This window comes from Helicoverpa zea, chromosome 5, assembly GCF_022581195.2.
Source record: "Helicoverpa zea isolate HzStark_Cry1AcR chromosome 5, ilHelZeax1.1, whole genome shotgun sequence".
Taxonomy (NCBI): domain Eukaryota; kingdom Metazoa; phylum Arthropoda; class Insecta; order Lepidoptera; family Noctuidae; genus Helicoverpa; species Helicoverpa zea.
The window spans coordinates 206,062-350,240 of NC_061456.1; the positions used below are offsets into that span (position 1 = coordinate 206,062).

At 40.0% G+C, this 144,179-nt stretch overlaps 7 protein-coding genes across 7 annotated transcripts in view; 4 read left to right on the forward strand and 3 right to left on the reverse strand.

The window, feature by feature from the left end:
- Positions 1–11,746: 11,746 nt before the first annotated feature.
- Positions 11,747–68,352, forward strand: LOC124630607. Its single transcript, XM_047164570.1, has 17 exons — positions 11,747–11,939; positions 12,002–12,165; positions 12,452–12,627; positions 13,510–13,987; positions 14,021–14,185; positions 14,354–14,452; positions 14,599–15,161; positions 15,473–15,707; positions 16,181–16,469; positions 17,169–17,515; positions 18,004–18,255; positions 18,328–18,597; positions 18,672–18,810; positions 19,149–19,278; positions 27,739–27,901; positions 28,073–28,140; positions 68,106–68,352. Exons 1-17 carry the CDS (start codon positions 11,876–11,878, stop codon positions 68,314–68,316), a joined length of 3,813 nt encoding a protein of 1,270 aa, XP_047020526.1. The 5' UTR covers positions 11,747–11,875; the 3' UTR covers positions 68,317–68,352.
- On the reverse strand, positions 42,358–46,668 carry LOC124630779. Its single transcript, XM_047164779.1, has 2 exons — positions 46,563–46,668; positions 42,358–43,531 (listed from the first exon to the last, which is right to left on the reverse strand). The coding sequence occupies exon 2, from the start codon at positions 43,409–43,411 to the stop codon at positions 42,470–42,472; it is 942 nt and encodes a 313-aa protein (XP_047020735.1). The 5' UTR covers positions 43,412–43,531; positions 46,563–46,668; the 3' UTR covers positions 42,358–42,469.
- A 33,228-nt stretch (positions 68,353–101,580) lies between the features above and the next one.
- On the forward strand, positions 101,581–102,207 carry LOC124630770 (flexible cuticle protein 12-like). The gene is made up of 2 exons (XM_047164766.1): positions 101,581–101,589; positions 101,735–102,207. Exons 1-2 carry the CDS (start codon positions 101,581–101,583, stop codon positions 102,179–102,181), a joined length of 456 nt encoding a protein of 151 aa, XP_047020722.1. The 3' UTR covers positions 102,182–102,207.
- A 992-nt stretch (positions 102,208–103,199) lies between these two features.
- On the forward strand, positions 103,200–103,766 carry LOC124630608. The gene is made up of 2 exons (XM_047164571.1): positions 103,200–103,260; positions 103,391–103,766. Exons 1-2 carry the CDS (start codon positions 103,200–103,202, stop codon positions 103,738–103,740), a joined length of 411 nt encoding a protein of 136 aa, XP_047020527.1. The 3' UTR covers positions 103,741–103,766.
- Positions 103,767–104,372: 606 nt separating this feature from the next.
- LOC124630782 (flexible cuticle protein 12-like) lies at positions 104,373–104,999 on the reverse strand. The gene is made up of 2 exons (XM_047164781.1): positions 104,991–104,999; positions 104,373–104,845 (listed from the first exon to the last, which is right to left on the reverse strand). Exons 1-2 carry the CDS (start codon positions 104,997–104,999, stop codon positions 104,399–104,401), a joined length of 456 nt encoding a protein of 151 aa, XP_047020737.1. The 3' UTR covers positions 104,373–104,398.
- Positions 105,000–110,521: 5,522 nt separating this feature from the next.
- LOC124630512 (ionotropic receptor 75a-like) lies at positions 110,522–115,428 on the reverse strand. The gene is made up of 15 exons (XM_047164451.1): positions 115,290–115,428; positions 114,849–115,018; positions 114,334–114,487; positions 114,161–114,256; positions 113,779–113,858; positions 113,575–113,702; positions 113,432–113,489; positions 113,239–113,354; positions 112,913–113,121; positions 112,595–112,639; positions 112,232–112,416; positions 112,016–112,154; positions 111,781–111,943; positions 111,147–111,335; positions 110,522–110,724 (listed from the first exon to the last, which is right to left on the reverse strand). The coding sequence occupies exons 1-15, from the start codon at positions 115,426–115,428 to the stop codon at positions 110,697–110,699; spliced, it is 1,899 nt and encodes a 632-aa protein (XP_047020407.1). The 3' UTR covers positions 110,522–110,696.
- A 28,048-nt stretch (positions 115,429–143,476) lies between these two features.
- LOC124630170 overlaps positions 143,477–144,179 on the forward strand; it is a 1,014-nt gene continuing 311 nt past the window's right edge. The window contains exons 1-2 of the mRNA XM_047163898.1: positions 143,477–144,049; positions 144,119–144,179. The exon at positions 144,119–144,179 is cut by the window's right edge and continues 311 nt beyond it. Coding sequence (XP_047019854.1) covers positions 143,477–144,049; positions 144,119–144,179 — 634 coding nt within the window. The remainder of the gene's footprint in view (positions 144,050–144,118) is intronic.

The following is a 144,179-nucleotide window of genomic DNA, read 5'->3' on the forward strand; positions in this document are numbered from 1 at the left end:
TCAAAAAGTGCTGAATTTCAGCCTACTTTGATTTGATATTGAAACAAGTGCCCTCTCTCTGCCTGCTAGAGCACAGCCCAGGGATTTTAATTAGTGTACCTAATTTATTTTCACAACTTAACTCATGCCTTGACTGGGTATCACTTGAACGATGCCGCTGAGGTGACTCTGTGACCGGGTAACTGTTAAGTTAGTAAGTACCTACATCGATAGAACATGAACATGATAATTATTTTCGTGGGATGTTTCTTGCCCTGTTAGTTGCGGACATTACGCTCCGCTCGATATTAACACGCAACTGCGGAATGAGGCAAAAACCGCCGCGTCACGCCGCCGCGTCACGCCGCACCGCCGCGCGGCACCATTGCTGACTGATCGCTGCCATTACACTAGTGCTAATGATCACCAGTTTATTGTAATGCTTTCACATAAGTGCTGATTGTTGCGGGACCTTTGAAGTGCCGCCGACAAACGCTGCCGTGCAGTCAGCCGACGGGAACCATAACTATCGTGCACGCGGTGCTTCATCGAAAACTCGTTGAAATCCTGCACTAAGGTATACTTAATACCTTGCAACTGTTCCTACTAGATAAAGCGACAGCAACGACCTCATCTGAAGAAACAAACCACGACAACTTTAGGCCTAAGTACTTACCTACCTACCCGGGTTATATACTTACATATTTACTTATCTACCATTCTAGTTTGTAGGCAAAATAAGTACTTAATAAAAATCAAGATATACCAAAGCGACAACTTATTACCTACCTATTAATTATACTAATATGAAGTGATGATTATTAAGTGGATGAGTAGTGAAAGCAATTCAATCAGGTCATCAATAGTAATTAAAGCCGTTGTCAAACACAAAGTGGTTGAAGTGTCTCCTCTCATCAATTTGTTTCTAATGATTCGGAAACAGAAAAGGGAAAGTTATATTATGTGTGTAATAATCGCGTTGATTTGATAGTTTGTAATGATTACAATGTGAAGTGCGAGGCTGCAGGGCCGGCGGCGAGCGTGCCTCGGCTGCCGACGGAACTTGGAGCGCGGCTCGAGCTCGCCGATGCGTTTTCTAATGGCTCACACAAAAACGTCACATTATGCCACAGTATATTAATATCATTTGGAAGCCACTTAATTAAGTTAATAGTCGTCTGGAGGCTTTAATGTGAGGCATTAGCATACGCCGCCTCTGATTGTGTGTAGTTGCGTGCGCGGCTCCGACGGCGACCAATAATAAACTTGTATGAGTTATGTTTGCTCAGTTTAATGGCATATCTATACGTTATGATGCTTGTTCCACTATCGTGAGGAATGACTGCATCAGCTCAATCATACTGAGTGTAGTGTAATGAAGTTTGATACAAGAATTATGAGGTCTTGTCTATTTCTTAAGCTACTTACTTTTTGCAATTCTATGGCAATTTTGTACACGTGATATATTCTTAATGTTCGGGGAAAATATTCTGTACCTATTAGGTATTTTGTTACCGTAAGTTAATATTGACACGTGCTGTGCAATCGTAAGTTAATATTGACACGTGCTGTGCAATCGATGCAAATCGTGGTAGTACATGGGCATTGGGCAATTAGATTTAAGTAATCATAGATTTTTTGAATAATTTTCTTTGGCATTTAGGTACTTAGTTAGATAAAATAGGTACCATCTCAACGATTGAGACAAAATACCTGAACTTTCAACATTGTCACCACCTACTTACCTAGGTACCTATATTATTTATTATATTATCACGGCGGTCAGCGTGAATGTGAATTTTGATATGTCTCTTTCAATTGATTGAATATTGCTTATTAATAATAATCTATCAATTACCTACATTTATTAAAATAATTTTAAGTTTCTAACAGCCAGTTTCTACATCAAAAGTAAAAACCAAAGTAATGCCATAAAGTAAAAGTAACGGTCAAATTCATTTTTTCAAGGCTAAAGTACCTAACAGCAAAACTAATAGTTAAAATCGAATTTTACCGTTATTTTTACTTTATGACATTACTTTGGCTTTTACTTTTGATGAAGAAACTCGCTGTAAGTAATTGATATAGTTCACTGACTTTGATCGATTGTTAAAGCGACGTTAAACATACCTTATCAAATATTTTGAAAGTCGACGCCGTAAGTAGGTAAGTAGGTAGGTACCTAAGTACCACACTTATGGCATAGGCCCTATGCCATAGGGTAAGACATCTTTATACTAAAGTAGGTACTACAGTCGCGGAAATATTACTATCTGTTCAGATTAGTGATTGTGGCAGCGACTACCCATCAGCCGGTCACCGTCAGTACTTGACGCGCTGACGATACATTACATAACAATGTACCACAGTGACTCGCACACTACTGCAGGCGCAAACTTCGCGTCATACCTACTGCCTGAACCTATTTCACATTCACAGGCTTTACGCACGGGGGCCTCCAAATTTTATGACGAGCTCTGATTTACGTACGCAATAAACTTTTTAATGGACAGTACTAAAATTTTAAGTATCATTATAATTAATTTGTTAAGCCATTAGCATCATAATTGTATTTAAAGTAGTACGTTTAAGTGACCATGTAATATTAAAATAATATTATTTTGACTATTACTACGCTGCGTAGTAACCGCTACGCTAGCCGTAGTCTACCGTAGCGGCCCGTAGCAGCACGTAGCATAATTGATTAGTTTCTAGCGCAATTGAATGTATGGCATCGAAGGAGCGTCGTGCTCGTATGTAGGGTCCATCGCTCACCGGTGACGCGGCTGAAGCCCGAGCGCGCAGTGGCGGAGGGCGGGGCGCGCGGCGTGTGATCTCGCCGCGCCACGCCCCCGGCCTCCCTCACGCACACAGGCGCGGGGAGCAGCTTCCCAGAACAATGGTCGCGCACGGATCATTATTAGTTCGGATAAGTGATTTAGCGGTGAAAGCGCAACATTAGCGCGTAGTGCGCGACATTCGCCGCAGCGATAATGTTCCGCACGCTGCTCCCATGTCGCCGTCATCACTCATCCACACCATACTACACATTTATTTTGATATATTTTGTAAGTGACTATATGTATAGGTAACTAACAACAAATGACAATGAAAAAAAGGTTAGTAGTAAAAGTTAAACATTAACCGTCTTACCACAAAAACTTTTAAACGTCAGTTTATGCCTTGTCTAAAAAAACGTCAAATTATGACATTGACATATGGTTCATTTTGCAGCCAAAATTTTATTAGACAAGTGTAAAACAGGGTTTAAAGTTTTTGTAGTAAGGCCATAACCGTCTTACCACAAAAACTTTTAAACGTCAGTTTATGCCTTGTCTAAAAAAATGTCAAATTCTGACGTTGACATATGGTTCATTTTGCAGCCAAAATTTTATTAGACAAGCGTAAAACAGGGTTTAAAGTTTTTGTAGTAAGGCCCTAAGTATGTCACAAAACTGCAGATAGAAATCTGCAACTTAAGTATCCTATACACTGCCTATGTTACCTTTATAAATTAGTTAATTAATTACTTACCTAAGTAGTTAAAATTAATGTTTTTGTCTGTTTGCTGACAAAAAGTAAGTGGTACTATGAGTGTGTATACCGACACATGCATACTTTGCTTAACTCTGTGTAGGGCAGGTGTGTTACTGACACTCATTGTGACATGCGATGTGTCGCAAAAACACTGTCGACGTGTGAACACCACACACAATAATACTTGACACAAGTTAAGTATGCATTTTTAGTTGTAGGTATCTACCGAAACTCTATAGGTATCTTATCAATACCTAATTATAAGTATAGGCACGTGAGTATCAGTAGTTGCAGCATTTAATGTGAATTAAAGGATAATTACTTACTGAATGAGGTGGTTGAAACTTTCATGAGTATGAGGCACTAATGATGTTAGAAAATGGTTCTACTGATTTAAGAAGGTATCTGGTACAGCCTTTTTTTATCGTCCCACTGCTGGGCACAGGCCTCCTCTCACAAGGAGAAGGATTGAGCATTAATATTAATTATAAGTAGGTATATCATTTTAAATTATTTTTCTCTTCTATCATTTTCCTTGAAATATCGGTAAAGTTCATGAGATTGTTTCATCGAAGGAACAATCAGAATAAAATATAACTTACTTGGAAACGATGCATGCCTCCTCACCTAAGCTCGTGGTAGGCGAGTATCAATGAAGTGCTTATTGTGTGGAGCAGATAAGTAGGTATAAGTAATGCGCCGCTTATCCGCGTAATCAGGCGTGAAACGAGCGACTGAGCACTAACTCGGTAAAAACGAGCTGAATGCTAGGTGTTGTGCTAGCATGAATATGAAGCGCCCGGGGGATGCTAATGAGGGATCGATGCCGCGCTGACACACACCACCTGCCACGCAGCGCGCACACACGCCAGAAGGCTCACGCTCACACACATGCGCCAATCTATAAAACTAAGGTTTTGAAGTATGCTCTGGACCTAGTTAGGCAGATGCTGCAGCATTATTAACTACCTTCTGTTTCGGGTGATTTGAGAGAGCTTGCTGGTGAGTCTTTTAGTGTTTGTTTAATTCAAAACAGCTCAAAAGACGCGTTGCATTTCACCCTGAAGCATGTTAATTCGTTCGTTAATCGCGTTACAATTGGACAGGACTTACATATAGTATGTACCTTCCACAGTGTCAGGAATAGTTATTCTGAAAACGACATTATACATGGGTATGTAGGTATTTAAATTATAGTATTTAAATTCTGTGGGTTGAATAGGACAAAAGGGCTTCAAAAGAAACATGGGTTTTACACAGGTCAGCTACTCACTTCTGCTTCCGAGTTCCACATTTTGTACTGACTGAGTTCACGAGCTTTCCTATAAGACCTCGGGCGCGGTGCACCGAGTGTGACCGAGTGGAGCTTCGGCGTCGTGCGCGCGACGTCGCCTCGCACTCGACGTAATGAAGTGGTTACTGAATGTGTTCACACTTATCGCCTCGCGCTGCTATCCATTACAAGAAACTTTCATGTGTGACGTCACGTTTTTGCCCCGATCTCATCGGAAATTCGATGGTCACAATAACATGCATCATTCTCTGTAGAAAAAAGTACTTAGCACTAAGTAGATACATTCAATTAGTGGTGTTCATAGAATTGGATTACCTTTCTTCTGCTGGCTTATAATACCTACTGTAATGTATATTATATGGACGATTTAGCCTAGAGTACCCACCTCTTCTTCTTTCTCCTGCCCTGTTCCCAAATATTACTTGGGGTCGGCGCAATATGTCATTTTCTTCCATTTTCCCCTGTCACTCGTCATACTGACACTCACTCCCTTCCTATTTATATCATCTTTCAGGCAATCCATCCATCTTTTCTTAGGTCTTCCTCTTCCTCTCCATCCATCTACATTCATACTTAGCACACACTTTGTTGCATGCGTATCATCCCTCCTCATTACGTGTCCATACCACGACAATCTTCTACTTCTCATTTTTTCTGTAACTGGCGCTACTTTCAGACTTCCTCTAATGTAATCATTCCTCACTTTATCCATTCTTGTAGAGTACCCACCTATACGCACACAACAAACTTGAGTCGGCCGATAGTTGGTTTGAGCTCATAAATCAGTATGAAGATGAATGAAAGGACACACGTAACAACGATCAGGTATTTGTCCGGTAACAGAATGATTAAACAGTTGGCCGACTGTTTAGCCTGCAGTGATTGAACTCGCTGTTATAGTGCGGATGGAGGTCTTCATGTTGTGATGGCAGAGTCCTCAGGCAGAGTCCTCAGGGTGTCAGGTGCTGCCTTACTGACGATACATATGCAGGTTCCACTTTTACAAATATTGAGTCTTTCTTGGTTTGTTGTATGACAGCTGAAGATAAGAGAAACAGAGACTTCTTCCTGTCCTGTTCACTAATTTATTTAAGTCGGTGCAATATGTTTTCCGCCTCTATTCCTTCCAACCTTCTATTCCTCTCTGTCGCTTATGCTAGACTCCCTTCTTATTAAAGCCAATCTCTTAGACAATCCATCTCTTTTCTTCGGTCTTCTATTCCTCTCCATCCATCTACATTCACACTTAGGTAACACATTTTTGAAGTTAGTTGTTTCATTACTCCTCATTACATGTGCACACCATGACAACCTCTTGCCTGTCATCTTTTTCTAACTTTCAGACTACCTCTAATGTAATAATTCCTCACTTTATCTTACACACATCCATCTGGTGAAGGATCTGAAATACTTAATATCTCTTTATTTACCACTAGCCGTTTTCCCGCGGTTTCTCCCGCGTCGTAGATAAAATATAGCCTAAGTATGTTACTCGCAGATAATATAGCTTTCTAATGGTGAAAGAATATTTAAAATTGGTCCAGTAGTTTTTGAGTTTATCCATTACAACCAAACAAACAAACAAAGTTTTCCTCTTTATAATATTAGTATAGAAGTATAGATAACTGGGTTTAGGGGGTCAAATTGGCAGTGGCTCCTCGTAAAACACAGGTACCTACCCAGCTGCATCCAGTTAGGCTGGAAGCTGACACCAACATGGTGGGAAAATGCGAGGCAGATGATCATTACTTGACCAATATCATTATGCAGGACTTTTGTAGATACCTACAATTATACATATAAAGTTATTTAAAAAAAAAATCAAATAGGCCTATAAAGCTCTTTAGAAACGTCAAACTAGTTGCACAGTTCTAAAGAGTTGGTCTCATGGAGAAGAACCGGCAAGAAACAAAATTGACACTTTTCAAAAGAAAATAAAATTATTTACAATAGTTTTCTATCTCTCTGATATATAATGTATTGATCTTTTATGGTGTAGGTAATGTCCGGAAATTGATTACCTATATTATTGAAAATCAGCAATTTGTTACAGGTGACGTATCGGCGCAAGAAGCGCACACTGGCATTCGCAACAAATGTCTGTCTCATGCGCTCATCTTTATTTAAAGACCTCACACTACGAGTAGGTACCTCTTCCTGCCTTATCTTGGCTTCACAGAAAAACTATTACTGAGTAGCAACATACAAGGATTCAAGTCAGTTTGCATTACTCAGTTGAGGAACTAATATTGTTTTTATAAGGCTGCCTACATAACATGATGAATTTAGTTTCCCGGAGCTGTGAGCAGTACCTAGTGCGGGTCGGCACAGGAGCTACAATGTTGCAGCGCGCACGGCACCTCGCGGAGAGGTGACACTGTACGTGAGCTAACGGCATGGTTTCGTACGAGTGTTCGCATCGAGCCCTCGCCGGCCTTCTGTGAACCGACTGGCACACCTCGCTACAGACAACATTTTATTTTCATTGTAGATAAGTAACTCTCTACCTATTGTATACTGAAGACTTTCTACCATAGCATTTTCCTAATTAGATCTTAAATAACTTTTTAACTAATTAATTATTTTACTGGCATAGTTTAATTATTTATTACCTAGGACATGAATAGCCACTGAATATTTCAAGATAATTAGTTAACATACCAAATTGTTTTAGTTAATTTATGTAACAAATGTGCTTATTGTGGCCGTTGATTTCAGATATGGCGCAGTCAAACCTTTGGCTTTATATTCACACCGGCTATGAAAAACACGCATTAAAATACCAGGGATATCTTTATTGAGCATAAAGAATACCAGAACGTTCTCTTGGCCTCGTTCGGTGATCATTTCACCATTGTTTATGACCGTAAAATTTGACACGCAGTTCACATAATTTATAGAATTTGTCAGCAGTAAAACCGTGGCAGTACATCGGTAGGCGTCGGCTCACAGATAGTCGCGCTTATCACGTTACCAGCGCAGATAGCGCGGCTCGGGTAGCGACGCGACGCTCGGACGTGCGGCGACGAGTTTGATTGATGGCACATCGCCGCATTATCTACAGACATTAGACCTCGCCGGGAATGCCGCCGAGTTATGGATGCAATAAAAATGACACACAAACGTACCGAGTAGGTATGTGCGGACACAGTCGCGGCTCGTCGATGTCGCCGCCCGCCGCCGGCCCGAGCCTTTGCCCATATCTACCTATTTGATATTTTGTTCGCTCTACTTGGGTACATTCTTAAGTCAAGTGCCTTTTGAAGACATTTGACCTTGATTGACACGATTTGTTTCTGTAACGTTGGCCATCATGTTTCTTTCCTCCTGCGGAAGTAGCCCGCTTTGAATAGATAGGTATAGGTAGGTACAAGGTTTGGATTTGCATCTGTGCAATATTTCAGGAGGTTGACATAAAATACGTAAATAATCGATTGGAATTAGTAACAGTAGACGGAAAATAGTTAATATAAATTATATAGTTTAAAGTGGGATTCGATCGCATTTTGTGTCTTAATTTCAACTCTAACCATACGTAGGCCTAATTTTACAAACAAGATACCTATGTAGGTAAGTAGTAGTAGGTAGTAAGTAGTAAGATACCTAGGTATCTACTGAACATGATGAGTAGATCGGCTACGGTAGGTACTGACTGGGGTACCTACTTGTGTATGCAAGATGTAGGATATTTGTAGTAGACACAACAAGCAAGTTAATAAACCTGTAGAAAGGTTTTTCAAGCGATTTGGTAAGTAATTACTTGCTGAAGTACGAGTAGCGTGCGAGCCTCACGTCAGGGAGAATAGCTACGGGGAGTGTGCTTGTCAATAATATACGTCAGTACGAGCTGAATGCCTTTCATGCGCTGTCATAACATAAACTAATACATATAAGAATTAGGTCGGTTCGTAATCCGACCCGACAATGACAAAAATGCTTACCTAATGCTAATTATGTATTTAAATAATGGCTTGCACTGCTTGTAAGTAGGGACATATTTTCTGCAGCTGCTGAATAGCAGCTGAACTATCAGAAGAAATCTGAAGCAATATGGTTGCTGAAAGTTTGTTAGGTGTGTACCACGTGTCCAGTGAATGGAGCGGGCTGGTGGCTGAGATAACAATACAAATGTATAGTCGAGTGGAATGCCTGTACAACATGTTCCGCAGAGTGGCTGCGTGCACTGGAGTGGCGGCTGTTCATTAGGCGAGTGCAGCCGCGGGCCGGGCCACTGCGGCCCACTAATTGTGTGCGAGTTGTCGGGCCCCGGCCCACCCACCGCGCCCGCACTAGATTCCACGCCCGCCGCGTTTTTTACACCCTAATTAAGCTAATTTATCGGGACAATAAGAGAAATTATTGGTAGCGGAGCGGCGGTTACTGGCCGCTTTATGAGAGGTATTAAATTGTTGAATTTAAGAGCGCTACCGAGCTACACCGCACCGCTGCGCGGTCCCGAGCCCTTACTTTGATGCCCCAATAAATATACAAAAGATCCCATCAGATAACCAGTGAATGGAGCCGCCGTCGATTCTGCCGCTCTTAATGAAAGCCACGCCGAGGAATGTCGTGGACAAAGCCTTAAAATGCTAATAACATGAGCACGACACAGCCCCCCTCCCATCCCTCACCGCGGCCGCCCGCCACATCTAGAATGTGTTCTGATAACGAAGGTGGCAATCTCGCAGGTGGACAGATTAAATGAGTATTTTATGGCAGATTAAGTAAACATTTTTTCTCGATGGGTGTTTTATAGCTCGCCGGCGTGTGGCCGTACGATCCTTGCTGGTTTTAACAATAATAGGTACCCTACCTACCTCGTTGAGATAAGTATATCACCTATTATTTTTAATTGGAATCCATTGAATTTCAATTAATAAGATAACTGTGAATTTTCTACACATGTCGGTTGATAAAAGGAATACCTAACTCCCTACTTACTGGCTGGTTTTAAATTATTGTTTTAAATGATTGTGTTTTATAACTCGTAATCTGTCAGGTAAGTTTTATGAAATAAGTATTTAGGTACGTACTTAGATACCTGGGTAATATAATACTTATACCTATTTATTGATTATTTTTAAGTTTCTGTTTATTATGTTTATAGGAGGTTTCGGGGTACCCAACGGTAGGTATTAAGTAGGTACCTAAGTGTATGTCCTAACTAAGCATTGCTCACACAGTTTGTGATACCTTTTACTCGTAGGTAAGTACCTAGTACTTAATACCGAAGAAGGTACCTATTGTGTGATGTTTTACTAAAACGGAATGACCTACCTACTTGTAGGCTTAAACCTGGACCCTAGCAGCAGCCAGTGGGTAGCAGACCGGGGAACTCCTGCTACCTGCATTGCACGAGCTGCTGCTGAGATGGATCGCCAGTAGATGGAGGCGACCAGCCCCTCTCTAAAAGGAAGAAGACGGCACAAAAGCGGAGGTTTTTAGTGGGTGCAAGCCCCACATAACCTCACTGTCTCCCCGGGCGGTGTGTGTATACGTCAGGCATTTTCCTCAGCTGAAACAAAAAAAAAAGGCTTAAACCTGGACGATATAAAGTTTTATTCCGAGTTGCACAGGAAAGTGGGTAGCAGTAGCTTAGCTGTCAGCGATACGGATCTCTTCTTATCCATAAAAGTAAACCGTCATTAATATTTATGAGGAAAAAACTAACCATTCCAGACCCTATTAACTAATTAATTTTCTACCCATGAATAAATGAGACAAGAATTGACAAGATGAATGACTGATATGGTGTCTTTTGCTTAACACTTAGGTTGCCTACAGCATTGTAGACCACAAAAACCGTTAACCACAAGAACGTATAATTATCTACCTAGATAGATACCTATCTTAGTTTAATTAGTATCTACCTAACTACCTTTATGGATGGAGGTTGGCTACTTACCAAACCAATGCCCGCTTAGAATGCTCTTCCAAACTGCCTTACTGATTAAACTTGACTAAATCTATACCTACCTAAGTTGTTGAGCAGACGTAAGTAGGTACCTACCTTCTTAGATCGAGGTAAGTCCTATGTAGGTAGGTACAGGTAACTTGTACAAGTTGAATTTTGTTTTTGTTGTTTATCATTTATAGGGTACGCGATCCTTGTGCCTATAGAGAAGCAGTCTACCTATTATTATCATCTAAATTTTCTTCAACCCCATTGGCAACCAGGAAAATAGGCGTTGGTCCCCAAACGGTTGAAGTGATATCTTTTGTATATTACTTAATAATTTAATATGTTGTCCATCAAATATAAAAGCATCTATCATTCGAGATAGGGGGCTGAGACTAGGTAGTTGAGAACGCGATTAAATCTACTTATTCTTGGACCCGTGCAACTAGCTCGTCTTTTCTGAACCCGTAAGTAGGTACCTACCTATTAGATCTATGTGTGAAATTTACCTGCCTGATTTATGCTACCTGTTCTACACTAAGTATATTTTGTACTACTTAGTACTTCATACCTATAAAAAAGCTGGGTAGATAGATATCGTACCTATGTAATTCCCAGGTAAACTAACAAAACAACTGGTGGACTAAGTACCTATTATCTAATACGAAAAAACTAGATAAGTCTCTGAAACTAGATTATTGAATTAACTTTTAAGAGAATTTCCCTGCTTTACATTCCATTCAAAGTTTATTAATAGAAAAAGCAGAGAATTTAGTGGATGTGCAATGTTTGCAGAACGATAGCCGTTTTTATGTACTATTTGCCTACTTACGCCATCTGTTGCTACTCGGTAGAAGTCAGCTTACATCTTTATTGCCCAAAATAAGGTAATCAAGAAATATATATAAATATAATAGACAGAGTGTGTTTTATGTAGTGAATAGTTTTCTATAGATATCTAGTAAGAAATTAGAATCAAATTGTAAAATACCGCAGGAAGAATGAAACGCAATGTTTTTTCTATGGCAGCTGTCAAACTGTGATGTTTTTAAAATGTCAATGTCAGTAAAAATCATAGAAGTCGCATCGTCCGGCTGTTGTTTGGTGTTAGCGCTAACGCCGCAATATAATAATAAACAGCGGTGACTGGAAGATGAGCTATCCTCATGCCGATGGCTAGCCTCAACGTAGCGGAGTGGTCGGCGGAGCAGGTGGCGGACTGGCTGACAGGTGCGTGCGGCGCGGCGGCGGAGCGCGAGCGGGCGAGTGACTCACGCTGTGTGCTTGTGCAGGGCTGGGCCCCACCGTGGCGCGCTACGTGCCGGCGCTGCGCGAGCGCGGGCTGGACGGCGCCAAGCTGCTGACGCTGCGCTGCGACGACCTCGAGTACCTCGGCATGCACGTCATCGGCCACCAGGAGCTGCTGCTGGAGGCCGTCGAGCATCTGCGGAACTTTGTGAGTCGTCTCCGCACCACATACGTGTATCGCTAGTAGACTAGTGTGCAGTGAGGTAATGACTCACTGGCCAGCAGCCGTGCCTCGGTTATCTCCACTGTGTTATCTGTTGTGAGCGTCGCTACTCAACTATCATATATGCTTATGTCTCTGTTTAATTATAGTAGCGCTGTAGCAGTAATTTGTATATGATTAATGATTCAAATGGTGTTACTTGTAGATAGTAAATGACTTATTAATGGTACAGTAACTGTGTGCGTAATGTCACTGATGTGGATATGTTTAGCAATATGAGGTGTCGCGAGAGTGCGTGCAGCAGCTAGCACTACGAGTGTCAGTGGTGGCCACCACCCTGGCACGTGCTCTACGACACCACACGGACGCGCGGCTTGAGACACAGACACTGGCTGATGTAGCTCGCACCGTGCACGCTGTTAAACCACTTGTGTGCTGGCTCGACAGGTAATGTGCTACAGATACACTTTTATTGACCATGATAACTATTCATACGTATTATAAATGCCATACTTTGTAGGGATCTATGGATGCATGTGTGCAAGGTTGTTAATTTTTAATAAAATTTTGTTAATGACAAAGTATCTTACCATGATGTCTACATTGATATATTCAAATAATAGTCCATGCGGGATTCAACAAAAAAAAAAACAATTATAACTTGAACTTATATAATGTTACCATGACTTGCAGCATTACATGCCAAATATTTGAAAAAAAAAAATGTGTGTTGTTTACATTATCCTAAAATAAAGAGCAGATATTAACTTTGAATTCACAGGTCTCGGATTGCAATCTGTCTAAATTATAAGCAGTCTTTATTTGGCAGATATCATTAATTGTCAGATAACTTTTTTTGGCAATAAATTATTTATTTATTATTTATTAACTAATTGACATTTATCAGTAACCAGTGAAGCCAGGTCTCAATCCATGAAATATTACAAATGGAGTAGAGATTATTGCTGTAGTATTTTGAAAAGAACATCAAAATTCATTTAATATGATATTTTACTGGCCTCTTTTTTTACAAGTCACTTGATGATATGATAAGATAAGAAATAGTATGGGCAGAGAATTCCAAGGAATGTTATGCTTTGTTGTCCGATAAGGGATGTCAGTTCTGCAATCAGATAAAATTATATAGTCTCCCTTATTCAGGAATGTAAATGGAAAACATGTTATAAAACAAAAGATCCTGACAAACAACAAACTGAGAACTCCTTTTTGGGAAGTTAGAAATATGTTTTTATATTAGTGTAATAGTTAACAAGTTTACTGCTGGAAACTTGTAAAGTGTTATGAAGGTGTAGTGTCGTGTGCGTGCAGATGGCCGGGCGGCGGCGCGGGCGGCGCGTGGCTGGCGGCGCGCAAGACGGCGCTGCTGCAGCACGCGCTGGAGGCCGCCGCCTGCGCGCAGCGCGAGCGCTTCGCCGACCAGCCCGCCCGCGCCGTGGCCGCCGCCGCCGCCGGCACCGCCGCCGCCGCCGACTACATCATCCAGGACGTGGCCGACCCCATGGTGCTGCAGCCCGCCTCGCTCGACACCGTCACGCTGCGCCAGGCCGACAAGCCGCTCGGCTTCGACGTGGTGCCGTCCTTCTGCGGCCACCACCAGCTCGCCGACATCCGCTTCGGCTCGCCCGCGCACGCGTCGGGCGCCGTGCACATCGGCGACGAGATCGTGCAGGTGGGCGCGCAGTGCGTCATCGGCTGGAGCGGCGCCGCCGTGCTGCGCGCGTGCGGCGCGGCGGGCGCCGAGCTGCTGCTGCGGCTGCGGCGCCGCGCCGCCCGCGCGCCGCCCGCGCTGCCCGAGCCGCGCCGCCGCCGCCTGCTGGCGCGGCCGCCGCCGCCGCCGCCCTACAGCGACGACAGCGAGCCCGACGAGCCGGCGCCGCACCCCGCGCGCCTGTACCCGCCCAAGCCGCGCGCGCTGGTGCAGCGCCGCCACACGCTCGCCGGCGACGCCGAGCTCTACAAGCGGCCCAGCCACACCATCGAGCAGGTGCTCACCATCGATACAGCGACCGATACTTGTGCACATAAATTCGACTTAACCCGAGATAAACTCGCCTAACTTAATGACGACTCACAAACTCACGTGATTTTCGGAGCCATTAAAGATATGGTTTATTTGAATTATACACACTATCAATGTATGTAATAATTTCAGTTCTGGCAAGAGCTGAAGCAGCAGCGCTGGGGTGCTGAGGGCGGCAGTGCCAGCATGACTCCGGCGCCTGACGACACCGCGCTCTACGCGAGGGACAAGGTATCAAACACACAACCAAGATAAAAATTTGATTGTCATAAGACTCACAGAAAAATACATAGTTTGTGCCTTATTGTATCTGGCCAGGTATATCGGATATATGATATGTCTGCGAAATTACGTTATTGTTACGTATTTTATTGCAGGCTGTGTCATGTAGCACAGGCCTCGAGCTGTCGCCCCGGCCGCGTACGTGCCTCGGCGTCGTGACCGACCGTCCCCCCGCTCGGCCCCTGCCGGCGCCCGGCCCCGCTGGCCCCGCGTCCCCGGGGCCCGCGCCTGACCCGCCGGGCCCCGACGAGCCGTCCGCCCCCGACCGCAGCCGCGGCAAGATGGACAAGAGCCATTCTACACCCGCGTATGACTTCGACGCCAGTGTGGACGAACCGGGCCCTCTAGCTGCGCAAGCCATCCCCGAGTCCCCCACCACCCCCACTGACAGCCCGCTAGCGATACACTCGGCGTACAAAGCCGATAGGATTCTAGATTTCAAAAAATCCAGTTGTCAAATCGGCGAGGCCATACTGCAACGCGGGCGGCGCAGCAACGCGGACGAGCGAGCCGCCGACGCCGACAGCGGCGCCGACAGCGACGCGCTGGCGCCCGACCCCGACCAGCACTCGCGCCCGCTGCACGCGCTCAACACCGCGCTGCTGCAGCGCCGCCGCTCCGCCGAGCCCGCGCCCGCCGCCCCGCCTGCACCGCACAGGTAACGTCGCCTGCTGCCGCGCTGCATACACTGCGCTCTTCAACCTCGTGATAATCATTTGCGGTTAGACCGTCTTTTACATCAAAATGAAATGAAGTGATCAAGAAGAATAAATAAAATGAAAAAGAAAGTTATAAGAATATATTTTTAATTTAATTCACAAGGTAATAATAATAACTGCACTGATTATGGAAGACATTTTTTCTCAAATGTTACTTTTTCTGTACTTAACATAAAAAAAAGAATATAGTGTCGAATATTTCTGAAGATGGACTAATGAGTTTATTGTATTGATTTGCACCTGTGCACAGATCGGGTCGGCGGGCACCGTCTCCCCCCCCGCGGCCCGCGCCGCCGCCGCGCCCGACCGCGCTGTCGCCGGGCCCGCAGCACCCGGGGGCGGCGCCGCAGTACCCGGGCACGGCGCCGCAGCACCCGGGGGCAGCGCCGCAGTACCCGGCGCTGCGCGCGGTGCTGCGGGCGGTGCCGCGCGAGGAGCCGCCCGCGTCGCCGCTCAAGCCGCGCCACCCGGTCGACCCCACGCATGTAAACTTCACCACCATATTAAAAGAAATGCTTCAAATTATTGCGCCTCTTTAAAGTTCCTAATAGTCACTGAAAACGACGTAGTGACCTAGCTTTTATCTCGAATGTTACATATTAATTATTACTATTACCTTAAAACCAGGCATTTTTTTTTAAAGCGACTACACCTATTTCTGTGATATTATATTATTGTGTGGCGTCTATTGTGTCAATAAGATTAGCTATAGCCTTCCTCGATAAATTGGCTATTTAATGCTAAAAGATTTTTTCAAGATGGACCGATAGTTTCTAAGAATAGTGCGTGTAAGAAAACAAATTCTTTAGCTTTATAGTATTTTTAAAGTTTTATTAGGGGTATTTTTTTCTGTTCGATCGTAGGTGACATAAATGAAATCGAATAATATTTGCACGGGTTGGGCGGAGTATTTACATGATGTACTTTCTTTTCTTTATTATTTATTTACCTTGTTTAGATATCGATGCCTCTGCGGCACATCACGAAGCACGACATTCGCGTGCTCCCGACGAGCGAGCGGCGCGAGCTGCCCGCGCTCAACAGCCCCAGCGCGTCGCCCCCGCCCCGCGCCCCCGCCCCCGCCCCCGCTCCCGCGCCGGCCCCCGGCGACATCGTGGTGGGGGCGCAGGCGGCGGCGGAGGCGGGCTGGGCGCGGGGCGCGGCGCTGTCGCCGGGCAGCGCGGTGCGCGGCATCTTCCCCTCCTCCAAGTCGCGCAGCCTCAAGAAGAAGAGCTCCATCCTGGCCAGTGAGTAGCGAGCCCCAGCTAACGTGTCCACGCCCTCTAATATATTGACTCAGCTAACAAATTATGATAATTGTACTTTTTTGTGTATTAATAATAATTAAATAATTTTATATTTACCTGAAAAAAAAAACATCTTTATAAATAACGAAAAAAATAACGTTTTCTAGATCAAGTACAGTTGGTACATTTAGAAGTGATAAACTGATCGGTAATATTAAAGTCTTATATTATCTGTTCACTTACACTCAATTACACAAAATCATCATCCTCCGAGTCTTTTTCCTAACTTTACTGGGGTCGGCTTCCAGCTTCAATTATTACAAAATAATAATGATAAAAATGATCCATCTGCTCGAGAAGGGCTGGAAATAATGCCCAATCGAAACAACAAAATGTAACTATTACTCGATTACTATATTACACGTTTGTATGTATTTTGCTGCGCATTGATGTCAGCATAAAATGAATACTACTATAATGTATAGCTTTGTTTGTACAACAGTAATTTGTTTATTCTGGATCCTATCCGGGAAACTGAGTAAAATGCTTGCTGCTAATGTATGTGGGATGTGAATGAGCTTAATTTGGTGCAAGTACAATTTGGCTTAGTAAATGATGGAATAGTGCGGTATGCGGACATTGTTATATGCTTTTTGTTACCAAGGAATAGTTGTTGATGTAACATACCCCGTGCGGCAGAGCGGCGGCTGGTGCCGGCGGCGGCGCTGGCGGCGCGCGGCGCGGGCGGCGCGGTGTGGCAGCGCGTGCGGGCGCGCGCCTCGCCCCGCTGGGCGCGGCGGCACCTGCTGCTGGCGCACAGCGTGCTGTACGCCTACCGCGCGCCCGACTGCAGCAAGGCGGACTGCATGATCTACCTGGCGGGCTGCACGGTGGCGGCGGCGCCGGAGGTCAAGTCCCGCGCGCACGCCTTCAAGGTGTACCACACGGGCACCGCCTTCTACTTCGCCTGCGACTCCCGCGACGCGCAGCTCGCCTGGATCCAGCTCATCCACCGCGCCACGCTGCTGCCCGAGCTCGCCGCCGACGTCAGTACACACCCGACCGTTCTAACTATAAATTTCATTATTTACGTTTCTACATAATATCTTAATTAAGTCTTACATTTTAACTAATCGTAAATAAAATTACAGTGCCTGTATAACCTTGAATCTGTACCACAGGCGTTACGATCGCTTTCAATTACGGTTATGCTACGATTCATCCTCGACAATGTTTTTCCATTACCACCCCAAGAATTGGTGCAGTATTGAATAATAGATTGACATAGAGCCTTAATAACTGAATAATTAGTTTTAGACCTGCAATATAACGTAACTTCTTAAAGACAAACATCAGCTTGCAAATTCTAGATGTTAAAGCAAAGCATTACTTATATTCTAAAATGATTATCTCTACTTTTTTTCCTATCCCATTTTAAACCTCTTTTCTTAACTTTGCTCAATTTATTATTAAAATATAATTAGGCTAGTCCCTACTCTAGTATCTTACTCTAATATTGTACGTTTGGTTTTAGATGGACGTATCGAAGCAGTTCTCGGAGACGGACTACTCGGAGACGGAGTCGGACACAGAGAGCCCGCGGGAGCGGGAGCGGGACAAGGACAAGGACAAGGACAAGTCCAAGTTCGGCTCGCTCAAGAAGCTCACGCACCGCATGCAGCGCAGCGACTCCGGCGACCTGCCGCCGCATGCCGCCACCAGCCTCGACCGCAAGTACCTGCGCTTCTTCTACCGCAGCAAGCCCAAGGACGACGCCAAGCCCAAGGTTGCTACTCTCACCGAACACTTCCCCTCACGCAACCAAACAGTTCTACAGACTTCTTCATTGATATTGCAGAATAAGCAAGTGGGAGTTCCCGTGCCCACCGAGCACTACCGCAGCTACCGCCGCGTGGCCGCCTCCCCCGCGCCGGCCCCCGGTCCCGCCCCCGCCAGCCCCCCGGGCTCCCCGCCGGCGCCGCGGCCGGGGGAGGAGGGCTCGGGGCGGGGGCGGCGCCTGCCCAAGCCCATCAACTACATCCACGCCTCCAACCCCAACCTGCTCGACTTCGACAAGAGCGACTTCGTCACTAAACCCGCGCTGCACGTGCCCAAGCCTAAACCCAAGGTTAGTGTTTTGCTGCTGTTTATATAAACATGCTAATAGTAGACGTGTGCAGGCTAATGGTGGTTGTGGTGCAGACGGAGACGCTGGTGGGGCTGGTGACGCTGGAGCAGTTCATGCTGCGCAAGCAGGCGGAGGAGCGGCGCCAGCTGTACAGCAACCGCGTGCTGCTGGGCGTCGAGCACCAGGCGCTGCTGCACCGCCTCGACAACATCGGTACGAACACACGCTACACTAAATACACAAGGAATATAGACAGTTTATGTACAACGGCGAGCTTAACCCAGAGTTGGGATTTCTTACAGCCAATCTTAAAGCGATAGAGATCAGAAAGAGGTAGGGAGAACCAAAAGATTTACTACTTTAACTGTCTAGATTTTCATGCCGTCAAGATATTATTTAGCACAGTTATATAATCTTATATTCTGTTACATTTTTGTAAGTGTATTTTGTGACTGACATTATTTAGTGTTGATTTAAAGAGTACAAGGATTCTAAGAGTGAACAAATAGAGTGACAATATGATGTACATGTTACGTCCTCGTGTGTTGCAGTGCCGGACGTGATATACGGCGAGCTGTGCGGCAGCGCGGGTGGCGGCTCGGCTGGCGGCGGCTCGGGCGGCGGCTCGGCCGGCGGCTCGGCCGGCGGCGGCAAGCCCGTGTCCGTGCGCGGCAGGGACGGGTCAGACATGCACTTATCTCTGTTCGGGGATGTGCTTTGTTTGTTGATGTTGAATGAGATGAGAAACTCGCGATTATCGTTAACTTTGTTTATTTACGAAAATCGTTACAAAAATGTTAGTTGAATGCACGCCCGTGTACGATGACGACCGAAAATGCACTAAAAGCTAAAAATTGTGGGCCGAGGCTCACGTGTTTGCGTAAAGGTGTTCGGTTACTCCGAACATATTCCCGACCAGCAAAGATGAGGGAGGCTGGGGTGTGCATCCATTACAAAAAAAGTATAAAGTATAAACAAAAATACAAAAAATATTATTATACAATGTTAAACAAAAATAGAAAAATATTATTCCGAATCGTTATTAAAAACTAATTTACGGAACACGGGTCTGGGTTTGCTAAACTCTTTCATCTCGTGTTCTTCTTGAGCTTGCGATTGGTGTTTGTTGATCCTAGAAGTCCTGGGCATTGGTTGAGCTTCGTTGATCGTCTCTTCCGGGGTTGTATTCCAGCTTCTACATAATTTTCGATATAGGAAAACAGCGCATAAGATAACCACTATCCCCAATACGATGTAGATAACCGCATAGTGATGTATGTCGTGGTTAGACATTGAAGTGATACTTTCATATTTCTGTTCTTCTTTCAACTGTTTTAACTTCAAGTCTATCTCTCTAAGCAAGTTGTTGTGCACTGTTTCTGTTTCATTTGATTGGTTGTCCAAATTGTCCTCGTATCCTTGATCAATAGTCAGATTGATTATGTGGTTAATCGGTGCCAGGACTGCTGTTTGAGTATCATATTTGACCTTAAATTGACTCTCATAGTGTTTGTGTCCATGCATTGTAAAAGAGTTTGTTGTCATTACGCAATCGCTATCAAGAGTAATGACATTAGCGCGCATAAGTATGTGCGGCGTAATCCGATCTCCGCATATGATTCGCACTTGACACTGCTCGCAACATACATATAAATATGTGTTTATTTTTGTTAATGAAATGAACTGGCTTTTGCACGCGTCACTGCTTGTTTTGCATACATTATTTCTCTCCAGTATGCAAAGATCTTCATCTGACTTCATCTTGTATATCGGTGTGTTTGAGTCACACATGTATGTTGAGCTTCCTCTGGTTATACATTTCTGTAATATTTCTGTAGTTATAGGTGAATAATTGTCTTTCTGTAAGTTAATGGCAACGTAATCTGAAACTGGAGTGATTGCGAGAGTCATGTTTTTTCTGTACAACTTCGGTACTGCAATGAGGTGATAGAGATCATAAGTTTCTCTGTTGATTAATGGTATTTTTATCTCGAATATAAAATACTTGTCTGTAACTCTGGCTCTTATCTTCATAAGTTCGTATATTTGTTTCAAATCTGTGTGAATGTTTTCAATCGGTAGAGTAACGTCGCCTGTTAATAAGCCAGAAATAACATTCAATTGATGTTGTAGTTGTTTTGGTGTTAATAAATGCAGATTTACTCTTCCCTGGTAAACATCAGAAATAGTGTCCAACATCATGTTTTGAATGTTTTTCAGATTTTGAAGCATACTGTTCGCTGCAATTGCTGTTAGAATAAACTCTTGCTGTTTTGTTATTTCGTTTACTTCCGCTTGGATAGTGTTCAAAGCTTTATCAAGGCTGTTCAGGTGTTTGTTTATGACTTTATGTTGCATGGCAACCATTTTCTCCATCCTTTTAATTAAGTTGTATTCAGATTCTACTACCGATGTTTGATTACTCCACAAATTCTTCAAATGTGCTTCGTTTCGTTTTATAAGTTCAATGTCTTGGGCGTACTGTTCTGCGAAGCGTTCATCTAATACGCCGAACAGTCCATTGGCGAGATATCCAATGCCGTTGATAAGCCCGCGACGCCGTCTGGAGTGCTCTATGAAATGTTGTGTCAGCAACAGCTGGTTATAATACTGCAACTCCGTGTACTCGTGACTTTGTTGTGGTACAATCATGTTACATTTGTTGGTATTGTTCATGCGATTGCAGGATTGTTCCAGATAGCTTGAATATTTTTTGAAGGCAGTTATTCCTTCCCAGTACGGTGACATATCGTAGTAGGCTACCAACGTCCACTGGTGTCGTATGAGTTGCATTTTGGCAATGGGATCAAAGTAGATTGCTTGATTTTCGTTCAGTTGGGTGATGTTACTTGTTCCGTAGGCATTTGAAATAAGAGTCATAAAGAATGTTAGTGCCATCACAACGGAGTACAATGTAGCGGAAATGCAGTGCCTCTTGTTTCCTTTCTTTCCTGTTTGTTTAGTTTGTTTGTTATCAGTTTTCGTTTCAGGTTCATCTTGCGCGGGTCGAATAGGTAATAAACACAATTTGACTATTGGCCGCTTGATGATCCCATGTTGAGTTTTCAGTGAAACAACACGTACATATCCGTCGCGCCCAGGGTGCAGTTCGACTACTCGAGCCATCGCCCACTTCCCGGCTGGTAAGTTTTCATCTTGAATAATGACCAAATTCCCTACTTGAATGTTATCCTGAGGTTTTAACCATTTGTTTCGTGCGTTAAGTTGTGACAAATATTCCGACTTCCACCTCTTCCATATTTGTTGAAATAGTTGATTAGTCAAATACCATCTTGTTCTTCCATCTTCAGGTGTTTCTATGATTGTTACTCCTGCCCTGCCTGTGAGAAAGTGGGCTGGTGACAGGTAATCAAGATCATCAATGTTTTCTGTTAGGGCGCACAAGGGTCTTGAATTTAAACAGGCTTCAATTTGTGTTAGTATTGTGTAGTATTCTTCAAATGTTAATTTTTGTGACCCAATCACTCTTCTCAGGTGGTGTTTTAAGCTGCGAACCGCGCGTTCCCATAAACCTCCGGCACTGGGCCACGACGGGGCATTAAAATGCCATTCAATGTTCATATCAGCAAGTATACCCATGAAGTTGTTATCAAATGTTTGTTGCACTTGTTCGTGTTCTTGTTGTAAAATACGATCAGCGCCCACAAAGTTGGTTCCACAGTCGCTATACATATAGCGTGGGGCTCCGCGTCGGGCCGTCATTCTTCTTAGGGCCGCCAAAAAAGCTGTACTTGTTAGATCTGTTACAAGTTCCAGGTGTATGGCCTTTGTGACCATACAAATAAAAAGTGCAATGTAACCTTTCATCGACCTTGCGTTCCTTGTTTTGTTGCTCTTGATTTCAACGAAACCGGTGTAGTCCACTCCGGTGTGGTAAAAGGGCGGGGCTGGCTCCGTACGTGCAGTGGGTAAATCACCCATTATCTGTTGATGTTGCTGTGGGTTGTTTTTGCGACAAATCACGCAGTTTCTCAGACGTTTTTTCACAGCGTTGTTCCCTCCAGGTATCCAATACTGCTGCCTCAGATTGGCCAGAGTAAGGCGAGGACCTCCATGAAAGGTAAGTTTGTGAGCTTCGTCCACTAAAAGCTCAGCCAGACGACTATCACGTGGTATGATCTTTGGATGCTTCATCTCCATGTTCAATGTTGAGTTTTCAAGTCTGCCTCCAATGCGTAAGACACCAGATGAGTCAATGAATGGATTTAAATTTAATATTTTACTTTTTGTACTTAGTCTTTGCTTATTGCGTAAACATTCAATTTCCGATCTAAATTCCATTTGTTGCACGTTTTTAATTATAAGTAATTTTGCTGCAGTAAGTTCATGTAATGTGAGATATGATGGCATGTCTGTTCGCTTAGGTGCAAATGCACGTAACAACCATGCAATTATTCTGTTTACTTTATTGAATGAGCTGTGTTTATGCAATAATGTTTCAATAATGTTTTCTTCTTGTTCTTTAACAGTACATGATTTATTTAACCTTACTTCTTCTTCTGTTGTGTAGGTTGGGGTCTCTTGTTCTTGATTTTCGAATGTTGTGAGCCATGAGGGCCCGTGCCACCATAAAATGTTGTCTCTTAATTGTTGTGCGTATAAACCCCGACTCGCTACATCGGCTGGGTTTTCGCCCGACTTTACATAACGCCAGCATGTGCTCGGTATTGTTTCAACTATTTGTTGCACTCGGTTGGCGACGAATGTTTTCCATCGAGTTGGTTCGCCCTGTATCCATCCAAGCACGACCATTGAGTCCGTCCAACCATATATTTGTGTTTTATGTTCCGAAAGTGCATCCTGTGTTTTCTTCATAAGTTTTGCTAATAAATGTGCTCCACTCAACTCTAATCTGGGTAATGTTACTGCTTTTTTGTGAGGTACCAGTTTTGTTTTTGCGGCCAATAGCACTGGCTCTGTTTCGTCGTTGACTCGTGCGTATAAGACACAAGCAAAGGCTACAAGAGACGCATCGCAGAAGCCATGTAGTTCTATGATATCTTCCTTGCGACTGCGTATCCATCTTGGTACCTCATATTGATTAATTGCGCCGAGCTCGCTTTTAATCTTGATCCACTCCTTCTGAATTTCAATTGGCACTTCATCGTCCCATTTCATGTTTTTCTTCCAAACCCTTTGAAACAACAGTTTAAGTTTGGTTGATAAAGGTGCCATCCAACCTAGCGGATCGAAGACCTTTGAGATCTCCGATAACAGTGTTCGTTTTGTTATTCTGGTGTTGTCTTTAGGTTTGTTTGTGTTGTACTGAAATGTTAATTTATCTTCTGTTGAGTTCCAACATAAGCCCAATGTTTTCGAAATGTTTTCTGTTTTAAATGTAAATACTTCATTGTTTGATTTGTTTCCGTCCTTCTTAATGTTATCCAGTAGCTTTTTCTCATTCGACGACCACTTCCTTAAGTTAAAACCACCTAGTTTCATTAGTGCGTTCAAATCCGAGATTAACTGTTTGCCATCTTCAATTGTGTTTGTCCCATGTACAAGGTCATCCATATAAAATGCTGATTCGACAACTTTTGAGGCTTCTGGGTATGTTTCACGTTCATCGGCTGCTAGTTTTCTTAAAGTCATTATTGCCAGAAATGGAGCGGCGCGGGTTCCATATGTGACAGTTGTTAAGCAAAATGTTTGAATAGGATGTTCTAGAGACTCTCTCCAAAATATTTTCTGATACTTTTGATCTCTTTCATCTACTGCTATAAAACGAAACATCTTCTCAATATCACTCGTAAAAGCATATTTATACTGTCTCCATTTTAAAAGAAGTGTTTGTAGATCAATTTGTAAATTAGGGCCGGTATGCATGAGATCATTCAAACTGTACCCTGTATTTGTTTTATGAGAACCATTAAATACCACCCTGTATTGTGTTGTTAAAGAATCGACACGCTCAACTCCATGATGCGGCAAATAATACTCAGGTGTCTGGTTACTAATTGTTGTCGGTATCATATGTTCCATTGTTTTATATTCATTCATGAAGTTCTTATAGTCCTGAGCCAATTTTGGTTGCCTTTTAAATTTGTTTTCCAAGGTTCGAAATTGTGCCAGTGCAGTTTGTTTAGAAGACCCAAGTTTACTTGTTATGTCTTCCTTTAACGGTAACCTGACGACATAGCGTCCATCTTCTTTTCGTGTTGTAGTTTCGTTGTAAAATGTTATGCATTGTTGATCTTGTACTGATAAAGGAGACTGCTCACTGATCTCTTCTATTTCCCAAAATTTTTGTATCTGTTCAATGTTATGCACTATGTTGCACTGGTATGTTTTGGCGGTTCCACATAGCAACCAACCAAGTTTTGTTTGTTGTACGACGGGCTGAGTTGATTCGTCCCCTTTTATCATGCCACTTAAAAGAATTAAAGAATAAACATCTGCTCCAAGCAAAATGTCAATGGGTCGACTAATGTAGAAATCGGGATCCGCAAGGGATATGTTTTCAATAATGTTCCAGTTTGGCTTTTTGAATGTTTTGTTGGGTAAGTTTCCAATCAAGCTGTTCATAATAATGACGTCAGTTCGAAACTCGTAGTCACTGTAGATCGAGCGGCAATGAATGTTTAGTAACCCTTTTCCACTATTTTCCTTTTCTCCAACGCCAATAACCGTTCCTTTGCAATGTTGTCTTTTCAGATTTAACTGTTGCGCCGCCCTTTCTGTTATTAAGGAAACTTGCGATCCTTGGTCTATTAACGCTCTCATATCATGATAAGTTCCATCAGTACCCTTAACCTTCAGCATAGCGGTTGACAACAAAACCTCGGCTGATAAGTCATTTTCATTACTTTGACGCACGTGAGGGTTTTGAATTTCATTTTGTTTTGCTACATTTGTAGTCGATGTGTTGTACCCAATATTGCAGGCATCGTGAATAATGGTATTATGTTTCTTCGAGCATTTTCTACATGTTTGAGGTGATTTACATGGATTGCCATTATGACTAAATAAACAATTCATGCAGACTTTTAATTCCTTCACTGTTTTTAATTTCTGTTCACTGGACATTTCCAAGAATCTTTTGCAGTTATAAAGTCCGTGGCCGTTGTTGCATAATGGGCATTTTATTGTAGTTATGTTGCATGTTGATTTCGTAATAACTTGTTTGTCTGCGCTTCCCTTGTTGTAATTAAAATAATTGTTTGTTCGATGGTAAGGTAATTTTCCATATGATGTTGATGGATTTTGTTGAGAATATTGATTGCCAAATTTCTGTGGCAAGGTTTCGCTCTTGCGACGAGATGACTCTAGTGCAGTAAACTTTTTTTCCAAAAAGTCTAAAAAATCTTTGAGAACCGGTAACTCACGGCGATCTTTCAACGAGTCTATGTACTCGGAATGGGAGTCAACATCTAACTTTTGATCCAAAAGATGTACAAGTAAAGGGTCCCAGGTGGATATGTCCACACCCAGGTTTGTTATTGCATTAAGGCACTCTTGAGTGACGTCATGCATCTTCTTGATTGGCGCTAATGCTTGATGTTTTAAAACTGGTAAATCTAGTAACATGTTGATGTGAGATGTAAATATAAGCTTTTTGTTGTTGTAACGGCGGTTAAGGATATCCCAGCAAACTGTGTAGTTGTCCGAACTAATCGGCAAGTGTTGGATGAGACGCTCAGCTTCTCCTCGAATCTTACTCTTCAGAAACTGCATTTTTTGCGCCTTAGATAGTGAAGGATTGTTGTGGATAGCTTCCGAAAATAAATCCTTAAAGGACACCCATTGGTTGTAACTGCCGTTGAATGTTGGTACTTCTAAGTTAGGTGTTGTTTTGTCTCTATGTTTTTCCGACCACATTTTAGAGTTAATAGACTTCTTCAAACGGAGGTATTGCTTTTCGTATTTATCGTACAGTAGTTCCAACTCTTCTTTACCTTCGGCTTCCAATTCACTTTCAATCTCCCAGTGAAGACAGTCTATGATTTTCCAGCGTGATTCCAATGTTTTGATCGCATCTTCAAGTTCCCAATGTTCTAATAAAATACCTACGTCGATGTTCGATATGGTACGCTGGAAGGCTCTGTAATTAGCTGTTTGTTTTCGCAGTTTTTCGGTTAGCTTATTGTTAGTGTTGTTGGTTTCGGACTTCTCTTCTGTACTCTTGGTTACAGTCTCCGCATGTTCTTCCTGTTGCTTTATAATTTTTGTTAGATCAACACTCTCTATAGTTTTGTTAGATGTTGTTACGTTTTCTCCAGCATCCTGTTTTATGTACTGTTCTATGAAGTTTAATGCTTCCAGATAGTAGTTTCTTGTTTCGATAAAGTAACCTCCTGTGAAGTAGTCACTAGAACGATCTTTACACTCCTTCAAAACATCATCATTCTCCTTATACTCTTGAAACATAAGTTTTAATTCTGTTGCTTTCTTCTTAGCCACTAGCTTCCTGCGTTCCATGTTCTCCTTCTTGAAGTTAGTGAAAATCCTCTCGATTAATGTTGTAAGCTCAGCTTGTCTTGTTAGAAGATCTTCCATTGTTATTGTTTGTTATTAAGTTGTTGTTAATGTTAAAATGTTAGCGCACACACCCTATACTGTTATTGCTGATTCCCTCTGTGCCCTGGTACTCGCTGTTGTGATACAAGCACCTCTCAAACCGACTGGTGAGACCCGCTTCTGGGAGGCCAGTCGATTTGATAGCACAAAACACTGGTAGACACCAAAACACAGCAACACTCGAAGGACCAATGTTCGGGGATGTGCTTTGTTTGTTGATGTTGAATGAGATGAGAAACTCGCGATTATCGTTAACTTTGTTTATTTACGAAAATCGTTACAAAAATGTTAGTTGAATGCACGCCCGTGTACGATGACGACCGAAAATGCACTAAAAGCTAAAAATTGTGGGCCGAGGCTCACGTGTTTGCGTAAAGGTGTTCGGTTACTCCGAACAATCTCTATCATACTTATTATAAGATTTATGCTCAGTATCACCAGTAACTAATAAAGTCTTTGACAGCCTATCCTAGAACTTATCTATGTAACAGACTAACTATATATTTTTTCCTCTACTTAGTTCTATTTTCGACATCGCCTCTTGATAAGTACATGTGTTGAAGTATGCAGTATGAACATAATGTGTATGATATTGTGCGACAGGTACGAGAAGATAGTGTACCGGGACGAGATGGGCGGCACCCCCGCGTGTGGGGCGGGGGCAACGTCGGGTGGGGCGGGCGGGGCGAGTGGGGCGGGTGGGGCGCGCGCGGGGCGGGGCGGCGCGGGGGAGCGGTGGCGGGACTCGCTGCGCAGGAACGATAAGGTATGCACATTTATTTGTTTATTATTTATCTAATATGTTCATGGATGTTTTTGTGTATGTTGTATATGTTAATTTATTACAATATAATTAAGTACTGATAATAAATATTACTATATTGATGTAGATCATAAAGTAATGATGATGAATATTAGTGGTATTGTCCCCCCGCAGGTGCACTCTGCCCGCGCGGACGCGGAGGTGAAGCCGCATCACGCGCACTCCGCGCATACACGCGACAGGTATGACTAATAATATTCTATTTATTTTTTCATCTTCATTTTCGTCTCGGTTTTGTTACAAAGTTTTAAATAGCTAAATAAGGCTGCAAATTACTAGTAAAACATTGAAATCAAATAGCAGAACTTTTCGAACGTTAGATCTATATGAGACGGCCTTCAAAAACTGGGAAGAGGAAAGTGGAAGAAATAGGTTTGTTAATGTATCATACAGCTAAAGTAAACATTTAAGTTGCGTATCGACTTCGCGCTCCTCGAGGTGGAACATAAGCGCGTCGCAGCCGAATGCCGTGAGGACATCATGTCGGGCCGCGCGCCGGTGTGCCGCCGCCGCGCCGCGCGGCTGCGCGTGCTCCGCCGCGCCGCGCGGCTGCGCGTGCTCCGCCGCGCCGCGCGGCTGCGCGTGCTCCGCGCGCGCCGCCCGTGCTCAGTTGTGATACTTGTAATGTTCGGCGCGCGAGTTGCGGCGCACCCGCGACGTCGATAACCAACTTTAGACATGCTTCTGTCTGTGTGTCACTTTCTGTCGCCGGCTATTGCAAACATGTGGTATAGTGTGCGTATTCCGCGTGCAGCGGCAGCAGCGGCGCCAGCAGCCGGCGCGGCGGGCACTACCCGCACCTGCAGTGCCCGCCCACCTTCCAGCCCGAGACCTACTCGCTCGCGCGCCTGCCGCCGCGCCCGCGCGACTCCGACGCCTAGCGCCCCCGCCACGCACCCAGCCTCACTCTAAATGTTAACCTCATGCGCCAATTAGGCAACAGCAAAGCGCATATTTGGCAAAACTGACGCCGAATAAATTACTATATAGACTCTGACCGACTCACTGCTCGAATTGCATTTACTTGCAATAATTTTCACACACATACGAGCCCAAAACACGAAAATATATATAATTATTATTCTATGAAATACTTCCATCAATAACCAAGTAACCAAATCGACATTTTAGAGAAGTAACCTTAGCTCTAATTCATGAAAAAGTACGTTTTTACAGTCTTAAGAATTACGTTGTTCACAAATATGCTACGCTCAATTATTTTGTATTTTTAATAATAAATGTAAATAATTAATGTTTAGCAATCATTAAATTATGTACAAAGTAAGATTATACAAATTGATCATGGAAAATAATTGGAAACATATCTATAAATGCAAGTGTAATATAAAATTAAACTTTCAGTATTTTTTATACAATTAATATTAGATAGACAAAAGTGGTCGTCCGTGGAACTGTGACGTTACCCTAGAGCTTACGATATTATTTCATAAGATTGTGCTAAACGAATACTCGTTGTTATTGTTCCGTAATCATGTAGATAGACTAATTGAGCTCGTCCTACATCGAGTGCTTCCTTCATCTTCCTGTATTGTAACTGTTATTATTTACTTTGTTTTATCATTTTGCAAATGTTACCATTTGTAAAGGGGACTTATTGTAATTAATATTTGTACTGTATAATAGTAAAGTATCGACTATTGTTGACGAAAGTGCTCACATAATTGTCGCCTAATTTAAATCAGTCGTATATTGACGCGGTCTGAAGTAGAACGTGAAGTTTACCGTCACCTGTCTGTGTTCCCTATGAAGGCAGGACTCCAAACTACGTACAATGTTTGGCGAGCTAAGGAAGGAACTAGGTTTGTCTAATGATTTGCGTAATATGATAGTTGTGATGTTTTGGCAAGCGGTTAGCGTCTCACTAGCGCCATCTGTAGTACTAAAATAAATCTACAAAAGTATAGAAACATTTGATCATCCCTAAAAATTTAGTACATAATGGAAAATAATTTGCAACTTTTTAGAAGAATAGTAAATTATAAGATTTTAATTGTTGTATTCCTGGTAGCAAGGATTAGGTGCAGTGGGACGGTAGCCGCGGCCGCGTGGAGCGGGACAAGGCTGAGCGAGCCGCGAGACTCGCTGTATAGAGGGCGCTATTTTATATACTACTAGATAGAATACTTTATTACGTATTGTGCTTTAAGTGATACACCATAGCGACAACATTGTTTAAATATGGCTTCCAACTTATTGTGTTTTATTAAAAGTTTAAAATTAATTTAGGAACAAGACTGGATGTTTGTAGCATAGTGAAGGGCTGCATGAGGCTGTGCACCGCGCCGCAGCGAGGCACCGCGTGACGTCACAGTCGCCGGAGCTGCTGCGGCCCAGTGGTGCACTCGTGTTATATAGATAGTTATACAATATTATTATACTTAGATAAATCAATCGCTGTCCTATTTAAAAAAAACGCTTTTAGCGAGCCGTCGAATGATACGAGGAATTTTACTTTATATTAGATGTGATAAGAGAAATAATTTCATCATAAGTATAAATTATTGGTTTACAATATATTATGATGTACTATGACAATGTCCAGACATGTTCGTTTACGCATGTACTCGTAATACGTACAACGTTATGAATGACTATTAAATATATTTTATACAATGTTGTTAATTATTTAGCTCCCTCCTATGACGTTGACATCGCTCCTGTAGTGGTACATCTCGGTGCGTTGCGCTCAGTCGCAGCGGCATGCGTCTCATGCGAAACAATGTAAGGCATATAGCAGTAGTGTGGAATAGTGTGTGTAGTCCGATATCTAACGTCACACGCGAGTCATGGAAAAGCCCTAAAAAGTGCAACGGTGCGTAGTTAATAATGAGGTGCCGCAGGTAATGACAGACGCAGCTCAGTGACGAGAACTTGTTCAAAAGAAAGGGCATGAGCGAGCACTGTCATGTAAGTGCGGGCGCCAAATAATTCATTATACTATATCTTGTACATCATCATCTCCTCCGAGCCTTTTCCCAATCATGTTGGGGTCGGCTTCCAGTCGAACCGGATTCAGCTGAGTACCAGTGCTTTACAAGAAGCGACTGCCTATCTGACCTCCTCAACCCAGTAACCCGGGCAACCCGATACCCCTTGGTTAGACTGGTGTCAGACTTACTGGCTTCTGACTACCTGTAACGACTGCCAAGGATGTTCAATGATATCTTGTACATATAGTTGGGATATAAGAAGCCTTATTTTTATGAAAATTTGCTTGTATATTATCAAGACCCTTGTTTATGTGTTTATAAGCGTGACAGCTATGCTCGGGGTCTCGGGTTGGAAGCTCGGTTCAGGCTGAATCTCACAGAACAGCGCGGAGTCCTGTAACTGTCTTGTAGACTCCCAAGGCTACCCTGCTGCCCAAAGAATGCACCATAATGCAGTTCCTATCGAACTACCTATCTATAAAAAAGATGCTACGGACAGTGGTGGATAGTTGACTACGCCGTAGCCGACGGTCAGCTACGCCGTAGTAGACAATTTTTTTGTGGTGAACTAGCGTTTCCCGGTAACTTCGCTCTTGAGCAAAATAAAAGATATTATTTAATAGTTGGCTAATGGCGCCATTGAATCGTAATTAGTGCAAGAGAAATGAATGCACAACGGAGTGCACGTTAACACTCGTTCGATTGTAATTACGAGCTGCTAATGTTACTTATATCGGTGTTGTGTGCACGTTCTCGCGCCTAATGTATTTACAAAACATGCCACCATTCAACTAATTTAATATTACTCCAAATTTTCTTGAGGTTATGTAGAGGCTGTATTCTAATAGGCGCCAATGCAATGATTATCTCTATAACTCATCACAGTCGTTTTCAAATTTAAATCGCAATCTTATCCTGACTGACCGTAAATCTTTAAGGCATCGTTCAGACCAAACGTATTGTCGGCCGCTGACTGTGAGCGCGCGTTACGCAGTTTATTGCTTTTCCATATATATCGAAATTGTCGTTCACACCGAACCGACTATACGCTATTACGTCGTCTGTTGTCGCTGACTCTCAGTGGCCGATTATTTTACTACGCGACTATGCACGGCGGACGCGGATTGGCTACGCGGACGCAGTTGCCGAATAGCGCCGCTCCGCCGCGCCCGCACCGCCGCGCGCCTCGGCCGCAATACACTCGAGAAACAAACTTCAATGAGGACAGACGTGACACGTGACACTTCGCGATGTTCGACACCGAAAAGTTTATTGCAGAAGTACATTCTGGAGAATGTATTTGGAATGCGAATTCAGAAGAATTTAGTGATAGAAACTTACGAAGATGCGCTTGGGAAGACATAGCATCTGTTATGTATGAAGATTGGGGGGTTCAAATACTGAGCTCTTTTATGTGTAGAATAGTCAGCCGCTCAGCGTACGCATCTAGTGTGAACCTACACGAGCCTATTCTTTTGTTCACACATGAAGCGCATCGTACGCTATAGCTTATTGTCGGCTTGGTGAGTACGGGTACTGCAGATTGAGTCGACGTTCACACTGGGGCAGACAGTGAGTATACTCACAGTCAGCGGCGGACAATACGTTTGGTGTGAACAATCCCTTATGGTTATTTCAAAACAGGTGATTGAGCAACGACGTAGGCAAAGCTTAGCTACGACGTAGCAGATTAGCTACGACGTAGCTGTAGCTTCGTAGAAGCGTAGCCCAATTTTGAAATTAGTAAAACATCTCATAAATAAACAGGGTCATTCACCGACCGATATAAACGGTATGTATATATATAGTAGGTAGGTATTTAAACAGTATATTCAGTTGGTACTGTAAGGTAGTATTGGAATGGAACATTGATGCTTTAATCCCCGGAGAGGCTGTGTGTACCGATGTAGTCTGTCTCCGAACTCACGATATTAATCAAACGAGACGTCTTGGGCTTCGGTAATGTACTCGTGTACCTGCTCTAGCTACACTCCGCCCACTACTACATCTAGTCTGTCTTAGATTTGATTTGGAATATTGACAGTTGCTTCACAAAATATTTGTTTGCTTCAGTTTGGTTCTTTTAATATTTTAGGCATTGTCGGTGATAAATCAACCGACGCGAGGATGCCAACGTTAACATTGCTAGCGGGGAACGCTGCTATGTGATGATGTGATTTTGTTTGATTTACTTTTACATTTGACCGTCAGTAGGTACATTATATACCTAATAATGCAGTATGCAGATAGTATCCTAGTAGCGCACGCTGGTGAGCGCGGAGCGCGTGCCGGTACGTGACGGACAGCACCGCCCCCCGCCCCCCGCCCCCCGACCGGCCCCCTCACCCTCCCGTACAAATAAATAATATATTATACATACGTACGTATAAATTGGATCGAGAAGCGACTGCTCCGGCTCCGCGGGGACTTGAATCACGGTGAAGACATTCACCTTAAAATATTGGTACATCCGTCCGCGCGCTCGATTTATGTAGCACTCACTAGCCGCGAGCCGCCGCTCCGCCCGCGGTGCCTGCGACGACTCACAGAGCGCGCCCACAACTTACCATAAATCCGTGGGATTCGTTTAAGCGAACTTTCAACAAATCAAAGAGGAAATGGCTCTACTCGCTTTAATTTTAATTCCCATTTGTCCTTTTGGAAATGGCTACCGAGATGGTATCTTGGTACCTATTAAAGTAAATGCCATTAAACTTTAGAATTCAATATAACTAGCTGAATGGCTATCACACTTGATTAACTTCCTATATTTAGTGAAACAGTATGAAGGTTCGGTTTACAAGGGTTATAAGGAACAGGCAGCTAATTTACTATTTAGAAACTGCAAATCCTTGTTTGCAAACGCTTGATTGCTTCTTATTTGTCTAATTGTATCATCGGGATCACCTGAGCAATAAATCGTGAAATGGCGCGGCATGCAGCGGCTGCAGCGCATTAATTCAGCGCCGCAGCGACACAGCGACACAAACCGGCCACGACTCATTAGAATACGCGTTTGTCTGTTGTTTAATGCTAATGCCGGCACACAGCGCGCCGCCGCCGGCGTGGCCCCACCGGCTGCGTGGCCCCACCGGCCGCGACCCACCGACTGCGTGGCCCCACCGGCCGCGACCCAACGCACGCGCCTACACTGAGACGTAGCTATACTTATCGGAGCAACCTTCATGGACACAATTTTAACCAAGAATTATCTAATGTCATTAGAAAACACAAAACTAAATAGATTCTGTGGCATCTTATAGGAAGACTAGCCGTTTTCCCGCGGTTTTACCCGCGTCCCGTGGTAACTACTGCCCGTACCGGGATAAAATATAGCCTATGTTACTCGTGGATATAGCTTTCGAATGGTGAAAGAATTAAAAAAAAACCGGTCCAGTAGTTTTTGAGCCTATTCATTACAACCAAACAAACAAACAAAGTTTTCCTCTTTATAATATTAGTATAGAAGAGGGATCAATTATTTATTTATGTAGATTCCTAAAAAGTTGAAGAAAACAAAATATATTTTTAGGTAAGTTTGTCCGAGTATATTCCAATTAAGGTTTTTCCTATAAAAGTTTAGGAAGGCCTTCATACATCCACAGTGAAGGCCGCATGTGACAGCGTGATGTGACGAGCAGTCGGCGTCGCTCGGGACTGTTTCATTCCACTAAATAATACACATACATGTGCTCGCTCAACATGATACATATTAAATAGCCGTCAGGCCGGAGCACTCTCGCCGATTACCTCTCATATCAGATTTCTTACGGCGGATAAAAAACGCACTTATCATTGAGCCGTGACTTATGACTCCAATCTAATCGCAATACTATTTCTGAAGCTTTTTAGATGATCACCTGGAAGATTGTTTCATATTGAGTTACAAGTCAATAAGTGTTCCTTATAAGGTGATTGGATTTGTATTTTTGAGAAATCTTGCTCTATAATCTTAGGTACTATATAACTTAATAAATCGTATAGAATCGTTATTTTTATTGAATGTAGCAGCGACTGGCCGCTATATTGCCGTGAATAACTAACGCATGAATATATGAGTAATTGTGCATTTGTAGCACAAGCAGGATTTGACTCAATGTTGGTATAATTTCACTATTATGGCCGCTGTTTCACTGTTTTCCCATCCGTCAAGCGAGACTGTTCCTCGTAGATATTTGCTGTGTAAGCTGTGTGTGCACTGCCACCAACACTCCACGCGCAGAAGACTCACTTCATATATATTGTGTTAGAAAGCCCTGTGAAATGTGATTAATACTTAGCATGTTCGAGCAAAAGAAGATTTGATTACGCTAGAGATTTTACCCGCATCGTGTGGAAACTACGTCCACGTTTCAGCCGTTTGCGCGATAAGAAGTAACAAACATGTATCTACATCTTCACGCACTCACAAACGCTCTCGTGGATGGCGTTGACATTATTAAAATAATATATTGACAGCTGAGCTCTCTCTTAAATCAGAGCTTACTGCTGCATGACATGTCGGATATTCCTTCCTGCAGTATTTCCTTTCCTTGCACAATGTAAAATCTATGAGTGATATCTAGTGGTGGGTGTTCTGTCGTCGCCTGAGGTGCGGCGCCCGGGTAGGCGGTATCGTGTTGATTCAGCTCGAACTGTCGATGCGTCACAAGCCGGTGTTTGCGGAGAGATGCGCCGCACACACACACACGCTGCTCACTGCTCTGTGTCGGTGTGTGCGTGCGTGTCTTGTGCTCTCAAGTGTGTGTCGGCTGCAGCAGGATATGTAGACTGTATAACACCATCTTTAACAATAAACATCAGATAAAGTACAGGTACCAGTTGGAAAAGTCAACAGCGAGTGAATATTATCAAACAAATTATTGTTTTATGGGGGTTCGTTCATAATCTGTGTCGGTGTCTGGCTTTCTTAAGAGTATTTATATCTTAAAAGTAAGCATCTAAAAACTCTCGTATCGTCAGTCAAAACTAGTGGTATATTTATAAAGAGTGATCATATTTTTAGCTTCATAAGGTGAACCAATCACACTAAACATATTTCACAAGCTAAATGAACAGCCTAAATAAAGTCATTTGTGAATGGTTTCCTGGCAGACACGGGACGGCAACCGTGAGTGTGCAGTCTAGCTGCAGCGAGGCCCGCGCGGTCCACTTGCAGTCCAAACACGCCGGTTAGTTACGATAGTTACGTGGTGTACATACTGCACTAGCTCCTCCCCTGCCTCCGCTTGCTTACAACGCATTTAGTACCTATCTATTCTGGATTCGGTGACTGACAGTGAACAAATTAAGATGACTTAGGTATGCATTTCTTTATTTTAAACCCTACATGCGTAAGAAGTTCCTGTCGATTGTTAGGTCTTCGCGTCTTTCTTTGTTTTCTAAATTTAATTCGTCACAAACAGTTCCGATGTGACCAGACTGTTTATCACTTGATGAGGTGAGGCTGACACACAATATCATCTATCTATGCATATAAAAAGATCGTTTTACAATACAAATGTTACCTAAACTGACACAGCCTATTTATAATTCATTCTGAAATACAATTGAAAATAACATTGATCTAAAGCGACCAAGACTTAGAAAAGATATCATTCGAGTCCTAAAAGGTAAACAATGTAGTTTTAAGAGGTTAATTGCAACGTAATTTATTTAAAAATTTCTTGAATTTCTGTAATAAGTAAACAGCAGTTCGGTAACTTTGTGGAAAAACCATTTGAAGTAGCGCTTACATTCAGTTTAGTTGTTATTGTGTTTATGACAAAGGGCGCAACTCCCGCTTGACCCGTTTGACAGAGCCCATACAATAAAGTTTGCAACAAATACAGTCGTTACCGAGATGAGCTCGTAAAAATAATACCTCCGAGTCGCGCTCATTGTAAACGAGCCAAGTTTTTCTATTTCCTGCGGCACCCCTCCCCCCGCACCTCGCTCCCCGCACCCCGCTCTCCCCCGGGGTGTGTGCTTGATGAATAGTATGATCACCTGTCGCGTGACGTCACCACCAGTTGAGGTGAAATGGCGCGCGCGCACTAGGTACCTGTGCGCAAACCTCATGAAGCGTGTTTATTTGAGAAATAGGTTTCATGGTGTTTCACTTGTTATCGGATGTCGCCTTTGATGTCGATTTTTCGAACCTGTCACTGCTCAATCAGCCAGCAGTTTTTCATTAACGACATGGAAAATATAGTAGTGATCACTACAGTAACATAATGAACGTAATTGAAGACGTTGAGGAGCACGCCGCGGCTCAGGTTCGGATTAAGTAAATTACGCGGCACTTCTCATTTGCGGGTAATCCGGCGACACGCGCGCCCGCGGCGCAGCACTAGTCGCTGCATCCCACAGGTAACATGATTGAGGTTTATCCGCCCCACCTACTCTAATTTGCTTCGAAGGCTGCTATACGAAGTTTAGTAATCCTTTCAAACGCTCCCAATTGAAGATGGAAAATACGAGTGTTATTTGAAACTCTACAAGACCTTTTATGGCTCACGTGTGTATTTTACTAATAACATGCTTTTGAGTATTGCAAAAATAGTATCCTGACGAGTCATTATCGGTCAGTATATGAGTGATTGTCTAACAAAATAGGTCAGATAATGTAAAGTAGCTGCTAACATCAACGACATAAAATCCAGTCACACACAGCGGTAATATATAGGGATATAGTAAACGATATTTCAATAAAAGACCAGTAAAACTGAAAGCTTATTTACTCTACAACATTTGCATGAACTTTGTCATGCTAAAATTATTTTGTAGGTGCTACGCCGTAGCAACCGTAGCCGCGTAGCCGAAGATGTCGTAGTACAGGTTGAAATGTAATATAGTTTTGTTTCTAGAATTCAAGATATTAGGAAGACAACGAGAAATGATTATTTAGTAAATTTTACATAACTTTCGATTAAATAATTTAATAGTTAGTAGTACTTCAGTTCCATATCCAAAAGCGTTACATGCTCAAATTCTAAACATTTTAACATGAAATCTAGACTGCGTCGAGCATAATGTTGTATGAAGCGACAATGAAAGCCGTCCGCCCACTGAGGCGTAATGCTATAAATTAGCGCAATGCGTAGCATCAGTAACGCGCAACAATCGCAGCTCACTGACAAACGAGCCTCGCATACATCACGCCGAGCCTGATCTATAGTGCGCGCATACCTTTATATTTATTTTATGTGCGTTTTAACTAATGACAATGGCTACATAAAGCAGTTGTAAAAAAAATACGTCATGTTTTTTACCTAAATTCATAGTGAAAACCAAGTTTCTGAAAAAGGTAGTAAAAACAAAAGATAACGGCAAGTACAAAGTGTTGGTCACGCGAGAGGTCGCGTGAGTCGCGTGCCGCGGCAGTCGGCGCAACTTCGCTGCAGCTACACAATGGGTTGAGCCGCGCCGCCGGGCAACACGCGCGCTCTGCGCTCCTGCCGCTTCAGCTTACATCACTGCACGATGCGAGGACGACTTGTTTATTTTTTATTTTTATTTTATAAATTAGGTACTTCAACGACCTATCCACTGTACAATTAATAGAAGGTTGTTTCACATGCATCACATCATGGTGAACAAGTCACTTACAGAAGTACACAGCACTTACATACTAAATTTTACAAAGCTACAATTTGAATTTGAACACTTTCAATCATGAATGTTGAAGGTAATGGACAGTTAACAATTAATCTAATTTATTAAAAAAATATATACCTATATATATTTAGTGGTAGGGCCTGATAATGAGTGCAATAGTAATTGGTATGAAAATTTCAATTAGTTGGCTTGGAATATATTTATATATTAATATATTGTTTACATACTTTACACTTGTGTTTTAATACAGTGCATATCATTATCCTGTAACGACACAAGAAATGCCTTATAAAATCCGTAAAAACAGAATGGGAAGAGATGTTAAAGCGAAAAGTTCATTAGTAGTAATATTTTTTTTATCCTAGAGGATATCCCTTCATCTATATTTGAACCTACTTCCCTGGTAGGAGCAAAACAGCTTAAAAAATAATCTTGGATAACAGGAAAAACGAACAGCTCCAGAGAGTGCGATACTAACGATTATTGGGTGTATTTTTATTTATTAAAATTATTATAAAATTTCTTACGAGACGTCACACTACTTGGTTCCATGTTCCCGAAAAGTAGGTCTTAGGTATAACTTTATAAAAATAGTTATGGAATATGGACATGATATGAACTCGTATTATCATATTACATGACACAGGTAAACAGAAAAAGTACATTACATGTTTCCAGACCTACAATTTGAAATCACCTCAAACTAATTTGCGCGTGCACTCAATGCCGGGCTGCAGCACATTAGCAGTACAGTACTGATTCGCGAGCCGCACGACGTCACAGCGCCGGCGATTTATAAAGTGTATCCCGCGACGCGCCGTCAAAAGGCGCGCTGTCACTCGGCACCCGGCGTCCCAGCGCCCGGCGCCCCGGGTAAACAGTTTATGCAAAACGACCAATTGAATAAAGGGAAGGATCGTGGTCCCGCGCCGCCGCCGCGCGCACGGCCGCGAGCCTGAGTGCGCGCCGCGACTTCACGCGAATATTGCATTCTGGAGAGACTGCCTGCAGCGGGACTTGCTTTGATGTTTATTGCACCTGCCTGGTGGAGAGATACATTTTAAAGTTATGACATTTTAGGGAACTTTTCGGTACACGGATTTAAACTATAATGGGGTCTTGCTAGGTGAAGTAATAATTTTTAAGACTTAGGTACGCGTAGGTTTTGTATGGTGCTGTCAGCGTTACAGAGTCGGTGTGAGTGGCGGCCAGCGCTCGGGGCGAATGTGATGCGATATCGTTGCGATATCATCATAAATATACAGGCTTTGTGTTATTCAACTAGTCGAGGGAGCCTAGTTTACATACGCGGCCCGCCTTATCGCATTACGTGTATTTGCGCACGACTACCGCCTCTGTAAACCTATAACCCTGTGCGATGTTGTTATCCTACTAAAATGACAAAGTCTACGTTTTCCACTGAAAAAATCAGACAAAAATAATTGTTTTTTAATCATTTTTTTTGGGGTAAAACTATTCATTAGTAATGTCTCAAAGATTACTTCTCACCTCATAAATGATTGCACTGTGTTAACGAGTGTCTGTCAATAAGTGCTTTGTAAAAGCTGAAGATTCATACAGTACCGTACGAATGTGTCTGTCTATGGCGTCGGTAAACAACGTTAGGTGCGAACCATTTACATTGGTTCCCGTTCAATTGAACGTACCTACATTCAGACGCCTTTGCATTTTCATGTACAGAAGGTCAATACTCAAAAATACTTGCAAAACACTTAATACGTCTACCACATATTATTTTCTAATCTGGGTATTACTACTGAATCTAGCGACACGGTAGTTGTGTTTAGATGTATGAATCAAGCAATAAAACTCAAATACGATACTCTTTTGCATGCCGTAAGGTAGAATGTGTTGGAACTGCTATCCTGTGTAAAATGTTAACATCTTATTTTGTATCTGTATTTTTTTCCAAATAAACGATTTGATTTGATACCAGACATTCAACATTGGGATCACTTTCATTTAAACTGTTATTTTCTGTATTTACACAATACTAATTTGTTACATGCAACTAGGAACCTTCTTACTTTTTGACTTTGAAAGAATTCTAAGTTCAGGTCGCAGCCAATATACTGATTAATAAGTTGACCTTCTGATGTTATGTAGCGCGTGGCTGCTGGACGGCGTCTGTAGTCGAATTGTGAAGTAATCGCGTTAATTGGAAGGCGTGCGATTGAGTCGTGTCGCCGCCGACCGACGCCGACCGACGCCGACCGACACGACCGACGCGCGCCGCCCTTCACCCACTGCCGTAACGTACGTTATACAAGCTCTGGAACTCTAAACATACTGTGCTTCTATGAGCTTTCAATCGTTATACAAAATAGTGTTTGTTTAAGTAGGAGAACAATAAAACTTCACCTTAATATTAGTATTCGATCCAGCAGCTACATACAGCATCATAGCTTAACAAGTTCAAAATGTGAAACATCTACAGCTTGGTGCTGCCTATAAATATTGATGGCCTTCTCAGTGAGACGCATTATATTTAGGAAAAACGCTATAAACGAGTATATAATTTGTATTTGAACTAAGAGTAGCCGATGTTTGGATGGCAAGCAACTTACTTAGGTATTTTAGTTCGATTATTAGGTAGGTAATTAAGTTTTTAAGAATCTTATTTATAAGGTTAAACCGAGATAGTCTGTAAGGTAATTGTTAGTGACCTATCAGCATTGAATGTCTTCTATAATGTTGTTAGCATGTAGCCAAATCTGCAGATAGATCCGTGAAGCGTACCATTGCCAGATCGTAACATCATTAAATGTTCAATAGGTCTCCCCGATGGATAGACCTGTCCACAGAACTGGCAGTACGCGTCAATATATCGCCTGCAGTCCTCTCGGCAATAGCATCGCAACACGCCGGCGGCACTGCGCCACGTGTGGGAGCGTCTGCCTCCGCTACGTGGAATTGTTTACAGGAGCCCCGCGGTCCGTCTGATGCACCCATTCATCGTCGCCATCTCGCTCCGACCCGGGCCCCGCGCCCCGGCCCCGGGCGGGCCCCGCACGTCCCCGCCGCGTACAATTAGCATTTAGATTAAACAAATAAACGGCACCGCCGCGTGACCAGAAAGAATTATCTGCGTTATTTATTGTTCAATTAATTTATTTATTAGATTTTTAATTGTCACGTTAGAGTTACGCCTCGGCTCGCCTCGTACTCTATAACTACTGGCTGGTAACTAGCTTTGGAGTCGGGTGCGAGGTTTCACTTGTATTGGGGATAATATTTTATAAATTCACAGTAAGATACGGCAGTTACACAATTTAGCGTCCATAAATTATTTGAAACCACTGTACTTCAATAGCTAATGATAAAAGTGGCTACAAAAATTGCAACACCGTGTTATCGAGCACAGTAAAGCAAAGGATAATTGAAAGAAATTGATATAAAAATGCACTTTAAATAGTAAAATCTATCAAAGTGATAAGCGTTAATAAATCAAGTAGGAGCGTCTCTTACATTCATCATTTAAATATCCTGTACGCGCTTGCGTGATCAAATAAAAAATGCGAATGCACACTTATTACTGGTTTATATTAATTATTAAAACTTTACAATGAATTATTCACTCGAGATTAAGTTATACAATTTAGACTGCAAAGATTCGTTGGACCCGTTACGTATCGGCAGTGGTGTTGATCTCGACGGCCCGTGAAGGCAAGTGGACTAGTGGACGAGCGCCGCTCTCGACGCCTCCGTCGTCGCCCCTTCTCCAGCGCGCCGGCGTCACCGTGGCGGCCCCCCGTTGGATGACGCAAGGCGCAGTTTGAATCGCCGCCTGCGATTGGCTCGCGCGCAGGTGGCGTGATGCGCGGCGGGCGCCTCGGTGTTGCCAGGGAGCGCGGGACGCGCTTCCCCAGCATTTTGCCCCGCCGCCCGACTGTGTTGCCAGGCGGCGCAGGCCGTAACATCCTCCCAGGCGTTGAAGGATTCAACTCGACGTGTCCCGGAAGAGGGGACACATGGTGCGGACGGCCCGAGTGACCGTCCCCTTGGTGGTGGTGACGTCCGCTACCCGGCTGACGCCATCCGGGCCGGGGTGTAGGCGCGTGACGCGCCCCAAGCGCCACTGGAGCGGAGGCAGGTTTGCCTCCCGTAGAAGCACGAGGTCCCCGCAGTTGAGGCCTTGCTGCTGAGTCCTCCACCGGGACCGCTGCTGCATCTCGGCCAGGAACTCCTTCTGCCACCTGGACCAAAACTGTTGGCGGATTTTTTCTATGAGCTCATAACGGTTGGGCCGCAGAGCTGTGATGGGTGGCGACGGGACGGCAGTCAGTGGCCTGCCCACCAGAAAGTGCCCTGGGGTGAGAGGAGTGGGATCATTTGGATCTGACGAGAGTGGGGAGAGGGGACGGGAGTTTAGGATGGCCTCGATCTGTGAAAATAAGGTGGCCAGCTCCTCGAAAGTCAGACAGGCCTCTCCAGCTACTCGTTTTAAATGGTGTTTTGATGATTTTATGCCCGCCTCCCATATTCCTCCAAAATGGGGCGAATATGCAGGCCCAAACACAAAGCGGATTCCCTCGTTCGCCGAATAATTGAAGACCGAATCTTGGCTCTTTTGCAACATTCTACCCAGCTCATTGCATGCACCTATGAAGTTACGACCATTATCACAATAGATAGCATAGGGTTTACCTCTCCTGGCCACAAACCTACGTATACATAGAATGAATGCTTCAGAAGTGAGGTCGCTGACTACCTCTAGGTGAACCGCCTTAGTGGTTAGACACACAAACAAACATAAATAACTCTTTGTTATGCGGTTTCCTCGACCTTTACGGCTGGAAATTCTAAATGGCCCCGCAAAGTCTACCCCACAGGAACTAAATGCAAAGCTACAGTCAGTTCTTACGGCTGGCAGATCGCCCATAATTGGTTCGACAGATTTACCTCGCAGGCGCGTACATACAACGCACTGCTTGGTAGTAATGCGAGCTAGGTTTCTTCCTCCTATTGGCCAATATTCCTCACGAATGGCTGCGAGCAGTGCCTGTGAACCAGCATGAAATAAACGTAAGTGTTCATGTTTCATTAAGAGTTTAGTGACGCTATGTTTCGCATCCAGGAGCACAGGGTGCTTTTTGTTGTAATCAAAGCTAGAATTTCCTAGCCGGCCACCTACACGCAGCACCTTTTCCGTGTCTACAAAAGGATTAAGTGCTAATAATTTTGATCTTTTATGTAATTGATGGCCTTTACTTAAGGTTTCAATTTCTTCATAGAATGTCTCAAACTGACTAAGTTTAATTAGAAGAGTGCCTGCCTTCTGCAGCTCTTCAACTGATAATGCCTGACTTGAGTTTCTTTGACCTTTACAATTATTAATAAAACGAAGTACATAGGCAATTGTTCTTTTTAACCGTAAAAAATTAGAAAACCTACTGAACTCTACGACCTTATTAACTAAATTTTCTTTACTATTTACAGCAAATGTGTATGAGGTGAGAGCTTTGACCTCCGGTAAAGTTGCCTCCTCTGGTGGAGACAGTTTGGTGGGCCACTCGCAGTCCTCTTGTTTTAAGAAGGGAGGGCCTTCCCACCAAAGAGTAGAACTATTCAACACCTGCGGGTCTACCCCTCTTGAAGCCATGTCAGCAGGGTTCAAGCTAGTGGGAACATGAAACCATTGATAATCAGCTGTTAGCTCTTGAATTTCGTTCACTCTATTTCGTACAAAGGTTTTTAGTAGACTTGGCTGCATTTTTAACCACCCTAACACTACAGTGGAGTCGGTCCATATTATTTTCTTATTTATTTTACATTTTAAGGATTCACTAACCTTCTGACAAAGTCTAGCTCCGAGGAGCGCTCCACATAATTCTAATCTAGTCTCTAAATTTAGAAGTCTCTTTTTAGCCATAGCATAAGAATCTCCTAGAGCACATTTAGGTTCTTCCTTTAGAGGCATTAACACTGAAAACCTACCGTTAGCTAGGCGTTTAGTAGTTTCCACAAAGTGCCTTTCACAAAAATGTTCATCGGGTGAACGAGCAAATTGTTCAGAATAACTCTCTTCTATTTCCCAAAACCTTTTTAAGTCATCCTGTAATTCTTGACTAAAACTACAAGTTACTTTGAGGGATTTTAGCCTATCTTGCCCAGTAGGGCCTGACACTAACCAACCTAACTTGGTATCTTGTAGGGCAGGTTTGTTTTTACCTAAATATATATGATTCGCATTTACAATGGACCAATATACATCTGCACCGATTAAAATGTCTATCTGAGATGGCTTATAGAAAGTTGGATCAGCTAGCCTAAATTCCTTCGGTATGGCCAGTTGCTGAACGTTGACCTGTACATTTGGCAAAGTACCTATGATATTTGGTACAACAAGACAGTCAATTGGTATGCAGAACTCACTTATACGCGATTTAATCTCAACCTTTACCCTTTCTGAAATATTTGAAATTGAATTATTAATGCCAGCCACATGAATTGAACGCGATTTGTCACTAACTAAGTTAAGCCTTTCCTTCATTACACTAGTTATAAAGGACATCTGACTGCCAGTATCTAGTAATGCTCTCGCCTGATAGATTTCACCGGTTTGCCTATTTACTATGTCTACAATAGCCGTACCTAACAAAACTTGACCTGCCGCTGCAACTGAAAGTGACACAGGTAAGTTAGAGACCTCCGTAGAGTCTTGTATAGCATTAGATACAATTGGCTCGTTTTTATGTATTAATGAATTATGTTTCTTTTTACAAACACGACACATAGGCCTGGACTTGCACTGGAATGAATTATGACCACTCTTGAGGCAATTTTTACATAATTTTAATCTACTAATTTCAGATAGCCTATCCTCTATGCTCATATTTTTAAACTTGGGACATCCATGTAACTGGTGGTCATCGGGACAGATATAACACTTTGCACTGGCACCATGTTCACTGGAAGCGACAAATGCTTTGTTAACTTTAGACTCCCTAGGGTAATTTGACCTTCGGTCACCTTTGTCTGTGTGAACCATGTTAGCAAAATGCATAGTTTCTAATATGTCTGCACGATTTCTTAAAAACATTGTAAAGTTTTCTAATTTATGATAATCTGTCAATGTAGCCCGGTACTCTTCCCACTTAGTGTAAGTGACCGAGTCTAATTTGGATGCTATAATGAAAATAACTAGTGCGTCCCACTTGTCAGTCGGTTGACCCAAAGTATCCAGCGCTCTCAAATTCTTTGACATATGGTCTACTAAATACCTTAATGCCTTATAAGATTCCTTACTACACCTTTCAACAGTCACTAAAGACTTAAGATGATTATTTATAAGAACATTCTTATTATCATACCGTTCACACAGTAATTCCCATGCTAATTTGTAGTTACTAGAGGTAAACTCTATGGCCTTAATTACTCCCCTGGCACTACCTTCCAAAGCCGATCTTAAATAATGGAATTTATTAATTTCTGGAATTGAATTATTGCAGTTAATAATGGAATCAAAAGTATCCTTAAATTCTAACCATGTTAACATGTTTCCATCAAACTTTGGGAGGTGTATGGTGGGTAGTTTTATTCCATTAAATGCATGAGAACAATTACTTTGTTGGTGAGAACAATTACTTTGTTGGTCGACGCTATTGGCCTTATTAATGGTAGACGGGGTAGCCTCAATCAGTTCTTGCGCTACAGAGAGAGCTGAGTAAAATTGGCGCTCAGTAGACTCTCTTTCGTCTAATTGTTCATCTACATCAGAACATATGGATTCTATTTCAGACTGTAACTCATCAAACGTTTTGAACAAATCTTGAAATTTGCTTAGCCTCAATGAGAGCTCTTTTGTTTGTAAGCTTGTAATATCACTAGCCTTTATCTTTTGAATAGTACTTAGATAGTCTATGAATTTAGTTAACCTGCCCTTAATAGTGCCACGCCTTTTAATTAACTCTTTAAAGTTGACCTTCTGGTCAGTATCTGCATCGGTCATTTTGCTAATTTATATATATACGCTTACAAGAAACACAACCTAATGCAATACAATGAGCTGAATAAATAAATGTGCAGTGAACCTGACAATATTATGCGCCGCTCCAACACGTGGTCACCCGACTCCCGCGCCGCAGCGTCGGCCGCAACCCGATGTAACAGGCGTGCCGAGGGAATCCGCCGTGCCGTTGGGGCTGTGAAGCTGGACCGGAACCGTTGCCGTATGGCCGGAACTCTGAAATAGTCGGCCGCAATGCTGGTTCACCAAGCAAAGAAATGTGCGTGCACTAGTTCGCGCGCGTGCGTGAACTTTAGGCAGGTGTAATAGGCAATAACCTTGAAAATAAATGCGTGCACTTCGAATGCAAGCTTGCCGTGCTTCGGAAAAATAAAATGTGGTTATGCTTAGCGTGGGTGCGGGTGACTTGATTTAACAATGGTATGTGCAACAAATGAATAATGGAGAAAAATGCCACTTAGCATGTAATAAGCGTAACCCAATTCAAAAAAAAACACAACCCACGTGCAATATAACCTAGCAGTTTGGCCAGTTTATGGCGCCTTTGCCACCACGTGGCACTGCTTTGCCGGAGAAGCCCCCCGACGCTCGAATAGCTAGCCGCCCGCTATTTCACAGCGCAAGAGCACGAGGATCGAGATTGAGAAAGGAAATTAGAAAGGATCAAGGCTTACTCTCCTGGGCTAGACCTTCGGTTGACGTGTCGCCGTCTTCACCGGGCTCCTGAGGCTGCTTGTCCGGGTCCTTCGCCTCCTGCAGTCTCGATGCGGTTACGCAGCCCGACTGGATAGATGGCGGGCTGCGGCACTTGCTCCACGTGCCGACCGACGATTCTCGACGATTCTTGACGCGACGAGACGACGAATAGATCGCGATGTAACGGGTCCTGTCACGGTCGCCAATTTTGTACGCGCTTGCGTGATCAAATAAAAAATGCGAATGCACACTTATTACTGGTTTATATTAATTATTAAAACTTTACAATGAATTATTCACTCGAGATTAAGTTATACAATTTAGACTGCAAAGATTCGTTGGACCCGTTACGTATCGGCAGTGGTGTTGATCTCGACGGCCCGTGAAGGCAAGTGGACTAGTGGACGAGCGCCGCTCTCGACGCCTCCGTCGTCGCCCCTTCTCCAGCGCGCCGGCGTCACCGTGGCGGCCCCCCGTTGGATGACGCAAGGCGCAGTTTGAATCGCCGCCTGCGATTGGCTCGCGCGCAGGTGGCGTGATGCGCGGCGGGCGCCTCGGTGTTGCCAGGGAGCGCGGGACGCGCTTCCCCAGCATTTTGCCCCGCCGCCCGACTGTGTTGCCAGGCGGCGCAGGCCGTAACATATCCATTTAGCTAATAGTGTAATGTCTGACTCGAAAATAAAGAGCGCGAGCTAGATAAACTGAACTCAGGTTTGGCTGCGACACCTACTCTCGCATACATTAAAATTAACTTGATTCGGCGCTTTGTTCACTTACTTCAAGGATTCTAAAATATAAAACATTTTTTTGGTGAATTAAACATCAGTCAGGAGTCGGCGCGGCTCTAATGGATCTCTGTCGGTGTTCCAACTGCTCTCATACAATAACTTACTTCTGATGATAAGTTAAAATATAAGCTTTGAAAATAGCTACGTACTTAGACCTATATCAATATTAGTACACACCATTGTTAATGTTAACGACATGGAGGAGAGGAGTAAGCAACACGTAGGTCGCGCCAATTTAACGCGGATATCAAACCGACTGTTTATGTTTCAGTTTACTCGATTAAACTTGGAAAGATAAAAACTTTATCTTAACATTGTTTAAACATATTTTTTAGTAATATTTTCATCATTTTTGTATGTGTTCCGTGGTGTAATTCACAACAGTACCTATTGCTCAGTGATGGAGTCACAGTCTGGGGCGGTTATTAGCGCGGCTGAGCGATGGCCCGCCGCCGCCGCGATGCATCACCGCGCTGTCTCACAACTTACCTGCACCAAGCTGCACCAACACATCATATCTTAGGTATTTACCTCATTTGTGTGCTGTGAGAATAGTGTTCAATGCTGTGCTTTTGTTACAATTTACTGTTTTGTGACGTATAAGATGCCAGCATTCATATTGACTGAAGAAATTGGCATGCACATCCAGAATAAGAAAAGAGAAGAAGTTTCAAACAGCCACAGTTCTATCAACAGGTAGACTTTAAAACAGTTTTAAATTAATTTCCTTCAAAGACAGGCGGTTCAAAGTCGTTCACCTTCATCAATAAAAACCTAATTTGCGTTTGGCCCGTGAGGCCGGAATTCCGGCTGCGTCTGTAATTTGTGGGCGAGTTAAATTAAAACACATATATCATTATCGGGGTGGGCTTAGCTTCGGCGATGGCGGCGGGACCCGAGGTGTCCCGAGCGCGGCCGATGCTAATACTTTAATTAAAGCCCCTGACCGGTGCCGACACTGCGCTGATAGCTGCAGCCACGCCATTGTTACGTGTTTGTTACTGGTTACCGCTACAGATATATGTTATCCAATTACCCATGAAAATGCATTTTAAGCTTAACAAATTCTACCCTACCTCCTATGCTTAAAGTGCATAAGTATTTCACAAAGCTGATTATAGGAAGTGTTACATATAATGTTAAGGGCACTTCATACAGCGACGACATCAGATCCACGTCACGTTAACATTATAGATGACAGTGCGGCGCGGCGTGCGGCGGACATCAAAGGGCCCGCAGGATAACCGCCCGCTGTAAACTCGCGCTTTTCACACCCGCCACTGTTTGTCATCCAGCTTTCATATTATAATACCCTCACTATTATACTACTTACTGCCTCGTTGGTCTAGCTGTCAAGTGCGGCTGCTGAGCATGAGGTCTTGGGTTCGATTCCCGGGTCGGGCCGAAATCGCTTTGTGGGTTTTAGAAGACTTTCACAAAGCAGCCCGTAGTCTGGAAGTTGGTGATTAATTCACCCGTGCATCGGAGAGCACGTAAATGTCGGTCCTGCGCCTGATCTCTTTCCGGTCGTGTCGGATTGCCGTCCCATTGGGTTATGAGAGTGAAGGAATAGGGAGTGCACTTGTGTCTGCGCAAATGCTCGTGCACTATAATATGTCCTGCGCAGCTGGCTGATCTCCTTAAGTGAGAGCAGCCGCCGTGGCCGAAAACGGCCGTGGACGCCATTATTTTTTGGACGCCATTACAAAAAGCAAAGGGACATTATGTCACCAACTAGGTACCCACATTATTCTACGATTTGTGACAAATCACTAAAGTTCTAGCCAAATGTCCTGTATGTATCGCAATAGTTTATGTTCCATACATCACCTCGGGATAAATTTACTGGAATTTATCCGCACTTACGGCGACGTTTTATTCGCTTGATCCCTCCCCCCGCGCGGCTCACCCCCCCGCTTTCGCCCCCGCTGTCAGGCACGTCGCTGCAGTTCAAAGTGTTCACATGTAAAATATTCAGAGTGCGCAGTCATGTTTATTGAAAGGGAACTTTGTCTCAGACTACTTGATTACCTGGACACAACTGAATAATACATACGCGTCCATGCTGTGTCACACTACTGCTGAATAGTTTTATTTTTTTTAAACTTTTACTTTGATTAAAGCTTTTTGACTCACCTGCGTGATGAAAATGAGGGGCGTACATAGTCAATGGAAAGGTACTTCATCCATCATATTGCAACACCACTGTGTATCATCATTTCACCACAGAAGAAACTAATTAACGTCCAGTGGCCAATTAGGCTACCCAAACACATGTAAACTTCGTCATCAATTAAAAGGCCAAATCCGAGCCATACATTGTGAGTTCAAACTGTGCGATAACGTGAGGGTTGCGGCAACATGCACCGCGTGTATCCCTGATAGCACAGTAACACACGCGCGACACTCTCTGCGTATCTTCACACGGCATCGCACGCGTCGGTCGCGTCGCGCATCACTTACGCGGTGTCCTGCGTGAGCGACGAATGCGATGCGACGGGACGAACACGATCTACTCGCCGGCATACCCTACATGCGGCCTATATGACAGTCTTCGGCGAGACGCGTTGATCGCCGCAGAGCGTGAGCAAAGATTGTCGTGGGACAAAAAACACAAACATTATAGGAATCGTTTATTAGTACAAAGAAGTTGGAAGAATGTTGCTGTCTGTACTTTAAATATGAACTTTCAAGCAAAATTGTGTTATACTTCTCCATGATTTGGGAAGTCATGATCAAAATCACGTAGGACATTTGTCGCGTATAGCATCGCGTCGTGTTGCGTCGCGTTCGTCGCTCACGCAGGACAGCGCGTTAGTGCGACGCGCGGATGTTTGCGGCATTCAGCGCTTTCCTGAGTAATGTATGCGATTACACGCGTGTGCATACGCATATTGATTTTGTTATCGAGTGGATTTCAGCGCTCATTGTGAAGCGCGGCGCTAGTTGCGATAGTTAGAGAGGAATTATTGCAATTGTTGTGTCAGTCCGTGGCTTTACCGAGAATCTGGTACGGCAATGGCATTCTGCACTGTTTTATGAAAACGTAGGTACTCAAGCGTGTGACAAGTGTATCAGTAACCGGATAAATACCAAAGTTGTTATGGTTTCTTCCGTAGGATGTCGCCTAGTAAATTTTCCATTTATAAATACTGTTGTGGTTGCCATGTATCTTAATTATAAGGTTGAGGTGGTAGTTATAAGGTTGAGGTGGTAGTTGATAGTTGATTAGAAACAGTTTTGTAAGTCTTCATATTTTAGGTTTAAGCTGAAATAAATGTTAATATCCCGTAGCTATGTACTACATAGGGAAACCATCAAAATGTACGAAGAAAAACAAACTCGAGGTTCACAAAAAGCAAGATTTACACGAATAGGATGGTAGAATATCAGTTCTATCCAGTTAGCGGCGTTTCAGTTTACCTAATACGCCTTAAAACATGATTTTAAGTTTCGAGCTTTTACCTAATATTTGTTCTGTCACTCTCACGCACGTGTCACGTTATTGATACATATAATGTTACTTACACACACAAACAAACAACAGGTGCTAATGCGATGACGTCACACCTGGCGGGTGTCGTCAAAACAGCAAGAATCAGGGACACCACAGTGTACTGCCGACGTATTAATTATCCCGCGCAAACAAAGTACGCGCGCTGTTTCATTCCAACACGAAGAAGGTAATGTGGAAATGGTTGGCTTCGACGAGGCTTAAGTGTATATAGTGATCAGCAGCTGCAACTTTGTCCAACATCAGTAGTTGAGAAAGAGTAGTGTAAACTGAAAAGCCAATTTGCTGTAATTTATAAGCCAAACGTTTTTTGCTTAAATCGCTAACGCTATCGAAGTCATCATGTGCCTTCTGTTTTCATCCATGCTGTGACAGTAGTTCGACCGCCGTGAGATGTGCCCGCACGCAACTGCGCGGCGCGGTGCTGCGCGGTGCAATCTAATCGCGATTCCGACGCTGTTTGTGCGAAGACGCTGATTAGACAGACAGGGCTGCCTCCAACAACGATCTAATAGCTTTAGTTAGAGATAATTGAGACGTATTCAAATTGAAAAACCTACCCCACAAAAACAAAAAAATATTATTAAATGTGAAGATGAATATGAATTGCTATTTTAGATGAATCCCTTTATTTATTTATTCCCACACTTAATTCTAACAGTTCAAATCTTGAGTGTTTGAGATACTGAGAAATGCTACAATATCAATGTATAATACAGTGAGCGATTGCGAGGATTCCTGGGAAAACACTTTACATACTTTAGTAAAGCAGCTTAAATAACGCCGAACAAAAAGTGAAGCGGTAGAAAATGTTAATGTAGCCGGCAAAGTGTCTCAAATATATCGTTCTAAAGTCTATCTAAGACTTCAAGAATTACGTGATCTGTGGAATAGAAATTATTGAATTATGTTAAAGTGTCCAGGAAACTAGGACCCGCCTGCAGCTACACTAGCGAGGTTGTAATTTTATGAGGTAAAGACAAATACTATTACTGGATAAACTTGCTGAAGGTTTTTATATATCAATCCCTCCCGCTGGTGATAACGGGAAACGAAATTTCCTATAAAACTCGTTTGCGGCGGTGTTTACCATAATTGTGTTGGAGCGGCGCAAGCTTGTTGGCGGAGCGCTCGGCAGCTCATCTCGCGCACAATTTATGGCAGCAATGAGCCTTTATGTGATAATACGTCGGCATTCTTATATCCCGCACATCGGGAACGTACCGTGGGCTATGGTTTACACTACGTTTGCTTTAGGTGCCTACACACGTATTTACATAAAAACCACGCGTCTGCGATACCGGCTTCCGCGGTAATCGTTCGCTTTGTAATGTACTGTGAAATGTCACTATAAATAGGCGTGAATTTTTTTGGATTGGATTTACTTGTGGCGTATTGCTTCATAAGGTTGTTACATGTGTATTTCGTTGTAGCTCGGGTGTGTCTATCAGTGGCAGTGGACGGAGGCATAACAGGTATCTGCTGCAGTGGCACAATGGAGCGGTTGCAGCGGCAGCCCTGCGGCCCCGCGCGCCGGGCTCGGTGACGCTGGCGGTGCGCGGCTCCCGGGACGCCGCCTAATTGATTACGTCACGGTTTGACTCGCTCACTGCCGACAATTCATAGAAAAATGTTAGCCGCTGGGAATACCAGCACGCCACAGAGCTAATGCTAACAGTGGCGCTATTCCTCATCCCGATAACTTTATAATATTTCTCACGATAAAAACGTAAATTCTTCCTGTAACGTCTTCGTTTAATATTCTCAATAAAACAAACAATTTTATACGAGCTCCTATAAATTTTGTGTCATCTTTTATAAGAATTTCTTGTAAACTGGCGCCCGCAAGAAAAATATTATTTTATGTACACAGTATCTACGAAATAACTGTACGTATGGGAACAAAATCATCTGGCGGAGCTCATTGTAAACTTTACAACGCGATCTGCGGCCGAAGTAATTATAACATTAGCGTTTTGAATCTTAACGCTCAGGCAATAAGAGCTACATCTTATACTTAAGGTGAAACACGGCAGCAAAGAAATTTCTTAAGTAAAGTTTCTCAGCTAATATTTGTGGTACATTTTCGCAGAATACATTTAATACAATCATAACATTAAATGTTGTTACAAAGTTTGTGCTGCGAGAAATTTGTGTTGTGGGAGTGACGAGGGAGAGCACACGTGTGTCGACACTCCGACACTGAGCCGTGACACTCGCGACACTGACACGCCGCGCTGTGCCGTATAGTTTTTGAGCCGCGCGGGAATCGAACGCGATCTCTTGATCTGTTGCGAAACAACTTGTGAAGTAACTTAACTGCAGGATGTAAATAAAGCACCTCTGTTATAAATATGTTTAACCCATCGCGACTGAGCATACAACAAAATATGTTGTCGCAACTAATCGTGTTTTCGCGGTGTAATCGTAATCCGCGAGATAACAACCGATATGTCGGCGTTACAGCAGTCACAGTGACTGCTGTAGCGTGAAGTGCAACACGTATTGTGCTCAACACTAATGTAGTATTAACCTTGCGGTCAATATTCAATGCGTCACTAATTGGAGTCAGCGGTACATATTGCTATAAGTAGGTAAAGCTATAACTAATAAATATGGCTGTGTGAAAATCGCAGTTTTCAACCTCATCTTCTTTATTTTTATATACAAACCAAATAAGAATTACAAACTTACTTATTCCCAATTCGTGGTAATTTGTGATACGACAGTATACCCAGCAGGAGCTGATAGAAGGTTCCTTATGCATAATGTTTTATATACACCAAGTTTAAGTTAACAAGATACTGGAACTTTATTTGAACATTAAAAAGTCTTCGACTTTAAATAAGGAAGTGGATCACTACATTTAAAAACATCATTTTTTAATGATGTTCCAGATATACTTTAAAGGTAGCTACTTCAGAACATCACCGGGTTACCTCTTCATATACACTACTTTAAAACCTCGTATAAAAGTCATATCACATCCAATCACGTTTCGTAGATCATTGTCGGGTCACGTGCGCCGTGCGTGACAAAAACACATGTTTACTAAGGCGGTCGATAAGCGATATAAATAAAGTGGCGCCATAAATATCATGTGGGGTGTGACGTCACGCGCTACGTCACGGATGATATACCGTCGGTGGTCGGCCGCCTGTGCCCGCCTCCAGGGCTGGACAGTACTGCAGCAAGTTCCGACGACGTTTTTATGAGCTACTTAAAAGATTGTTTTGTGAACTTGAGCTATGTGTTTACTTTTAGGGTTCCGTACCTCGAAAGGAAAAAACGGAACCCTTATAGGATCACTTTGTTGTCCGTCTGTCTGTCTGTCTGTCTGTCTGTCTGTCTGTCTGTCAAGACCCTTTATCTCAAGAACGCGTGGACGTATCAAGCTGAAATTCACATGAAATACTCAGGTCTATTGTCCCTTTAAGCTGTGAAAATATCAATCTTCTAAACCAAGCCAATCACAAGATACATCCGATTATGTCGATATTTTCAACAAATTTTCGACACTCGCAAAGGAATCAAAACCTACAGGATACTTCCCGTAAACTCGGAGTCTTGAAATTTGGCACGAAGCATTGTCATATAATGCAAATATAGGAAAAATTTCGAAAATCTCATTTTTTTAGTTATATAATATAAAAAAAATATTTTAATAAAATGAAACTTACTACCTTATTTCTCACGAACGAATAAAGGTATCAAATTGAAATTTATACCAAATACCAAGGTTTATTGTCCCTTTAGGCAGTCAAAAAATCAAACTTCTAAGTTAACGCGATCAAAAGATACAGCAGTTTTACCGACACCTTAGACGAATTTCCGTCACACGCTAGGGAATCAAAACCTACAAGGTACTTCCCGTGAACTCAGAATCTTAAAATTCGGCACGAAGCAACGTTATATGGTACAGATAAAGGAAAAATTGCGAAAATGATAAATTTGAAGTTACATAAAATATTAAAATATTATTTTTGCTTACATGACATAAAATATTTTTTTAATAATTATAAACTTACTACCTACCCTTTTCCACATGAACGCGTTGAGATATTAAAGTTTTGAATAAAACGTGAAATTCATATCAAACACTTCTTATATAATGGCCTCTAAACTGTGAAAAATTTTAAATCATTCAAAGGTCATTGGGCACCTTAGTATGAAAACCATACCCACGGCGGATACGAACGAAATATAGCACAGTATAATGATAAAGGCTCTGATTTACTATGGCATTAGTCGCATCAATGTGAACCATGGGAATCTAGAGAAAATCAGGTGTAAACATCAAATATTTTCCTCATTTCAATGGGGAATTTAAACGACCAAGTTTGACGGATTTGAGAAATCATTTCTTTGTAGTGAAAGAGTATACTCGCCGTTTATTTCCATTGTCATCAGGTCAGGATCTGATGATGGAAATCCTGAGAAATCGAGGGCAACTATCAGAAATTGTAGGCATGCATAGGATTAAAACTTGATTCTCAGATGTATGTCTGGTGATACTATCAAACAGTGAAGGTTAAGAGCTTATCTGATGATGGAGACGTGAGAAAGTCGAGAGAACTCGGTATGTTTTAGTTACGTCGTGTTTGGGCTTATATTATTCGTATTGACGAGAACTTTTCACAAAAGTTAAAAATAAAAACTTTTTACAAAAAAAAAACAACTTCTCAACAAAACTGTTTATATGCATCGGTCTAGATCTCGGTGGTTAAATAAATATAGATGCATCCTCTAGCTAGACACCGACTTCTAGACCGATGCACCTAACATCTTTTTAATTTCTTTCTTGCTTTTGTTTTCTTGTTGCTTTTTTATATGTTTGAAGTTGGATTTGTTTGTAAAATGCAACAAAATAAAATAATGCCGACTTTATAAAACAAAGAAAGGGACAGAATTACACTTTTGTCAAGGCTCTAGAAACGTAAAGCCAGCAGCCCCGAATCCTACTCTCTAGAAGTCGTTGTTACAATTCGAAAGCTACAAGTCGTCCGGTGGTTTCGAAAAAACCTGAAACTGGGGCTCTTTAGGTGATTAATCCCTCAAAAATAAAAGATCCCATTCCTGCAATGGCTGCTTTAACCCAAGTTAGTAGTGAATTCTCATCACCTAAAATAAAATAAGCTCCAACACAAGGTTACGTTATAAATTGTAAAGGAGTTCCCATAACTATATCTGATCTTAGCTGTCGATCCCACAATGGCAGTCAAACCTATCTTTGTGGAAAGTCTTCGCCAATACGAATAAAATATCCCCAAACACGTGGTAGTTGCAACATACCGTTCGGGAGTTCCCTTGACTCTCTGTAGTCTCAATAATCAAATCAGCTCCAAACCTTCACTGTTTACCAGTACCCTCAAAAATACACTCACATGTCTGGTTATGACTCGATGCGTGCCTACAATATTCAAGAGTTGCCCTCGATTTCTCAGGGTTTTCAGATCCTCATCAGATCCTGGTCATCCGGATTGGCACCTTCCTTCTTTATGAAATGTCTTTAACAATAAAAACTAGCATTGCAACCTGTACAATCCTCTGAAACTGCTTGTCTTTTATATTTTTCAAACGATCCTGGACATTCGTCTCCATGGAATTTTAATAAAATATTTATATTCAAAGAAACGTCATACCATTCTCCACGATTTAAAACTACTTTGATTCATGTCCGCCACTTTTTACAAAGCGGGTCAGATATGCCCCATGACCTTTAAGACACGTAAGACAGTTATTTTCAATCAGATTTCTGAATGATGACTATAAAATGTTGTATATAAATAACTTCAATAAAATAACTTTTACAAGGTACTGGCCTACTATTTTAGTTATATTATAAAATAAAAAATATTAACTATTTTGACTCTCACGAAATTACCATAACTATGATTGTTCTAAACTGAACGGTTGGCGCGAAACTCACTTTTTATCTGTACAGCATTTGTACGGAACCCTCGGTGCGCGAGTCCGACTCGCACTTGGCCGGTTTATTTATTGTTAAAGCTAGAGTTATGATGTTGACTTTTTGTTTTATATTGGGCAGTCTAACTTGAAAATATATCCGATTCTGATTCAGATTTATTTATAGTAAACATTGGAACAGATACACATGAGTGTGAGATGCTACATATCACAAGTAAATGCTTTCAACTTACTTAGATCCAAGACCACAATGACTTTTGTCAGAGATTTCTCATTCATACGCTTATAACACTAGATAATTTTCACATCCTAGGGTCTTACTATTATTATTTTTTAAACTAATTCAGATTATACAATTGTTATGAAAGCTGAATTATATCGGGTGTGTCGTTCACAATCACATTAAATGAAATGCGTTAATATACAGGTTAATATATATGTCGATTAACACAAAGAAAAAAGAAAAATACCTACGTAAAATTAAAAAAATGATTTTTTCAAACAAAGTAAATAGAATAAAAATGTGCGAAAATTAGAACACCATATAAAAGTCAATCGTTACAAACAACTGAAATTCTCCCTTGAAAACTGACAGCTGTTAACTGATCGAAACATACGATACTCCTAACTTTATCTCTGCTTTACACATGATGTTGTAAATTATAAAAACGTAAAATGACTCCTGTGGTTAAACCACTGAATGGAATAGGATATTTATTTTACAATTCGCCATAGAATATCATAAAGTAAATGCGATAGGATTTAATGTGATTGTGAACGACACACCCCGTATATGAAAACTGAACGTTGCTCCGGGTAGCCCTGGCGACGCGTCTTATTGACACTGACACATTTTATTATGATTGTATCGCGGCCGCGTCCCGTGCTGTTGCTCTATAATATGTTTTACAATAACCACTATATAGTAAACAACAGGCCCTTCTGTTCGACGCAGGAATACTGATGTGTTCTGCTGTCTCTAAGTTATGAGCGTGTCAGATGACTGGTCAGCTACTAGATCGATTTCAAAATAGTTTTTTTGCTAGTTGATGTGATGATATCTAGATGTAGTAAGTGCATAAGATGAACTAATGCACTTGATGTTGATATGACCTTACAAATACAGATAATGTTTTAGATGTATGATATCTAATTTGGATAAAAAGCTTGACCAGTAAAGTATTGTGTGTAAAAAGTCTTTTAATATTCAATAGAATTTGCATTACAATAATAAAAAAATGTGAGTTCATCTCGATGAAGGCTCCATTGAGCTGCTGTAACAGTTCCAGTGTTTGCTAACTGGCAGTCAGACGTAAACTTGATACGTTATAAGTTTACTTACGTTTCATTTGGTTTCGACATTATTCTCGGTTCGTGTATTAATTAGGGCATTTCGCGAAATGCTAAAACAATGGAATAATTGGCGGCACTCGGTCCGCTAACTAGCGAGTAAGCACGCATTAAACATTAGCTGTAAGCGGCTTAGCGCGCGACCTGTACAGCCGTGCACAGACGCGTATAGCCGCGTATTGCCGCGCATAGCCGCGCTGAGCCGGATCAAGCGCACTAATTCACTCTCGCGCGACCAGGCGCCAGGCGACTGTCTCGCTCTAATATATTTTCGCTTAGTGCGTTGAATAGGTGAACATGATATTTATTGTGACACAAAATTTTATGTTAATATTTATACTTACTGAATGAAAAATTGTTTTTTTTTTTTAGGAATTAAATACGTAAAATCGAAAAACAACTACACAATCGTAAGTAAGTCCTGCACTAATGCAGGTATTCATAGTCCACGACATCTGCAATAAGACAACTAACAGATATTTCATCAAAATAACAAAACTATGTATCTTACATGTAATCCACAATAACATAGGTATTTAGTAGGCTTAAGCCTTCCTCACAGCCTGCGTGTCGCGGGTCAACAGTCCGCTATGTTCCGCGGCGCATTAGCCATTGTTCCCGTGACCACGCACGAGCACACACAACTCTACAGCTCATACATCCAGTATTACATAATGTATGAAACTTGAATGTATACATATTATGTTGCTAAAACATTATTACAAAAGTTGCAAGTATGCTACGCACTGACTACGAGATTTAATGGTTAGCTACGAGGCTACGCCGTAGCTGTTGTCGTAGGCGTGTTTGTGAAAACTGTTTTTAGAACTTTTAGCTTGCACTCGCCTGTTTTGAACCCGCACTAAGGAAACTAAAAAGTATTGCAAGTCCATCTTCAGTCTATCTCAGTGACAAACATCTCTATCGTTTCAGCATGATTGTGAAATACACAGATAGATTTACTTTTTCATTAAAGATTATGATATTAGTAGGTATTGAAGTTGATATGTTAATACTACAATAGATACCTATTTCTTGTTGCAATATAACAAACTGGCACAGTAGTGTCCCGCCTGAGGCGCAGCGTGTAGCGCACTCCGTTCGACCAGAAGACTTCAACGAGACACCACACACTGTTTTCACGAATACGAACGAAATACAAGTTTTCGAACTAAATCATAATTGGTTTAAAAAATACCTTATGGACTGTGTATATTACTGTGAGTGTTGTACATATATAAATACTGCCTAAATACATAAATTGTTCGGTGTAGTGTATTTAAATAATATCAATTTACCGTCAAAATGGCCAATCAATGTAATAATATATAATACTCAATACTATTTAATCAAAATATTTTGCATATTATATGAGCATGTTAAACATTATAATGGTTTAATCATAGCTCAAACTTCCGGTAACTAATTAATTGTTCTATGTTATAACCGAACAATTTCATTGAAATATAGATAATGGTATTCTGTGACGGTGTATGTTGCCCCGTGCTTCAAATACTCGGCATTTTTCATAGTCATGTTATTATACGCCCATTTTAGTGTATAAATACGAAGGCTTAGAGGGTTTTTACAAATAAATAAATAAAATAAATATAAATAATGCCGGGACATCTGTGCGACAAATGTGCGAGAATCTCTATAATTAACAGTATGTTATGTACGAAAAACATGAACATCCTTGGCAGTCGTTACAGGTAGTCAGAAGCCAGTAAGTCTGACACCAGTCTAACCAAGGGGTATCGGGTTGCCCGGGTAACTGGGTTGAGGAGGTCAGATAGGCAGTCGCTTCTTGTAAAGCACTGGTACTCAGCTGAATCCGGTTAGACTGGAAGCCGACCACAACATAGTTTGGGAAAAAGGGTCGGAGGATGATGATGTTATGTACGAAAAACCTTTACTTTCATTTTCTTTACAGCCTTGTTTTCGAGGAAATGACACTGTACCAGTATACGTCACTGGAACTGAGATGTAGCAAACAGTACAGATAGACGATTTGGCACCATTGCTGGAAACTGATGTACGCAGTCAGCACGCCTTAAATCAATGGAAACACAAACGCCAGTTATTTTGTTACAACTGTTATTCATGTGTGTGTGTGTGTGTGAACAATTCACAAGATTTATATTGTAACGGCCGCGCCATTTGACTGTTCACACTGTTCTACCTATTGTATTGTTTTAGACGGAAATATTTATAAAAGCCAATATCATTAAATAAAACAATATCTGAGGGCACGGCAGTGCCCCAGCCAAGACTCGAGCAAAGCGGGCACGGCCGTACCATCTTTTCTCGGAGCGTTTCGCGGCTATATCAGCCCCCTGTATCTTCCATGTGAACAAAGCTAGGAGTTTAGGTTTTCGATGACCAAGAGTAAGTATTAGAACAAGCTCAGTCTCAAAATTACAAGACATTTGAATAAATAGTTTACGAGTTATGAGCGATCAAAGTTACACCATTTTGTCACTGACTCACTGACCGATCATCAAAAGTCTAAGGTACTTCTAGCAAACTTAGAACCTTCAAATTTGGCACCAAGATAGGTTATTAGCTACATATAAAGGGAAAATTATAAGAACCTTAAAACTTAATAAAAAAATAGGAAACAAATTTATATTTGCGGTTTTTCAAGAACATTGTGTATGAATTTTGACTGCATTGATAACTTTGTTATTTATTTATGTACAAAATGTTACTATTTGTTTTATTGTTACGTAGTGTGGTATATTGTTATTATGTATTAAATATACATACATATGAATAAAAAAGCTAGGTTAAAATGAAATGAATAATGATAAAATCTTTCATATTAATGCAGTGCGATAAATACTCCATGCTCGCTCGATAGATGGCGTTGTCCTGGTCTAAATCGCGCTATGGTTTCGTTACATAGCTTAGTATTAGTAGTACTTAAAAAAAAAAAACTATTAATTTCATGTGATTGCGCCATCTATAGTTCGGCCATTCAGAGAATGCGTTCCTGACACGTCGCGATTGAACTGACGACGTAACTACATTCATTGATTATTGATATAATAATGTTGTTTTAATGCTCCTCAATTGTTAAAACGGTAAACAACCAGCAAAAATATTTTTATCGTAACTGCAACGCCATTGCAAAGTTACGTCGTCAGTTCAGGAACGCATTCTCTGAATGGCCGAACTATACCTCTGAAATAAATCTCTTTTATTCTTAAAGATATTCGATTCAAAAATTCGTCAATTTCGAATTTTTTTACTTTATTTAAAAAAAATGTTGTTTACGTGCTACTTTAGAGGTGTACATATTTAGTTTGTTATATATTTAGTTAGTTGCATGTAAGTTAATTTAATTTGTTATATACTTAGAGAAGAAAGATACCTACAAAAAATAAATTAGATCCCACCAAAAACATTAAATGTAAAAAAAGCCAATCCTCTACGCAATTCCTCCACCGTAAAAAGTTTTGAGATCGCATAGAAGCCAAGTCCTGTTCAACTTTATTTGTAATAATAAATCAATATTTTGTGACTATATCAGTAGTTTTGTTCACATTACAATAATATTGTCTTGGCCATGAGCACAAGTTAAAAGTCGCTCCTCGTAATAATGTGTAAATACCATTGGATTGATAAATTCTATATGGACATGATTTTACGATTGGACTGATTATGGACTGATTGGAATTTGAGATCACCGTGGACTAAACATGCGCCATAGTACATGTGCAGTTCATTGATGTTGGATGATTACTGACTGTCGGTCATTTAGTAACAATTGAATAAATTAAAAGTATTTAATTCTGTGATATTAAACTTCATGTTTGACTTTCACCTCTCCAAGATATGCTGTATTATATTTGTAGTTTATTGTGCTCATGGCCAAGTCAATATTATTGTAAAGTGAACAAAACTACTGATATAGTCACAAAATATTGATTTATTATTACAAATAAAGTTGAACAGGACTTGGCTTCTATGCGATCTCAAAACTTTTTACGGTGGAGGAATTGCGTAGAGGATTGGCTTTTTTTACATTTAATGTTTTTGGTGGGATATTATAATTATAGTACGAGATAACAAGTAAATGATTTAAGCCTGTCGAAACGGGTACACATTTCATAATGTTTTTATATAAATCAAACCAAGGGCAAGCCCTAATTTTGCCTCCTAATATATGTTTGAGTTATAATGCCGCCAACTTGAATCGAATTTTATTCGGTAATTTTTGGTTGCACTAGGAACATACATACTTTTCGCGTATATAAAGGATAGTAGGACATTTCTCTCATTTGAGAATACACACAACCACTCTTAGTATTAGCTGTAAATATAGTCTAGCAGTTAAAGTAAAGCAAATGTCATCAGTAGGTTATGGTTTGTTTGTCGCCGGCGGCGGACATGCGACACCGCGCGCCGGTGTGACTTACCAATTACCGGCGCCCGCGCGTCTGTGCTGGCCTTACTGCGAGCACTTGGAAGGAGATGCTGTGCAAATTAAATAGTGGACATTTGAATTATCAAATGTCCACTATTTAATTTATTAAATATTTGGCTTATTTTTTTTTTGTAATTTATTGCTTTTGGAGTTTAAAAACGATTGAAGGGAGATTTTGGGTTTTACTTTCAGATGGAGAGAATTTTCTGAATTGGAATATCTCTAACTTGCTTTTCATACCTTTCATTGGCATTAGGGGTGACACTAAAGTGTTTACCCAGTATAAACTGCCATAGGATTCATCTTTTCGACTGTAACACACGAAAGTATGTGATACATTTTGAAAGTGAGTCGGTCAAAGCGATAAGGAGCGACATATTTCAGCGTGAGCAGCGCTGCAGTGTTCCTCGCAGCTGTAAATCCGGCGCGGTGACGTAACGACGACGTAAATACCGTCCGCGCGGGAGGAGGGGGGCGAGGAGCGAGGGGGGCGAGGTAATTTACTGTTTAATTGCACGCCATCTGTTAGAATAACTGAGCAAACTTGAAACGAAACACGAAGGCGAAATCAAATTCTTGTGTCGTCTTTTTTCGTGGAAGTTTCACCGGATATCTTTAAGTTTATTCATGTAGAAAGATATGTACAAAAGATCAACCAGGATGTATGGGTTTATGTTACAAGGAACCTAATAAATAACGTTTAACTAGGCTGAAGAGAAGTCACGGGAAAAGCGAATATTTAAACATACAAGAAAAACATTCAGGACAGTTGACAAATGTAACAGCCGTGCCCATTGAGCTAAAATAAGTATCCCCTACACATAAAGGTAACAAGTTTTCTTCACATATAATTCATAACATTAAGCTTACACTTGAGTTTATTCCCAGAACAAGTGAGTCCATTATATTAGCGGTGATACGTTACGTCTGTCTATTTGTTTTGACTAATGACTCGTCTCGCGAGATTAAAAGGTAAATGGCGTCGGTGTGACGCGGTGATGTGCTCCCGGAGCTGTCACACCGGGGTATTGCTCACTTCAGACCAGGGCTGCGAGGACTCTTATAATGTACAGGTACACGTGCTTCTTGGGCTTGTTAAAGAGATGCTTAGGAGTATACGCTTTAGCTGTTCCTTGAGGCTGGCTTCCAGTCAAAACGGTGTCGAAATTCCAATGATTGTCAACATAACGACATTTTCAACACACGCAGCTCTGGGACTTGAGCTAGTTTTTAGTAATTCGTATATTTCGAGTTACTACAAAGCATAGTATTTAACAAGACGGAATCGATAATAGTTACGGACAGAACACGGCCCTTTTTGTGGTTGAAGAGAAAGCTTGATATCGTGCATTAGGAAACTCCTCAGTTTGTCAGCCCTGCGTTATGACAGGGGAGTATATTGGCCACACGGTGACGTTTAATTCGGCTAATGGCGAGGGAGGCACCGCGACGCTCATTTGTTAAGCTCTCACCGGCCGAGCGGCGCCGCGGGCCACGGCTTGAGGTGCCACCGGGGCACGGTAAGAAAACACATTGTATGTTTTAATCTTGATAATATTTTAAAACGATTGCATTTACGACCTATTGTTTCATAAATCTGCTGATTCCTGCTTAATAACGTCTTCATCTTCGTGAACTGTAAAACTTCCAAATATTATTTGTTTTTTGATTCCATTTCTCTCTGCCACCTGTCATACTGACAATTACTGTTATTGTTATTTATCATCATCGTGCTTAGAAAATTAACCTACACTTCTGAGACTCATCATCATCATCCTCCTGCCCTTATCCCAATTTCATTTGGGGTCGGCGCAGCATGTTTTCTCCTTCCATACTCTTCTATCTGCCGTCATCTCACAAGTAACATTCTACACTTCTGAGACTAAACCTTCTGTTTCAGACAGACCCCTTTTTTCAAACGGTTAAACAGTTATGACCTGACGCGGTTAGCAACAAGTCTCAATATTCTCTGTATGACATAGTGGTCAGAGTGTACGGGACAATCGGTCAGACTAAGTGATAGCGTCGTCGCTAACTGGACGCGCGAGTGACGTCGCGACACGCACTCCTCATATTACTGTTTGTTAAGTGCGACCGACCACTCGGATCAAAATGAAGAGAGGAGGTTTTTACTTGTGATTTTTGATATTTTGTTGGAACAATGTTTTGTCTGTATATGTGACACTAAAGGTCATAAGTGACACTATAGGTCGCGGTTTTGGCCGATGAAAATGTGTCATTGATGTCATAATTCAAGTTAATTTTTCAGTGACCTCGTTCAACACACAAATCATTGTTACGTCTTGCTTAGGTTAGGAAAGACACGTCGCATACAATTACATTTCATTTGCAGAAATAATGTAAACAAAAGCGCACACAACAGTGCCACTATTAATCCAATGAATACAGTACAAAGCCCAGGTATTCACAACACTCGATATCTCAGGGCGACTGTAAAATTGAATAATATTTCATGGTGACGCGTCTCACGGCGGGATCATATCCTAAAAGGTTTCACAAAGAGCTCGGCAGAGGGCGCTGCGACGCGCGGTGCGGGGAGGGGGGGATGCTGTGCAAATGTGCATCTCACGAGATGAGCCGCTTGAATATGCCTCAGTTATGCAAGGTGCCCGCTGCTAAACTAATGCGGAGATGGCTTGTTAGTTTTCAATTATTGATACAGTAAAATAATAACATATTAATAAAATATTTACCGTTATTTGTATGAAATTATCATGAAATAATATACGTGGCCGCTGATGCATATTGTCTAACAAATGAACAAACATATCAGTTTTATTTATGTTAATACGCAGACATTTTAAACCGCATATTAATTAACAATAAACAGGGAACTGGTTTATTTAAAATCACATTTGTAATTACGCAAATTAAAACGATTTGTTTTATCGCTGTTATCTTCACTACACGATGTAATTAAAAATTAAAATTGGATATCAACACAGTGTTTTAGTTAATTAGTAGCAATTTGTATCGCATTCAAAATATTATTTACCGTTAGGGATATTATTTACGTTCATTATATCGTATATTCAATTTATATTTTTTTTGGACAAAACAATAATACCCAGTAGAATTTATAAAGATGAAGGCTTTTAAAGCCATTTTTTATGATTAACCATAACTTATTCATTTTTGAAATATTTCCTGTTCCTTTAGTAAAACCTCTGCCATCCATGTTAGCCCGTTAAGCAAGCCAGGTGTGTGTAGCGCGTCTCGCGAGAGGCGACGTTTTGTTGCTACGGCGCTACGCTGCTACGGTGCTACGCCGCTACACAGCTACGCCGCTACGAGCTAGAGGTCGCGATCCGACCGGAGCCGGGCCATTTGTTGCTATTGTGTGCATATTTAAAAATACGCTTCAATGATATATGTTTGTATGTTCTTACAGAGTGTTATAGTGCCGAGGGGAATAGAAATAACTGATGGTGAGACATCTTCGAAAATAGTTCTACATAACATTTTTGTACAGTGAGGCGTTTCAGATATTTAAAACCTACGTTTAAAGTTATTTATTTATAACAAACGTGAAATACGCTCCATCATCGCTCAATTGTAAAATAATATTCTTTACAATTATACTAATTCATGTTGGTTTCGTAGAAAATCTTGTTATTGTTTGTAAGAATAAAATTCGGCTTGCCTTATGATCTTTTTTTGCGTGTGTTATATGTAGCCTCTCGTTGTGGCAACAATTAGTGTCAGTATATTTTCACTTATATCCCGCGCGTCGCTGGCATCGTCTACTGATGATACCAGTATTTACATAAAAGAAAGAACATCGCTATTATACTGGTTTTTGTCGGTCAATTTTTTTATGTAAATTGTTGTTATAAATATTACTTTTCCTTAATTTAAAACTAGTAAAAGTACGATTCTTTTTGTGTAAATCGAAACAAAAATAATATCCTTCGTTTTAATAGCTTCGGTTTGTATACACATTTCACATTTGAACATCTTACAATAGTTTGACCATAGAATCTGTAGCACATCTTTTTATGTCCTTGACCAGCTACACTGATCAGCACTACCCGCCGACATCAATTACACCGCTAAGCCGCTGCAGCGCTGCCGGCCGCCGCCCGACGGAGACGGACGCCGCGCTGCAGCGCTGCACCGACACACACCACCTGCACTTCATTACGTCTTGGACTGGGATCCTTAGTCCTTAGTGTTAGATACTACATCACGCGGACCTGAGTACACTTGTATACCAACGCACTCGCTACATTATTTAAAGGTTGTACTTTGGGTAATACTGTGGTCAGGAGATTCCGCTGAGGGCAACAAGAATTCAAAATAAACACCATTGAGGCGTTACACTGCCTATATGTAACTATTTGTTTGTCCTGTGCTATCACAAAGATCTGATGTGAAGTGAGTGGAGTCCTGCCGTACTCATAAATAACTATCAGCAACGCCAATATTGCAGTTGTTTCATGAAAAAAAAAAACAAAATAACTAGTGCGTCGCTTGCAACTAGTTCTCGCACAAAATGTTTAATTAGCCGAGCAATAAATAACTGCTTTACATCCAACCTGTTAATGTACATTCATTGCGCTAGCATATATTTGCGCTCGAGGTGCGCTTTTAAATGCTAAACGAAATAAACTAGCTCCGAAACTGAGTTTTTGTAAAAACATTTGTTCAAAGTGTTGCTGAAAAATTTTACCAGAAGGTCAATTATGACAAAGCTTTAAAGTTCTGAATTATTTTAGTAGTGTTTTTAAAGCTTTCAGATTAGCTCTAGCTCATATAGGAATCTTTTAGCAAGTTACTTTAATTCCTGCCTACTGGTACTCGTATAGAATGTGTGTACAATTTCTAACTAGTGACAGCAGAGCAACGTCTTTATCTTAGTACTGTTTAAATTCGCAGTGTCATCACACGTAGTGGATTTTCTGTGACAACGTGGAGAGTGAAACACTTAACCCTACGTGTGCCGGCGTGCCTCCGGGTCGCCGCCGTCCCGCCGCCGTCCCACCGCCGTCCCGCCGCCGCCGGTCGCGCAACACTCCCGGCTAATGTTTCCGCATCTAGTCGAGCGCCGAACACGACACGACAAACAAACGAATACTCTAATTACTAACACTACAAATAAAACGGCTTGATGCCTGCATTGTTATAATTGGCTTTGTATGTTTAAAGTTAGCGCCAGTTTGAAACTGCTACATTTTGCCAGCCTTTGAGTTTCTAACTACAATTTTATGTGCTAATCAAATATTTATACACGTTTTGTGATTTTTTACATCAATGTGAAAATATAACAGAGATCTGGCTTGCACTAGCGTAAACTAAAGTTTATTTTTCCATGACATTTTTATACTTACTTTAGTAATAGTATTTTACAATGCCCAAATTGACCCTCTGGTTGTAGTCACAGAAGCGCGGAGTAGTGAGGACAAAGTGCACGTAATTTATGGGCCACGCGGGAAATTAGCGGCGCGCGCGCCCCGTCCCGCCCCGTCCGCCCCCCATCCCGCCCCGCCCGTGCCGCGCCGCGCCGCGGTCGCACGGAGCGCGCCGGGCCACAATTAGTGACGATCGACGTTGAGGGTTATTAAATTCTTCCGGCGAGGAACGTCTGGATGAGTCGCTGTTCTAATGCCTCATGCTTCCTTGTGTGAGCGCACACAGCAGAGCTTGCTGCTGTGCCGGTTTCGTTACAAAACTGATTACAGCGAGAGGTGACGTTAATGGGTTAACAACGTTACAGTTATGCTCACCGAGGAATTTATGATTGCTCTCCTTAGCTAATGAATGGCTCGCGTGTGCCCGGTCTGAGGTCCGGCACGCGACCTACACAGAATCGAATTAATTTTAACACTAATTTATTGTTAATTTATATTATTATAAATAAAGTTCGCATCTAGAAGGAACGTTGTTTAAGTTCAGTTTAAAATGATGTATAGTGGAGTTCCATTACTGAACAGGCGACATCATAAAACAGGTCACTGTTACCCAGTAAACTCCTTCTTTATCTACAAAACGTTACCGTAGTTTATTCAGTTTTATATTTTCTGTTTTACAACTTTAATAAAACTACTATTAACTATTATATACTAAGCTATTTATTGCGATATTCTTAAAAGTTAAATTAGAACTAAAAAAAATATTTTGACAAGTAAAGAAGTAAAAAAGTATAGTACTAGCACTTAAATGTGACTTTAAACTGTAGCAGAGAGTGCAGGATTAGTTCTGCGGGAGATTGCCGACTGAAGCTCTTTGAACAAAGCGCTCCTAAATTTTAAAAAGTAAACATCTTTCAGGGAAACAATTGTACGTAGTGTACGCCGCAAGTCAAAACCCGCGGCCGCGCGCTTCGGATTCCACAATAGCAAACGCGCCGGGAAAATACATCGGGATCCCGGCGCAATCCCGGCCAGCCCGGGATTCCGGGCGAGCTTCACCCGACGTTGCAATACACCCAATGAATAGCTGATTGTGCTCTTACTGTATTTAGTGGTTTATTAAGCAGTAACTGTCAATACTGCTCTCCGCGCCTTCGTCAGGCGTCGGGAACTTGTGACCGGCTAGTTGTTGCAAAACTGTCAATGTTAAATAAGAACAATGTTATTTATGCATATAGAATTACAAAACAAAAAAGGGGATTTTTAAAATACGGGTTGCTTTTAATTTAAAACTAACGTTAAGCGGCAATGCGCTTACGCTTCGTAACAATTTACGAAGGAACTACAGTAACAAGATATTCATAATGTGGTTCGAGTAAATTTATATTCGATAATAAAACAAAAAAAGAAGCGTTAAAAATAAATTGAGCAATTTATTCAGCAATCCAAAACCACGCGATTCGATACGGGTCCTGATCGTTTTATTTCGTTCATTTTTTGTAATGTGTATGTGGCCGGCCGGCGATATATTACGCTGCGTTTGTTAAGGCAAGCAGGTCGGACAGGGGCGCCGAGAAACATATTAGTTTTCAATATTTAATATGGCGGCGATCCCGCGTCCCGAGTCCCGGCGCGCTGACGCGGTCTGTCGCAGCACTAACCTGTATTGTTTACCGCAGGTGTTGTTATGTAAACTTCTCACCGACTTTATTGTATTCGAATAACATATTTGGGCGGTGTTGCATGCCATTTGTGATGTTTTAACTTTATTTTTTTAAATGAACGTCATAGTCATGCTTGATTTTTTATAAATTTTTAATTGACTCACACTTGTGAGCCTCCTGGCAAAACATAGCGTCCTATTTATTAAATACGTAAATGACTATGGTTGTCACTTGCTAGTAGCGGAGGATGTTGCTACTCATAACACGAAAAGTGGTGGTTCTTTGGTACCTACAATATGTGAAAACAATTCTACACATGTATAAATACACAATTTTTTATGGCCTGAGTTTTTATCTATTGCATTTATTATATGCAATACTTATCACTTATTATATTATATTGCATATAATAAATATATTTTATTATATGCAATATTATCACCGATATATTCACAAGAGCCGCACAGATATCGATAGGGTTTACAGAATATTGTGAAAATCATGTAATGCAAACAAACAAATAATCCTCAACTTTAGTTAAGCCACGTAATGAGTTGGATACAGTTTACAACAAGCATGTATCATAGGTTAGCGCAAGTGCTCACTGCGCACAATATATCGGCTGAACCCCCGGCAGTCGCGTGCAGACGCAATATGTGCAGCCACCGTGTCAGGTACAAAAGTGCATACATTTGACTCCTTACTGCTCCACGATGTTTTAACATTCCGATCCCGTCACACAACTCCAACTTAACTCCGCGAATGTGTAATGCACTCTAAATACTGCACAACATTTGGAATACACCTCCTACACTCGATTTAAATCCTTATTGCAACGCATTAAGGACTGTGGCAGCAGTATTGATAGTTTAGCAGATGGCATTCGTAAGGTGAATGCCAGTTTTTCTCAGTGAGCGTATGTACGTGAATGTTTCAGGCGTTTAGGTGGTAGTTTTATATTGTTGTCTATGCCGCGACGTGAAATACATGTACGCAACTGTACTTAGCTGAGTACGCGCACTCCACCAGCGTTTGAATCATTTTGGAATAATGTTGCTGAACCCAAAATGAATTGTAGCATTATTTGTGAATACAACGTTTGTCGTTGATGACTACTTACAATTGTTACGACAAAACTTTCGCTACAGGACGTTATATAATAAAAAGAATAATGTTTTAACAACATCTCAACCATTTGGAACATCTTTTGTACAACGTGATTTAATTAAAGGATTTTTCCTCAAAGTGAGTACTCGGTCGCCAAACTTCGGCCTCCCCTATATAAATAACAGTGAAGGGTAGCGACCAATCATTTTAAGAGCAGTTTCCTGTCCCCGTTCGAGTCGCGAGATAAAACAGAGTAATGAACACAAAAATACGTAGAAATAGCGGAAAGTTAATAGAGCAGCGTGTGGTTACAAATGTGTCGGCGCCGTGCCGCAGTCGCTCCGCTGTCGCGCCGCGCGGCCCGCGACGCTTCATTGCTTAACATATCTCGCACCCTCTGCTAGCAGCACCACACACGGGGACATATCACAAATAGAAACGCTACGCTTCATGACATCAACTGTTAGTCTGTTCTAGCCACTTAAGGGCTGAAGCAAGAAGTTTGAATAGCAATTAATAAAGAAGTTATCTTTTTTTAGCCAGTTAAGAAGACGTGTAGTTTTTTTTAACTGAGCCTTAAATTAGTTCAAGCGTTGCCGGTTGTATTGTTTGTTAGTATATAGTGCGCAGCGTCGTCGCTAAATATTATGACATTTGTCTGTGTCGCGGCGAGGGAAATATCTCGCGATGTTTACTTACACTTATTAGGCATGTTTTCTTATTCCTCGAATACTTTCAGACAATAAACTAATGGGTTGAGCAATGTTTTTAAAACAATAGATAAAAGGGGAAACCTGAAGGAGCTATGTAGTTATTTTGTAAAAAAAAAAATCGTTAATTAGCGTCTTCTTCTTATCGAGTGAGTTGCAGGTTAATCACCTAACAAGCTAGATCCGAGAATTGTCGGCGAGTTAATTAGATGTCGATAAATAACATCTGAGCATTTATTCTGTTTTTAAGTATTATATTCTACGTCATATTATCATAAAATTGCATGAATTATGATCTACTGTAAAAGAAAAAGAAAACAAACCCAACAATATTATTGTTAACACAAAGCTGGCAAGACATAGCGCAGTGTGGCAACAATTCCGTGTAACGTATGTACCGGAGTCCGGGTGGGGCACCGGACAGCCGGCTCCGGACAGCCGCCTCATCCGCGGACAAATGGCGGCGCATTTGACTCCGGCACATGATTAGCCGGACAACGAGCTAATAAAATAACGCTCTTTCTGTCCGTGTTACTGTACATATACTACTTTATAAACTGCCTTCAAATTGGCTTTTGTGTTGTTCTTACGGGAATTACGCACGCTAGTCGCTACACAATGTTGTGGAAAATTTTAAAGCTTTTATTTGGTTGTAGTTTAGACTTGCGTGCGCATTTGTGTTATTGGAAACGATTAAATAATATGCAGATGTACCTCTACGTAGAATGTTTGTATGTTCATAAATTAAAACATATTAGAATGACGTTCCAAAACATATTTGTACTACTTTGCACCGCCTGCTTTTGCCAGCTAAACTCGTGAAAAAGTAATAAGATGCACCCCGTGTCTCTATAATATATGTAATGTATGCCTTTTTCTAAGAAGCTACTGTAGAAGTGGTAATATTTTGTGCAGTTTTATTTTAGAGAGTTCACATTCCCAGTGTGTACCGATTCAAGGATAATTAAAACGTTACACTCGATATAGTCGGACAGAGAGCAGTGTATTGTACGCAACAGAACATTAATTGTGTCCATTCATCGGTTAGTGCCTAAAGCGGCGACGCCTCACAGAGGATAGGTCTCGCCTCCTCGACGCAACAACTCACCCATAATGTGCGAGATAGCTAAGACTGGACTTAATCTGTGACGGCTTCGCGCTGATAAATAAAATGGCTGCTGACCATTCATTCTCAACAACACATACGCTTTACTATTAATGGATAGTTAAAGTCTAATAATTGTGATTAAATTGTGGCTTTTGTATTTACATATACTAAGTGTGACAATGTATTCTTAAAATATAATACTATGTACAACTTTTCAAGACTTATATATTCAAGTACACAGATACAGTTGTGAAGTTTATTTGATGAAGTGAATCGTAATGTCGGTACTTGGTCTCATCATCTTGGAGTCGAATCTAATTGGGTTCTAATTACGATCTAATTGAGTCGAGCTCGAATCAAACTCGATTAGTTTGTACTCGCAGATATCTCGAGGCTCTAAATGATGGACGCTCCTGATTATACAAATAAACTGACAACAGATCTGCAAGTGCGGGTAGGTACTTAGTTCAAATTGGTTTATTGTCATTAATGGGTACCAAGATGAATGAATTATATAGACTGGTTTCATTAAAGAAGTAAGAACAATTCTGTTGCAGTTGTAGGCATATGTAGACAGGCCACAATAAATCACAAAAACAAAATTAAATAACTTGCGAAATAACGCGACCGCCGCGATGCAGAATATAATTAATGGAGTTAAACAAAATATCGGCAACAGTTATTGCATTCATTCTTTGTCCTTCATTTACTTGGATCATTAATTTCCTCTCGTTAATTTTTACTGACCTGGAATCGAATCTCATTTCACATCGGATATGATGTACGTATATTGCATTAAAGTGCACATCGCTCGTGTCCATGTTGCAACGAAGAAGGACCACTGATATCAACAACAGATACATTTTGTTAAGACAATGGCTACAGGAACCAACTTCATTCAGCATCCGAGGTAGGTCTGAGTTATAGCAAGTAAAATATTGAACATGTAGAAGTGGCTACCGATACGCTTGCACAAAACGACTACAGGCTTAGAATAAAATATGATGACATAACTTTGCTCTTGGTCAGTGTCTGACTTCGGAGTATGCAGTGTATTAATTCAGCTGGTATCAAAGGCTCATAGATGATCGGTCTATATCAGTTTCATCCAAAATAGTTTTACTGATGCTACTGATGATGTGGGCCGATGGTCTGTGCATTACCCGGTGACGTCACACGTTCGCGTAATGATTAATGGGTGGCATCAGCGCCATCTCTGCGCGGCTCGGCGCAACTCGCGGCGCACTGGCGCACGACTGCGGCCGGGCATTTATCTCACAAATGCACCGTTTAATTCACTACTGGACCGCTAACCATGTTTAAACCCGATACACGCTTCGGTTAGCCCTCTCCCTCTAATTCCCTACGACAGAGAGGGACACAGTGATTGATAGGATTTAATGAGGTGCGGTGGAGTAACGAGGTGCTATGAATGATTGATTAGAGTATTGAGCAAGTTATACTGTTTTACGTGGAAGGTAATTACGTGGCCACGAGCGATGCATTGTGGAGCCGCTTCTCTAATTAAAGGGCTGAAATAGAACGATTTTGGCACATTTTGAGTTGCGAGTACTCTTTATGACTGGAAGAATACATCAGTTGCTCAATCAGTAAAGAAACCATTCAATTGCTATTCAGGTTAGAAAGATAAACGCTATGATGTAGTGGTATAATGCTGGCCACTTATCTGCGTCAGGTAAAAGAAAGAGCACTTCTGACATAACTAATGGCGGCGGTCGGTAATCCGCTGCACTATAATGTAGTTAGCGTTTTGTTTTTATTTACTAGAGCTGCTGGCTAGTTGCTAGTACTTATCTCTTAAACTGTTATTATAGGAAAAGTATTTAAATTACATTGATTAATGATAATGTGTTACAGATTTATAAAATAGCTAACCATTAAATTATCTTCAAAATAAAAAACAAAATCCTCCTCCTGACTTAATTTGGTAAAAAAAATAAAGACGTTAATAAACGTTCACTCATTGAGAGCCTGGTACTCGCTCTGTTTGACCCTCTCCAACCCTACTACTGACCTTTTAGTCTAGATTTTAATAAAGCGCATAGGAAGCAAAACTTAAGACGTATTCAACAATGGCAGCAATACTTGGTAGGGGAACAAATAATATTGATTTATAGAAACGTTGGCGAATGCTTACGGAATGCATCGGGAGCGGTATCGAGGCATTACCAGCTTAGCGGCGGCTCCGAGCGCAATATGACGGAGAAGCACAATAGCCGCCGAGAGGCCCACTGCAAACCAAGCGGTTCTCACATACACAAGTACAGGTGAATTTTAGTGCTTTTAATTTACGTTTATGACCTACATACATATATATTGAATATATACAGATAACAGTTCCAAAATACATATTTCTATTTTGGAATATCGAAAATGTTTGTATAAAAAATAAACCAACTCACCTGAAGTCGTTACCCACAATGTAAATACAAAAAAAAATTCCTCCTCACCACCTCGAAGCAAAACTCAAACCGGCGTGAAAGCCTTCCACTTGAGCGCGAGTAATACTCGGCCATGCTAAGGAGTACAAAAAGTAGCTAATAATCCCGCGCTCCACATAATTGGGTGGCGTGAGGGTATGATGGCGGCGATTTATAAACGGCGTAAATAAAGTGTAGTGCAAATCCAGGCTCCGGTGTAAGTAGATGCAGATTTTACACCGGCTGCCGCTGGCGGGTGATCTATCACTAGCGGCCCGCCTGAACCGAGCGGCAAGGAAACACGCGGGATACACTTGCATTACTTGCATTACATTTGCTTCTTGATTGCAAGTGCTGCTTGCGGATTACCAGGTGAACACTTCTAGTTATACAAAATAACCTCTAATTGGCTACCGAATACAAGCTATAAACATGATGAACATTTTTCTAATGCCACTTTTGTATGTTAAACTTTAGCGATGTTCTGGCGCCCGCCGGTCTCGTGGCCTGCCACTACACGGGAGCTTACCGGGGTTTAATAAATGCCCTGCCTTTGCTTTGCTTTATAATTTCTCTGTGAAAATAAGGTGTCTATAAGACTGAGACACCGGAAATGAAACGGAACGGCCCAATGAAACGGAACTTTTTATTTTACTCATTTTATTTATTTGTTACGTTTAAATAGGTCTGTTATACGAAACTCGAGGTAAATGATACGACGCGTTTAGGGTTCCGCTCGAGAGAAACCTTGTGAACTGCACGCGTCTCATTGAGAACAGGAATATAATACCTTGAAATATTGTTTCACAATTCTCCATATTAAGAAGTGTATGAAAGGTTGAAAAGGTTCATATTTGAGTTCTTTTTCAAGTTATGAATTTAAAGGTTTATGAGAATAGTCGAATAATAATTTTAATATTCTGATTTATGTTTGCAGAGATTTCAGCAGAAGATATTATAGCTATTCATAAATATTTAAAATATCATTTTGCAAGACATCACAGATAGGTCGTAATTTATTGATAGGTACTTTATCGAGAGCTATAAACTAGTAGAATGAGTATGAACTGGATGGAATAGTTGTCGAATCAGTCGTCGGTCGTAAAACCTCCATTAGTTAGTAATGTTGATGGAGCATGCGAGTACTGAATGTTTGAGCGTGTCGCGACCTCGCACCGCCTAATATGATTGTTGTCTTCTCGGAAATAAAATCTCTAGAGATGTATTAAAAATGTAGCCACGTTAAAAATTCCTTGTCTTGGGGCTGCGGGTGTGAAGCGGGATGAGGTGAGGAGGGAGGGGTGAGGGGGGTGCACCTTAAAAAACCGGTTAAATATGAACGCTCTCGCACGCCGGGAAAACATTCAGTGACTTTTCAGCCGACTGAGAAGACAATTGAAGTTTCTTTGAAATTGTGTAGGATGCCGTCGTTTTGTTTACTCTAATTTATTTAGGTTCAAAGCTTCATTTTTGTTTTATGTTTTTTCACTCCACTAATATAGAAATATGTTTTATCTTTAAAAAATATATAACCTTTTCATGAAAATTATAAATGCTGTGAATAGTAATATAAATCAATATTAATAAAACATTAAATCTATCTAGTAGTAATGGGTAATCATATATGAAGTATCGGCCAATCTATATAAAATACTCCACTTCGACAGACACGTCTATTACGGTCGCGCTATAAAGCAATTCCGTATTGTTGTGTCCGCTTGGGCCGCACTCCCGCAGGCGAGTCCGCGGCGCGCGCCACTGCCGCCGCTGCCGAGCGGCAAGTGGGAGGAAAAAGCTAATTTCCCTTCGCATTATAAATTCATGGACTCTTTGTGTTCCCCAAAATAACTTGTTTGTTTCGACATTCAAGTTTTTTCCGGCGCCCAAAGTCCGACATGTAATTGCTAGGTGGCTGATCCCCGGCCGAATGTACCGAGCGCTCGGATTTATGCGAATATTTAATGAATAGCAGGTTATTAGGTGACCATCGTGTGCGGAGTGACGACATGTGAAGGGTTATATCGTGTGTTATTTAAGAACATTAAAAAAAAGTTTTTTAATGGATTCATGTACAAGTTTTTTTATAATCATTAAAATAAAATCTGTACCCATTAAACAAAAGGTCTTGTACCCCTCATAACCGGCACTTGCGGAGTAGACCGCACATCGCAACACGAGTAGGCAGTAAGTTATACCGCGGCTTCTCCCGCCGCGACAAGACAATGCTTTTAGCCGGCGCCGCCCACTTGTAGCCGACTTGTCCTCCAATCGACGCCAACAGCTGCTAAGTGGAAAACTGCTTCAACACAGAGTGGCTTACTCGTGTACAATGAGGTCACATCGACGTTTTTATCTCGCGACGTAACACGCGACTCACTTTCACTTTAAGTTTTTAAGAACAATGCACAATAAGGGAAAACTTGGACACAGATAGTTGGAACAGCGGTTAAACTTAAACATCGCTTTTGTTGCAGCTGCAACGCTTTTTATGAGTTTTATGCTAACTCATTCGTGCAATTACGACGGTTCTTTAGAAAGTTAAAATTATCATGCTAAAAATAATCGCTGTAATGAAAACTCGACGTCGACCAATGATCTACTACGGCATAGCTCAGGCCTACGCCGTAGCAGATGGCGTAGTACCAAAAAAGAGCAGTTCGAATCTACCTATTTTCTTACTCAACACCACTTTAGTACCACTTTTACTTTGAAAAGCAAACAGAAATGTAACACAAGTCTCATTAGGTCTCGTCCGGTCCAGATCCTCCATAACACGGGCTAACTGCCGTGAAATTTGTATAAATTATATAAACTATCTCGCCGGGCGCTGTGTCACTGTATATCGCGACCTTATTCCTTCTGACTTAAGAAGTTACTTTAATGGTTGTAGTGACCTTTTGGTTCCAATTGATGTATTGGTGGTTATCTTTTTATGTTATTTCGAATTGTGGATAAAAAGGCTTGTTCGGGGAATTTGTTGAAGTGTATATATTATTCAAACACAGTCTATTATAGGATTAGGATAGGATTCTTACATAAACAAAAGTTATTTGACCTTGAACCAACCCAAAATTACACTTACTCATCATCATTTCATCCAAAAGACTGTCAAACTAATATTCATTTAAACTTACATAACAAAACATCCAAGTTCGTCTCGCTACTGCATATAAAAGTACTCTGTTTAGCAGCATCCCACATGCAGATGCGTTGTCTCATCTCGAAGGGATTGCGATTGAGTTATCCGCGTGCGAGCTCCTTCTGCGCCTCTTTGAGGAGACGCATTTTGCCTCAAACTTGTACCATTTGTAACGAGCAAATGGGATTTAGCTGTGCAATTTACTGCTGTAATTAAAAATGTTGATTAGACTTGATACTAAGATATGAATCCGAATGGTAATAATAGTTCTCTAAGTACTACAATTACTTAGCACGGAAGTTTTTTTAAAAGATCACAATTACAAAGGCTACTTGCCCGTAGAAGACATGGCTCTTCAATACTGTGCAGAGTGATTGTAGGATTATAATAATTGTTTTGATTGATCCGCATACATTCGACCGCACATAATTGAGTGTTTAGCTCACCTCGGTAACAAGCTCCATTTCCTGACGCCGAGTACTCCTCATGTAAATCAGACAGATATCTGTGCATGTGTGTGTAGCGACACGTGTGTGTGTGTGTGCGGCTGCGGTATGCAAACCTGTCGTATAACTCCGAAGGACTTTAGAATCACTTGAAATTCTGAAAAGAAAATCGTCAAAGCTTTATATTGCCTCGCTCGATTTGTGGCTCCGACTGCGGAGGGAAATAACTAAGAAATAGCTCTATTGTGGCTTAAATAAATCCGCGTAGGTACAATAGTTTTGCTAAAATACTATCTTTCTTAAGATTTATAGTAACGGGTAGAGCGCTTTTGTTTTGGGCGTAGCTTTACTTATTTCGGAATCGTACTTCCTCATCATTTCAACGTTTATGGATCTACTAAGTGACTCTGGCACCTCGTGGTGGCCATTTGAGTATCAACACATACTTTAATCAATTTTGTTTAAAATTGTTAACATTGTAAGTATACCTTCAAAAATTTTTAGAAGAATTTACATAGTTATAACCAGATCCTATAGTTCGGCCATTCAGAGAATGCGTTCCTGACACGTCGCGATTGAACTGACGACGTAACTTTGCAATGGCGTTGCAGTTACGATAAAAATATTTTTGCTGGTTGTTTACCGTTTTAACAATTGAGGAGCATTAAAACAACATTATTATATCAATAATCAATGAATGTTATTACGTCGTCAGTTCAATCGCGACGTGTCAGGAACGCATTCTCTGAATGGCCGAACTATAATCTCGTAGTATCGAGAAATGTTGTTGTGTCACACACTATGCGAATATTACCAAACGTCATATTCCAGTAGTTCCCGCCTCACCTATCCCCGCTGCACTCGTGGCTCCATCAAAAAGGCTAGAGCGACGTATGAGTAAGAAATGTTTTATTCATTACGAGTACAGTCGGCGTCTAAACAGCGGCCAAAATATTTCAAATTAAATTTGGCTTGCAAACAAACTGTCGGCCGCTCACCTGCCGCGTGTGATCGCGATCCGGATTAGCTATCACACTGTGATAGTTCAATGAACTATTGTAGAAGCTTATAGACTATACTTAATGTAGATCGAGGTCTGGCATTTGCTAAAAATATCTAATCATTATTAATACAGTATTATTTATAGCTCAAGGAAATTCATTAGAAGGTGAAGATGAAGCCTGCTATTTTTGATAACTAATTCGTCGTCATTAATTGGACAGTTAGTGAATTTTATATCTCTCAGGGAAGAAAACGTTTTTAATTAAATACCGACATCAGAATTCAGAACAAATGCAATAAGTACACATATCCTGATGTTGTTAGTGGTAAATTTCAGTTCTCGGAGCGTGTTGTGAGTCAGCCGTCATTTCGGTTGGAGCACCGATTTAAGATGCAAGCTGCACACAATGCCTTAAGAACGTTTAATTCTGCTGAAGGAATATTTTCTTCAATTTACGTCCATCCTGTTAAATCTACAATTTTACAGGTAGTGCACCACTTGCTTCGACTGTACAAAGACATCTGGATATATTTTTCATAAACAATAATGCTATCTTTTTTGTTTTCAGCCGATGCTTTAGATTCCGATATTTTTGAACAAAAAGTGTATGTGCATCGGCATCGTTGGAAACAAAAATATGTAAAATTCGTACCGTCCCGCTGTTCATCACTCGCGTACTCTATACATCACTTGACTCACGTATTTGCCCCCGCTGTCGCCGATGTTTTATGACGTAGAAACTGATGCACGTGTCAACAAATGTATATTATATAGTCGCTCATAAAACTGTGTATATGTGTGCAGTGACGAGACATCAGTGAAGTAGTGTGCGTGTGTTTTGTGACAAAAACAAACTCGTGTCGTATAAAACATGGAGCGCACTTCATCAAAACGATATCGCTCCGAAAATATTTGGTTTTCCACACACAATATCTATTTATAGAGTCGGATTTCGTGTTTGCGTTAGAGTTGGGATGCGAGTTGAGTGTGCAAGCTGAGACGAGTGTATTTCTATAAGTATTTTAATATGTAGGTAAGTAGCGTCAGTTTATAGAGTTAACCTTTACAATATGTTTAGGCTTATTCATTTATAAGACTGAAGACACGCAGGTCAACTTAGTTCTTGTTATTATAGTAAGACTAAATTTATTTCGTGATATAGGTACCATTAAACATTCTTCTAACTTAGGTTCAGAAACATTCAACGACGCTCTACATCTTAAACATAAAGAGGGCAGAAACCTTTGACCACTCAAAAATACGACTCATACAAAGGATAAATCTACATAAACATTTTTTATATTATAAAAATTCACCCGCTCCGCTCAGCAGCAAGCCCGCAGCCCGCCAGCATAGGGTTGGCAATCGTCAAAATTCGGGCAACAACGATCAGGCGAAACGTTTTCTCTTACAACAGGGCGCGTCGCACATGAATCATTTATAAATGCAAATGCCCATTGTTCCCAACTACCCGCGATTATTCACGTTCGGTTATCTTTGACGTATTGAAGCTGGCTTTGTCGCAGCCCTGATTTATTTATACACACACTTTTATTGATGTGTCTATAAATTTTAACAACTTTATTAATGATTTTATTTATTATTATATTTATGTGTGCGCACGTTTATTTCGTACAAATAGCGCCGGTTGGTGTTAATAAATACGTTTTTCGTATGAAAATTATTGTTATATTTTGTTGATTATTATGTACAGTAGGTCACAGTTTATGTATTCATAATGTTTGCGGGTTTTATCACCAAATACGGCTTAATAACTACTTACATATAAATTCGTACATTCGACACCGCAGTCTTCTCATTATTTCGTCAAATTTTTTTATTAATTGTATGCGATTTATTCGTTTAGGAATATACAAAATACTTTCTTTAGAATTGCTATCCAGCTATGTAATTTATTTCAAAGGATGACAAAAAATCTTACGCAACGAACAAAACTTATGACCTTAAAGAAACTCCAAACATATTTATTTATTATGTCATCACTATAATCAGCAGCCAATATACCGCAGAGCAAACAATTGTTTTGGTTAGACATATATTTTTAGGAGGGCGAGTAAACACATTCTGTCTGTGTGTGAATATGATAATGACGAACAAACAACAACGCGAGCCGCTCATGTATTTACTTATCAATATATATTGTAAACCAGCACCAATTGAGCATTGGAAATCGTCCCTTTTGATGGGTTTATTTCGTCATTTTGTAAACACATGGTTACATATTTTATATTAATTGATTAGGTTCATTGAAGACCTGTAGATAGAATTATAATAATACCTTCACTACATGAATCTCTAAAGACCCACTATATTAAGGACTGATACTTTTCAGTTCAATTTTCAGTATCCAACATTTAATTATAAGCCTAACATCGAAAATAATAACAAGCTTATTATATTACATATCGTGTTCATTATGATTCTCGTATATGAGAAGTTTTTGTCGAGACATTTTCACGTAATTAAATTACAAAAATAAACCTTTCGCGATTCGGCTCATCATTACCGAGGCGCCCACTCTAAGGACTCACTCGACGTATATTAAAAAACTTCTACTTAACTAAACGAAGTCTTATAATTGTAGTCAATAAGCGTCGCTTACTTCATTCACGTTTATTACCGGCGTGAAGTTTGTGCGAATTACTTTCTGTACTGAAATAGCGCATGAATTTATTTTAGAATAGCTCAGCTGGGGATGGAACTAAACGGAGACGTTGCTCATCATTCCCCGAAGTAAGAGTTAACTGGGGAACTTACTGTTGTTTATTATATCGCCCGGCGTTGTTACTCGAATAATGTAGACCTACAGTTTGCCTAGAGTTGAAACAGCTCATTTTTGACACACGCCTTTAACTAAGTTAGTAAGCAGTAGGTTAAAAAATAGATCAATGATAATTTCTTGAAAACGTACCAGTCGTTTTCTATAGAAACTATTAATAATAACTTAAAACGACTTTACAAACCTGGTTATGAGAAAGACAAATGAGAAAAACACCAACAAAGTTAATTCCTGTTGCAAGACTTGCGCACTACAATAAAATTGAAGAAAACAACTTAAATAAGGAGCATTGAGCATCTGAACAATACGCGGCCGACACAATGCATAATATCGTAACTAATTAGCTGCAAGTTGTAACGCCGCGCTCTCGACGCTCTGAGCAAACTTTTCAACAGACAATGCCTAATTTAAAGTGCTATGAACTCAGATAATAACGTTAAGTATAGCTGATACTTTTGTAAGGACGGGGTCTGGCTCACGCGGATATTGTCTAGCTTTATTTGGGGAACATTTTCAATATGATTTTCGTGTCATTCTATTCAATTTTGGCTAGACTGAATTTTTTACAAGGTATTAGTTTTTTTTTTTTTTTTTTTTTTTTTTTTTTTTTTTTTTTTTTTAAAATAAGATAGTTTTTATTTACAAATAACTTTTTACAATAACTTAATAATAAATATATATATAACATACAACTAACTTATTACCTAATATAAACACTTACTATAAATAAAAATATTTAAAAAATTGCATCAAAAAACTCCTCCTCATCGCTGCCCACCGGGAGTGTACCCAAGAGGCTGGCAGCATTGCCACGTTGGATGGCAATGCTTACTTTTTGGCCAAAATAAAAACCAGCCCTTGGGTCACCTGAAGTGTCAGCAAGTCGCTTAGCGATATCCTTATATAGGAGATGAGCACTTGGACCCCACGGCCCGAGGGTTTCAACCCCAAACGGCTCAAAGGTATAGTTACCCACCAGGGTACTATATTTGCGCCGTTTGAGGTCCTCTGCAGCCGCAGCAGCGGAACCAGCACATCGCGCCGAGCTAGGAAGGTGAGATGGTGCAAGAGTATCGACACAGGTCGCGTCCCATACTAAAGACCTACCCATCTTCCACGGGAACAACGACATACCGTCTGGTCTCTTGCCATCGTCGCGTGCCAGACCATTGGGTTCTAATATGGCTGGAACGCCGACGGCAACAAGAGCGCGACGGATTATGTCATTGATATTCGCATGCCGTGCAAAACGGCCGGCGCTGCGGCTACATGACAAGCCGTGGTGTCCAAGGCTGCTGACAGCTTCACCACATGGGCAGCGGTGAGGAGAGCAACACGGAGCACCCAATCGCAAGCAAATAGCTAGCCGGAAAGTGGTGTCGTCAAACAAGGTGCCTATGTTTGACGACAGAAGTGCCAGAAGCCATAAACCCGACTCCCATTTGCCCACAGCCAGAAGGCGCGCTCGCTCTGCAGAAGAAATTGACGTATTAATCAGATTATTCCGTGTAGCTCTGCAGAGCGGCTCATCCCACTGTCTCTGAGAGGATGGGTTGACGGGTAGATCAATATTCGGGCAGGTGATTTTCCAAGCCTCTACAGCCTCAGCCAGGCATGGTACCTCGCAATTGACCAGTGTGGAAGGGAGAATTTTCCTGGTCAATTTCTCAGTACCACGGACGGAGGATATAAAGGCCGGTAAACTTATACTAGAAATTTTGCGGACGCCAAGCCCTCCCATGCGAATGGGAAGAGTAGCCTGAACCCAGGCTCGGTCGTCTAGGGCCACATTTAAAATTGATGATAATGTGTGTCTGATGAAGTCGTGGTGGCCTAGTGGGTAAAGGACCAATCTCTCAAGTATGAGGGCGCGGGTTCGATCCCAGGTCAGGCAAGTACCAATGCAACTTTTCTAAGTCTGTATGTACTTTCTAAGTATATCTTAGACACCATTGGCTGTGTTTCGGATGGCACGTTAAACTGTAGGTCCCGGCTGTCATTGAACATCCTTGGCAGTCGTTACGGGTAGTCAGAAGCCAGTAAGTCTGACACCAGTCTAACCAAGGGGTATCGGGTTGCCCGGGTAACTGGGTTGAGGAGGTCAGATAGGCAGTCGCTTCTTGTAAAGCACTGGTACTCAGCCGAATCCGGTTAGACTGGAAGCCGACCCCAACATGATTGGGAAAAAGGCTCGGAGGATGTGTGTCTGATAATTTTGTCAAGTTGTTCCAAAAGGTTTGTGTGCTTCCATAGAGTGGAAGCGCGCAAATAGTATGTTAATTTTGGGCCAAAACAACAATATCTAATGATTGTAATGGCTGAGTGCATGTTAATTTGGAGCAGCCTTTCCGAAATATGATTGAAATTTTGTATTTTGTCCTGAATAAAATTCGAAAATGAATTTTCATATATTGGGGAACCAAGGAGACAAAGAGAGTCCTTATCAATTAATTTAATAATATTTTTATTGTAGTATTTCATGCCAGTTACTCAGTATTTTATATTGCTGAATGAAAAATAATGAATATACACACAGGTAAGGCAAATTTTGTGCTCTCTTTTTGTGTTTTAGGAAATGGTGATGTATTACAGTAGTAGCAAACAAATAAGTACCCAAAAAGCATTTCCAAACAATATCCGCAAACAAACATCCGCAGCGGTAAATACTCGGATATATCCGACGGGTACAACACTACAGCAGGAAGTTACGTGTGTGCTTAACGAGCTTAAACAAGTTGTTTTGATAATTTTGATCCGCGGGGAGATGTGCGCGAGGCACGCAGGCGAGGAGCGAGAGAGGACTAGGCTTACTAGCATGGTATTATGCCAATACTTTCAGATGACACACGAAGTATCAGCTGTTGTCTTAATTAATTGTTAAAGTTTTACCTACAAAAAAAAGTGTTCTCAGATAATTTTCTTAAATAAAAATAAATATAGTATAAAACTACATCTTTTATCATGACGGCAGATGCACAGTTTCTTAGAATATTCTAGACGTTGTGCATTGTCCGGCAGTGTTTACATACCTGAGGTCATTGCACTCCACTCCGAGGGATGCACTATTTTATGAGATACCGCCACATATTTTATATCGTAACTGATCGTAACCATACGCTACTGTCAATGTTTAGCATATTGGCTTACAACTGCAGCCGTAAACATGTAGACGTGGATACTTTACTACTACTATGAATTGCTTCTCGACGGATCAAACGGAATAACAAGACCAGTCTAGAAAACAGTAACTAAATATTTCAGCAAGCCAACCATGCGGGTGAACTGACAAATAACCCTTTTACTGAGGAAAATTGACTGCATAATGTGGGAGTAAGGTATTGATGTAGAGGCGCGTGTTTACAGCAATTCACTAAAACACGTGCACTCAGCCGCTGCGGGATCGGCGCGGGTGATTTACGACGAGTCGTTTGCGCCACAGAGCGCGGGGCGCAGGCCTGCCCGCGCCCGCGCCCGCACATCCTGCCGAGATGTCAACCTTCATAAATATAAACACAATAAGGGCCGGTGTTCTGCTGCGTGTTATTGGTCAGCTATTTTTATAGGTTAGGAGTATTGGTATTTGTGCGGCATATTTTAGTAAAGTAAGGATAAGTTTTTCTGGGCAAGTTGTCTTCAGTTGATGACTTTTGAGACTGCTTGAATGTGTTGTTGTGAAATTCAACAATGAGATCTATTTCACCAACAATCACGGGAAAGAGCTCTGCCTTGTGTGGGTAACCTAAGTGCTGAAAAAAGACAATCCACTTACTTGCCTTAGAGACTATATCGAAACTGAATCTAGCCACTTGATCCCATAGACTTGATCTTCAAAACTTTATAATCGGAAGTTCAAAAGGCAAAGTCTTGCGTACTACCCACACATGATCTGTTAGGCAAAGTTTGCGGGGCACAGGTATTAATTTCCCGGCGGACGCGGGTTCGAACCCCGGCCCGCAAGGCAACGCGAGGGGCGTGAGTAATGCGTGATGCGGGGACAAGGACCAGGTGACGACTTGTTGACGTTATGACCACGAAACCCTTGACAATACCAGTATAAGTCATTGTAGCACTTCTGGAAATATTATTTGCTTATTAAATTGGAATGGTACATATACACTGTTGTGATATACATTTGTATTTAGACAAAGATGCAGTTTTTTTAATGAAAATTCAAATATGTATTAGTTACTGCAAGTAATAAGCGGCTTTGAAAGCGTATATTGGAGCACGTTAAGGAACTTGAGATAGAGCAGCAAAAAACTGTTGATGAGCTCTTCAGGGCAAGTTTCATGCTTTAGTAATAGTTTAGTACTTAAGAGTTTGTTAATAGTTACTTGAGTAGTTACAAGTTGAAACAAATACTCATGAAAAAATGAGTTATGCATTCACCCAATTTTATGAAGAAAATCCCTATATTTAGTGAACAGTAAAAATGACATTCGGATTTAAATAGTGCGGCGCAATACGAAGCGTACGTTTTGGTCAATTACCGGCGGCGGACATTTTAATGGTGCTTTACAAAATAACCGGTGACGTCACAGGGGACCCGACAATTGATTGCGCCTGATTGCTGTTGATGTGCGTGCACGCGCTTAACTCATTATTGCTAATAATATTGTTTACTTATATCAGTTGTTAATTATAGTGTGACTAGGGCAGCTCTTGAATTATACTTTTTTATTATAGATATTGCTTCGATGAATGTCTCAGCAGAAAAACGTCAAACTAAGAGTACAGCAATATATACATTGAAGAGCGGGCCATAGTATGTGTGTATTGTAATCACCGTGCGTCTCCCCGACAACAAGTTGCTAAGAACAAGTGCAGTTGGCGATGTCGTTAATAGTAATTGCACGGACTGCGCTGCAAGTCGGCTTAGCATACATTACTAGCAGTAGGGAGCTTGTGACGTCACTGTTAAGGGTTTTACACTGCTACGGTAATGGACTGGTAAAATGCAATGTGTAAGGAAAGGACCTTAAACACTACAGACATTTGAATAAGGATATTGTAGAGTATTATAAGGTTGCCTCACTTTAGATGATAGATAGGATATTCCATCTTTTCGGATGCAACATGCAGAAATATACCGAACAAAAAACTTCGAACAAAGATTAATTCTCGTAAATGTTTTATGTGTATTTTTTTCTATGCACTTACAATGTTAATTGTTTCAGTCCAAATTAATCTGATAAATGCAATAAGAGAACTAATAAAGTCATCGCAATGAGTTTAATTTCCAAAAAAAAAACCTGTATTTTACGCAGCACTTAAACTTGCATGCAAATGAATGCATGGTTGTTGTTTATAATATGTTTAAGCAAAAACACGAGTTCTGTGTCCGCACACATGTTGGGAGTCCCACAGTGTACATTTAGAAGTGGCTCCAAAATGTTTTATTGCGCCCAGTGGGCTCCGGCCGCGCTGACTGCATCGTCTCGAAGCGGGGTTATGCTCATATAACGACTTCTTCAATTAAAATTATTAAGTTCGCCATTTTCTGAGCACTCTTTAATATTGTAATAGCATTTCTTTTAAATTTTTAGGTGAAAAACAATGCAGATTACAAGTGCTAAACAGTCATGGGATAGCACAAATACAAAAACACAACTGTTTCTTTAGTGAGTAAGAAATTGATAGAGCCAAACGGAGTGAAAAATAGTAATGCAAAAACCATTCCTGTATTTGTGAAATTGTGGTGCTGTTACATTGAAGTAAAGAGTATTATGATGTGTGATCATATGCAATGCATATGCTAAAAGCCAACCAAAGGTAAACGTCCCGCCTAAGATAAACGTTCATTAAAATACCCCTAACGCTTTACATAGAAGACGTACAATATATGACCAGCGATGTGTTGCGAGAGCTCTGTATTATGCAGCGCAGTGCATAAGATATGAGGAGAGCTCGGGAGATGCAAGTCGATGCAAATGTAAAGAAAGATCAAATGTCTTGAAGTATTGACGACATAAACAAGACTAGGTGTTACGAATATGGATGATGCTATTGAATTTAGGGTCATAAAAAAACTAAGTAAAAGAACATCTTTCAACAAGACAACATTTAATTATATTTTTTATTAAGTTAGGCCAGTGCTTTAAAACATAGCCTTTTAAGCAGTAAGGTAATAAGCATGTATTTTTTTATGTAAACACCCTAAAATTGGCACGTGACGGTTTCAGTATGGTTTGGTGTATATGAAGTAGTACTGTATAAGTCGATGGCACGCACACAACGGCGGTACGCGTATACGTACACAGTACGTATGTGTGTTGGCGTGCACTTCACCCGCGTCACTTCTGATCAGCGCCGATTAGCTTTTATTTTGTTTTTTATTTTTTTATTCGGTACAAGTTATAAGCTGATAATCTAGCGATCTTTGCATAAATGCTTGCGGTACAAAATGATCCTCCGTCCATTACATATACCTACGTCAATAGAGCATCACTGAGATTGTGAGTACCTATTATCAAAATTGTGTTGGATTAATCAGAGGAAATGAGAAATAAAAGACGAAAGTTCTCTTAATATTGTCCCTAAAAGTTTAGCACATGTTAAAATAAGCAGTTTTACAGCTACTATGCGTGTGCCTAGCAGGAATGACGCTACATTTGAAAGGATACTCTTAAAATAGTAGTGTACGAAAGTGTCTTAATTGTACATTATCTTTTACACATAGACACGATTGCGTATCAGTAAAAAATCATCACATAAAAGCAACTCGCTCCCGCTCCCGCTGCCGTTCGTGACTCAGTCCCGCCACGCTGTGGAGGGCGAATGTCTCGCGGCGAGCGGCTGAAGTGGGTCTCAAATTGACGTCCATCTCTCTATTAAACGCGAAGCCTCGCTTTTAATATTTCACAAACGCCCCTTTATATTACTCGCGTGCTAATATTTACACCCGCCACTAGCCTGCACTTTGTTTTTATTCCATCTTTGGGAGTTTACTGTTTAGTTATTCGGCCTGAAGTGTGTTTGTTATAGAGGTTGTAACTTTTTATGAACGGATATTTTAGTAACTTGCGTTGAATTACAAATAAAGTGAGTGTTATATTTTTTTAATAATGTGAGATAAACAACTTAGTAAAATTAGGTTCAAATATACTAATTAACAATAATTATTTCAGTAAAAACTACCTACATATTTTTAAAGTCAGACAATTTACTACAAATAAAAACAATAGTGTCAATCACCAGAAGACCTGAATCAATGTAGAAAACAATTGTCTTGGAACTCACAACTACGAAGAAACTATAAATATGAAAGCGCAGTTCCATAAAACAATACAAAGCTACTGTTAACTGCCAACGCAAACAACATTACTGTCAGTCCTCAATAAATAGATTCCATATAACCAATATCCACATCGAATATAAAATAACCCTCGAAGCACTATTACAATAGAAATTCATTCGCATTTTACAGTGCCTAACAAATATTGACGGCGCCCTATAATTATATAGAACAGACGACCCGTTGTTTCCTTTCATAACCACTGAAATACTATGCCAACCTGAGCGTAACATAATCATCGCACAGCTTCGATCGTATCTCTATACATTGCTGTGATTATTCAAGCGTGAATATTACTGCAGAACATTTAGCGCGCAATGTATTAAGCTAGATGATTTCCATCGGCGTGGCGACGCTGTTAGCAGTTCCCTATTACTGGAGTACCGATTGAGACGTACAAATGTTTGGAGTGGGATTACTTTTGAATTGGAACGTGCCTACGAAGACAGCCGCGGATCCAGTTATTTGAGTTTCAATTATCAGCGGACTCAAAGCAAATACTAACCGGATGAGTTACGATATGGATATTAGCGGGCACTGATCTCTTTCGCGATTTGTTCTATGACAAATATTAAGGCGAATTAATTCGGGTCAGAAGAGCATTCAGACCGACGCGACAGTGTGCAGTAGATCACGCGAGGTGACGGCGATCGACGCGAGCGATGCGACCGAACGTGTGTCATCTGTCGTTTGTTTACTAGTTCTTTACCGTGTATTTTTTTGGCCTATTGGTTTTATTTATATTAGGGATTTAACAATAAATAAGTTACAATGATTTCACATAGATACTCCAAAATTAAGTAGGCCAACAAAATGAAATCATTATTAATATTAGTAGTTATTAAGCTTTCTTAATAAGGCGGGTGTTCATACCACAGAACGCGTTTCTTGCTGTAATACAATGCTACTTGCTGCATCAAAATGAATTGAAATTTATGTCGATATGCGTGAAATGTATTTAATTAAATTGCAGGCATTTTTAATGAGTGATGGAACGATAAATATATCTACCGATACTCCGGGATTTCGCAGAAGATACACTCATCGAAATTTTAAACTGCTTGTTCATTATTATTTTCACCGCTTGCTCAAATAATTAACACTGTCGTATATAAAATGAAAATGATGTAATCAGGCTATGTGCACTAATATAATTCTGTTGTCTATATCCCATGTTTCCGCAGCTGCAGCTGACTACATCAATAGGTACTCGTTACAAGATTTGTTCTCCTTTAGCTGGAATTCCTACAAAGCAATTCGCCTAGTCTACCAGCTGACGTAAATGCCAATACTGCAAGCAAACAAACAGTCATCCATGTTCCAACAATACGCGTTATTTTATACTCACCTGTTGTTTACCTGTATAAGTCAATCGCCCGCTGTCCTACAAACGATAATGTACTCTAAGTGAAGGGGTTAAGGTTGTGAATGCAGTGGGTGTGTGTAACCCTGCGGCTGCCACTACAGTTGCAATAAATAAGTCCATCTGTCGGGGTGCTTAGGGCGGAACGATAGCGCGACTCCTTAAGGCGCGCGTCACATGCAGTGTATCTGAAGCATTCTGTCAGTGCGCGACATTACTGCGGCTCCCGGTGGAATGCTCTGTACTCCACAATGTACATTCACGTCACTATTATATTTGGATGATATTGTGAAGTATTCTTGGATAGTAGATGTAGGTGTTTTTGGCCTTGCCTGAAATAATGAAAATCGAAAAATCAATCAATCATTGATTTGTACAAAACCGAAGTATGAGGTTTATTTTTTTGTATTTACACTATTCCAAATTCAATAATTTGAGTATATAATTTTGCATTATAAGTAATATCGAGTGTTATCGCGATAGTCCCTGTGTCAGCGATGCGCATGCTACACGAGAGTATATGTATTTTTGTAACGTCGTTAAAAGCTTGCGCTGACGGCTGTCGACGGCTTTTTGCAGTTTTTCCTTCAGCCAAATCGATTTAGAACTACTCTCAATTGATTAAATAGATACCTACTGTCAAACTGTTCCGCTGACTTAAATAGAATTGAATTGTCTTTCGCGAGATTTGTGTTGTTCGAAGCAGCTAAAAGAAAAATGCAGAGGTATTTTTAAAGCGAAGCTATTTCTTTTAAAGTTTCTTGAAAACTGGTGGTGCAGTGACAATTTAAGACCCAATCCTAAATATTTGAGCCGCATTTACTCAAAACAGAATCCACACTAATGCCGAAACATTCCACAAATCAACATCGTTGATTACCTTGCTGCAAACCCAATTATTGAAACAAAAATAATAACTTAATTAACAAGGCCCTAACGTGTTAAAACGAAACTCACAGACGTCTTACTGCTTACAAATTATACTGTGCCCATGTTAACCCTTAAATATTCGTGTGTCAGAATAAAACCTCGTGTGTATAGGAGGCGGAACGTTGAAACAACAGCCGATCACAAAGGAGCGCGAGCTTGTTCGAACGGGTTTAAAACAACAGTCGTCAGACACTTGATTAAACAACACTCAATTATTATAGGGTTAATTAAACACTGGTCGGATTTCTCGCACATTATTTTTATCGAAGTTGCGAGAACCGGAGAAGCCTTCGCGGAATCATTGTTTTATAAACGTTATAATGTATCAAATGTACTATCTCATACAAGTTATGTTTTTTTCCGTTCATGTTAACCAAGAAAAGAATATAATACTCAAATTCTGGGTAAAAATATACTTAAATAGAACATTTTTTTGAATCTTTTGTACCATGAATTTCAAACATCCCCTTATCTCAGTCAACAAGATATTTACCAAAACACGTTTCTCATAGATCAGATATTTTTCACAATCTTAAATGAAATTTCCTACAAAGTGCACTAGTGTATCTGTATGACTACACTAGTGTCAGTATGAGTGCAGTGTGCAGTAAAATACTCAGGTATCGGAATGCTCTGGTCAGTTTGTTCGCAGAGCTACAGGAGCGCCCGTGACGTGTGGCGGATGCACGGGATTGTTACCTCGTAATGCTGCTCGTTTCAATACAACCATTGAATACCATGACCAAATGATTCCAGAAATTCGTGTAAGGTTTTTTTGATCGTCAATTTGTAATTGATAAACCTGGCAGTTGCTGGAAATGCAATAAACCAACAGTTTGTGAGTCACAAGCAGTGGATGCTTGGTACATGAGAGGCCGGTGAACATTTTGTCAGCCTGAGAAAATTTCTTGGAAATGGTTGTTTTATCAATCAATGGCTGACTATTGTTGCTCATATACATAGTATAATTTCATCCAATTTCGCAAATCCGCACATTCGAAATGACGTTCTTATCAAAAGCTTCCCAACTTCGAAGATATACTTTATTACTAGATGGTGCATCGAGCGCAGTTGATGGAAACACAGCAATTAGTCGCGGCTAAGTCTCGATAGACGCGCGACAGGCACAGATGTCCGTTCATTCTATATTCCAGGACTTAGCGCTGTTGGACGGACAACTTCGTCCTCAGCTTTATGCGCCAGTGGCCGCTTCCAGCGCTAGACTGTTATTAAGCAGTTTATGTAGTAGGTACATGGACATTGTAGGTAGTTGTGTGAAACAGTTCGCTTGAAGATTATCGTACTACTCTGTTGCTAAGTAACGGCCGGTTCACACATGTCTCCGTTTTACTGTCCCGTTTTATCGTGTACGTTTTTTTTTTCGTCGATGGCGTATGTAGTTGTATACAGAATACTGTGCCATGTGTGAAGTCACTCATACAACTACATACACCATCGACGAAAAAAAAACGTACACGATAAAACGGAACAGTAAAACGGAGACATGTGTGAACCGGCCGTAATAGTGTGTTGCAGTTATATGTCTACTTATTATGTATCTCCTTACAGGATAACGTGTGATTAGATAGATAATTAACTGATATGATGAATGATAACATGAATATGATGAAGAAGAACACAACTGTTCTTATAAATATTCTGTCAATCAGCAGATATAACTTTAGAGCAGTACAATACTAGTTATATATGGCAGCTAGCGGGACACGGCGCGGCGCGTGTCGGCGGCTCGCCGCGGGCCCACACTTGCTCCCGACATCACCGCACTGGTACAGTCATTCTCAATACTTGTGCCTGTATGTAGCTTCCTACAAATAAAATATGCTTTTTTGCACAGCACACATACCTCTCTTGCGAAAAAAAGGTTTATTTTAAATACAGACAAATGTGGAAGTTGTCATGTCTTCTAAATGAAGGCAGGTGATGTAGCGCTTTTATGAATTAAGGGTACTTATTTCATATATCCGTACCTCGTACGCTCGGAGTAATATATGTCTTATTACGGTAAAAAAGCTGCTCATAAATACATATAACGATCTCTTTATTCGGCTTTTATTTATGTCAAACTTATCCAATACTTTCACACAATATCTTTATAATATTTAAAGTCCGCAATCCTTCTTGTCCCGGCGTAAGGTCAAACTGATACATTCCTTACGTAAAGGATACACCCACCAGCGAACATTTTCAGGTCTCAGCGAATACTTCACAATACCTGATCTTACAATATACTCAAAAGGAAAGTTTATCCCAAGAATACGCATTTTTCCAAGAACACGTTATGTTACAACGCTGTTGGGTATTAGAAATATCTGAAGCAAGGATTTTTATAACTTAATTTCAGTTGGGCTTACCTTAGACCTACATTATTCAATACTTCAGTAGATAAAAGGTATTGTTTCAGTTGGAACAGGTAGATATCCCTTATCGGGGGTCGCTGGAAGGATGTTGGCTCAGGGATTTGAAAAATACCCTGATGTGCAGTTTTGACCCCGCGCGCCTCGGGACCAAGGATTTGTACTTATCCTGCGTTTTATTGATGTCACTAGCTTGTCGGTATGTAAGTAAACAAATACTATTAGTAATGTATGATGAGTTTCCATGTCGGTAGACTTCCTTACCGAGCGTGTTTGTTTGCTATGTGCACACAACGTCCAGGGGAACGTTTTGACTACATTAGTCGACGTACACACTGAAAGCTCGCTTCTACATCAACGTGGTTATAACAAAAAGTATTGTCATCAAAAATATCTATACCATTTAAATTTTCAAATAAACATTAGTGAAACAGCCAAAATACACGACAGTTGTGATAATCAAACACCAAATTAATTCCATTCACACTTTACATTACAAAATTGGTCCAAAAATGATTGTGAACCTGTGTCGGCCCGCGGCCCCGCCCGGGCCCCGTGTTTGTGCCGGCCCTGTATCGGACTGTTGTGACAGCCGCTACCGAACGTTTATTTTACATCTAAACCCATTGTGCCGGAGGACCATCAAATTAAATATAAGCCACCATGATGAATCGATTGAATACTTAATTTGTTTTGATTTTGATCCGTGAATTGTGGCCAAGTGGTCGAGTGGTCGTGCCGGGCCAAATATTATGATAAAATGGTAGGAAGCTTCAGGTTCATAGGTTATTGTCACGGATAAGATACGAGCTGGAGGTTTTCTAGCTAGTTTAGTATTGGAATATTTTTTCCGTATGAATTTGAGCTTGAGTGCCAAACCAAATGTTTCACTCTAATGGTTGTTGTCTTAACCTAAATAGTAATAGCTATAAGTAACTAGATAACTCGTGGAAAGTCGTTATTGTATTTGTAGTTATACCTAAAAGATATGTTTATAAAATAATACCCACCCAAAACAAAAATGTGAAAGACTGCCAAGTAGGATAATATGGGAATGCTTCGCCTATAAAAGAAGTGAGATCTGAATAAGTACCAAGTTCCATACACATACCTCAGTTAAAAATAGTTACTTTTTAATGATGTTACTTGGCAAGTTTTCATACACCTTGTTATAAACCTACTAAACGCAATGAATCAAGTATTTAATTTTCTATTAAAACTTGCCAAGTAATCATCATTAAAAAGTAACTATTTTTAACTGAGGTATGTGTATGGAACTTGGTACTTATTCAGATCTCACTTCTTTTATAGGCGAAGCATTCCCATATTATCGAACTTGGCAGTCTTTCACATTTTTGTTTTGGGTGGGATTTCATTTATTTTTGTAAGGTTGTTTATTTTATTTTTTTCTTATGATGAAGTTAGTTAAAGAAATGTCTCATTTATACTATCTTTTAGATTTTTTAATATGCACTATGTTTCTTACAAAGAAATGAACTAGATTAACTATGTCTAGATTTACCAACTGACTGACAAGACATGTTATCATATATTATGTTCGTGGATCAAAGTTACACATTCGTTATTTTCGAAAGTGATTCACACTTGGCCGTTTTCAGATTTTTACTTTACTTTGACTAAATACAAACCTTTGTACCATTCGAAGATATATTATATAAATATAGATAAATTTAGTTCGTTTTAGTTCCTTAGGGGTATAAATTTACACCGGGTATAAAACACCTTCATTATTTTGAAACCGACTCACACTTGGCCATTTTCAGATTTTTCCCTTTACCTTGACATAAAGACCTACCTCCATGCCAAATTTCAAGTCAATACGACCATTGGAAGTGGTCTAGGTTTTTGATGAGTGAGTCAGTGAATAAGTGAATCAGTGTATAGTAAAAATAGCGATTTTCTGACGTCAATATCTCAAGACCTACAATAGGTATATTAATGAAATTTTGTATTTTAGATAAGTGAGGGGGTCTCAACAGATACTAGAAATTTGATATGCGTAAATAAAATAGATTTTGAGTTACAGGGGGGTCGAATTTGGCCCGAAATGGTTCGTGTAATATAACCCACGGCCGGTGTGTCGCCTTTTTTGCTCGAACTTGGCGGACACACTGCCGTGTGTCTAGATGTTTGTGTTTTTTGACGAAATCAATGTCTGAAAATTATTTCAAGAAAGAACAACGAGAATAGAAATGGGATAATGTATTCTAAATAATAAATAGCAACTCAATAACTTTAATACGCTCAGTGGGGTACGTCTAACAAAAAGGCTTCGACCGCTAACCGAAATGTCAGACACAAGTGGCACAGACATCCAGGGCTTACGAACTTAATGCGTAAATCTTATTGAACATCATTGTGGAATGTGTAAACAAAAAGTGTCGCGCGCTGACCGCGACCGCAGCGCGGTGTCGACACCGGTGTCAGATGGTAACGACACCGATGCCATCGACCGACACCGCACGTGCAATCAGACACACTCGTTTGTTGGCGATTAGCGCATTAATATGATAACTATAAGGCCATTTTAGGGCTTAATTTTCATTTTTCTAGGACCGTTGAAATTATAATTTATGCCTAACGATTAACGAAAACCGTGTACATTTTATTCTGATAAGCATTAAGTATAGTATACTATTCTGATAAGTTGAAGAAGACTGTGAGCAGTTCAAGACTGGTATGGTTGGAGGCGTCCCGTTGGCATCAATGAGGGCAATTTACTGATGTAATGATGATGACGAAGAAAACTGCAGGAAAACTTCTAAGAGATTGTTAATATTGTTGCTATTGCTGATTCTTTATTAAGGTACATTTAGGTAAACATGTTAGCGATAAAAGGGTACGTCTTAGGTCCAAAAAGTTTTTGTCACACTAGGTCACATGTTACTTCGTTGCACCGCTCTGTTTGTTCAAAGTTGCCGATAGACAATTGTAACTCCTTCGAGCGAAACCTGCAACGTTTCATGAGTAATAACTTTCTGTTACAATACTTGTGGTTATCGTTAAGTATTGTTTTATAATAGTACTGTCATACACAACAAACAAGATGCCAGTCTACCTACACGGGTTCTTTGCAATACCCAGTGTAATCTTCACAAACAGCTGCTTAGATATACGTGGTATCCAAAGGAATAGGTACTTAGAGTACAAAATGACATTCAACCATTTATGTAATTATTCATTTATATTCTTTTTTCACGATTTATTTTGTTTAAGAACTATAATATTTATTTAACATTCAACCCTTGATCCATTCAACAAGAGTGTCTAAGATCATCATTATAGTTATAATTATTAGTTCAACTGCTCGTAATAAGTGTACTTGTACCTATTAAGCTCCTTAGCTTCATATCTAAACGTGTAATAACCCTTGGAATAAGTTCACAAATATAATTAAAACTCTCAATTGTTCTTCTACTACTTAGAAGAATGTATAATGGTTCAAGATTAGCTGCTTCGATAAAACTCTTCGGAGCGACACATGTCTGACGTTAGATAACACGTCTATAGACGTTCCTAATACTCAAAAAATATCCTCGAAATGTTTATTTGTTGGTGTATCCCTCACAATATTATAACGTAGCGAGCTCCGGTGGATTACAGACATGTCACACCATGACGGGGGCAAAGCTGCGTGAATTCCGTTTTGTGTAATCCCACAAAATTGAAAATACGACATTGTCCTGCTTACGGGTAAAGCGCGCTTACAATGTGTTTTTTCTAAATCATAATTGTTGGCAATTTGTGTGGTTGTTGTGATCCGAGCGTGGTTGTGGGCGCCAGATTATCTCGTAGGTGTGTTTGTGTACTTACGCGTTATCTCGCAGAACAACTTGGCTCCTAGGTTTAATGTTCTGCTATTTTCTTTACGTGTTTCGGTTTGAGCACTAAACTTATACAATATAAACCACATTATTGTAGAACACACTTGAATAACAAAACAAAGACCCAGCATAGATATACAGTTTTGATGTGGAATTATTTCAGAAACAATTTTACTGTTTGTGACACAAAAAAAACTATATGACAATTCATTGCAGGCGTTATATTCCGTAGTAAAAAGTTTAAGTCCGAATATGAAGGACGTTGAAAAATTGCAAAAATATATGATTTCTCAGTTCATTAAAATACAAAAGGCGCGCGTCTGCGACTCAATGAATGACACAAAAAGTGTGTCATGTTTTATGCAACAGGCTCAGGTGTCTAAATTAAATTCGGGCGTGTCGGTGTCAGTCAGCAGTGAGAAGTTACTCTGAGGGCTACCTACACGTATTTACAAGCCTTCATCATTGATATAACTCACTCACACTTCATCTTTGAGTAATCACCTTCCGTCCTTTTTAAGTAGATTTCAAAATAGCTAAAGTGTGTATCTAAAACAAAAAAATATTTATTGCATTTTTATGTAATTAGTCTAAACTAGCCATGTGTTTGTGACATATAATTTAATAAATGCGTTATTACTAATGAGTTATACCTGTATTAATGAGGATTTCATTTAACTTGCATACTTGTTGTTCGATCGCAACTGTCACCTCACTCTGAAAGGGATTTATATGTTTTTACATGGACATGATATTAGAGAATCACAGTAGACCGGTCTTCTATTTTTAAAGTACATTTCAAAGTAGCCCTAAATTGAACAAATACTTCTAATTATTACGAGAAGAAGCGCGGCAACCCTGCACGCGACCGCTCAATCTCCGCGTTTTTCATTCCATCTGGAATTTATATATAAACGTTATCGCGAAATTATACCCGCACTTTATTATGTCCCAACAAACGGCTTTCTTTGTGATCAAGCGCACGAATGTAAGGCGCTGATAACGCCTCTGTCTTTACCGCTGACTACTGATAACGATTGTACATCGTTCAGGGGAAATATCATAATGTGCTCAACTGTGTAGGGAGATATGGTGTACGTTGTACACGCAACCTTATGTGAAATACGTTAGGTGTAACATTTAATAAATGTTTTTCATATAGGAAAGTGACACTATAGTTCGGCCATTCAGAGAATGCGTTCCTGACACGTCGCGATTGAACTGACGACGTAACTTTGCAATGGCGTTGCAGTTACGATAAAAATATTTTTGCTGGTTGTTTACCGTTTTAACAATTGAGGAGCATTAAAACAACATTATTATATCAATAATCAATGAATGTAGTTACGTCGTCAGTTCAATCGCGACGTGTCAGGAACGCATTCTCTGAATGGCCGAACTATAGAAACTTTCATTTAGGATTTATTCAGTGGATGCATGTTTGGCGTTTTACCATTGTAGAGGTACTCGTTGAACTTTTCGTTATAAACATTTAAAAAAATCGAATTAATTTTAAACGAGAATATGTATTTAAATGTAAATGAAGGAAGTTTATATGAATGTTCTAAAACCTACAACGAGTGTTAGGGTGCTTCGCAACCTCATAAGAAAATAGACATTCACTAATATTTTTATTTTTATGTTTACATACATTATTTTCTCGTACCAAGATAAAAATAGCAAATATCGAGATAGACGTAATAAAAGGTGCGAAACACACAGATTTAAGTATTATGAATATACAGTGTGATGCTTTTAGAAAGCTAAAACGTGTTAGTCAGTAATGTTCTAACATACGAACACTTGAATAAGATTCTAGAGTACTACTTTTTGTTTCGCAAAAATTGCATGCATTTTGACGTTTAACCACCATTTTGTGGGTGTCATTAGGGAGTGTCAGATTCCTACTGACTAAAAACCACAATGTTCCTTCTGGAGCCCTTCATATACTAAAGACAAAGCTAGTGATTAATTTCAATCACAAAAATCAAAGTACATATTTAACCTGGTGTATTGACCATGCAACGCTGAAGCGGCTACGTTGGCTCCATTATCAAGTGCATGTCAACGCAGCGCATTACTGGTTGATTAAATTCCCATAGCGACGCCATCGCTCATGTTTGGAGCTTCGTTTGTGTTACATGAACGTTATTGCTAGCCTACCAGGTAAGGCTGAAATTATATGATCATAAAAAACTTTCGTGGTCGAATAATTTAACATTGATTAATTTGACTTTTCCGTATTTAATATAGTAGTATTTCAAGCCTCGTGCATCTCTAATAGAACGTGAAAGGTATTCAATCCTAACACTTAACAATGAGTTTAAACCGTGAAAACCTGTAATTGGCTTTTTGTCTTTTTATCCCTGGTCTATTCTTTTTTTTTATAGCTGTAAATAAATAAAGTATGTACAATTGTACATCCTTTCTAAGTGTGTCTGAATCATCGGAAATTCGACGTAACTTAAAATATCTAAATCATTGAATCACATGGTGATTAACGGTAATGAATAACAACAAAAATACCGACAATTGTATTAATTATACAAGTTTCTAAATTGGAGATTAAACTTGTGACAATGTACTCGTATGTTAACTACCCTCATTACTAATGATCCGCTGTTCAAGTTTATTAATTTAACTTAATGCACATTTTTCGAAAATCTAATTACGTCCAGTATATAAGCACAGGTTGTCGAGGGAAATGGCATCAGTTTGCAACTTGAGCAATACACACCGTGTCTCCTCATCGCTTACTTCAATATCACTTATTCAACATGAAATTCGTAAGTTTTTATACAACCGTTATTTGGGTATATTTGCCTATATTGTATCTAATGTGTACTATAAAAATATTCAAATTTATGTTAATCTATACAGCTATTCCAGCATTTTTATAAATGCCTAAAAACAACTTACTTTTTGTTACAGTTTGTGGTAGCCGTGTCCCTGTTCGCCGTGGCACTGTCCGCACCGTCCAGTCCTGACGCAGCCCTGGAGGCGCGTCGGAGACTACCAGCTCTGGAACACGAGGAGGTTCACGACGAGTTCGGTCAGTTCGCGCTGCGGTACGTCACGGCCGAGGGTACAGTCGTGTCCGAGAGGGGCCGGCTCGTGCCTGACCACGAGGGCACCGGCTACGTCATGATCATTGAGGGCGAGACCACGTACATCGGCGATGATGGCAAGACCTACGTCACTAAGTACACCGCTGGCCTCGACGGTACCCACGTCGAAGGCAACCACCTCCCAGTGCCCGTCACCCCTGAGCCTGTTCCTGCTGTGGAGCCCATCGTGGCTCCTGAAGCCCAAGTCGTTGCCAAACCAGTAGAGTATGTAATTGAGCCTTTCAACAACATTGTTACCAAGTTGCATTAAAATAATAAATTTTGTCATAAACTTTACATTTATTTTTTATTATTTTCCCGTGATATTATAAATAGGGCTTGTAGTCGATGTGATGTAATGCGATCTGAATAACTCAAGTCACCTCGAATGGTCTACTTCTATAAATGTTCACAAAGGTACTGGAATTGTAATCCGACCGTGTTGGCGTCTGGATTCACCGCCCACTTGCTGTTTCTAAGGTTTAACACTCATTCAGTCGGGATCACCTTAAGCTGTAATATTATTAGTGTCCAGCTAGAACGACGTGGCATATACATACCTGCTAAATATTGTTCTCATCATTAAAAATAGGCAGATTGATCAAAATTATTAGCACTGTCTTCTTCAGTATGTAAAATATCCATGATTAAAGTGAGAAAAAAATCCTTTTTTTAACCGACTTCCCAAAAAGGAGGAGGTTCTCAATTCGACCGGTATGTTTTTTTTTTCTATGTATGTACATCGATTACTCCGAGGTTTATAGATCGATTTACGTGATTCTTTTTTTGTTCGACGCGGAATAGCTGCCAGTTGGTCCCATAGTCATCAAGTCAGGATCTGATGACGGAAACCCTGAGAAATCGAGGGCAACCTTCGAAAGTTGTAGGCATACATAGAGTAAAAACTTGACACTCAGATGTACGCCTGAAAGCACTATACAACAGTGAAGGTTTGAAGCTGACCTGATGATGGAGACCAGAGACAGTCGAGGGAACTCGACAACTGAATATGTAAACTACCTCGTGTTTGGGCTTATACTATTTGTATTGACGAGACCTTTGCAACAGTGATGGTTTGGAGCTGACCTGATGATGAAGACCAGAGAAGGTCGACTGAACTCGACAACTGAATATGTTAATTCCCTCGTGTTTGGGCTTTTATTATTCTATGTGTATCAATGAAAAGCTAAAAATATAAATCGTTTCTACAAGAAAAAAGACTTCCAAAAACACTAAAATGATATTACCTACTACCTACTCTACTACTATTACCTACTTCTTAAACGGTCATGCTGTTCGATTATGGAATTCTCTTCCCCATGAGATTAGAAAAGCAAAAGAACACTATCTGTCCATTGCATCATAGCTGTTTAATTTATTTATATATGTATCTAGGTATATATTTATTTTTATCAGGTATATAGTATTAATTTATGGACGTATAATCAACATACAGTACATAGCTGTTTTTTTTTTTCAGTTTATTCTTTTTACGACGAGTTCGGTCAGTTCGCGCTGCGGTACGTCACGGCCGAGGGTACAGTCGTGTCCGAGAGGGGCCGGCTCGTGCCTGACCACGAGGGCACCGGCTACGTCATGATCATTGAGGGCGAGACCACGTACATCGGCGATGATGGCAAGACCTACGTCACTAAGTACACCGCTGGCCTCGACGGTACCCACGTCGAAGGCAACCACCTCCCAGTGCCCGTCACCCCTGAGCCTGTTCCTGCTGTGGAGCCCATCGTGGCTCCTGAAGCCCAAGTCGTTGCCAAACCAGTAGAGTATGTAATTGAGCCTTTCAACAACATTGTTACCAAGTTGCATTAAAATAATAAATTTTGTCATAAACTTTACATTTATTTTTTATTTTTTTTACACACTGTCTACATCTCTTTTATTCTCATTTTCCTTTCTTTGGTAAGCTGGAAGAGATTTCTTTAGAAATAAGCATTTACCTATGTAAATTATTTATTTATATTATAAATATGTGTGTGTGAAAATTCGTAAATAAATAAAAAGCAAAAAAATACAACTCTGAGGTGCATTGGCCTAGAAGTCGGTTACAAAATTAACTTAGGTACATCTATTAGACACCGATTTCTACACAACGACTGCCGATGCCACCTAAAATTAAAGTATTTTTTTGGCTTTTTAGTGTTTTTGGAAGTGGAATTTTAATGATGAGAACAATATTTAGCAGGTATATGCCACGTCGTTCTAGCTGGACACTAATAATATTACAGCTTAAGGTGATCCCGACTGAATGAGTGTTAAACCTTAGAAACAGCAAGTGGGCGGTGAATCCAGACGCCAACACGGTCGGATTACAATTCCAGTACCTTTGTGAACATTTATAGAAGTAGACCATTCGAGGTGACTTGAGTTATTCAGATCGCATTACATCACATCGACTACAAGCCCTATTTATAATATCACGGGAAAATAATAAAAAATAAATGTAAAGTTTATGACAAAATTTATTATTTTAATGCAACTTGGTAACAATGTTGTTGAAAGGCTCAATTACATACTCTACTGGTTTGGCAACGACTTGGGCTTCAGGAGCCACGATGGGCTCCACAGCAGGAACAGGCTCAGGGGTGACGGGCACTGGGAGGTGGTTGCCTTCGACGTGGGTACCGTCGAGGCCAGCGGTGTACTTAGTGACGTAGGTCTTGCCATCATCGCCGATGTACGTGGTCTCGCCCTCAATGATCATGACGTAGCCGGTGCCCTCGTGGTCAGGCACGAGCCGGCCCCTCTCGGACACGACTGTACCCTCGGCCGTGACGTACCGCAGCGCGAACTGACCGAACTCGTCGTGAACCTCCTCGTGTTCCAGAGCTGGTAGTCTCCGACGCGCCTCCAGGGCTGCGTCAGGACTGGACGGTGCGGACAGTGCCACGGCGAACAGGGACACGGCTACCACAAACTGTAACAAAAAGTAAGTTGTTTTTAGGCATTTATAAAAATGCTGGAATAGCTGTATAGATTAACATAAGTTTGAATATTTTTATAGTACACATTAGATACAATATAGACAAATATACCCAAATAACGATTGTATAAAAACTTACGAATTTCATGTTGAATAAGTGATATTGAAGTAAGCGATGAGGAGACACGGTGTGTATTGCTCAAGTTGCAAACTGATGCCATTTCCCTCGACAACCTGTGCTTATATACTGGACGTAATTAGATTTTCGAAAAATGTGCATTAAGTTAAATTAATAAACTTGAACAGCCGATCATTAGTAATGAGGGTAGTTAACATACGAGTACATTGTCACAAGTTTAATCTCCAATTTAGAAACCTGTATAATTCATACAATTGTCGGTCTTTTTGTTGTTATTCATTACCATAAAGCTAAGCGTCCACTTGTCGGTATCGTACGCAACGGACGTATCGCACGCAACGGATCGTAGTATTATTTATATAGAAATTCAAACAAGTGCGTCCACCTGTCCGCATCGTACGTATCGCACATCTTGTTTGAGTTTCTATATAAATAATACTACGATCCGTTGCGTGCGTTGCGTCCGTTGCGTACGATACCGACAAGTGGACGCTTAGCTTTAATCACCATGCTTGGTTTAGGTAATGCAACAATTTTAGATATTTTAGGTTACGTCCTATATCCGATTATTTAGGCACACTTTGAAAGTATATACTTAAAACTCAAAAAAAAAAAATATTGCTGGGATTGAATTCCTTTTCGAGTTCTATTAGAAATGCACAAGGTTTGAAACACGACTTTATTACATCAATATTAAATTATCCGAACACGGAATATGAACCTTTCAGTAATTTCTAACTTTAATCTTTACTGGAGTAATACACTACACTCAGATATATTTTCCCCAGAAGTCAATAATACTTTAATGGAAGCCTACCGAGTCCGGCATGTTTCAGCCGAGTCACTCTCTATAGCTTTATAGTACTTAACATTATTAATTCTTTATCCTATCAAGCATAACAGTCCCTTTCAGAATAGTATCTTTGAGATGAATGTCTGACCAAAACATATTGAAGAGAAATCTTTATAAAAGTATCCGATGATTAAATTGATAACGTGGTGTTTTTTGTGAAGAGATTGGCCCAAACAAGTCTTATCTGACAAAGCCCTTTTTGGCTCCTATGGACGGCTTAGACGAACCCTTTCAGAGCAGAGATCAATGCGCACACGGCGGCGGCGCGAGGGACAAGAGATCCGCGGTTTGTAATGCTAACTAGGATTTCCGGATGTTTTAATCTTTAGTAATATTGCACTTCATCTAATTCGTGTCTCCATTATTTCACTGAAAATGAAGTGCACGTTTATTCTTAGACGTAATTATGTAGACCTAGTCTGAAGGTCTATACCATTCGGTTTAATTTGGTGGATTAGAAATCCACATGAGCCTTTGGCAAATAAATTTGTTTATTTCTACAAATGAGTTGTGTAATAATCCAGTGCCTGTATATTTAATTCCCATTATCTAAAACAAATAGCAATAGAAAACTGTCAACTGTTGAACCCTTCATGTTCGCTATGTTCTCTCAAGTGAGGCACGCGACAAGCATCAGATACGGCAGTCTCAAATAAAAGTCTGACAAAGTGAAAATCCGCGGCGAGCGCCAACTTTTAATGTCATGCTCCAACCACACTCGTTTCATTTGTGACAAGTGTGTCAACTCACTTTGTTCGTATTGTCACAAGTGTTGATGTGCATCGTACATCAAATAACCCTGGTGTGAGGGCTTGTTAAGTCCTATGTACAGCTTGGTTGAGTATGTGTAAGTTATAAAGGCTGGTCTTCAGTCATTCCTAAAAGTAGCCAATTCTGTGAATGGCAGTGACACATAACATCAACCCGTTACTGACATACAGGTCTACTGCGAAGTAATTCATACGTCGGTTGTTAATCAAAATCCTGAAAACGGAGAGGTTTTCATTTTATCATAACCGGTTATTTATCTTCAGAATGATTTATATCCTCGCGGCGTTTGATTTGTTTACTCTTTTGTTCACTTTGCAAACGAGTATATTAACTACAATAAACGCGAACATCCGGTATAAATCGCAACACTAAATAAAATCTATCCCAGTTGGTTGTTCCACCGTGTTCTGTTCGAACAAAAACGTCGGTACGTCAACAAACAGAAACGCTACCACAAATAAAACTACACAGCGGAAGTTTTTTTAGCAAGTAAAATAACGATACAACACTCGAAAGTGAATAATCAAAAATATGAACGAACAGTGGCAACTAAAAACGTTACGCTCGGAATTGTAAGCGCAACTAATTTGTTCGCAAACTTTGTTCCCAACTGTTCCTCCGAATGAATATATTTCTGAGTTTCCTTTATTTATATAAAAACTGATGTTGTCTGGCCGTGTGTTTTGCTTGTTGTAACAATGGTTAATGGCATGGTTTACTATCGAATATGACGTGTAATATTTATCATATTTATGGTGCATTTTTTGTCTCACCAAGGCTTGTAATCCTATTTTTGGATCCAAATAAGAAAGTATGTCACAATATTTTTAGGGCACTCCCAAAAAAATTTCGTAAGTAGCGCTGACCCTTACCCTTCATCCAGAGTTCAGTGTAACAAACAAAAATTTACGACATGATCGTAGTTTCCATATGATCTGCGAGAGAGAGGTACGGGCCGTCATCACATTCCAGCGGCGCGCGCGGGTAAATATCCGTGAAACTCATCGTCCCGAGCCGGCCGGTAAATCGCTTTAAATATCCATTACTCACGGACATGCATTTTATAACGGCACGGCATAAAAAATGTTATTGACGTCATAAAGCGATAGTCAATATTGAGTCCAGTGTGGGGCGGCCGGCCCCCGATGTGACGATTTATCGGTGCCTCTCGTCAATCCGTGTTCAACTTTATTTGGTATAAAATCGAGCTTTTCTTTTATGGCTTTGCAGTCCACTGCTGTTAGTTGAGTAGGCGCAGTGCAACGCCGTGTACTGTTGACACACTCTCATACTGTTTTCATGCAAATATAAAGGCAAAAAGTTGTTCGTGAATGCATCTAGCCAAATTTTAATAAACAAGGACCGAACGTTTTATCCTAAGTGGCGTTATTTGAGCACAAATTGAGTTTATTTCGTCGGAGGCATAAAGCGAGGAGTGTGTGCCGTAGTTAGCATAATGTAGTAGATAATCTGAAGTACTGGAGCACAGCTCGCAGTGGAGCGCCGGGAGCGAGCGCCGGGAGCGGAGCGGAGTGATGTTACGTATAGTTCTTTAGCTACGGGACACTAATAGACTCGCCATTTGAGTACTTTCCACATAAAAGCTAAGAATTTAGTGTGTTTACAAATTGTTTTTGTGTAGCACTAAATCACTAAACCTTTACTCCAAACCCAAGTACTTAATATGTACAGGCCATATTTTACTCAAATATTAAAAAAAAAAAACGCTATTCGCTCGTATACCCGCCCTTCTGTGCTTAGAACTATAAAAACATCGAGGCTTCGTAGAAAACGACAAGCACTCTAAATGGGCGGTAACGTAACGTAGAAGTGTTATATTTAATGCACTATTGTTGTCGCAATTGGTTATGAATCCACCGGTTGAGCTGCAATCCTGTTGTCACTTCCAAAGTTAAATGATTCGTGAATGAGTACAGACAAAGGAATTCATACTAAATGTAGGTAGTTAAACCTCGTTGTTAAATTAATAGAAGATCTAAATATAGATGAAAATTAATCAACGCACAAACCATGCCGACTTGCCCTTTGTATATATGATTGCCTTCAATTCAGTATCTAGGCGGAGAGAGCTGTCGGCTATCAGCCTCAGTTTGTAATTACCTGGAAGTCAGTCGGACATTCATCGTGAAATGTACTCAAGTGAACTGACCTGCACACAAGCTTGCTGATGATTACCTTCTCAATAACCCACGCTGTTTTGTTTCATTAATCAAATACTGCCTACTTTTATTGCTGATTCAATATCAATTCAAACCAAATAGGCAATAAACCTTTGCCGCAGCTAATTAAAACAAAAAAATCAATTCCAATAAAATATAACAATGAAAATTGTTCCAAATGAAGCAAAAACACGCTCGTAATAATGAGCTGCCGATCCATTTCCAATTACGGCTGGATCAACAGCGGGCACATTTCAATATGTGCACAAATATCTGGCGGAGAAAGCGTTTCAATTACCTATCACAACTGAGCGCCTGGTACCTCCAACCGCGAATCTTTCTAATTACGAACATCGTTTCGTTAGAAAACCATGTGAAATGTTCACAGATCGTGGATTGGAAACTTTTGACACAATTTGTTGAAAGGTCTTCTTAACTTAGGTTTAGAAAATGATCAAGGATTAACTTGAGTTAGGAATCTGTATCAAATCTTATACATTACGTCATGCAACTGGCAAAGAAATAAAACTGGCATATTTGGCATCCTTCACAGTATTGAAATAAGATGCATATTTAGTTAATTGCATTTTGGCCGTCGACTTTCGACGACTCATTCATAATGATGAATGAGTATAAAAAGTGGACACATTCAATCAGATTCTGTTTATCAAGTATTATCTAACTAGGTAGGTGTATTTAATTAAACTGTGTCGCTATAAAGCAGAACGTGTTCCACGAGTAATACATTTTTGACTTAGTACTAAATCGCACTGTCTGAATACTAACAACGTATGAAGGAACAATAAAAAACGCCGTTCTACGTTTGTGCGGCGCATGAATGACTGTAATTTCATTTGTAAGCGGCACAACTTGAATTGAACTCTGTTGCTTTGTAATAACGGTGTTACTGGGTGTATTAGATTATTTTTTGTAACCGTCTCGCCAGTTAAGTAATATAATATCCGAGTGACGTTTTCCATTTGTATGCAAATGCAGCGAGCGAGGAGGCGACGAGCGCGCGACGTCGCCGCGACATCGCCGCGAAATGGATACGTCTTAAGTAATGGCTTTATTAAAATTGTTCTTATTCATGTTTGTTTGTTTTGTGCATCCGAGGCTTAACTTACACACTATTATAATATTGTTATTAGTTTCAACTTCACCTTTCGCTTGGATAGTTTCGGTTGTATGCTGTTTTATTTTACGAGTAGGTACGTTTCGGATTTTAAGGCGTCCACTTATTGTTTGTTGATAAAATGTTGATGGATATTCCAAACTTATTTCAAATATCAATGATTTATCTTTATGACTAAATATTAACGTAAGTACACAACATAAAGTACACAAATATGATAGTAGATACCGGTGCAGCGTGAATTGAATCCCGCGCCCCGGGAGTAAACAAGAATTGATCGCATCATTTATAACGCGCGATTTAGATAGCCGGGAGACGCGCCACCATTACTCAATGCGCTGTGCACACTCACAACAGTAGGACAACAAAGCAAAAACAATATCAGTAACATTTCTGTACGAAGGTTATGTTGGTCCTTTTGTTGAAATTTTGATCCTACGGGTGCAGTATTTACTGCCGTATTTTTGAATGATATGGATTAGAGCAGGTAATAAATACAACACCATCAAGAATTATTTATTTATTTATTGGGCTTAGATATAGACTAAACACACATCGTGAATTTAAACTTCTATTTATTTGTACATTCTACCAAAGCTGCCTTGTATTAGTGTACTTAGACTACTGTGCAAAATCCTTCCTTGTGGCTTTCCCCCCGTCAAACGTCTTCCCTCAATTGTTTTTTTTTCATCGTCCTATGTTAGTAGGTGTCTTGATGTGCTGTGATCATAGCCCAATCACTAGTGACGTCACTTTTTGTTTGACGTTCACGGACCACGCTTTTTCAGCTGGACTCTGAAATAAATGATGTGATTTCAAGTTTTGCGGCGTCACGATAAATGGAACAATGTTCAGTAGAACTGGGTTTAGTACCTACATTTTGAATTACATAATTATAGGTGAGTGTTTTAAGACTGCAATTTCCTACTTTAATAAGGACTGGCTAATTGCCAAGAATACACAAGGAAGCTAAGTATTCCAAATAAATATCAGGCTAAAGTTACTTCTTCTAATTTAAAGTGAACATCTAAAATGTGGTCACTCGACTGCTGCATTCTAAGTTCGATATTTATACTTTAATGGAAACAGTTACTTATCCACAATAGCTGACGGGTGGAGCGATCTGAAATATCAAACCCCTGATTCGGAACTATTTTGGGATACTCCCATTATAGCAAAGCAAACTGCGCTTTTAACGAAACTGATTCAAGCCGTACTTTGACCAGAGCACTTCGAATGCCAGTATGATCCAGGACAGCAGGACACAGAGGAGCAGCATCAGGAAGGCCGGAGCTGCCTGGCCGAGAGCGAGCGCTCGAGGTCTGGCTCCTGAACAGGCAGGCATGGTGCCAGCAAAGCGAGCACGTATGGCCTTCACATGACCACGTTCTAAGAGACGTAGAAGACTGCAACATAAAACAAAAATTGTATTTAAGTGCGAAATTTCGATTTTCTTATCGGCATAGTCTACAGATAATAATATCAGCGTACTGCAGACTGTCGACTACTACTTACGTCTACTTATATTTTTAAATAATCCAAAGATTTAAAATGAAAGGACAAATCGTGTTTCATTCAAACATACAGGTAAGAACATATTCCCGTTATCTTAGCGGGTGCTTCCCGAGAGGTTTGCCCGAATATATTGTTATTTACCCCTCATTTTGCGAAGGTATTGTGGCATGAGAGGGATCGACCTCGTAACCATTGATCAGAAACAATTTTAGTTACAGTGAGATCAGTTTTTTTGTTCCTAATTAAGTGTAATGTTCTCCTCTAGACCCAAGAAACCGGCATAGAAATCAGGGAGAAATGGTGATGTTTTCTTTTACATGGTCAAAACTCCCTGACCTCCAATCAAAGAACTCCTTGTAAGGGCTCCGCTTCTGTGCCATGATGTAGACGTGAGCTGGCAGCATCATCTGCAGTGCTCCAAGGTTGCACAGCTCCTCATCCTCGTACGTCTTGGAGATCACCTGAGCTGCAGTGTACGGCTCCGTGTGGAATGCGTATTCTAGAATATTCCGATAGATACATATATGAATTAAATTTTACTTCTTTAAGTAACTGAGATAGTGGTACGTACTGCCAGTTCGCAGTAGTTCGACACCCGTGTTCACAGTTTGTAGTACTGGGACAGTTCTTTTAGCTTTTGTCACCTTTTTGTCCCTCAGTTCATCTTCTTTCACGTTCTTGAATCCACTGTAGTAAAAGAATCCGGGATTCTGCAAAAGTACAATCAATAAATAGTTTGAGATCTGTTCAAGCAAAAAGCAACTACATACTTCATATGAATACATACGTCAAGCCAACCCCTCGTGTACCCAATATCCTCAAATATCAATTCGAAGTCGCTATTGATGAGTCCGTCGAGGTTGCCGATGGACGGCGCCGCAGCGTTCAGGAGCCAGGAGACCACGCTACTGGTGTAGTAGTTGTACAGCAACATACTCGTCAACCCGATCACCAGTAGGGTCAATCTTCGACCTAAACATAATCGTTTGTAGTAGTATGTCTTATGTGATTTTAGCATGCTCTTTCAGAAAAATACCCTTTGGTCCTTTGTCGAAATTCAAACTGTCTCGATACCAGATTGAATAATCATATTTCGGATGTTGTTGACGGGAAGAAGTTACATAAGTAATAACGCTATTATGGAACGCACCTTGACTCGAACACGTTTCCAACAATTGTACTCCGTCTTCATAACCTGAGTACATAATAAATTATCATTAAAATACGTCGTTAGAATAAATTGCCAAATCCTACTTCAAAGCTCAACCAAAATTATAAATTGTGTTACATGTTTCCAAAGGTAGGCTTTATTAGAATCACAACAACATGTTGTTTATGAACTAAAGGTCGTCGCCATGTAGATCAGGACATACATAGATGAAAGTGTTTTATTTTCAAGACTTCTTTGAACTTATCTAAGCCTTGTAGTTTTTCTTTATTAGTCTGCTAATCATCTCTATTATCAAACCTTGTTGACAAACAGCAGCAAATACGCTGAAGAAGGCGTATAACCCGGGTTTGGGTCTACTCTCCATTCGCGCCGCTCCAGTGAGGACCAAGGTACAGGCGATGCCAGCGATGAATGCGCAGCCCCACACGCCGTGGGACATGGGCGTGAGGAACCGGTTCTCGTACTGACCCACACCTGTCTCCGGTATCAGGTAGTAGAACTTGGTCCTGGTGGATAATATAACAAATAATGTACCTACATATCAAAACCCTGCTTTGGTTATTTCAAAACGGCAATTTTATTCTCTGTTCTTTGCTTGCATGATGTTTTGTATGGATACTTACTGAAGGTTGGTGGTAGGAGGGTGGATTATGTCAACCCAGTCCAGCCATTTTGGGAATATTCTAGCACAAGTGCTGGATAAATCCTGCTCTTCCCAAAACAATGCGTTGGTGACGGCCTGCAAGAAATCAAATAAATTGTTAATCATTTAGCAAAAATATGCAAAAATATTTAATTAAGTCGTTAATAAATTACCAGTGTAGAATTCCTCTTTGGAGAACCAATCCAACGACCTGCAATGCTATAGTTGAATCTGGAAAAAAGTAACTTTTTAGGACCAAGGAGGCTTTATATCGGATGTCCCATTGTGTGCCTGATATGCTAAGACGTGTTGTTACCTGAAGTTGTGTTGTTCTTTGAGGGTGTTGAGCATCTGGGATGTGATCTTCGTCATGGCGGCCACTCCCGCCGTGTACGTCATCTCTGACAACATCTCCGGGTAGAACATCTCTGGCTGATCCACTATCTGAACATAACATAGTTTTCTTAGTAACATCATTACCAGGAATATACTCACAGAAATATTATATCGATTTACAAACCACAGATATAGCCCGCAGAGTTAAATTCTGGAAATTCCATCGGTTATAATATTTGTAACCTTTCAATTTTATCTCCAAGCCTGCAAGAATCAAACACCAATGCTGTGAGAACATAATTCACCGTGAATCCAAAAGATCTTCCTCTTAGAATTTTATGAACACCATGATTATGTAATTTTAGAAAAAAAGCTGCTGTGTTCTATTTTATCGGGAAGGAAAGGAAATATGTAGTCAGATAAGCTGATGGCATTAGTTACGCTATGGTACTGTGAATAAACAGGCAAAGGTTTCTTCCAAAAATAATATTTTGTTTGCTTAAAAATTCTCCATTCAAGAATAAATTCAAATTACGAGTTTTCATAGCGAAAAAATAATACTTCACCTGTTTCAGGTCGCCAGATACCAAGATGATTGACCTCTAAATTATTTCCTTGTATTTTACCAAAATTGTACACGTCTGTCAATGTGTAATTATCACCTATAAAGTCACAAGGAAGCATAAGTAAATTAAAGTGACTCCTTACAATAAATTAATATGTATGCTCAAAGATTTACCGTCATTGTAAGAGGCCACAGCAATATCAGCGTCAACACTTAGGTTTAACTGTTGAAATGATTGTTGAATGTAATCAGTGCAATTGTCAGCATCTTCAATATTAGTCAGGATGAGCCAGGGGTGCATTGCGTCAAACAGCTTGTTTTCTGAAGCCTGCAAAACATACAATTAATCTCGAAGGGTTACTTATCAATATTACTCAATGAGTAATTCTTGGAAGACAGTAATTCCAGACATTAATAATTCTAGGTAACTGTGGGCTGCAAGTTTTCTTAAAGGCTCTTACAATAAAAAGCCTCATTATCCTTAAATGATATTATACTTATTATGCTTAGCTCAATATTAGGTATATTACATAATTAACAAAAGCTTTTACAACTCCAACAGATTCATTGAAGACAGCCGGCACATGTATCTCCACGCTATGGGTATCACAGCCGAATGGAGCCTTTGTGCAACACATCGTATTTCGTATCTGTATGTATAGGACGCCATAAGCTTGGAACAATGTTACCTCGAGCAGCACTAGTGGTGTCCCGCGGCAGTGCGCGTCGAGCAGCAAGCCCACAGCCCCGGTACTCCGGTACGCGGCTCGCACCACGTCTCTGTTCACTCTCTCATCAATGCGCCAGACGGACACACGGACGCTCTGCTTTGTTAATTTGTGTACCAGTATAGTGTTGTCTGGGGGCATTCCAATAGGTTAGGGGTAACGTCCCAAATGTTAGGCTTGAATATTGATTCGGATCGCATGTGAATTCAGTGCTAGGGAATAAATGATGTCCCCAAGGTATGATACATACAACAAAATACAGTCCTTTCCTTAAATATTGAAGGTACTATAATACATCGCAACTAATTTTGAATACAAAAATACATTTGATTTTTTTTCATGAAATAGAGTAATGTTCTGTAATCTAAACAGAGTATACTATGTATTAAGCAATATACTTACAATATCGACTCTGACACGTAAAATAGCAGACGTGTCGCAAATCTTTGTGCTTCACATAATCAGCAGCCAAGTTGACAACATCCAGGTTGAAGCCCCTTACAGCTTGCATCAAGCCGAACAGTACGCCTATTAATATCATTTTGCGCAGTCTTGCCTGATGCATCGGTGAATGCGATGTGAATAATTGCCGTTTGAAGGGTATCGCGTTACTATAATGGCCGGCGCGGCGTTTAGCTGTCCGTCAAAATCAACGTCACTCACAACTGATGTGATAGGGCTTTGCATATGGGAGTGTTTTGCAAATGGATTTATGATCGATAAGATTTTTTGATTAGTAGTCCTATAATATGGTTAACATGTTATAAAATAATTATTGCTCTGTACTCGTATAATATTATTGAAAAGATTTCTCTCTATTCAATATAACTCTGTTTATTTGAACAAAATATTTATATTTATATTAAAGTTATTTACATAGACTTTAGAAACGATATTAATACGTAATATCGTATTTTATTTGCTCTCAGCAAAACCTTCAGATCTTGTTTCAATATAACAAGCTTGAGGTACAAGTATTTTATGAGCCCCATTTGCAGACAGAATTAAATTGCAGATAATATATAATTTTAAATCCAGCACAAAGAAAACCACGTGAAACAACAAAACCGCAAGCTTCACAACAACCGATGTAATATTAATGTACAGTCAACAGAGCACTCTTGTATTCTGCTGACGTTACCAGATCGACGGTTAAAATCATCGCGGAACAAAAGGCCAATTTGTCTACCAAAGATTTTAACTGCATTTTATTTCAAAACTACCCCCACCAGTAGATTCACTCGCTCTGACAGGAGCACACACTGACAATGGGCTATGTAAGTCTTAAAGAGTTTTTCAAATCGGTCTAGTCTTTCCTAGTATATGTACATAGTAATAGAAATGAATTATAACTTCAATACGATACAATTAAGCTAGAGTAACTTTTATAAGCTCTACTCGTGACACGTTCATGAAAAGACTCTCATTAACTCGGGAGGCATTTACGTTGGAGTCTGTTGCTTATTATGAGGGCATGTATTGTCAGTGCTTATCTCACAATTATTACTAACATCTGACCTTCATAGTTGCGTAGCGTAAGTGTTGCGAGAAATCTACTAAATCCTGGATCTGCGGAGATATGGACCACACTTTATATTACCTACAGTCATTTATGTTGATGATTTCCTCGTAAATATTCTGTCATTACGCTTATACACGTTACCAATTATAGTTTAAGGGTCTCTTAATGGCCGAGATTAAAAAAAAAAAAACTGTAGATAATCTATTTATAGATTTTCTCATCTAGTCACTCTCAGAGCTAAATAATTCTCCTTAATTTAGGTCCTATAATCCGGCCAAAATGAACCTTAAAATAAATATCTGTTGGGAAACCTGGAGCCGCTCAGTATGGCGTACATTGTGCAAACGGCCGTACCCCTGATGTTATTATAGAATTCAGTTTGCGGAACAGTTGCGATTATACAAATTGCCTCAATTACAGCATCGTATGAATATTTAACCCTTTGAACTTTTAACCCTCCCCAGGTAATGGTATGTTTGGTGCTTTAATCTTTTTATATGTTTATTGATAGCCAAATAAAATAATTCTTTATGTAGCACTTTCCTGTAATGGAGTAGCGGATGGTTTCACTCACAATTTGATTCGTATCGAGTAATAATGTTATTCAAGAACTCAGTCTGCTTTTTACATGTTTCAGTAATAAAAGTAATGCAGTAACGCCTTTTATGGAAAATGTAAAATATTTACACTGGCCGGTATTATTAAATTGATATTAAAATTATGTACAGCAACCGTTGCTTATTAGAAGCATCAAAATAAAATTTTAATGGTACTTAGCAGTAACTATGATGCGGCACCTCAGACAATGGCCACAAACTTTAGGAAGTGCTGGTCTTTTGCGAATTATTCAATAAAAGTTCAAATTGTATCCATTTTTGTTGGAGTGAGCCTCTAAGAGTGTCTTGTTAACTGGCTTGGTTAGGCCATTACCAGGGAATTATTGAAAGAAATTGTTCCCCCCGGGACACGACGCTCTCGCATTGAAAAACCGCTCCGAACGTTCACAAACTTAATACAAATAATGGTGCTTTTCCCTTGACGGCACACTGTGACTTTGGAGAAAAATGATCTGACTTTTTTATGGTTTCAGCCCTTATAATGTACCTCGTGTTGCTCCATTAGCTACTAATTAGGAGCGAACGTATCTTTTGAGTTGCCGCTCGGAAATTCATATTCGGTTTAAATATTTTATACTTAATTCAGATTTATAAGAAGTAAGATGAACGCTTGTTAACAAGTGATGAAGACTTGCGTGCAAATTGTGTCTTTTTGGTTAACAGCTTGACTTGTAGCTTTGAGTGACGGTCACATTGAATTATGTGTGATATTTTTATATGGATATGATGAGAGCTAATTACAATTAATTCCATAACGTTATTATGAAGGCATGGTCATGATCAAACACTCAATTCTCAAAACAAATTGCATGTATTTCCCTTCTATGATGTACAAACGAAGTAGTGTCAGTTGTCCAGCGTACAAAAAGACCAATAAAGTCTACACTCGGTGTTTACGCTGCTAACACCGCCGCCGGTAGCCGTAACCCTATTGCTGAAACTGTCGGCCGCACTCACACCGACGCGTAACCTATGTGCGCACGATATTACAACACTGACTATTAACTATGTAGGTAATAATAGTCAGCTATAACTGTGAGGTATAACTCGTATTCAAAAATAAAAAAGTAATTGTCAAAATAATTTATGCTTTTTGAGGTAGCTACTTAATATGCAAAAGGTAAATTAAAACTTTACTGGCTTCGTATTTTTTAAGCGGCTTTATCTGTAGTTATATAGCCGTAAGTGTTTTCTTGACATTAAAAAGCAAATTGTTAAAGGAGTGACATCTTAAATGTCGTGTTATCGGTATGTATGAAGAATAATATAGACGACCTTCTTTTCAGATTTATCCAAATGCAAAGGAATATTACGTGAATCTAAAAAAGAACCATTTATTTATTCATAGCTTGTAATTACAAAAACGAAACTAATAGTTGACTATTAATTACTTAGACGCTGGTAGATTAAGAAAATATCGAGTTAATTAAATTCAGACAAAGGGCTGCGGAGCGAACGTTTACAATTGGGAATATTAAAATTCATAGAACAATTTATAACACTTAGATATTAAAACAGTAGAAACACAGTAAGATGTTGTATGAACGCAATAACGGATAATTGCTGGTTTTTAATGAATATGGTTTGTTTAAGGATTTATTTTTATTACTCGCGCTTTGGCAAACGTAGATATTATTACTTTGTGAATAATTTGTCATTTTGTTAACTCGCAGGAGTTCATGCATCCCGCACCTTTTTCTAAGTAATTTGTCTTTTGATTTACTTAATACCTTTCTTTGAATTTGCAGGATTTCATTTCTAAGAATTTCAGTCTCACTCTGACCTTTGATGTCAATGACAGAAATAATATACAAGTTCGTCATTCGGTGTGACAGGCGGCCTACATAACAGGTGAAAGCAAAAGGCTTGTTGCGCGCGCGCTTTGCAAGAAGACAATATAAATGCTAATTCGAGGCGCGAGAGACCGCGGCCGGGGCCAGCGAGGGGGAGGGCGGGGAGGGAAGGTTAGGGGAGGGGAATACAGGGCCTAGTTGACTAACGAGGTTTTTTAATGAATTTGTTTGTGCATTAATAAGCATTACATCTAAACAAATTGTCAGTATGCGAGTTTGCGTAGATTGCGTCCTTAGATGGTCTTGTACTAAATGCCACGTTCGTTGAATTCGTCAGGTTGATCAGTAAAGTGTGTCAGTTGAACCGAGGGCGTGTTACCGGCGGTTTCTTAGGATTAGTCTAGCGCTCGCTCGACTGTATTTCCACCGAGCTCCAGTTATTTGCAGTGTAAAGTTAGACGGCGGTTTGCGTTCTAAAATTAACAGCCAAGTGTGAGTTAGAAATTAGCTTTGCTAACCACATCGGTGGCGAAAATAAACAATACTTTATTACCTACTCCAGAGGATTTTTTACACAGATTTTATGCAAATTATGAATGAAGTGAAGAACTTTCATGATATTCCACAAAAAACAGTTCGAAGATAGTACTTTAAGTAGTAAGTCTAAAGAGTGTTATAATTTTATTTAGTTTACTTTTATAACTTCCTCTCGTTTCCATTAAAGTCGGAGTAAAATAAGAGTTGCTTAAAGTGTTCTAAGTAGAGGCTTGAAGTTCTGACAAGTGCTTCATTTATTCTAGTTAGTAGTAATTTGTAGGTCGGTTATAAAGACCCGCTTTATTATTCATTATTATCGGAGTTGCGGCTGTCTGCTCTAACTTGATGAGAAACACAATTTTCCTGCTGCATATGAAGTCAAAAGAATAGCAAAGTACTTCATACTTTTACACAAATTGAGAAAGATCTTCTACAGGTTTACTTGTAAAGGATTTCAATTTACGATGACTTTTTAAGTTCACGTTTTTACTGTGAATGTTAACCATTTTCTAAATTTTCATATGAAATTCAAAAAATTAATACAGCATTATATAAACATATACATCAGATTATTATCAATGCCCAATAACTAGCACTGTTGATATACTACCAATAATAACTCAACGACCAAATCATCGACGTCACGATAAATCAAACGAGAATCGTCCATACAGTGCTGCAAACAGGTTGTACAACATTATACTCGCGTCGTCAAAGCATGGCAAATTGCATTCGCGGACGTCCGTACGTCTCCGCACGCATTGTGCAGGAGCCCCGCAGCGCAAGTAAATAGGGGGTGCAGTATTAAGGTTATGTCCGTAAATAGACCCCCTTTGATAAAAATGTACCGAATGGACTCTGCCTTTTGCAGGCGCTTCATCTCAAATGCATACAAGATGGCACTTTGAATGGCGCACAGTCTTTTTGGTTCAAGCTGAGAGGTATCATCGCGTACGATATTTTTGCACCGCTGTATTTTAGTGTTTTTTTTTTTATACAGCATTACTGGGTTTTCCTAGATCTTAATAGCCGCAGTTTACTAAATTACATATGTTTACATGGAGAAACATATCTGACGCAATGTGGGTTTATTTTAAAAGACAAAATTATGCGTAACATATTTTTTTTGCACACACTGAGCTCCTATGTTTTCTAATTATTCTGTGACCTTTACATAGTCTAGAGACTACTATTATTATCTTCATGATGGGAGCTATGAATATGAATAGACCGCTGCGTGGGAGCAGTCGTATTGTTGACAGTGTCAGCACGTTTGAGCAGCACGGGGATTATAGTCCATAACAATAGAAGACCATGCTGATACATGGAATATCTGCTATTTATTTTAAGATACATACCTACACATTATATTTTTAACATAACATACCTACACATCATATAAACTTTATTTTTCTGTAGAGTATTATTATTTGGATTTTATCTGGATTATAAATATTTAAAATAATTTATATTATATGATCGACCAAATGTGTCTTCTCAATAGCTATTACAAGAGGCTTTGTTTCTAATCACTAGAATACTACACAGCTGGCATTGTTGATTATATTTGTCCCTGGAAATGGTGTACAATTAGAGTAGGTATGTATAAACAGTTGCGTACTTCAGTGGACTACAAAGCAGTTAGTAGTGATTTGCCGCACTTACGTTCGTTTGACGCACGCCGCACGCAATAAATTGACCAACTAAGTGTTGGTCCGCTGGATGCCGGCGTTGCGTTACCGCATGTACAATGCAGTGACGGTTCAGCTGGAATTTGTGTTGAGTAGTTTACATTTATGATGCTAGGACTAAGAGAACAAATGTCATTCAAATCGATCAAAAAAGATTGAAACAATTGACTTCTATCCCATCATCGTCGATTAGTTCTGAATGTAGGCCTCCCTAAATGAACGCCAGCCCGGTCTTGACCATTATATTCCTACAGTGTAATGTTTCGGTTCTCTGTCTGTTATTTTGACAGCAAGAACAAATATACCTAGAAGTGAGTCTAAATAATTCCTACAAAGAGTTACCGGAAGCCAGTATTAATTGTATTATCCTTACATGCGCGAATCAATAGAGAGCTATGCAGGATTCCCGGAATATTTGAGTGCACATACATTATTTTGTGGAACAAAAACAAGAGAACTATGTTATGAACTCGGAACTGCCCGCCAAACTTCACAAAACCAGTTCATATAAAAACATAGTTTACGTTCATCTGTACGAAAATTAAATTGTGAACTCGGTCCTCAGATTTTAATAAAAAATCATGTTCCAAAGCCAGTACACGCGGTTTGGTTCCGGGTTACAGGCAACTCTTTCATGTTTTTATTTTATTCGCATTTTAAATCAAATTTCTGCCATAGTTAGGTTTGAGAGAAAATATGATTTGTAAAAAATGCCTTTCATAATTTCTCGTAAAAATCAGTTTTAAAATTCATTAATTTGCAATTAGTAGTCCGTAGTGCGACTTAATTTAGTGCCTATATTTTAAAGCGAACTCATGAAACAAGAGCTATTCAGATGATCATAAATTTTGTAGGCACAATAGTAGTCGACCCCAACTCGCCGATGATCTTACAATTACCTTTATGGGGATTTACGAGCGTATTACTGAGGGGATTCACCTGGATTATCTGTTAAACTTGCAAACAACCAGAATACGAATGAAGGTCATCGGATTATGTAGTTATCTTTAATCGCATTAACCTAAAAGAAAATGTTTGTAGCCAAAATTCGACTGGAATTGTAAACGAATAGGGAAAGAACACGGGAAATGAATGTGACGAAAAATGAGCACAAAATAAACAAATTGAGAGGCAATACGTGCACCCCACACAAAGTAATGTGCTTACGAAAAACAGCGGATAACATAATTGCTTAACACACTGAATAAAAACGAATTTTCGCGCCATCAATGTAAGAGACGGCACTAAATCAAATAATGTTCAGCTGACAGGGAGTGCTCACACGGAATCCCACGATAATACGCTCAACCTCTGAGAAAATATTATTCGATAATTCGCCGCGAATGGAAGAAAAAGTGTGCTACAATAAACAGCCTGTATTCAAATGAGGAGCCGCGGGGCGGGCGCGGGGTGTGCCTGCCGGGGGAGGGGAAACAGTGATAATATTACAAACTTATTTAGATTGGGGCCACGAGGTGTGACTGACAGCGGATTGGTTGAACTCCAAACTGCAGTTGCAACCAAAGTGAAAAACTGTATAGTAACTACTGAATATTTACCTCAGTTACTGAATGTCAAAGCATGGAATATCAATACACATATTTGTGAGAATATTATAAACGAATGATAAATAACTTATTATTTTGCTCAATTGCTGGATAAAAAGAAAAAAAAACGTAGACCTTCTTTTGTTTGAGTTCCAAGCAAGCGTAAAGAAAACGCAAAATAAACATGTTTTCCGCGGTATTCCCTCCACATACACACGTATATATTTAAGTCGGATCGCTTACGTGGAAGCGAGCCCTGCGTAACGCGGCCCCAGTGTTTTAGGGACAAGTAAATTCAGAAAAAATTGTGAGCACGACTCTAACCTTGAATATTTACGAGAAGCGAGTCCCGAAAGGGTTGGCTCGAGCGCCGTAGGATAGGTGACGCTTTATGAAATTTCGTCTTTGTGTCAAAATGTACCGGGAAAATAGGGTCTACCGGCCGCGCGTGAACTTATTACTACGAATTCGTTAAGCCCAGTGCAAAATAATGAGCGTTTCAAAATAATTAATAATTAACCTTTCAGTGTTTCAATAGCCCTGCGCTATGAAACGAGAAATAAAGTTAAAACTTCCATCGTTCAGAAACATGAAACATTTTTCACGCTTCCAGAATTTCACAATATTCTTGTCGGTATTTAAGCGAACTTTAAGAAAAATAATTTTACAACCGAGACGGATCCCTCTTTTAAACTGGCTGTATGCGGAAAGTGTGGAAAAAGTATGAAAGTGAGTTAGTATGACACATTCGGGAGTAATAAAATTATAAGTTCATGTAAAGAGCGGCTATTACTCAATATTGCGTGGAGTAGAGTTGTCAGAAGAGTGAAGACAATCATCACTGGGAGATTACACACGTAACTGAGGAAAAATAGCTGGAAATAATGGAGGAATTTGTTCCGCCGGTCACGTGCGTGACACATTGATCTAGGAATATTGTATGCTCGAGCCGCTCCCACCAGCTTTGTTACCACTCGATACGGAATTCTGTTGAGAAATAGGCTTCGAGATCCCAATATGATTGTATTATCATTGTTTGTACAACAGGCCTTGTTGTTACAATAGTTTCGATTAACCGCCTAGAAGCACAAACTAAGCTGCCTTTATGAAATAATACCATTGTATAACTTATTGTACCACTGAAATAAATAGACTTTATAAGTTTTCAGTAAGTTTAACACCACGTTATATACAAATTACTCTGACATCATAAAAACTGTAACTCATTAAAGTAATCACAAGCTTCACGTAGTATACCTCTAGCTGCGAAGGAAGTTGTCGGTGACCGCACAGTGTGTCGCGCGTCTCGATCTCAGGACAAAATTATACGTCCGCTGGGAAATTAATATCAGGTGTTAGTAGCTGAGCGACCGGTGTTCTGTGTAACGGCTCTGGTATCGCCTTGACTATCGCTCAACTCCTATATGTAATTAGATAAGTGCCGCTTTAAACTTATACATATACCAGAGAGTATTTTGTTTAACTAATATAAAATGTTAGATGTTGGAATTAACTTTATGCTGACAAATTACCTCCATTTAAAAGATCTATTTGTTTTCTTCTTTCCATTCAATGCAATCGCAGACTTTTAATAATTGAAAATTAAACGTTATTCTTCAGTCATTTCAATGTATATTTCTAATTTTATTTTACAATCTCTATTTATAATTTCCCTCGCGAGATGTTTTGCAACAAAAATATAGCTTGAAATATAAATTTTAAAGTGGCTGAGAAAATTAAAATTCAGCCGAAGGTTTTGTTAAGCCGTGTCTACGTACTTGTAGTTACAAGGCGTAGGATTGCCCTGTGAGCGGCGCACGTGAAATTGAGGCGAAAGCTTATAAAAGCAGGTGTAAGTAACATTTGGCACACGCGGTATGAATACTTAATTGTAATTCGAGTTACGCGGCAATGTTTGCGTGATAACAAAGTGGATTAAGCTTTCGAAATTCCGTTAACGATATAAAATGTTTTCCAGCAATCTCCGGGTACAATGAACACGCTGTTATAAATATTTAAACTTTGAATTATTTATCGGGGTTTACTCGAATTTACGATGTTTAAATTAACTAAGTGGGTATTTTATGAAGTTGTGTATAAATTGAGTAGAACTATTATTTTGTTTTCGAGTATTCCAATTTAATTTAGAAAATATATTCTTTTTTGGTTATACTTTTTAAAGGCACGCAGTAATAAGGTTTCCCCACATAACCGCCAGATTGCATTACAATTATCGTAGCATGACAATGTGAGCGACAAATTATATTTGTGTTGGTTGGGCTGAGGCGGGCCCGACGCGACGCGCGCCGCCCGGCGGGATTACGCGCCTACACCGAAACAAAGTGACAGCTGCGCCTTTATTCCCGCAAATGATCTGTAATTCAGTTTTGAAATTCGTAAGCAAACAAATCTTCACGCCTCATCCCACGAGAGGGTACAGCTTCAGATAAAGCGGCAAAAATGTTGTTTTCATACAAATTCAATTTTTCTGTTACTGTGTTGGTGTGAATTATACACCGCACAGTGTATAATTCACACCAACACAGGGGGTTGGTGTGAATTATACACTGTGCGGTGATATTCACCTGTATTGATGTTAATTTATGCCTTGAAATTATTGGTTTATTTTTCGGTGAAACTGATATGTTCTTTGTTATAAGCTTGACGCTAGTTTATAAAGATAACACCTATTTCGCTGAGCTAAGTGTAAGAGGAATGCAAAGTGTATTTAGTGTGTGTTTTCTCGGCTGGTGGGAAGAGTAGCGCAACTGTAGTTAGCAACCTATCGCTACTTTGTACATCATTACAAAGTTTAAACGCGTCTTTGCTAAACGTATCATCTACGATGTAGGTTAAATGCTTTCAGTTAGTTTATCAGGTAATTTCAACTCCTATTAAAAGTTCGTCAGATGGTATTAAAATGTTTTAGTGTCTAGAATTTTCTTCAGTTATTTTTGGCTTAAAAAATGAATAGGCCTTAATTTAAAAACATATCTTAGTTAAGAGAGTCCTGGTTTATAATTTTATTCTTCCATTTATTAAATTCACCATAAACGAAAGACGGACTCACAGCCTGAAAATCTATAAAAGGCAAACAATGAAGGTAACAAACAAAAGACAAACTATCAGTGCAGTAAATCAGCAGAAGCAGCTTAACCTGGAAACTTCGCAATCAGCTAATACCAGGAGATAATAAGTGGCGAGGAGGCAACCAAGTTAAATAATTAGTCGGCGCAAGGCAGCTGCATGATTGACAAAGCGAGCAGCCGACGTAATTAGTTCAATGAATACACTTGATGCGCGGGAATAACTCACACCGACGCGTAACAAATAACCAATTTTCAAGTTTGAGTTGGAGGTTACAAAATTGCAAATTGTCTCCATATTATGATATCAAAATTATTTTTAAACAATATTTTTATTTGTTAGTTGTTTTTAGTTCTAAAAAAGGCGTTTCGTACTTTCTGCTCCCATTACTTCATTGCTATACCTATTGGGTATTCTTGTATGTCTGAAGTTAATTACGCAATAATAGGAAACCAAAAAACTATAGCGTCATTTAAGCAACTTTGATTACGAATATCTTTTAAATAAAATGTGAACTTTTGTACATGATTTCTGAAAAATTACGTATGAATAATTTTCATTCACATAACTACTCGGTGTGAACGAGCCCCGTTTACTAGTGTTCGTATTCAACGAGCGCATTACATATACATGTGCTGCGGCATAAATCGCTCGCTTTGCATACATTGCGCGCTCAATGCGGCGCCGTGCTCCCGCCGGCGGGTCGCGCCCTTTAATGCACGCGGTATATGTAGCGCGACTGTATACTTCATTAGTTGGCGAGTAACTTGTGAAGAAGTTACCCAGTGCTTTGTTCACTTGTGACTCTGTAGATAGTAGGGAATGAAGATGGGATTTCATATATTGAGATTTTTATAATCTCTTAAAATTACACTATACGCTAGATCTGACGAAAAGAAAGCTTTAAATCAAGGTAAGTACCATCAACGACTTCTGTAGTTCACCTACCTTAAAACAGTGATAAAATATAGTCGCCGTTAATCAAACGAGATAACCATCATAATAATTAATTAGTTGTATAAAAGCCAAACCTTGACACGTAAGCCACTCATCAAACTTCGACATAATCTAAGTAGTACAATTTGTCAAACTTCATTTTCATTTGCGCACGAGTCTAGTTAGTTATTTTATTTGTGTTCGTAACGAGGAAGTTGCGAGTTCGTCACGAGATGATTAATCAACGTGTGAGGCACAAAGGACCTCCTGAGGTGTTCCGCTCAGGTAATTATTCTATATTAGTTCATTTGAAGATTGTGTGTCATGTGAGTTACGTTATTATATTAGCGTCTGTTTGGATTAGGGTCTTGTGCGAATGGGTTGGTATTATGTAATTGGAGCGAGTTTTGTGAGGTTTGTAACTTAGATTACTTGGTTTACCAATGCTATATTTTTACCTGCTATAAAATATCTCTAAACTCTAGATATACTATACTTCCCAAAGCAATCTTAAACTGGACCCTTAAAAGGCGAGTCGTCAGTAAGTTGCGGGCACAATCAAAGAACAAGTATCGTCGATACATCAAGCGCGGCTCTCAATGGCCGCATATAAGTGGAGGGGGCTAATGTCTGCCGCCGGATACTTCGCACATCCAAACTGCGAAACGCAACTATTCCCATGTGAGACCCGCTTGGTTGGCGGTCACAGTGGCACGTGGCAGCGGGGACACTGACAAGCGGTAGCGGGGATACCACAAGCGGTAGCGGTGCAACTTTGAATATCCTTTTGCTTTAAATTAGCGGTGAAGAACGAGTTAGACATTAATAAAACTACTCCGAGTTATATTATTTCCTGCTCGTTAGAACTTCATCAATTTACAATTGACTAGCGGCCCAAGATGTGCTTCACTACGTATGTAAAATGAAAAACCGCTAGATCGATTTTGTGCAAACTTCACGTAAAACAATCTACTTAATAGACCGATCAAAGCCGAAACATCAGGTTTGGATGGGTCATCCTGTTCTTGAGTTATAAAATTACAACGAAAAGTGACATTAATTTTTATATAGGTACTAAGAAGAAGAAAATTCAACTATTTTTGCCTGTCTGGAAAAAAAATTAAAAACTTAACGTTACTTTAAATAAACCATGCCCCACAAAAAATATCAATACCTTACCTGCCCCGCCACATCTCATCACTCAACTCCCGCCCTAACCCTAGACAATAAATGAATGGCAATCGCGAAGAGATTATAGCAATTGAGAAGGGCCGAAGTTGTGCGGGCCGCAGCCGACGCGACGGATCGCTCCCGTACTCGGTCGCATCGGTCGGACGGTCGGATTAGTGACGAGAGAGAGTACCTTGTACAGATGGGCCATGGGAAATGTGGCGTTGCTTATCGAATTCTGATGATGTTTTGTAGGAGTATTTCTTGATGTTATGTATGTATTAACTCATAGGAATTGTTTAGGTAAGACAGTACAGGACAATAAAACAGATGTGATTTTTGAAATTCTTTTTTTAAACATAGTGAGTAGTAGTAATAATTATGATTCGGCAGAAAGTGTACCGTATTTTCATATTTCTTGAAATCCAAGTAGGTGCCACATCTACAAGTTAAACACTATTATTAGGCATAAATGTAAATGTTAACCGATGATGATGATGTTATGCTGATCATTATGCATAGCAGCACATTGCACCGCGAAGTAAACGCAAGCTTTTCGCAGAAACATCATGCAAATGTGAACGCATCCCTCACCGTAATAACTTCCAAACTTATAAAGCAAAAACTTAAAATGCAATTTCCTTTTATACAATTCGTTCTGCTTGTAACCCAAGAAAATAGTGAGACAATTTCTGAAATTGCGTAATCAGAGTTGTCGGGCGAAAGGACGGTCAGAATGGCCGCTTTTACATAAATACTTATATACTAGTCGTTCTCATCGTTTTGGAGATAACGCAATATCAGACACGCGAAAATAAGGCTTTGGAATGTTCGCATATTGTGGCCCAGCTATATTTTATACGAGATATATCGTCTAGCAATATTGTATTATTTGATACCGTATTAATATGGTGTACTAAAAATAAAATATGAATAGATCTTTTTCAGCGCGTGTTCGTTTTCATTTTATTTACAGCGGAGTAGAGCGTGATTCTGTATGCTTATTTGCTTAGTAAGATTTCTGTGCATATTTTGCTGGCATATAAGCGTATTTATTTGCAGATACACAGAATAATAAAAATGAATCATTTGTTTGTTTGTTTGTTTGTACTCTAAAGACTCCGAAACTACAGAACCGATATGAAAAATTATTTCACTGTTGGGAAGACACAGTACTCCTGAGTAACATAGGCTGTATTTTATCCGGGTACGGGCTGAAATTCCCACGGGACGAGGGTGGGACCGCGGGAAAACCCCAGTCAAAAAATTCAGTTTCAAATATAAAATACTACTACTACATACAAATAAAGGTAAGCAAGTGCATGCAGTTAAACATCAAACCTTCACACAATGGCTGACAATTGAACCCACAAACTCCCTCACTAGCTTCCAAATGTAATGTAAATAATAACACCAGCTTAACTAAATAGAGACGACCAAGAAATACTGTCGCCGCAAAAAATACATATCATAGTGTATCCTAGGGATCGTACCCATGTTACTGAGACGGACAGACGGACAGATTAACGTACAGTCGCCGACAATGAGACTCGCGGATGTTTGCCGAGCCAACTCTTTGACCATTATACTTAGTACAGACAGGTGACTTCATGTGTGTGGTTTCTTTGAACTATTTACAACGTGAATAAAATTATGATGTAGTGTAACTAAATTAAAAATATTCGGGCAACGTAAAAAAGAAATATTCTTTTTAATTGTATATTTGTCACGATTTTATTTTTAATATTAAATATAATACCAATGAAGAAGGGAAAAGTACATGGTTGAATGTGAAAGAAGATAAATAATGTTCTTTTTAAAACCTTTCATTAATAAAGACCATATTATTACACAACGGTTCGCTAAAGTTTTTATTTAACGCCGACAACTTGTTCAATTGTATTTACTTTTCTAATAGTTTAACACGAAAGAAGTAATTTGTGACGAAAGTACCTGTAGCTTGCCTTTTTATAACTTTAACATTTTTATAATTTTGATTCCTACTTTGATCTAGTGAGGTCCATTATACTAATGTTATAAAGAGTTAAAACTTTATTTGTAATGGATAAACTCAAAAACTACAGGACCGATTTTAAAAATTCATTCACCATTAGAAAGATACATTCTGCGAGTAACAAAAGTTATATTTTATCCCGGTACGGGGGGTAGTTCCTTCGGGACGCGGATGAAACTGCGGGAAAACGGCTAGTTGTCACAATAAAATGTAGCATGGAATCACAACAGTTGTGGTTGTGTGAGTGCGTCGCCACTCCGTCCCCGAGGGAGCGCGGGCGACGCCGCGATACTCGAGAGCAACCTTATAAATTCATCAAGTATTCCAAATTAAAATAATAACTTCTTCGGAAGTTTATTCTAGAAGAGGTGACCTCACTGACATTGTTTGCTCTCAGTTTCGTCTATGAAAATATTTTTTAGTTATGTTTGGTTCACGTGGTGTACTATTATACGTATTACGATATTTTTATTAAAATAAGATACTAATAAACATGATTTTGTTTTTTTATTTTTTATAATGAAATTATATAAACTGAGTAAATAGTCATTTAAAAATGTTACGTGTCTTACCTTAGAGGTAAAACTGTGCCATTCGTAGCAAGGAGCAAGGTGAACATAAGAAACCTTAAAACAAGTACACATCATATGGTTACCAAAGTACAAGATTTCAACAAAACAACACAGCAACGGCAGTGTATCGAGTTTATTTATGTAATGTGGTAGTATTAATGAGTAGCACCGCGGGCTCGCGACGTATGCGTTACACTATGTGCAGAGCGCAGTTGACTTGCTCGCAACTTGCAATAAAACTTGCCTCTGGGGAAGGAGCTCTGAGAGTCTGTGGTGCAAGTCACGCCTGGAAGCGGGGACTTGTATTCTATGCGTTCTTTGCAATACGGACTTAGAGGAAAATTTATTTGGTAAAAATTATGACAACGATAATCGTATTTTTGGATAAATCCTAATGACTCTTTACATCGTCTAATGTAAAGAGATTTTAAATATACCCGATCTAATCTATTTATTTAAGCTCAAGTTTTGACATTATCTGTGGCAGTGGAATTCCTTCAGGTGGGAGTAATAATATGTCTCCGACATTCCATATTTCAAATGATCAAAGAGTCCTTAGGCCTATCTACGCAAGTACAGTCGCGTGCGCCGCTGACTCAGCGCTCACAGGACACATGAACTCAAAAGCGCTGTGTGTTGCACGCCTAACTTTGTGCGGGAAACTTCGCAGTCGCAAGGCACACCTCCCTAATTGGGTAAATATAGCAGCCGAGCAAAGTGCCCAATTCATAGACAACTTGCCGCCTGATCATGCACCTCGTCATATTGCCGTAAACAATATCCTGTACAGATAAAAAAATACATATAATATTCATTTCAAACCCGTTGTGAAGGTTCACTAGCAAATAATAAGAGGTGCTTTATTTATTTTAAACATCGAGTCCATGAAAATCTTGGAACACATGAAAATTGGGTTGTCAATGAAATATTTTATCTACACAAATCTAAATAGAAATCCGAACATATATATATACTAACATATATAATATATATAATATACATATGTTTATTTGTAAAGATTACCAATAAATTCCACACCGCAAAAGCCTATTGTATATTAAACAAGTATTTCAGCGTCACAGGTAAACGCCGGAGTTGGACCCACACTTAAAATTCAAACTCTTGGCTCCGAAACAAATCCTTTGACAACGTTAACTTGCTTAAATTGCATTCGAAACTAGTTCTTAATGCTAAAGTGTTAGAGTTGGCTGCGGTAGTAAAGTGGGCATTTTAAAGTTTTACAAGCGTTTTTAATAATGTGCGGGACATGTAAATTCGGCTGAAGTTTTCCAATAAAAGTTGCAACGCTGTTGGAGTGCGCCGCTCGCGCCGTAGCACATCTGTGTGTAGCTTTCCGCTACGTGTGGCGTAGCAAGCGCTACGATACGTAGCAACTACCGTGATTTTAATAAAATTGTAGCTGTGTTGTTATGTATGACTAATTTGTTCTACAAGCGATATTTTTACTTTCTAATTTTGGAGCAATATAATAAAGTAATTTTGTGTTATTTAATGAAGTGTCTAATCAAAACGTGTAAACAAATGAGTCGCGAGGCAAAGTGTTCGCTCGCTCAAGTAATGGGTGTTCGCGACGTAAACTTATTTGCATGTTAGAGCCTGTTAGTGCTGCACCTCCGTACTTGTCTTTTTGTACTCGTTGTATAGTTTACGAGTTTTCTACTAGACTAACACTGTCTTATAATATTATAAAAAAATAAATTATAAAAAAGTATACGATTCAGAACAAAAGTTAACTCTCGTTTTCCCTTTATTAACTGTAATAATATGTTGATTAATCCGAAGAAGAGAATTAAAAGAGCAAAAATATATTTTCAATAATTATAAAAAGAAATCTTTTCTTTCAATAACAATACTTCCAAAATATTTCGCCTAACGATTTTTTCATTCGCCAATACATACACGGAAGATTTTACACAATGAAAATAAAATTTCATTCTGTGTAAGACACATTGCAGTCGGTAAAGAAGTAAGTTCCGCGTTTGCAATGCACGTGCCTACTGCACCGTGCTGCGTTTACACTCACTAGCATTACGAATGTGACAGTAAAATTTATTTTAATAAAGCTTTTGAGTAGCTGTAGTGAGTCGTCAGACAGAGCCTGCTACCAAATATTTGTTACGTATCTTATCAGTTTTATTTTTCCAGTTTACCTTCACTCTTAACTCTTGACATCAGAAACCTGCCTTGATGCCGTATATTAATGCAAAAATAGATAATTCTACTTTCTTCTTGGAGTAATAACAGTGAGTGACTCTCCGTAATTTAATACATTATTAATCGCTTTATAATTTGAGGAAATTAAAAGTAATGAATTACTTTTTCCTCATTCGTGAGGATCATCATCATTCATTATAACTGACAAATGATTGCCACCATAATTGTTTCTTGCAAAATTTTATCATTACTTTGTTCCCTTGTTATTGTTTGACTAAATTGATTTAAGATAAAGTATTAGATAATCGATGCAGTTCCTAACGATGCCTTCGGAGAAAGATGTGGTTTTTAAAATGATGTTAGTCAATGGTTTTATTTTTCAGTGTCGTTTTTGCTGCATATGATGCGAGTGTATCACTCTAGTATTCCAAGTAAGTACGTGTGAAGGCAGCACGGCGAGGCGGGCGGGAGCGCGCGGCGGCTGCGTGACCGGAGCCCGTAAGTATTGCTTTGACATAATAGACGTAGATAAAGTGCCTACGTACTTAAATAAACTTGCTCACCACTCATAACTAACAGGAATTGCAGATCTAAGGTAATGCTCCCACAGCCAGGTATCACGTAGCGAATAGTCCAGAGACTGTCGAATGCGAACATCTGAATATAAACCAGCCACTTAAAATAACAAAAAACCAATATCATGAAAACAAACGTGCAGACGAGATAAGCTTTGTTATAGAACACAAACGTCACTTTACCTCGCGCGGCTCCAATTATGTAGATGAAGCCGAAGCGCACACAGGACGAGGTCGCGCCACTCAATCGGCGATTCCACAAAAACTTGGAAAGTAATCATCATACAAACAGGGCGCGTTATCTCGTCTCGCGGCGACGAGTAATATGGACCGAGACGATACAATTATCCGCCTGGAATTGTCTTTAGTTAGAGCGAATTACTCCGCCCGCCATAAAGATTTAGTATAACGGTGAAAGCAACCGTTTACTTATCTTGCTCAAAAAACAAGATGGATACCGTGTTATGAGAGAACGAATCTTCTAGAAATATATAGATATGTTGTAAGCGAATGCTGTTTAAATGAAAACAGGTATATTTCATTTATTGTAGTTGCGGATAAACTTTCAATTTACTTTTATTTCCATACATATTTAAACCTTAGCCAGATTTTAAAATGTCTCCTAGTTGTCTCGTCTACAGTTTTGTGAAAATGTGGGAAATTCCTAGTTCCCGTAGACTGAATAATATATTATATTTTTATTTTTGATCAAACGCTTAAGGTAAACAATTTTTTGAGTGTAGACTTGATACTTAAATCCAGTAACGAAGTCATTCTGAGAAAACATTCAAAATCTACTACCAATTTATAATGGGATCTTTTTTTACGAAACTCTTGACATTTTTCTTAATTCCGGCAATTAGTCAAGTGCGAATCTTATGCAAATGAGTTGTTAGCTGTCGAGTTGTACTGTTCATTTAAAGGGTGCTTTAGAAGCTTGTCGCGATGAAAGCTGTCTCCATGACACTAATACTGCTTGCCTATTTATCTTGACGTTTATTAATTGGTAGCTAAGATTTACTTTATATATTCGCTACATAAAGAACATGTTACATAAATAACTAGTTCAAAGGAACGGCATATTTTCATAATTTATTTTAAGGAAGACTGACTGTCTGCATCAAGGTAGGTCTTGTAAAAATATCTTGGGTCCAGACTCAAAGTAAGCGACGGTTTTTACGATTCCCAGTATAAACAGAGATCCAGGGGCAGCTGAGGCGGGTGTTATTATAATCCGTCCGTCCGTCTGTCGTCCGTGACATGGGTTAAGCTCTGAACAGCTGATGTGTACACCCTAGAGTTTCTTTACTATCATTTATTTTTATTTTCTTCGCTACAATGTAGTTTTTTTTATTACGACCTCCTTAAGTATTATTATTTAAATATTTTTTATAGTCAAACTATTTGTTAACATTCTTTGTTGTTATTGTTGTAATATCACGTTGTGTTTATCTAGGTACAGAATCAGGCGACTCGGTATAAGTGAATCGATATGAAGGTATCGACACACACCACTAGAGCGTTACAAGCAACACTCTGATAAGAAGCTCGAGTTGATGACGTCACTGCTCAGTTCACTCCAGTAAATAATGTGGCCGCTCACGCACACACTCACCAAACTATATAAACAATCACGATAATGCAGACAAATCTAGTGTTAGTTATTATATTATACACGCATGGTGTTGTCCCTGCACACATTAGCACAAGAGCTTATTTCGCCCCGGGCCACTCACCAACACCCAAGAAAACAAACGGTGATCAACAAGACAGTGTAAAAAACAGAAAGTTTTCATACAGCGTTAAACTAATATGTGGAATAGACTCACTCGAAGACGACTACTACGGTTGCCAAGAAGTCCCTGAAATAAAAATTAGTGGTGGCAATCCAGTTATCAGGGAAATTTTGGCTTTACGGAATCTAGAACCTAAACTAGACAGTAGTGGGTTAACAGTGAGTGAGGCAACGACAGCTGAGAAGCCGACATCTATAACGAAATCGAACACAGTGGTCATTCAAAGAAAATCCTCTAACGCGGTCCGTCTTGACAATAGTGCAACCATAAAAATAAATAAGACGATCAAACCGAGCACGTCACCGATATGGAGCACTTCGACAAAAATCAGCAGTCAAGCCAGGTCCCTCACGACGACAACACGCAGACCTAGCACCTGTACAAGCAATACAACTAGCAAACCTTTACCACGCACAACCACGACGACGACAAGGACGACGACGACAACAAAGACGACAACGACAAAGACGACAAAGACGACAACAACGACAACGACGACGCCCAAAACAAAAAGCACTACCACTCCTAGCTATTTCGAAAAAGAAACCCCATCGGATGGAAATCAAACCGCGAGCACAAATATCATATGGGTGGATAACACTCGGCCTACTATAAAGCGCCTGTTTCAATTACAAATGTAGTTTTGCATGCGGGCTATTCCAAAATGTATAAAACTCTTTATACTTATATCTTTTCTGTTGATATTTACCGACATGTAATTCTTTGTCGTAAAGGCAAGATCGAACTAATTTGTCATACATGTTATAAAGTGTGTAATGTTAATTTTATTGTTTGGCTTTCGTTTTTCGTTAAAGGGTTTAGTTTTAGAGTTAGATTTTAAGAATATCATGATTGCAGTTGTGCAGATCTTTGATCTTATTCAAGACGTAATCATAAATGGTTTAGGGGCTTTTAAACTAAAGTTGCCTTATGTTGATCATCCTTTAGCATAAATGACCAGTGTATTTGATTCGAATGTGTTTGCAATAACAGTGCGCTACGAAACAATATTCATTACTAAATCAAAACAAACTTGATTGCAAGTTAGATTGCTGGCATAGTTCATGTGTGAATTACTTTCATAAAATATGATGTTTTGATAGTGCCTCACATGCTATGTACTATAGTAATCTTTTTTAATATCATAAATAGCCTGAAGTGATTATAAATATGCAGGGGAAAATCATACCAGTAATAGAATTGTAAACAAGTAAATAAAGAAGACGTATTAAAGAGCTGAACTGTACCTACATATAAACTCACGACAACGGGTATCAATGAATACTATTCAAGTCTTTACATACGACCCACAAACGTTGTTATATGCCTACTGCTGAATACAACTCACAGAGTACCTAGAACAGCTACAATTCTAAGAGGCTCATCAAAGAAGGTTGAGTTGAGACAGTATCAAAGTATCAGGCTACATCCATCGTCATTTGTTACTCTGTGGTACGAAGGAGGTCATCTTACGCCCGAGTTCTAGAAGCTGGTTCGAAATTGTGTTACTAATCACAAACCGAATACAGCTAAAGCTTCACATTGCATTTTAAATAAGGAATAAAATACCCAGTAACGTACTGTTTTGATACCAAAAACATAACGTAACTGATGATTTATCGTCAATTGAAGAAAATATAGCGTTTATTAGTAATTTAAATCGAGATAATTGTTGCTCGTGTAAAGGTTCTGTTAGTGGTGACTAGATGAATTTATTAGTCTCCATGTCAAGGTAAACATCAAGTTTAAACATAAGAAAAAGGATTTGACATCAAAAACATTTCTTGTTCTGGATTAACAACCTCCTTAAAATAATTATAAATTATAAATATAAATTGCCAGCCTTCAATAAATATGTAATATTATATTTTCAGTGGTTTTCAAAGTTCAAAGCAAAAAAGTATTTTATCAGTGTTATTATGCAAGATACAAAAATAATATTTCCTGTTGTATTTAATTGTAGTACCTTTATTAGGAGTTAGTTTATTACCTCCACCATACAAGACCGCGATTTGATTATAAAAGAAAATTGACAAATATAAAGTGCACCTTTGCAGAATTAGTATTCTGCATAGGTGCACTTTATATTCTATAGTTAGAATGACGAAATACGAGTGTTTTATGTGACATAAAGTTGGCTGGATAATAGAAAATGCCTTGTTAAAACATTGAACTGTACCTTCTATGGTATTTATAAAGCCTATGTATTTTTATAATCCTCGATTGTAAATTTTGGTGTTTAGATTACGTCGTTGTTATATTTTCGAACATTATAACGGTTTGTGTCAAAATAGTAACCCACAGCACCCTGAAATAAAATAATTTAGAAGAATCTTCTCTAACCCCACATCTGTCAGCAACATGGAACATAGTATGGTAACAAACTCCTGTAATATGCGCGTGTACTACTGTGGTTCTTATCAAATATACTAAAAAAAATTACACCAAAACACAACATTTAATCAATTTTCGTTCGTCCGTATTATCCGTTTTATTAGTTTTCCTGTAATGTGAAAATATGTTGAGTGCTAGTTACTTGATACGGAATGCGGTACATTCTAGTGCAGTCTGCAGTTCTGCTGGACATATTGTACTGTGTGACGTCACAAGATTTACACTTCCGACCTGTCCTAATGATGGAAGATCTACACAGGAAGAAGATAACGCGGGGCCACGTGACAACGCGCGCGCCGGCGCGGGCGGGGCTCGACTCATACGCCTTCAGTAACAACGAGCTGGATGACATCGCACGGATAGTCGGCCTCTCGAAGCCAGCTTACTCCTCAGTGTCGACACCCAAGTATCGACCAGTTCAAACAGCAGTCGACTCACAGGACTTGGTGTGGTTGGAAGCTCTAGAACATCAAAATGACTTGCAAGGGCAGGAAACATCAAGTACGATGGTGCCGATGCATGTTACGACAGTGGAAGAGCAAATGAATTGTGTCCAATGGGCAAACTGCAAGAAGAAAGTATGGAGGGGTGGCTTGAGGCAAGGCTATACAAACCACCATCTATTTAAACGAAGATAAAATTGTATCATGGGAGCGCATATATGTATATTATAAAATTAGGATCATGTAGAATCAGTAGAATAAACTTCTTTTGAAAGATATTGTTTCAAGGGCAGTCTTAACATAAGGACTCGCTCGCTAGTTTGAAACGATGAACTAAATAATCAACGTGATTAACAGCAACTGATAATAATTAATGTTTGTTTATAATTAACGTAAAATATGGGTAGTTTAATTCTTCTGTACGTGTGTTTGTCCCTAGTCTTGTCATATCCTGATAAATGGCGCTGCTTTTTTCTGTCATAGGCTATATTTTGTCCGGGTACGGGAAGTTTGTAAAATAACATTCTAAGTAGAAACAAAAGAATTGCAATGAAAGGAATACTGCGTTTTTAAATAACTTGAAACCCTGACACAGTCACGTCGCGACGTCGGCCAAATTAACAATACAATTTTTTTATGTTGTGCGTAGTTTCTTAGTATATATTGAACAACAATGACTGATTAAGGCGCTGACAACAGCCAAAACAAATTATGTAAGAAAGAGAAGCCTGATAACGGGACGTTCCTAACGTTCGTAAAATAATATATTCTTAAAAACCGGAAGCAGGATCCCAATTCTGATCTTAAAAACCAGAAGCAGGTTTGTTTAACGAGGAAGTAATTAGAAACAGTTTTAACATGAAAATCAACTAAGATTAATCAAAAGCGCGGCAAAATCGTATTCCTGTCAAACTATATCATGTCTTGTCACAATGACGTTCGAAAAAAGAATCCTCCAAGCAGAGATACACGGCTGAATGGCGAGGTGTCTATGGTCGCTCGTTTCTGCTGCCTTCTATGTAACCACTGGCAGCTAACAATATTATTACCTAATAACATGAAAATAAGTTGAATTCAACTAAGTTCTGTATTTACATATGGATAAGTTAGTTATAAATTTTGTCAATGTACCTAGATAAGTAATAAATATATTTTTGTTGGAAGATCATTTTAAGAAGTTAGTTTATAATTACACATTTTGTAACGAGAAAACTGTTCAAAAACGTGTTTTGGATTTTACAAGGTTTTTGGAAATATTTTTAATACATATAAATATTTTTGAGACAAGCCAATTTGGCTGTTGTCAGCGTCTTATAGATGAAGGAAACCTCGAACATAAAGTCTGTAATCATCAACCCGCAGTTAGCCAGCTTGGCGGTCTCTTCTTCTCAGTGTTAGAGAAGGCCTGTGCCCAGCAGTGGGACGATAAAGCTCATGCTGACGAGACTCTGTTTTGAACAAGTATAGGACACGTCTGAGATGATGACCATCGTCTTGAAGCAAAGACAACCATCTCACAAGTAACACTTTTTGCAATAATATCGTGTTCCACTCAAGCCATCCATTGCTTCTTTGCTCGAATTCTTTCTTCGAGCACTATTTCTCTGTCTCAGTTATAAAACATCAGTAAAATTGAACCAAAACTGGAAAACTTAAAAAAGTAAAAACAGATGATAAATCGGCATAACAGTTAACTCAGTAGCTATATAATGGCTTAATATTAAAAATCCAGTACGTCTTTACAAGATATCCTAGGCTCAATAAATTACTATTTACTGCAGCTACTTGGACATAATTCAGCAATTATGGTATCTATGCCATGTCATTTCAGTATCGCCGTCTTCAAATGTATTTTCCATATCATCAATATTTATCGTTATGAATACAACTGGAGATTGAAAAGGTTGTGCTATAGTTTTGAAATCAATTTCATACCAAAACACAACAATTTTACATAAAGTTCAATATAAAATTTAATTTGTTAGATATTCTTCAACATGTGCTCTGGAAGTGAATTCTGAAGTGATGTTGTACGCAACATTCTACTATTGTTTAATCGTTAGGCACTTAGTGACATCAAATGGGCCTCAGTTCCCTGCTAGGATTAAAATTTCAGACCTGTATAAAGCAATGATGTTTAAAAGTAATTTATTTCAATCACAGGTTGAAAATCAAGAGCCTTTTGTTCCGTACCCACCTGAAACGAAGCCCACATGTGGTTTTGGAGCGCCTTCAGACTTCAACTGTGAAAAGCAAACCACTTGTTCGATCCAAAAAGGCCAATATTTCATATCCGGAAAATTGAGAGAAAATCGAATTGTGTGTGGACTTGAGGAACCACAACATCTGACATCAACCACACACGTCAAGTACCGCGACTTACATCCAACAACCCAGACAACAACAAGGGAACGATATCCCAGACTTAATCAACAGCAGAATCTGCCGCCGATGCCGATTATTTCGAATAACAGAAACACACCAGTAAAACCGTTGCTAAAGTCCTACCAATCGTTATGGACACTGCCATCGTGGCCGAAATATGAACAGGATTTGAAATATCGACAGGATTCGAAATATCAACAGTATTCAAATTATGAACAAGATGCAAAATATCAACAGGATGCAAAATATCGACAGGACGAAAAATATCAACAGGATGCAAAATATCAACAGGATGCAAAATATCGACAGGATGAAAAATATCAACAGGATGCAAAATATCAACAGGATGCAAAATATCAACAGGATGCAAAATATCGACAGGATCCAAAATATCAACAGGATGCTAAATATCAACAGGATGCAAATTATCAAGAGCATTCGAAATATGAACAGGATTCGAAATTTTTGACAGGGACAACTAAAGGAAGACCTACTAAGGTTGTTATGCAGAGAGTATCTTCCAGCACCCGACCACCCTACCCTGACGGCATCATTCCAGAAACTGAATCGGTTTCTGGTGACTATGAGATGTGTGATGGACTTGCTATGTGCCATAAGTACGTTTGGACTCCTAGGACTACACGGAAACCCAAGAGAAGACATATCGTAATTTTAAAATCTATTCTAATATGAATTCTCGTACTGCTGTTAACCAGCTGTTCCTCGCAGCCGGATAAAAGTAACCTATCCTTTCTCAGGATGTAGACTATCTGCGTATCCGTTTAAATCGGTTCAGAATCTTTGAAGTGAAAGCGTGGATGAGGGACAGAAGTATTATAAGGGTGCGTCCACATCTGGCGAATGCGCCGCGAATGCGCAGCACGCGAGCCGATCGCGAGCTGTCCGCGAGCTGCGCGCGTGCATTTTTGTTCGTGCGCCGCTTCTGCGCCGCCCGCGCGCAGCTCGCGCGCGACCTAAGCGCCGCACGCGAGCGGCGCGCAGGCGGCGCGCGACGTCTGCCATCTTCGATAGTACTGAGCCAATATACGGAACTGTAAGGGCGAGAACTGATTGCGCGCAGATCGCGCGCCGCTCGCGCGCTCTATACGAGCCTTGCGTGAGTTGCGCTAAAGAGGCGCACCGAACTATTGCAGTGACTGCACGCGCGCAGCTCGCGGACAGCTCGCGATCGGCTCGCGTACTGCGCATTCGCCAGATGTGGACGCACCCTAATATGTATATGTAAGGATGTATAAATGTAACGTCTAATATTAAATTGTACTTTATGATTCATTTTTGTGATAATTTGTACTACCACGTTATAACTGCATCGATGGTCTAGCTGTCGCAAGTGTGCCTATTGAGCACGCGGTCTCGGGTTCGAATTCCGAGTCGGGCCGAAATCGCTTTGTGGGTTTCAGAAGACTTTCACAAAGCAGCCCGGAGCCTGAAATTGGTGATTGATACACCCGTTCATCGTGGAGCACGTAAATGTTAGTCCTGCGCCTGATATCTCTCTCGATATGTGTCGGATTGCGGTCCCATCGGGCTATGAGAGTGAAGGAATAGTGAGTGCACCTGTGACTGCGTAAATGCTTGTGCACTATAATATCTCCTACGTAGTTGGCTAATCTCCTTGCAAGAGAACAGCCGCCGTAGCCGATAATCGGCTAGGAGGACATCAAATCATTACTACCTACTGCTTTTAAAAATTAACAACAGTTTTCTTTTTAACCATTGACGCCTGAACAGCTTGCTATTGTATGTATTCAAGAGCCTTTTCACATTGGCGGATTTTCCACTTGGTTGTGCGTTTTTTATCGGCAGTTGACCGACGTTACGCGCGATGCCGCCATCGAGCGTAGTGTACCTGTACATTGCAGACAGAAAAAAAACTACTACTATTGTCTAGGTACTACCAGGTAGTTCTTTTTTTATAAGAAAATCGTTATTTTTTTAGTTGTTCTGATACCGGCGTAATGCCGGATAGTGGTTCATACCGACCAATCTGTCGGCCAACTAAACAATCTGCAGTGTGCGGGTACTCTATGTGTTTCCATACGTGTCTATAAATCTGTATGCAGCATTATAGATGACTCACGAATTCACAGTCAAGTGTGTTCTTATCTATACATCCTAATTATTTTGTACTTTTGAAATGTTCGCTTCAGTTTTTTGTGGACTTTTTAATGCCATACCTGTATTAGTAATGAATAATGTAAATTATTTGGATATGAACATTAATCAACACATACCTCCAATGGCCAGTATTTTTTTGTTTAGATTTAAAAGCATTCACACGCTTTATAAACTTATATACTTGAAAAGCAGAGTACATCTACAGTATGTACGTACATACATCAAGAGTGTTTAGGGGCAAGCACTTTTTTGAGTGTTCTAGAGATTGGGATTTGGGTTTGTAATAAATCTAATTTATATACTTATCCCTTTTGAAAATTAAATTAACTTATAATTGAAAACAGGAAGAAATCAATAAAAGTAAATCAATCAGAAAAAAAAACATTAAAGATTATTTATTAGCGCTACTATTTTCCTACTTCTGATTAAAACCAATTCAAGTGAACGTTGAAGACATGATCAGAACGTGGGAATGATAGAAGCTGGTTCCCGGCAACGCTCTGTGGCTGTAGCTCTGAATACAACTCATAGTGCTGTTAGTCGACGTTACCAAAGCTGTGGTAGGATACCTATCTATATTTTTATAAGAAAAATAAATACATTTATGTTTTTTACACACATTTAGGTATAATACACTCTTTTGCAAAAAAGCGGGCACCTATGCGAAATCTTAGTTTTAAGGAGTTAACGTGTATTTCAAAGGGTTTTAATGATTGTAGTATATTTCTAGCATCAAAAGGGCTAGCCAAGCATGCGTGAGAGTGTATTCTAAATTTTAATTTTGTACAATTGCCAAGAAATTGGGTAAACCTAGTTTTGGACTAATTGCTGGCAGAAAGTTCGTCGGTGTTTTGCCGACCCTTTAAAATACACGTAAAGTCCTTAAAACTGAGATTTCGCATAGGTGCCCGCTTTTTTTGCACAAGAGTTTATATACGAAAAGCTTAGTTGGAACGATGATGAGATTGATATTATTGATTACTCTAAGTTACTGAAAAATTTTGAACCTTTCCAATGTCACGTGGCTCAGTTTTAAATTCATGTGATGATGTACTTAACGATGTTTTGAAATTAATTTCATACCAAATCACAACTGTTCGTAAAGCAAGCCTCAGTTCTATAGTTACAACGGAGGTGCCATCGTCCGTTTGATTGTTGGATATGAGCTCTGGAAGCTAATTATTTATTTGTAAGTGATGCGGTACGCGACACTCTACTACTGTATAATCATCAGGCATTTCGTGATTTTAAACAGACCTCAATTACGCCCCGTGATACAAATTTCGGACTTGAATAGGATAATGATGATGAGAAATCAGTTTAAATCACAAATGTCTGAAAGAAAACAATTGAGTAACCTTTCAACGAGGTCAAAGCCTATTCATGGTTTTGGTACCCCCCTGCCTCCAGTATTCAGCTATGATCAATCAACCACTCATTCAGCTAAAGAACATTTTTTCAGTCCAGGACAATCATATCAGAGTAAAATTGTGGACAGTGAGATAGAACTTCAGCGTTCCCTTCCAATAGTTTCAACCTTTCAGCCAAAACCAATTTTACGTCAGGCCGAAGACATGGAAGTGTATCAACAGATGTATTCGATAAACAATCGAAGACCAATAAAAGAGCTACCTGACATTCTCAAAACCAACAACAACAACCCCAGCGGGCTACCACAAGACATTGTCAATGAACCCAACAACCCCAACGGGCAACCACAAGGCATTGTCAATGAACCCAACAACCCCAACGAGCAACCAAAAGATATTGTCAATGAACCCAACAACCCCAACGAGCAACCAAAAGATATTGTCAATGAACCCAGCAACCCCAACGAGCAACCAAAAGATATTGTCAATGAACCCAACAACCCCAACGAGCAACCACAAGATATTGTCA

Excerpts from the sequence above, each read along its gene's own strand:
- LOC124630607 (XM_047164570.1), top strand. The coding sequence starts at position 11,876 with ATGCCGATGGCTAGCCTCAACGTAGCGGAGTGGTCGGCGGAGCAGGTG. Across the intron at positions 12,628-13,509 it reads CTTGTGTGCTGGCTCGACAG|ATGGCCGGGCGGCGGCGCGG; the intron begins GTAATGTGCTAC and ends GTGTGCGTGCAG. Across the intron at positions 14,453-14,598 it reads CGCTCTACGCGAGGGACAAG|GCTGTGTCATGTAGCACAGG; the intron begins GTATCAAACACA and ends ATTTTATTGCAG.
- LOC124630779 (XM_047164779.1), bottom strand. The coding sequence starts at position 43,411 with ATGGGCGATCTGCCAGCCGTAAGAACTGACTGTAGCTTTGCATTTAGT.
- LOC124630608 (XM_047164571.1), top strand. The coding sequence starts at position 103,200 with ATGCTGTTCGATTATGGAATTCTCTTCCCCATGAGATTAGAAAAGCAA. Across the intron at positions 103,261-103,390 it reads AAAGCAAAAGAACACTATCT|TTTATTCTTTTTACGACGAG; the intron begins GTCCATTGCATC and ends TTTTTTTTTCAG.
- LOC124630512 (XM_047164451.1), bottom strand. The coding sequence starts at position 115,428 with ATGATATTAATAGGCGTACTGTTCGGCTTGATGCAAGCTGTAAGGGGC. Across the intron at positions 114,488-114,848 it reads CACCACTAGTGCTGCTCGAG|GCTTCAGAAAACAAGCTGTT; the intron begins GTAACATTGTTC and ends TATGTTTTGCAG. Across the intron at positions 111,944-112,015 it reads CGAACTACTGCGAACTGGCA|AATACGCATTCCACACGGAG; the intron begins GTACGTACCACT and ends GGAATATTCTAG.